At 44.5% G+C, this 116320-nt stretch overlaps 1 protein-coding gene across 1 annotated transcript; it reads left to right on the top strand.

The window, feature by feature from the left end:
* Positions 1-3879: 3879 nt before the first annotated feature.
* LOC138661752 (cytochrome P450 2B4-like) lies at positions 3880-81617 on the top strand. Its single transcript, XM_069746646.1, has 10 exons — positions 3880-3900; positions 4537-4764; positions 26364-26526; positions 59055-59207; positions 67459-67619; positions 68265-68441; positions 75726-75867; positions 80380-80567; positions 80686-80827; positions 81399-81617. Exons 2-10 carry the CDS (start codon positions 4588-4590, stop codon positions 81578-81580), a joined length of 1485 nt encoding a protein of 494 aa, XP_069602747.1. The 5' UTR covers positions 3880-3900; positions 4537-4587; the 3' UTR covers positions 81581-81617.
* The last annotated feature ends 34703 nt before the right edge of the window (positions 81618-116320 follow it).

Below are 116320 nucleotides of genomic sequence, written 5' to 3' on the forward strand. Positions count from 1 at the left end.
GCACCTGTAGCCCATTTCCTGCACACGCCTGTGCACGGTGGCTCTGGATGTTTCCACACCAGACTCAGTCCACTGCTTCCTCAGGTTCCCCAAGGTCTGGAATCGGTCCTTCTCCACAATCTTCCTCAGGGTCCGGTCTCCTCTTCTCGTTGTACAGCGTTTTCTGCCACATTGTTTCCTTCCAACAGACTTACCATTGAGGTGCCTTGATACAGCACTCTGGGAACAGCCTATTTGTTGAGAAATTTCTTTCTGGGTCTTACCCTCTTGCTTGAGGGTGTCAATGATGGCCTTCTTGACATCTGTCAGGTCGCTAGTCTTACCCATGATGGGGGTTTTGAGTAATGAACCAGGCAGGGAGTTTATAAAAGCCTCAGGTATCTTTTGCATGTGTTTAAAGTTAATTAGTTGATTCAGAAGATTAGGGTAATAGGTCGTTTAGAGAACCTTTTCTTGATATGCTAATTTATTGAGACAGGTTTTTTGGGTTATCAGGAGTTGTATGCCAAAATCATCAGTATTAAAACAATAAAAGACCTGACAAATTTCAGTTGGTGGATAATGAATCTATAATATATGAAAGTTTAATTGTAATCATTACATTATGGTAAATAATGAAATTTAACACTATATGCTAATTTTTTGAGAAGGACCTGTATAGCTGGTGGCCATAGGATATTTAGGTTTGGGACATTATTCCTTTATGTAGGGGTCCCCCTGATCCTGTGACAGTTAAGTGGGCTTATGCTCAGGTCCTTTAGTCCATGGCACATGAAAATCCCTTGGATTAGGAATGATAGTAACGCTTGCGTTTGGTCTGAGTGGTGGTGCTCAAAAATACTAGATAACCGAGTTATTTCTGTGCACACGATGTCTTGTTTTATAATAGCTATGAGTCCGTTACTGCTAGATACTATTAAAGATTAACTGTATATAGTAATTTTGTTTTTGTTCCTTCATTCTTATGGGCAATAGTCTCCCTTAGTAAACATGGCGCCTGTGATCTTCGGTGTGACTCTGCGCAGCTGCGGGCTGTGGCATTATGGGTCTATTGACTCTGACGTCACGGTCATGCGCAGTTGCGCGGTATGAACGCCGAGATCCGAGGCGTGCAGATCAAGGAATATATTTGTAAGTTACATATGTTCATGGCTCATCAGGATGGGTACACCTGATTTTAATGTTTCACAATTGATTATTAAGAATATTTTAGGAATAATCACGCGACACTTTATGTCTATTGTTCATTGTTAATACACTGAATGGAGATGTTCTTTTTACATGGAATCACTAATTTCATGGAGTGGTATTTATTATAACTTATTTATATTTCTATTATTATATTTAATGAGCTCTGTAACGAGATTGATATGAGTAGCATATATAAGATTGTCTCACCTATGTGTTCACTGCTTGAGAAAGGATTTGATATCCGAAACGTTGCCACGCCGTTCAGGCAATAAAGTCCACATCATTTTTTTATTATTTGGTGCTGCTTTTCTTTTTTTCTTGTATTGTTTGAGGCCATTTGGATAGCTGGCTGGATGAGCTTTGCACCGTGACTGAAGGTATTCTCTGGATGCTGTTCCAATTTTTTTCACTATATAATATATATATATATATATATATATATATATATATATATATATATATATAGGTGTCTCAGTGACATATATATATATATATATATATATATATATACTTTTATACCTATTTACCTATTCTATGTGTATATATCTATTCTATCTTTTCTATTCTAATCTATCAGTGTGATTTTACTGTACACAGCACTGATTTGCCGGCTTTTCAAAGGACACCGGTGCGTAAAAATCGCATGATTTTCCTCCGGTTTTCGGTCCGTAAATCGGACCGTTTTTTTTCTCTCAAGTGGAAAAGAGCCCTTAGGCTTTGGATTTTTCATGTTTTTTTTGCGTTTTTTGGAGGTTTTCTGCTGCATAATCGCTTAAAAACGCTTACATTAAGCATCCCATCAATTTAATGTATACCGCAATTTTTGTGACCATGCTGCATTTTCTTCTGCTAAAAAAACGCATTGCAGAAAAAAACGCAACATGTTCATAAATTTTGCGGAAAATCTGCAGATTTACCGCTAAATTATTGCATTGGGAACCTCCAGAAAAAAAGCGAAAAATTCGCAAAAAAAATTGCGGAAAAAAACGCAATAAAAACACAAAAAATACGAGTGTGGATTTCCTATGAAAGTAGTCCGGATTTGCTCAAAAAACTCTGCAAACTTTCCTGAATGTGGGCACATAGCCTAAGTGTCAGAATATAATTAGTCACAAAAATGCTTTCTCCTTCAGTTCAACTATGTATGTTGCGTTCATTGATTCCTGACTAAAGAAGTCAGGACTAAAGTAACAGCAAAGTGTCCTAGTGCAATTAAAGTGAATGAAAACAAGGAAGAAAATGTGGATCGCACCCAATTTCTATGCAGGTTATCTTCTGGGTCACGTCCATAGGGGTAGAAGCATCCCTCACTCTGCCCTGTCATGCCCCCTGCATTTGCCCCTGCGTTGACAAGGACTGAACCCAAGGGCTAATTTCACAGAAACAATTCCTTCCCGACTCGTTTCTTTCTCCGTTAGGCCGGTTTCACACGTCAGTGGCTCCGGTGCGTGAGGTGACAGTTTCCTCACGTACCGGAGCCACTGACACACGTAGACGCATTAAAATCAATGCATCTGTGCAGATGTCATTGATTTTTTGCGGATCGTGTCTCTGTGTGCCAAACACGGAGACATGTCAGTGTTCGTCGGAGCGCACGTATTACACGGACCCATTAAAGTCAATGGGTCCGTGTAAAACACGCACCGCACACAGACGTTGTCCGTGTGCAGTCCGTGTGCCGTGCAGGAGACAGCGCTCCAGTAAGCGCTGTCCCCCCCACATGGTGCTGAAACCGCGATTCATATCTTCTGTGCAGCAGCGTTTGCTGTAGAGAAGATATGAATAATCCTTTTTTTTTAAGTTTATCGTGTATAAAATAAAGGTCCATGTCCCCACCCCCTGTGCACCCCCCCCCCCCCCGCTGTTCTGAAAATACTCACCCAGCTCCCTCGTTGGCTGTCGCTGCTTCCTCTCCTGGCCGCACGTTCTACTGTATGCGGTCACGTGGGGCCACCGATTACAGTCATGAATATGCGGCTCCACCTCCCATAGGGGTGGAGCCGCATATTCATGACTGTAAATGAGCGGCCCCACATCCAACATCCTACCTTTTGTTTTAAAGGGCCTCTGTCAGCCCAGAATGACTGTTCAAACCATGTACAGAGGCTAGGTGCACCCTTGGTTTAGCCAAACAGTTCAGTGCACAGTTCCATCTATTTGTTTTCTCTCAATCTCTGCTTTTCTCTGGCTCTAATATGTCAGAGTTGTGAATAAAACAGAGAGGGTGCGGAGATAGAGGGAATACAAGTTGGTGGGAAAGTGCACTGAACTGTTTAGCCACACCAAGGATGCACAGAGAGCCTGCACTTGGTAAAAGCAGTCATTCTGTGCTCACACTTCCTTTAAAAAGAAATGAATACATATTTAATTATTATAAGAATATCAACACATTTGGGGGCAGGACTTGGAAAGAAAATAATTTTCCAGTGACAGTTCTATTTATTTCTTCTGGACTGATATATTTAAAATCCCATATTAGATGAATAAAGTCCTGGTACAACATCACTGTGACGTGTCACTCTTCTCCTAATATGCAGGTGCTTTGGAGAAAGCTAAGTGTGAATGAAGCTGTATTTAGCTGCAGGGAAAGTATAATTTAGGCTGGGAGTAGCTTGCTGTGAGTGGGGGATGGGTTTTTCTTTTCTCTAGTGAAATGTGAGACTATGCCTATTCTGATGTTTAGGAAGCTGTGGATGTGAGTCCCACTATGTAAGTCCTTAACATTTTAAATAATACTCTATTATAGTCTATACTCTCCCAAAAGTTTTTTTTTTCCCAAAATTGTGATGCTCTTGTATTTGCACTAGTGGAGCCATAGTTTAATTCCTACGTAAAACCCTGGACATGATCCAAGCTCCTGTAGGCCTCTTATGGGGGTTGTGTTATAACATGGAGTATTTTGCAAACTAGCACAAAGCATAGACAATACGTCTCTGCCTAAACCTAATCCCAAAAGTTTCTAAAAATTTTCTTAGGGTATATGCACACGTTAAGTATTTGGTGCAGAAATGTCTGTCTCTCTTGGCAGGAAAAATGCACGGTATAATACGTGCGATTTTGACATGTTATTGGTGGAAATTTTTCCCCACTTTTTAGTATGGGTGACATCTGCAGCAAAAACGCTGAAAGAATTGACATGCCGCAGATTTAAATCTGCAAGTCACAAATAAGCAGCGTGTGCATGCAGATTCACTTTGCTAACACTAGGAAACTCTTCAGGTTTTGTGACAAATCTGAACAGAAAAAAAAATGCAATAAACCTGCAACGTGTGCACAGGCCCTTAATCAAAACCCATAACAATTGAGGCAAAGCTAACCTCACCCACGTGTCCTTACTTCACATAGCAAGAGCAGAGCTGTCTTGAAACCAAGGGATCAGCTGGAAGAACTATCAGGATGTGTTTCCTAGATGTCACCTTCCTCCTTACTGCGGTGGGGTTTTGTCTCATCGTATTCATAAGTTTTATGCATTTTTGGAAAAAAGAGAACTTGCCACCTGGACCTACCCCGCTGCCAATATTGGGAAACCTACTACAACTAAGCAAAGGAGAAATAGTGAAATCACTGCTGAATGTAAGTGTTTACCAAGAACTGATCAACCAATGAGTAAGTAAACTAAAGCTATATTTGCTTTATGTTCTATATGGAATCATTATTGTGCCAGCAGAAGGGACTAATGCAAGTCTCTGCTGCCATCGCTAAGCCTCCAATGGCATCATGACCGCCTGAGGGCAGAGAGGTCGGGGCACTGTAGCTGGCACTGTTATTATTGAAGACATTTTATGATGAGGTAAATCCTGTATTTTAATTGCTTAATTTGTTCTTGTTACCTAGGGGCAAATATTACCTTTTAACCTCTGCAATGTCAAAAAAATGTACTCCTAGATCAGCAAAAGAGTATTTATTTAGTGCCAAAAGAGAAAAATATTATGACTGCACTATAGCACACGGGCAGGTTCAGTATTATTCTTTCTTTATGGGACTGTCCCAGTTACCGAACTGGATTGGCTTTAGGGTATGTGCACACGTTGCGGATTCTCTGCGGATCCGCAGCGTTTTTTAAGGTGCAGAAACGCTGCAGATCCGCGATTGATTTACAGTACAATGTAAATCAATGAGAAAAAAAACGCTGTGCACACGTTGCAGAAAATCCGCCGCGTAAACGCTGCGGTTTAAAAGAAATAGCATGTCACTTCTTCTTTTGTGAATCTGCAGCGTTTTTGTACCCATTCCATTATAGAAAACCGCAGGGGTAAAAAACGCAGCAAAAACGCACAAAAAACGCTGCGGAACCGCACAAAAAACGCGACAAATTCGCAGCTGTGTTTTCTGCCAGGAGAGGCAGAATCCGCACCAGAAATTCCTAAGCCTAATCCGCAACGTGTGCACATGGCCTTAGGCTAACTTCATCAACAGGGGGTGTTTCATGTAGATTCAGGCAATTCATAACCTGCTTTTTGGGGATCCACCATTGACTTTGAGATTCAATCGCACTTACTTGCAGTGTCAAGGCTCCAAGGTAAAGAAAAATTATGCTTTCATTATGGCTAATAAGCCACAAAGCAATTGTGGAAGTTACTAATGGTGATCGAGCGCTAAAATGCTTGAATACTCGAACCATGCAGCTCGGACAGGCTAGACTCGAGTAACGAGTATAATGGAAGTCAAGGGGAAACTTGAGTATTTTTCCGGAAGACCACAAAAGGATGGCTATGGGGAGGCAAAAAAAAAAAAAAAAAAAAAATCGCTGAAATGTATGGCAACAACATGGGGAAGACACCTGGACACATCGGTGACCCCCAGGTCGCTCCTGGAAACAATATTGTCAGAATATTAATCATAAAATATCAAACATAAAATGGACAGCATTATTTCTTTCGCCACCAAAGAGAAATGTATGATCTCCCATTTCCTGAATTGCAATTCAGAATCTGTAATTTATGTGATTGAGTGCCCCTGTGGCAAACAGTATGTCAGTAGAACTATTCAACCACTCCATCTATGGTTAAATTCACACAGGCACAACATAAAAAAGGGCCTCCTCACCCATGGACTATCTAGACATTACACTCTAACACACAATAAGGATTTTAATAATCTGAAAATCAGCCCCATTGATCACATCCCAGTAAAAGTTCCTAATAGAATTATGAAATTAAATAGAAAGGAGGTGTATTGGATTTACAAACTAGGGACTATGAAACCGCAGGGTCTGAATGAGATCACCCAAGTTTTTATTTAACCTGGTAATATATGTACATATTAGACTATTCATAATCTCTATTTTTATAATGTTAATCTCTATATATCCTAATGTATGAGAATTATATATATATATATATATAGTAAATAATTTGTCTGAAGTTTTTATAGTCCCCTGATGTGAATAATAATTTTATTTATTTATTGAAGTGGTCTACATTGATGCCGATTTCCGAGATTAGGATGTATACATGCATTTTTTTTCTTGGAGCTTAATACTATGTCACTCTTATTTAAGCTAAATTACTTCTAGTGTTTCTTATGGAAATAAGATACGCTTGGAGCTATGTTTAGAACGCCTATCCGACTTTCCAGCCAACTTCAACTCAAAAATATTTGACGGATCTGTACATTCCTAAACCAAGAATCTGCAAAAACCTCAGTCCATGCCCTCATCATCTCCCGCCTTGACTACTGCAACCTCCTGCTCTGTGGCCTCCCCTCTAAGGCTGCCGTCACACTAGCAGTATTTGGTCAGTATTTTACATTAGTATTTGTAAGCCAAAACCAGGAGTGGGTGATAAATGCAGAAGTGGTGCATATGTTTCTATTATTCTTTTCCTCTGATTGTTCCACTCCTGGTTTTGGCTTACAAATACTGAGGTAAAATACTGACCAAATACTGATAGTGTGACGGCAGCCTAACACTCTCGCACCCCTCCAATCTATTCTAAACTCAGCTGCCCGACTAATCCACCTGTCCCCCCGCTATTCCCCGGCCTCTCCCCTCTGTCAATCCCTTCACTGGCTCCCCATTACCCAGAGACTCCAGTACAAAACCCTAACCATGACATACAAAGCCATCCACAACCTGTCTCCTCCATACATCTGTGACCTTGTCTCCCGGTACTTACCTACACGCAACCTCCGGTCCTTACAAGATCTTCTTCACTACACCCCTCTTAGCTCCTCTTCCCACAATCACATACAAGATTTCTCTTGCGCATCACCCCTACTCTGGAACTCTTTACCACAACATATCAGTCCCTTGCCTACCATCGAAACCTTCAAAAAGAACCTCAAGACCCACCTCTTCCGACAAGCCTATAACCTGCAGTAACCACCGATCGACCAAACCACTGCACGACCAGCTCTATCCTCACCTACTGTATTCTCACCCATCCCTTGTAGATTGTGAGCCCTCGCGGGCAGGGTCCTCTCTCCTCCTGTACCAGTTATTACTTGTATTGTTTAAGATTATTGTACTTGTTTTTATTATGTATACCCCTCCTCACATGTAAAGCGCCATGGAATAAATGGCGCTATAATAATAAAAAATAATAATAATAATAATAATACTCCATTTTACAGACTGACAATAAGGCCTGTGTTACACTTGCGAGTGAAATATGAGAAATTTGTGCATCAATACCTGGCACTCAGGACCGGAATGTGTGGCTGCATGTATTTCTATGCAGCTGAACATTCTGGTCCCGAGTGCTGGTGGCAGTGCCGGGTATTGATCAGAGTTTCTCACATTGCACTCACAAGTGTGACACCGGCCTAAGACATACAAAAGCAAAGAGAAAATAGATTTTTCAGGAAAACAATGCTAGGAAACATTCTTGCCTTTTATATTGATATGTATACAAGGCAATGTATGTATATGCAGCCGTACACCCCAGTCCCGAGTGCCAGCGGCAGTGCTGGATATTGATGCGCAAGTTTGTCGCATCACACTCGCAAGTGTGACCCCGACCTTAAGGGGTTTCTATAGATATATTGCTGCAGCACCATTAAAGGGAACCTGTCACCTGAATTTGGCGGGACAGGTTTGTGGTCATATGGTCTCACTTTCTCTAAAATCTGCCCTTGTCAGTTTGTAACATAGTAACATAGTAACATAGTTAGTAAGGCCGAAAAAAGACATTTGTCCATCCAGTTCAGCCTATATTCCATCATAATAAATCCCCAGATCTACGTCCTTCTACAGAACCTAATAATTGTATGATACAATATTGTTCTGCTCCAGGAAGACATCCAGGCCTCTCTTGAACCCCTCGACTGAGTTCGCCATCACCACCTCCTCAGGCAAGCAATTCCAGATTCTCACTGCCCTAACAGTAAAGAATCCTCTTCTATGTTGGTGGAAAAACCTTCTCTCCTCCAGACGCAAAGAATGCCCCCTTGTGCCTGTCACCTTCCTTGGTATAAACAGATCCTCAGCGAGATATTTGTATTGTCCCCTTATATACTTATACATGGTTATTAGATCGCCCCTCAGTCGTCTTTTTTCTAGACTAAATAATCCTAATTTCGCTAATCTATCTGGGTATTGTAGTTCTCCCATCCCCTTTATTAATTTTGTTGCCCTCCTTTGTACTCTCTCTAGTTCCATTATATCCTTCCTGAGCACCGGTGCCCAAAACTGGACACAGTACTCCATGTGCGGTCTAACTAGGGATTTGTACAGAGGCAGTATAATGCTCTCATCATGTGTATCCAGACTTCTTTTAATGCACCCCATGATCCTGTTTGCCTTGGCAGCTGCTGCCTGACACTGGCTGCTCCAGGTAAGTTTATCATTAACTAGGATCCCCAAGTCCTTCTCCCTGTCAGATTTACCCAGTGGTTTCCCGTTCAGTGTGTAATGGTGATATTGATTCCCTCTTCCCATGTGTATAACCTTACATTTATCATTGTTAAACCTCATCTGCCACCTTTCAGCCCAAGTTTCCAACTTATCCAGATCCATCTGTAGCAGAATACTATCTTCTCTTGTATTAACTGCTTTACATAGTTTTGTATCATCTGCAAATATCGATATTTTACTGTGTAAACCTTCTACCAGATCATTAATGAATATGTTGAAGAGAACAGGTCCCAATACTGACCCCTGCGGTACCCCACTGGTCACAGCGACCCAGTTAGAGACTATACCATTTATAACCACCCTCTGCTTTCTATCACTAAGCCAGTTACTAACCCATTTACACACATTTTCCCCCAGACCAAGCATTCTCATTTTGTGTACCAACCTCTTGTGCGGCACGGTATCAAACGCTTTGGAAAAATCGAGATATACCACGTCCAATGACTCACCGTGGTCCAGTCTATAGCTTACCTCTTCATAAAAACTGATTAGATTGGTTTGACAGGAGCGATTTCTCATAAACCCATGCTGATATGGAGTTAAACAGTTATTCTCATTGAGATAATCCAGAATAACATCCCTCAGAAACCCTTCAAATATTTTACCAACAATAGAGGTTAGACTTACTGGCCTATAATTTCCAGGTTCACTTTTAGAGCCCTTTTTGAATATTGGCACCACATTTGCTATGCGCCAGTCCTGCGGAACAGACCCTGTCGCTATAGAGTCACTAAAAATAAGAAATAATGGTTTATCTATTACATTACTTAGTTCTCTTAGTACTCGTGGGTGTATGCCATCCGGACCCGGAGATTTATCTATTTTAATCTTATTTAGCCGGTTTCGCACCTCTTCTTGGGTTAGATTGGTGACCCTTAATATAGGGTTTTCATTGTTTCTTGGGATTTCACCTAGCATTTCATTTTCCACCGTGAATACCGTGGAGAAGAAGGTGTTTAATATGTTAGCTTTTTCCTCGTCATCTACAACCATTCTTTCCTCACTATTTTTTAAGGGGCCTACATTTTCAGTTTTTATTCTTTTACTATTGATATAGTTGAAGAACAGTTTGGGATTAGTTTTACTCTCCTTAGCAATGTGCTTCTCTGTTTCCTTTTTGGCAGCTTTAATTAGTTTTTTAGATAAAGTATTTTTCTCCCTATAGTTTTTTAGAGCTTCAATGGTGCCATCCTGCTTTAGTAGTGCAAATGCTTTCTTTTTACTGTTAATTGCCTGTCTTACTTCTTTGTTTAGCCACATTGGGTTTTTCCTATTTCTAGTCCTTTTATTCCCACAAGGTATAAACCGCTTACACTGCCTATTTAGGATGTTCTTAAACATTTCCCATTTATTATCTGTATTCTCATTTCTGAGGATATTGTCCCAGTCTACCAGATTAAGGGCATCTCTAAGCTGTTCAAACTTTGCCTTCCTAAAGTTCAATGTTTTTGTGACTCCCTGACAAGTCCCCCTAGTGAAAGACAGGTGAAACTGCACAATATTGTGGTCGCTATTTCCTAAATGCCCAACCACCTGCAGATTTGTTATTCTGTCAGGTCTATTAGATAGTATTAGGTCTAAAAGTGCTGCTCCTCTGGTTGGATTCTGCACCAATTGTGAAAGATAATTTTTCTTGGTTATTAGCAGAAACCTGTTGCCTTTATGGGTTTCACAGGTTTCTGTTTCCCAGTTAATATCCGGGTAGTTAAAGTCCCCCATAACCAGGACCTCATTATGGGTTGCAGCTTCATCTATCTGCTTTAGAAGTAGACTTTCCATGCTTTCTGTTATATTTGGGGGTTTGTAACAGACCCCAATGAGAATTTTGTTACCATTTTTCCCTCCATGAATTTCAACCCATATGGACTCGACATCCTCATTCCCTTCGCTAATATCCTCCCTTAAAGTGGACTTTAGACAAGACTTTACATAGAGACAAACCCCTCCTCCTCTCCGATTTTTACGATCCTTTCTAAACAGACTGTAACCCTGTAAGTTAACTGTAAGTTTGGTTGGTGTATCATAGTACACTACTACACTGCAGTATGGCGGTGTGTTTGACGGTGGGTGGCGCCTCCCACTGGCAGAGACACTTTTGCGTACTATGAGGGGCCCTGTGCCAGTGACTTCGCCAACGAGTATGCCCCCCCCACTTGATGAAGGAACCTGCACTTTCATCTGCACCTTCCTCTTTGTCCCCGTGTAAGGTGGTATAGTATGCGGGAAGGGGAACCTGACTTTCAGCAGGGTCAGATTCTGGCTCTGAAGAGTACAATGGGATTGTAGTGGTCTGGGTCAATGTACCAGCAAACTCATCTAGCAGTGGCTGGGCAATAGGCAGAATGAGGAGGAAACACAGACATAGGCCCAAATACTAAAGTAGGCTAAATGCTGTTCAAAATTGGTAACAGGACTAAACAGGCGGCATTGCTTTGTTCAGTGGAGGACAACTGTAATGAGTGGCAGACACAGTTAGTAGGCCCAAAAAATACAGTGGGCTAAATGTCTGCCAAAAAATTGTTCATAAATAAACAGGTGGCATAGTTAGGTACAGGGGTGGGCTCCTCTGCTGAGTAGCAGACAGTGGTAGTAGGCACAAAGTATTAACTGGTCTAAATGGAGGCCAGGGCGCCTGTATATTTTAACTATCATCTATCATTTCAACAAATTTGTATTAGCAGTGCCATTGAAGGATTTAACAGCACAGACTACACAGTGATGGAGCAGGGAGAGGTAAGTATTGCAAGTGGTAGAGCACTGTTCGAGCTGGGGGGGAATACTCTCTCGTGGGCGGCGGCACTGGCAGAGGGCCCCTCATATTACGACGGTGTGTCTGACATTGGTTGTGCACCACCACAGTCAGAGACACTTCATTATACTATGAGGGACCCTGTGCCAGTGCCATCGCCCAAGAGTGGGCACAACCACCTGTCCAGGCAAACGGCGCTCGCATGGGTGCTTGCGCCAGGTGGTGACCACGGCCCTGTGGGGGGAGTCAGCCTATTTAGGGAGGTATAAAAATGGCCTATGGTGGACATTCAGCAGCTTCAAATGGAGGAATTGGAGAAGTCAGTAAGAGGAGACCAAAAGCAAGACATTTTTCAGGCAAGCTACGTGTCAGCAGGGGAAGGTGAGGCAAAATAATTTGACATCTATGATTGGTTCATTCTATTGAAGGTTAGATCATCAACATTATGGGTAGCCAGACGTGTCTTTTTTTCGGTCAGTATTGAACCAGCAGCACTGAAGACTCTTTCTGATAGCACACTAGCAGCAGGGCAAGCGAGCTCCTGTAATGCATATTCTGCCAATTCAGGCCAGGTGTCTAATTTAGATGCCCAGTAATCAAAGGTGAATGACCTGTGAGGGAGAACATCGATAAGGGAGGAAAAGTAGTTCGTAACCATACTGGACAAATGCTGTCTCCTGTCACTTTGAATCGATGCAGCACTACCTGTCGTGTCAGCAATCATTCCGAAATCACTCCACAACCTGGTCATGAAACCCCTCTGTCCAACGCCACTTCAGATTTGTGCACCTCTAACACCTCTGCCATGTTGCCCCCTATGGCTCGTGTGAGAACCATCACCGCCGCTGTGTGCTGGGAATGCCTGAACCAAATGGTCTACAATAGTTGCTTGTTTGGTAGCCAATATTTGCTCAAGGTTCTCATGTGGCATGATATTTTGTCATTTTCCTTTATATCGTGGATCCAGGAGGCAGGCCAACCATTAATAGTCATCGATCATCATTTTGATAATGCGGGGGTCCCTTTTTAGGATACGCAAGGCATACTCAGCCATATGGGCCAATGTTCCAGGCGTCAATTCACTGCTTGCGCTTGGTTGAGGAGCACTTTCTTGCAAATCAACATCACTTGTGTCCCGCAAAAACCCTGTACCTGACCTTGCAACACCACCAGTTTCTATTGCCCCCTGAGAAGCATCCTCCTCCCATAAATATTCATACCCATCGTCCTCCTCCTCCTCCTCTTTGTCCGCCTCCTCGTCCAGGAGAGTTCCCTGAGCAGACAATGGCTGACTGTCATCAAGCCTTCCCTCCTCCTCAGCTGCAGATGCCAGCTCCTTAATGTGCGTCAAACTTTGCATCAGCAGACGGATTAGTGGGATGCTCATGCTTATGATGGCGTCTGTTATGAAAGGCAATTCAGTACCACAATGGACATAGCGGTCAGAGCACATACAGTGATCTGACAATAACCCAAAATCATAGAACGAGCTCTGAGACGTGGGAACTCTGCAGACCGCAATCCCTAATCCTCTCCAAACAACACTAGAGGCAGCCGTGGATTGCGCCTAACTCTGCCTATGCAACTCGGCACAGCCTGAGAAACTAACCAGCCTGAAGATAGAAAATAAGCCTACCTTGCCTCAGAGAAATACCCCAAAGGAAAAGGCAGCCCCCCACATATAATGACTGTGAGTAAGATGAAAAGACAAACGTAGGGATGAAATAGATTCAGCAAAGTGAGGCCCGACTTTCTTAACAGAGCGAGGATAGGAAAGATAACTTTGCGGTCTACACAAAACCCTAAAGGAAACCACGCAAAGGGGGCAAAAAGACCCTCCGTACCGAACTAACGGCACGGAGGTACACCCTTTGCGTCCCAGAGCTTCCAGCAAAACAAATAGACAAGCTGGACAGAAAAAATAGCAAACAAATAGCAAAGAAGCACTTAGCTATGCAGAGCAGCAGGCCACAGGAATGATCCAGGGAAAAACAAGTCCAACACTGGAACATTGACAGGAAGCCAGGATCAAAGCATTAGGTGGAGTTAAGTAGAGCAGTACCTAACGACCTCACAAGATCACCTGAGGGAGGAAACTCAGAAGCCGCAGTACCACTTTCCTCCACAAACGGAAGCTCCCAGAGAGAATCAGCCGAAGTACCACTTGTGACCACAGGAGGGAGCTCTGCCACAGAATTCACAACAGGCGTCGTCTGCATTTACCAGCCGTGTGCATTCCTCAAAACACTGAAGGACTTGACAGAGGTCTTGTATCTTCGACCACTGCAAACCAGACAACTCCATGTCTGCCATCCAACTGCCTGCCCATGTATGTGTATCCTCCCACAAATTAATTACAGCATGCCTCTGTTCGCACAGTCTCTGAACCATGTGCAGTGTGGAGTTCCACCTTGTTGCAACGTCGATTATTAGGCGGTGCTGGGGAAGATTTAGCGATCGCTGAGAAACTATGGTTCAGCATACGGCTGGAGTGTACGGGCGACTGGCGGATGTGCGAGCAAAGTCTTCGCACCTTCAGGAGCAGGGCTAGTAACTTTGGATAAGTTTTGAGGAAGCACTGCACCACCAGGTTCATGGTGTGAGCCAGGCAATATATGTGTTTCAGTTCTGAAAGGGCTATGGCAGCCATAAAATTCCTTCCGTTATCATTGACTACCTTGCCTGCCTCAAGATGTACACTGCCCAGCCATGACTGAGTTTGTTGCTGCAAGTACTCCGCCAGTACTTCCGCGGTGTGTCTGTTGTCGCCCAATCACTTCATTTCTAACACAGCCTGCTGACGCTTACCACTAGCTGTTCCATAATTTGACACCTCGTGTGCAACACTGGCAGCTGCGGATGGAGTGGTTGTGCGACTGCGCTCTGTGGACGAGCTTTCGCTTCTGGAGGAGGAGGAGAGGTGGCGAATGCCTACAGCCAACTGTTTCCTAGACCATGGGCTAGGCAGAACTGTCCCACTATGGCTGTCCCCTGTGGACCCTGCATCCACCACATTAACCCAGTGCACCATGATGGATACGTAACGTCCCTGGCCATGCCTACTGGTCCATGCATCTGGTGTGAGGTGCACCTTTCCACTGACTGATTGCCTCAGTGCATGGACAATGTGTTCTTTGACATGCTGGTGGAGGGCTGGGATGGCTTTTCTCGCAAAGAAGTGTCGACTGGGTAGGTCATAGCCTGGTACTGCGTAGGCCATCATGTCTTTGAAAGCTTTGCTTTCAACCAACCGGTAGGGCATCATCTCTAATGAAATTAGTCTAGCAATGTGGGCGTTCAAACCCTGTGTACGTGGATGAGAGGATGAGTACTTTCTTGTTGTGAATTCTGTGGCAGAGCTCCCTCCTGTGGTCACAAGTGGTACTTCGGCTGATTCTCTCTGTGAGCTTCCGTTGGTGGAGGAAAGTGGTACTGCGGCTTCTGAGTTTCCTTCCTCAGGTGATGTGGTGAAGTCGTTAGGTGCTGCTCTTTTTAACTCCACCTTGTGCTTTGATCCTGGCCTCCAGTCAATGTTCTAGTATTGGACCTGTTTCCTCCTGGATCGTTCCTGTGGCCTGCTGCTCTGCATAGCTAAGTTCCGCTTTGCTATTTTGTTTGCTGTTTTTTTCTGTCCAGCTTGTCTATTTGTTTTTTCCTGCTTGCTGGGAGCTCTGGGACGCAGAGGGTGTACCTCCGTGCCGTTAGTTCGGTACGGAGGGTCTTTTTGCCCCCTTTGCGTGGTTTTTGTAGGGTTTTGTGTTGACCGCAAAGTTACCTTTCCTATCCTCGCTCTGTTCAGAAAGTCGGGCCTCACTTTGCTAAATCTATTTCATCTCTACGTTTGTCTTTTCATCTTTACTCACAGTCATTATATGTGGGGGCTTCCTTTTCCTTTGGGGTATTTCTCTGAGGCAAGGTAGGCTTATTTTCTATCTTCAGGCTAGCTAGTTTCTCAGGCTGTGCCGAGTTGCATAGGGAGCGTTAGGCGCAATCCACGGCTGCCTTTAGTGTGTTGGAGAGGATTAGGGATTGCGGTCAGCAGAGTTTCCACGTCTCAGAGCTCGTTCTATGTTTTTGGGTTATTGTCAGGTCACTGTATGTGCTCTGACCTCAATGTCCATTGTGGTACTGAATTACCTTATCATGACACTTTCTTTTCCTAACGAGAGTCTCTTGTAGGGTGAGCTGGACTGGAGAGCTGCATGTGGTGGAACTAGCGGGGGTGGTGGTGGACATGGTGGATTGAGAGAGGGTTGGTGATGGTATTCTTGATGTTGGCATACATACAGTGTTTCCTACCAAGAACCTTGTGATTCCCTGACAGCTTTGGCCTTGCGACGATACCTCCACATTTGCAGCTGGTGGTGTCCTACCCGGTGGGCTTACAGTGAGGGAAGCAATGTAGTGTTGCTGACTGCTTTCGTTCTGAGCAGGTGCACCAACGGTACGGGACGTTTGGTAGTTAGTCCAGGCTTGCAAGTGCATGCTGGTTAAATGTCTAAGCATGCACATTGTACTTAAATTTTGAAGATTCTTCCCTCTGCTAAATGTCTTTGAGCATTTCTTACAGATAACTTTGCACTGATCATTCGGATCTTGGTTAAAAAATTGCCACACTACACTCTTCCTACTATGGAATACCTTTTCAGGCATTGCACGCTGTGCTACTTTCACTGGATGGCCACGCTGTCCTAAAACTGTTTTTGTTTTTGACAAACGTTTTTGGCCTGATACGGGCCTGCCAGATGACAGCTGTTGCGATGTAGATGGGTGCTGCAGATCATCCTCTTCCGCTTCTGAGCTACTGGCAGCGGCACCCTCTTCCCCCAATGGCTGCCAATCTGGGTCAACAACTGGGTCATCTATCACCTCCTCATCAATGTCATGTGCACCTTCCTCTGTGTCACCGTGTAAGGTGCTATTGCGTTCAGGACTGGGCACCATATTCTCATCAGGGTCAGATTCTGGCTCAGTACACTGCAAGGGCAATGTAGTTATCTGAGTCAATGGAACAGCATAATAATCTAGCTGTTGCTGTGCATCAGTGCACTCCATGTCCGATTCATCTTGTAATGGGCAGTTAACAATTTCCCTTTATAACCCAGGCACGGTATGTGTAAAGAGATCCATGGAGTAACCTGTAGTGTTGCCTGACGCATCCTTCACTTTTGGTTTGGGTGAAGGACACAAGGAAACGTCTTGTTCCTGACCGGGAGCATCCACTGATGACTCGCTGCTTTTATATTTGGGACTTTCTGAAGAGGAGGCGAAAGAGCAAGAGGCTGAGTCAGCAAGGAAAGCCAAAACTTTTTCCTGCTGCTCCGGCTTTAAAAGCTGTTTTCCTACTCCCAGATAAGGGAGCCTTCGAGGCTTTGTGTAGCCAGACGATGACGCTGGCTCAACATCTCCAGCCGTTGGTGCTATTGTACTTTTGGCACTACCACCAGATGCATCACCACCACCACCATCAGCACCAGCTGGCAACCTCCGCCCACGGGCTCTTCCACCAGACTTCCTCATATTTTGGAAAATCTAACCAAAATAACAACCGTTATATGGCACTGTAAAACAATGTAGAAGGTGTATATAAACTTGTTGAGAATTTAAATCTCCCTTCTTTTTTTTGGGAGACTGAACCAAAACTCAGGCCCAGTGTATAAAACAATGCAATGTAAGTGGCAGAAAGTGGCTGGCTGATATTCGACAAAGTAACAGGACTGAAGTATATCCACTTTGTGAGAATTTGAATCTCCCTTTTTTTTGGGAGACTGCACCAAAACTCAGGCCCAGTGTATAACACTACACAATGTAAGTGGCAGAAAGTGGCTGGAAGATATATGAAAAAATACAAGGACTGTAGTACAATTTCAATCTCCCTACAATGATCTCAGGACAAGTATGGCAGCAATAAAAAGGACTGCTGCACACAAGTGTGGACAAATAAACAAGATAACTGTGCAGAAAAGAGGACACAGGATTTTTGCTTTTAAAAAAGCAGTTGGTTTGCACAGCAGCATGCAAACAGCAATGCAGCTATCAGGGAGCCTTATAAGGCAGCCTAATAAGCTACAGAGCTGATGCACAAAAATATAGCCTCCACTGTCCCTGCAAAAAAATGGTGGTGTTGGACAGTGGAAATCGCTACAGCACAAGTGGTGTATGGGTTAATCTTCCCTCCCTAACTACTGTATATCCCTTCTTCTGATGAAGCTGCAGCAACCTCTCCCTATGCTAAGATCGGCAGAAGTAAGATGGTGGTGCACGCCCCTTTATAGCCCCTGTGACACCGCAGAAAGCAGGCCAATCACTGTCATGCCCTTCTCTAAGATGGTGGGGACCGAGCCCTATGTCATCACCCTGCCCACACTCTGCGTCCTCCTTCATTGGCTGAAAAATGGTGCTGAAAGCATCATACGAAACGCGACTTTGGCGCGTAGATCGCCGACCTCATGGCCGATCCCACACTAGGGTCGGGTTTCATGAAACCTGACTTTGCCAAAAGTCGGCGATTTTTGAATTTGTCCGATCCGTTTCGCTCAACCCTAGTCAGGAGGACCAAGATGCGTGGTGGATGATGAAATCACCAACTCATTCTGGGAAGCTGGCATGCATTGCAAGGCCACCAGCGCTGAAGAGGTGAGATCGGCAGCAACAAAACAGACAGGAAGAGACAGTGGGCTGACAAGAGGGACAAGGCGGGAAACTGTTCTGCGGAGCACCGACACTCGTACACTTCTCCGTCAAAGAGTTAGGTGTTCCCGGATTGGGACTTTTTAAAAAAGCATTTTATGAGTAACAAAATGACAATGTCCAACCTTACCCATGCCAAGATCAACAGCGGAATGGTCACTAAGAACCTAACCACCCCCAGCATGATCAGGCACATGTCATCTAAGCATCCGACTCGGTGGCCAGAATGCCTGGATCCACGACTGGTGCCATCGGGTGACAATACTTCATCTTCCCCTGTCCAAAATACTGGCACAGATGCCTCTCACCCTGTACCTGTGCTTGCACATTCTTACTATCATCAAGCACTTCCAAATCCTTGTCCCAACTCAGCGTTCAGCTGTCCCTACCGCAGGCCTTGGAGCAAAAAAGAAAGTTCCCATCCACCCACCCACATGCCCAAATGCTAAACGGGCACATTTCTGGGCTACTTGCCGTGGAAATGTTGCCATTTAGGCTGGTAGACATGGAGGATTACCGTCAACTTATGGTGGCAGCCGTCCCTCGGTACTCTGTCCCGAGCCGCCACTTTTTCTCCTGGTGTGGAGTCCCAGCCTTGTACCAACACATTTCCAGGAACATCACCCATGTCCTTATTAATGCATCTACTGGCATTGTCCACTTAATGACAGACATGTGGACAGGTGCTTGTGGCCAGGGATGCTACATTTCCCTGATGGCACACTGGGGCAACATTGTAGACGCTGGGGCCAAGTAACAGCTTGGCACGGCGCATGTGCTCCCAACACCGAGGATCTATCTATCATGGTTTCCTCCACCAACTAGAGCAGTTCCTGCACCCCCCTCCTGCTCCTTTTCCTCATGCTCCATCTCTGATATGGTATCTCAGAGTAAGTCATCCACATCAGCTGGAAGCTCTGCAGCAATGCTTTTCAAAGCGGCAACAGGCCTTGCTAAAGCTAATTTGACTAGGAGATAAACCTCACTCCATGGCAGAGTTACTTAAAGGAATAAAAAATCAGACATATCTGGCTTTTGCAGCTGAACCTCCAACCAGGCAAGGCCGTGTGTTATAATGGGCATAACCTAGTGGTGGCTGTGATGCTTGGCAAGCTCACACACGAACCATGCGTAGCACATGTGCTCAACCTGGTAGTTCAGCAGTTGTTGAGAACATACCTAGATTTGCCGGAGCTATTGATCAAGGTACGACGCATCAGCTCTCATTTCCGCAAATTGGTTACAGCTGCCGTCGCTCTGGCATTAATGCTGTGGTGCATGCAAGTGTCAGATCAGCGACTGGAGTCGACGTCATCACGTGCTGGAACTCAACACTGCACATGTTCGCAAGGCTTTGTAAGCAGAACAGGCCAGTGGTTGAGTACCAGCTCCAACACGCTCATTGGTACTCTGGTCAGCCTCTGCACATAACAACTGAAGATGTCTGACATTTGTTTGGTTCTCCAAGACTTTGTGGACGCCACAAAAATGGTGAGCGATGAAAACACCATAGTCAGCGCAACTATCCTGCTTCTATGCCTACTTAAACAGTCGCTGCTCACAATTAAACATGAAGCTTTGCATGTGGACCAGGTTGGAATGGAGGAAGGCATAACAGAGAGACTGTAGCCAGCCCTTCCTCAACTCATCTGCTCAGCGTGGATTGGGTAACAATGAGGAGGTGTGAAGCGATGGCCGGGGGACCATCACAGTGCAGGAAGACTACCGTACACAAGATGAGGTGCAAACAACAAAGGGTAGATTTATTGGAAGGCAAGGAATGAAGTGGATGAGGAAGATGCAAACAGGGGTATACAATGGCAAAAGATAATTTACAAGAGTTATATTCTTTAGCTTGTCCATCAAATAGCATGGTGCTCCAACTATTACAGAATCAACATACGTCACACAAGTAAATGCAAACAATAAACAAAGAATAATGCTACTCTACGTATAACCTCCTTGCCTCTACTAAGCAGGCCTCACGGCTGCCGTGTTCTGACTATTGAAGCCTACACTAGGCACTGATATGTGCACAAAACAGGAACAAACTCATGGTGATGTTGGGGATTAAGATCCAGTCCCGGGGGGCCCCCAGCAGTCTAGCATGGTGGTGCACATGGCTTTCTGCTAGCTCCGTGAAACGTGGTCTTCTCCTTGCTTCGGGGTCCTGGAGGTAACATAGTAACATAGTAACATAGTTAGTAAGGCCGAAAAAAGACATTTGTCCATCCAGTTCAGCCTATATTCCATCATAATAAATCCCCAGATCTACGTCCTTCTACAGAACCTAATAATTGTATGATACAATATTGTTCTGCTCCAGGAAGACATCCAGGCCTCTCTTGAACCCCTCGACTGAGTTCGCCATCACCACCTCCTCAGGCAAGCAATTCCAGATTCTCACTGCCCTAACAGTAAAGAATCCTCTTCTATGTTGGTGGAAAAACCTTCTCTCCTCCAGACGCAAAGAATGCCCCCTTGTGCCCGTCACCTTCCTTGGTATAAACAGATCCTCAGCGAGATATTTGTATTGTCCCCTTATATACTTATACATGGTTATTAGATCGCCCCTCAGTCGTCTTTTTTCTAGACTAAATAATCCTAATTTCGCTAATCTATCTGGGTATTGTAGTTCTCCCATCCCCTTTATTAATTTTGTTGCCCTCCTTTGTACTCTCTCTAGTTCCATTATATCCTTCCTGAGCACCGGTGCCCAAAACTGGACACAGTACTCCATGTGCGGTCTAACTAGGGATTTGTACAGAGGCAGTATAATGCTCTCATCATGTGTATCCAGACCTCTTTTAATGCACCCCATGATCCTGTTTGCCTTGGCAGCTGCTGCCTGGCACTGGCTGCTCCAGGTAAGTTTATCATTAACTAGGATCCCCAAGTCCTTCTCCCTGTCAGATTTACCCAGTGGTTTCCCGTTCAGTGTGTAATGGTGATATTGATTCCCTCTTCCCATGTGTATAACCTTACATTTATCATTGTTAAACCTCATCTGCCACCTTTCAGCCCAAGTTTCCAACTTATCCAGATCCATCTGTAGCAGAATACTATCTTCTCTTGTATTAACTGCTTTACATAGTTTTGTATCATCTGCAAATATCGATATTTTACTGTGTAAACCTTCTACCAGATCATTAATGAATATGTTGAAGAGAACAGGTCCCAATACTGACCCCTGCGGTACCCCACTGGTCACAGCGACCCAGTTAGAGACTATACCATTTATAACCACCCTCTGCTTTCTATCACTAAGCCAGTTACTAACCCATTTACACACATTTTCCCCCAGACCAAGCATTCTCATTTTGTGTACCAACCTCTTGTGCGGCACGGTATCAAACGCTTTGGAAAAATCGAGATATACCACGTCCAATGACTCACCGTGGTCCAGCCTATAGCTTACCTCTTCATAAAAACTGATTAGATTGGTTTGACAGGAGCGATTTCTCATAAACCCATGCTGATATGGAGTTAAACAGTTATTCTCATTGAGATAATCCAGAATAACATCCCTCAGAAACCCTTCAAATATTTTACCAACAATAGAGGTTAGACTTACTGGCCTATAATTTCCAGGTTCACTTTTAGAGCCCTTTTTGAATATTGGCACCACATTTGCTATGCGCCAGTCCTGCGGAACAGACCCTGTCGCTATAGAGTCACTAAAAATAAGAAATAATGGTTTATCTATTACATTACTTAGTTCTCTTAGTACTCGTGGGTGTATGCCATCCGGACCCGGAGATTTATCTATTTTAATCTTATTTAGCCGGTTTCGCACCTCTTCTTGGGTTAGATTGGTGACCCTTAATATAGGATTTTCATTGTTTCTTGGGATTTCACCTAGCATTTCATTTTCCACCGTGAATACCGTGGAGAAGAAGGTGTTTAATATGTTAGCTTTTTCCTCGTCATCTACAACCATTCTTTCCTCACTATTTTTTAAGGGGCCTACATTTTCAGTTTTTATTCTTTTACTATTGATATAGTTGAAGAACAGTTTGGGATTAGTTTTACTCTCCTTAGCAATGTGCTTCTCTGTTTCCTTTTTGGCAGCTTTAATTAGTTTTTTAGATAAAGTATTTTTCTCCCTATAGTTTTTTAGAGCTTCAATGGTGCCATCCTGCTTTAGTAGTGCAAATGCTTTCTTTTTACTGTTAATTGCCTGTCTTACTTCTTTGTTTAGCCACATTGGGTTTTTCCTATTTCTAGTCCTTTTATTCCCACAAGGTATAAACCGCTTACACTGCCTATTTAGGATGTTCTTAAACATTTCCCATTTATTATCTGTATTCTTATTTCTGAGGATATTGTCCCAGTCTACCAGATTAAGGGCATCTCTAAGCTGTTCAAACTTTGCCTTCCTAAAGTTCAATGTTTTTGTGACTCCCTGACAAGTCCCCCTAGTGAAAGACAGGTGAAACTGCACAATATTGTGGTCGCTATTTCCTAAATGCCCGACCACCTGCAGATTTGTTATTCTGTCAGGTCTATTAGATAGTATTAGGTCTAAAAGTGCTGCTCCTCTGGTTGGATTCTGCACCAATTGTGAAAGATAATTTTTCTTGGTTATTAGCAGAAACCTGTTGCCTTTATGGGTTTCACAGGTTTCTGTTTCCCAGTTAATATCCGGGTAGTTAAAGTCCCCCATAACCAGGACCTCATTATGGGTTGCAGCTTCATCTATCTGCTTTAGAAGTAGACTTTCCATGCTTTCTGTTATATTTGGGGGTTTGTAACAGACCCCAATGAGAATTTTGTTACCATTTTTCCCTCCATGAATTTCAACCCATATGGACTCGACATCCTCATTCCCTTCGCTAATATCCTCCCTTAAAGTGGACTTTAGACAAGACTTTACATAGAGACAAACCCCTCCTCCTCTCCGATTTTTACGATCCTTTCTAAACAGACTGTAACCCTGTAAGTTAACTGCCCAGTCATAGTTTTCATCTAACCATGTCTCGGTTATTCCCACTATGTCAAAGTTACCTGTAGATATTTCTGCTTCTAGTTCTTCCATCTTGTTTGTCAGGCTTCTGGCGTTTGCGAGCATGCAGTTTAGAGGATTTTGTTTTGTTCCAATCTCCTCACTGTGGATTGTTTTAGAAATGTTCTTACCTCCCTTCAGAGTATGTTTTCCTGGGTCGTCTTTGTTCGAGTCTAAGTCCAGGTGCTCCTGGAAACTGTAAATCCCTTTCTCGATATCTTCATGGCTTCTCAAGCTCACACAGGACAGCCACTCTTGCTGCACCCGGAAAAGTCTGTCAAATTTCACAAGTCTACACCGTTACAGGCTGTGGGTCCTCTCCTGCAGCAAACAGCACAAAGTTCTCTCTGCAGCAGCTTCAGTTCTCCCACGCTGTCCAGGCTTCACCTCCACCCTCTGCTCAGTCCAATTCATTAACACAGTCTATTGCAGGGGAGAAGCAGAACCTCCATCACGCCAGACAAGGGCGTGCAGTCTCTTAAAGTGACCTTACCGTCCATAACAGAACCACCCTCTTACAGGTGAATGCTGAGGAAGAGGAGGAACAGGAGCTGGTGGCTAGCTCAATAGAGGCTAGTAGTCACACAACCTTCATCCCGTCTCTCCTACGTGGGTTGGCTGAAGAAGGGAATAATGAGGAAGAGTCATCATTATGTTTGAGACAGGCTGTGGAGCTTGGCACATATGGCCCACTTTATGTACCGCTGCCTTTCTTGTGACCCTCGCGTTACTTTAATCTTGGCCAAAAAGAGTACTGTTTTTTCTCTCTGTTAGACCCAAGCTACAAGGAAAACGTTGCGTCTCTTTGCAATACCTGTCTGACAAAACCAGTGTACTCCCTAATTCCACTGAAACTTTCAACTATTGGGTCTCAAAGGTGGACACCTGGCATGAGCTGTCACTCTATGCCTTGGAGGTGTTGTAATGAACTGCCTGAACTGAGTCTTGTCTGAACAGGTTTCTCATGCCCCTGGGGAGTCAAAACAGACAGGCACTTTTGCTTTTCAACTGAGAATGTAGACAGGCTCACTACCATCATAAAAATGAACAAAGCCTTGATTAGCCCACACCTTTTCCACACCACCAGATAACAGCAGCACATAAACGGTTTGTAATATTCAAACTTTTAATAGTGCCTGCCAGTTGTCACATTTTGAAGGGCCTATGGATGACCCTAATCATATTTTCTGTCTGGCTTTGCAGTTTCTGTAAAGCCTTTGACTGTATAAGTACATCAACTGCACTTTTAAAAATGTTATAGATTCAATGACTCATCCATACAGCTTAAAGGGCCACTATCACCCCCCTCCAGCCGTTATAAACTAAAAGAGCCACCTTGTCCAGCAGTAATGCTGCATTCTAACAAGGTGGCTCTTCTAGTTTTTTGTTCATGTATTCCCAAAATAAAGCGCTTTGAAACTTATCTAAAATACTTGTCTTTGTCCATGGAGGCGGGTCTCACTCCCCAGCTTGAACCGGTACTCTGCCGTCACTCACATTTTCAGGGGCTTTCGGCGCCGTCCCCTCTGCGCTGTTTTAGCTTCAAAACCAGCACCTGCGCTGTGTACAACTGTGTGGGGCAGGCGCTGTAAGCTCTGGCCATCTCACGTCCCAGCAAGGCTTGCAGACTGCACCTGTGCGGGCAGTTCGGCCACCCACCTTGGGAATCCCAGCCCCACAGTGTGTTATGCATTATGCACAGTGCGGGGCTAGGATTCCTGGGCATGCGCACTGCGTGTGTCAGCCTGTCGCCCAGGTCTCCCGCCTTTCCGCGTCTGTATATTCAGCTGATCGTGCCTCCTCCTCCTAGCAGTAGCCGGGTCCCCCCCCTCCCCGTGCTGTTCTCCTTCCATTCAGCTCTTTTCCCTTCAATTTGAACATTTTCATTGCCCTCCAGACCCCTTTGTAGGGTCTACTGTAAAAAATATTGGCCCTCCCATTGAGCATGCGAGTATTAAGGCCCCGTCACACATGGCGACGCTGCAGCGATACCGACAACGATCCGGATCGCTGCAGCGTCGCTGTTTGGTCGCTGGAGAGCTGTCACACAGACAGCTCTCCAGCGACCAACGATCCCGAGGTCCCCGGTAACCAGGGTAAACATCGGGTAACTAAGCGCAGGGCCGCGCTTAGTAACCCGATGTTTACCCTGGTTACCATCCTAAAAGTAAAAAAACAAACGCTACATACTTACCTATCGCTGTCTGTCCTCGGCGCTCTGCTTCTCTGGTCTGGCTGTGAGCACAGCGGCCGGAAAGCAGAGCAGTGACGTCACCGCTCTGCTTTCCGGCTGACCGGCGCTCACAGCCAGACCAGAGAAGCAGAGCGCCGAGGACAGACAGCGATAGGTAAGTATGTAGCGTTTGTTTTTTTAATTTTAGGATGGTAACCAGGGTAAACATCGGGTTACTAAGCCCGGCCCTGCGCTTAGTTACCCGATGTTTACCCTGGTTACCAGCGAAGACATCGCTGAATCGGCGTCACACACGCCGATTCAGCGATGTCAGCGGGACCTCAACGATCAAAAAATGGCCCAGGCCATTCCGACACGACCAGCGATCTCACAGTAGGGGCCTGATCGCTGGTACGTGTCACACATAGCGAGATCGCTACTGAGATCGCTGTTGCGTCACAAAACTTGTGACTCAGCAGCGATCTCGCTAGCGATCTCGCTATGTGTGACGGGGCCTTTAGGAATTGCTTGGATCGAGCAACCAAGCATTACTAGTAGTCACTATCGGTTTACCTGCATTACAGCAGTGTTTTTGTTTTTCATCTGCAGTGGAAACTTCAAATTTGTGGGGTCTTGTTGAAAAATTGGGGGGAAGTTTATTACTTTAACATGACAGTATCCATTTTTTAATTCCTTCCAGCTTAGTGAGAAATATGGAGATGTGTTCACCGTCTACCTCGGTTCTCGACCAGTCGTAGTGGTCACAGGATACAAAGCTGTGAAAGAAGTTCTCGTGGATCGGGGAGATGATTTCTTGGCTCGAGGAGATATTGCTTGCTTTGATTTTGTCTACAGGAACTATGGTAAGTAGTATGTATATTTTACATCGAAGGTCCCATACAATTTTTTTCCAACCATTGGAAAAATGTAAAGTATTAACCCCTTCACGACATGCTCCATACTAGTACTGCTCTGTGGGAGGTGCATTCATTCTCAGAGCAGTACTAGTAAAGTGCAGCCCTCCGGCTGAGCGCTGTGGCAATCGCATGCGGGTGTCAGCTGTATGTGACAGCTGACACCACGCAGAAATGCCCATGATTGGTGCTAGCACCAATTGTGGGCATTTAACCCCTCAGATGCCCCTGTCAGTAGTGACAGCGGCATAGAGAAGCCTCTAACTGGGAGGGGGCTCCCTGCGCGCTTCCATCAGAACATCGCGATCGCATTGCGATGTCCTGATGGCCTCGTGGAGAACCCAGGCACCAAGATGGCCGCGGGGTCCTTCCAGGTCCTGCAGGGAGGTGGCTTGTGAGCCCCCGTTGAGAGCAGGCACTGGCATGCCTCCTTCCCTGCCTATCAGATCGCTGATCTGATGCTCTGCAGTGCAGAGTATCAGATCAATGATCTGATGTTATATAGTAATGTCCTATACTAGGACAATGTAATAAAGTTATAAACAATTATAAAGTGTAAAAGTATTTTTTTTTCTTTTAAAAATCCCTAATAAAGGAAAAAAAAATGTTTTCCCAATAAATACATTTATTTATGTAAATTAAAAAAACAAACAATAAAAGTACACATATTTGATATCACCGCATCCGTAACGACCTGCTCTATAAAACTGTCCTGCTAGTTAACCCCTTCAGTGAACACCGTAAAAAATAAATACAAAAAACTAGGAAAAACAATGCTTTATCATCATACTGCCGAACTAAAAGTGCAATAAAATGCGATTAAAAAGACAGAAGCAAATGTAAATGGTACCCCTGAAAACGTCATATTGTCCCACAAAAAAAAAGCCAGATACAACTCCATCAGCAGAAAAATAAGCTATAAGGCCTCTTTCACACGTCAGTGTCTCCGGTACGTGCACTGACAGTTTTCTCACGTACCGGAGACACTGACACACGTAGACCCATTCAAATGAATGAGTCTATGCACATGTCTCCGTGTTTTCACGGACCGTGTGTCCATGTTGAAACACGGAGACATGTCCGCTTTTCTACGGCAGCACAGTCTGCAAAGCGTCCTGCACACGGAGAGTGCAGCGCCCCAGAGATCTGGTCATTGCAGTAACGTCGCTCTGCCACTAAGGGGAGTGATGGTACGTCTGATGGCACTAAAGGAGTTCTACTGACCAGGTATCACCAAGCACACACTACACTTCACACTCCGGTCACTAGGGGGAGCAAAAGGCTTATTTATTGGGCCACTTCTCACATTTGTAAAACTAGGGGTTGGACAGGAAGTTAGGCAGAACGAGACCTGGGAGAGCTCCAGGGAGGACCTGTCAGAACTGGGAAATCTGGCAGGTACCTAGTGAAAGGACAGATTGTTACGGAACCGCGCCTGCACTACCTTGCGGCGGTATTCTCAGAAAGAGACAAGAAAGGAAGGATATTGTGGAACAGTGAGAAACGAGATAAGCACAAAGGAGATCCAGTAGGAGTCGTGCCCCGAGGACGGCAACATCTTACTGAGGCGTATAGTCGGTGGCCGGAGCACCGAAGAAGTAACAGTCTCCACGCATTACTTCAAACAGCGGCAGGACAGTTAATTACAGGTTGGCTGTCTACCATACAACACCTAAGAAGGACATAGGAGGCAATCGTGGGAGAGGGGTGACACTAGGGTTCCAGAATAACTCCAGGCCTACCTGTCATAAAGGTGCATCCTAGCCATAACATACCTGGGGAGATCTAGAGCGAACGAGAACAGAAGTTGTGAGGACTATCCTGAATGCTCAGCAGGGAAGCACTACAGCACACAGGCGCTAGTGGGTAGACACTGATTTCCACCTGCAAAGGGAACTCTGGATGTGCCTTCGGACCGGCCGGTCTCAGCAAGCCCTGTTGAAAGTGCCCTGGATTGAGGATCCTGAAACCTTCAGTAAAAGGTAAAGAAACTGAACTCTGTGTCCTCGTTATTCCTCGCACTACGCACCATCACCCTTTATTGGACGCCCCTTAACAGGGTCGCGGACCGGGTCTAGCCACCGTGACAGCCTCAGAACCGAACCAGAGAGGCCCGGTACCGAGAACCCCTGGCCCTGTGTCTGGGGGCGCTTCAACTTGGGATCACAAACAGGATTGTACTTAAGCCTGAAGAATCAGGTCATGTGTGCCTTGGAACTGTGACTTATTGTAAAGACTGTGTACCGCTATTTGCCGCCAAAAATCCGCCATTGCCGCGCCGTGTGGAGCGCGAAGGGAGGAGCCATAGCTTCGTGGGTGGAGTCGGCTGGAAAAGCGCGCGGAGCGGAAGACGCGATGAGGCGCCAACCCCGCAAGGAAAACCCCGACCCCGACCGATTAGCAAGGGGGAGGAACGGCCATGTCGGATCCCGGAGAAGCGGAGGCGGCGGCCACAGCTGCAGACTTGGGAGCACTTCCGGATTCCGCGGTAAGTGCAGCCACAAACCCGGTATCACCGCTAGAGGCCGCAGGGCTTACCGCTCCCACCAACTAGCCAGATAGTGCCGCTGCTACAGCAGCCATAATGCCCTTCTCTATGCCGTACCTACCAGGGGCCGCCTGGCTCCCGCGATACTTTGGAGAAGCTCATACGTTAACTGACTTTAAAGAAGGGATTTGTAGCCTGCTCGAGTTTTATCCCTTGGCGGAGCCTCAGAAGGTTCATATGCTAATCGGCCAACTCTTTGGAGTGGCATTGAGGGAAGTAAAGTCCTGGCCAGCTGCGGACAAGAAAACTGCGCAACAATTATTTGCCAAGCTTAAAGCCACCTTTGACACCCTCACCGCTACGGAAATTAAATTGACGTTCTATGGGTGCAAGCAGCGGCCGCAGGATAGCTTATGGGACTATGCCCTTAATCTGCAGGAAGCGCTGCGGGCCATCAAGCAAAGTGACCCAAACAGTATGCAAGATGAAGATAAACTCCTGAAAGAGCGGTTCATCGAAGGGCTCCTGTGCAGTAACCAAAGGGCCCAGCTACACTTCCTGGCCATGCAGAATCCAGATCTGACTTTCGCGCAATTCAAAGATAAAGCTATCCAGGCGCTACCGGAGCGGCAGCCCAGCCGTGCCACACTTCCCAGGCGGCAAGCCCTCACATACCACCAGGAGGTGGCGCCGGACGCACCTGTCTCCGCCGAGGCCGATGCCCAGATCCTGGACGACGACTCCCCTGCAGGACTGCGCCTCCAGGTACAGGAACTGACCAGGAGCGTTGCTGCCCTATACCGGACCGTCCAGTCCCTACAGGAAGCCCCCAATGAGAAGATCCAGCTGGCTTCCAGACCGGAGGATGTCCCCTGGCAACGACCAAGGAGGGTTCCATCGACCAGAGGCAGAGACGACGATCGTTTTCATCAGGATGGACGACCTATCTGCTGCCGCTGCCATCAGGTGGGACATCTTGCAAGGTACTGTCAGTTAAACGGGCAACCCCTGGGGCCAAGGGCCAACCCCCAGGAGTAGAACGCCCAGGCCCGAAAAATTGGAGAGACAAATACGTCGGGGGGCGTCCTGTTCTCCCCATCGTGATCGACGGTATCCCCATGAACGCTTTGCTGGACACCGGTGCCCAGGTGACAACTATGCCCTACATTCTTTATAGGCATTATTGAGAGGACACTGTCATCACCCGTGCCCCTGATGATGATTTCACCATAATAGCTAGCAATGGTCAGCCACTGCCGCAAGTGGGATATAAAGAGGTCACTATTAAGGTGGGGTGGGTAGAATTGGAGGCCCAAGGAATTGTCATTGTTGATATTGACCGGCGTGAACGTAACCCCATGATGACCATCGGTACTAATGTCATAGAAAATTGTCTTGCAGAAGTTATGGTTTTGTTGCAGCAAGTAGCAGAGACAGCTGGTCACAGTGAACAACGTGCCTTACAGAAAGAAATCAGAGCCCTAATGCGGAGACAGCAAGTGGAGCTGACTGGTGGTGAAATTGGCCAGGTCACAGTGAGTGATTCGAACCCCATTGCAATACCCCCCAGGAGTGAAATGTTAATATGGTGTCGGGCATCCATAGGTCTCGGGGGTAAAGACTATCAGGCCCTGGTAGAACCTGTGTATTCGGAGAATAGGCCTACCCTCCTGACAGCCAGAGGGGTGGTTGATGTCCGCAAGGGGAGGGTGCCGGTACGTGTTCTTAACTGCGGGGAGGAGGAAGTCCACCTAACTAAATATGTCACACTTGCCAAGCTGTTTACTGTTAATAATAGTGTGATACAGGCACCCGGGCCCTTGGCTCCATCCAAGTCGGCGGAGGACAACGGCTCTGCAGAGCAATCAAAAGATTGGTGCCAAGAATTACATGTGGGCACTGATGCTACTCCATCTCACCAGATACAGGGGGCCTACAGGGTGGTTCACGAGTATGAGCGGGTATTCAGCAAACACCCCCTTGATTTCGGGCGGGTAAAAGGGATTCAACATCACATCCCCACAGGAGATCACCCGCCCGTAAAAGAAAGATACCGTCCTGTACCCCCAGCTCATTATCAGTGTGCCAAGGACATGTTGCGAGAGATGAAGGAGGCTGGGGTAGTGAGAGACAGCTGTAGCCCCTGGGCAGCTCCATTAGTCCTCGTTAGAAAGAAAGATGGCACCATGAGGATGTGTGTGGATTATAGGCAATTAAACCGCATTACACATAAGGACGCATACCCCCTGCCTAGGATAGAGGAGTCCTTGGCTGCGTTAAAGTCTGCTAATTACTTCTCTACTTTAGATCTCACCAGTGGGTATTGGCAGGTTCCCGTGGCAGAGGCGGACAAAGAATAGACAGCCTTCACGACGCCGATGGGTCTCTGCGAGTTCAACTACATGCCCTTTGGATTGTGCAACGCCCCGGGACGTTCCAGAGGATGATGGAGTGCTGTTTGGGACACAAGAACTTTGAGACCGTGCTGCTGTATCTGGACGATGTCATTGTCTTCTCTAAGACCTATGAAGACCATCTGAAGCACCTGGCCAAGGTCTTTGAAGCGCTGTCCAACTTTGGCCTAAAGGTGAAACCGTCCAAATGCCATCTGCTCAAACCCAAAGTACAGTACTTGGGCCATGTGGTGAGTGCCGAAGGAATGGCCCCAGACCCCGACAAGGTCACGTGATCAGGGACTGGCCGCAGCCCAGTAACATTCATGAGGTCCGGCAGTTCCTGGGGTTGGTGGGTTACTACCGGAGGTTTATCAAGGACTTCACCAAGAAGGCCGCACCATTGCAAGACCTGTTAGTGGGCCAGCCCAAGAATCCCAAGGGTAAGAATACCCCGTTGGATTGGAACGACGGACTGGAAGGATCGTTCACTTGCTTAAAATCGGCATTAACGGGAGAGGAAGTACTAGCCTACCCGGAATACGACCAACCATTTGTATTGTACACGGATGCCAGCAACGTGGGGCTGGGAGCGGTGCTGTCCCAGGTCCAGAAGGGCAAGGAACGAGTAATCGCTTATGCTAGCAGGAAGCTTCGCCCCACTGAAAGGAACCCAGACAACTACAGTTCCTTTAAGCTGGAGTTCCTCGCAGTCGTTTGGGCCGTGACGGAGAGGTTCAAGCACTAACTGGCCTCAGCGAAACTCACCGTCTTCACAGATAATAATCCACTTACGCACTTGGACACCGCGAAACTCGGCGCCTTGGAGCAGCGGTGGATGGCCCGGTTGTCCAATTATGACTTCACCATCAAGTACCGGGCGGGGCACAAGAATGCGAATGCCGATGCACTGCCCCAAATGCCTCACTTACCCGAAACGGAAGAAGACCCAGAAGCATTTGAAGAGGTGGAGCTGCCTGCTTTCCATCGTCCCAAGGCAACTCAGTGTTCCCATCAGGTGGAGAACAGGCGCAGAAACAAACAGGGTGCCCCGTTGAATCCCCTGCCCCACCACGGGTGGACAGAGTACCAGGATGGTGACCCTGCGGTCCGTCGGGTGAAGGAGCTCCTGACGCAGGCAGGTTTGCATCCTGGCCCGGATGATCCACCGGAGACATTACAGTTGTGGAAGGAGAGGGGCAAACTGTTTCTTCACGATGGCAAGCTGTGCCGAAGGAACATCGACCCTCGCACCCATGAATTAGTGTGGCAGATTGTGGTCCCCAGACAAGATGTGCCCATGGTCCTGGGAGCGTACCCCGATGGGGCAGGACACTTCGGATGGAGGAAGCTGGAGAGGCTACTCCGTGGGAGGTTCTACTGGGTCGGCATGAAGAAAGCCATTGAGAAGTGGTGTCGAGAGTGTGGCCCCTGTAGCCTACGCCGGAAGGATCGTGACAGCCAACGGGCTCCCCTGCAGCCCATCATCACCAAACGGCCGCTCGAGTTGGTCGCGCTGGATCACGTAAAGCTAACACCTAGCCGGTCAGGATATATCCACGCTCTCACCATCGTGGACCACTATTCCCGATTCCTGGTAGTCGTACCAGTCAAAGATCTGACCGCTAGGACGGCTGCCAAAACCTTCCAGCAGTACTTCCGTCGACCCCATGGGTACCCAGAGAAGGTGTTGACCGATCAAGGGCCGGCGTTTGAGGCGGAGGTGTTCCAGGAGTTCTGCAATTTGTACAGGTGTAAGAAGATCAGAACCACGCCGTACCATCCACAGACCAACGGGATGTGTGAGAAGATGAACCAAGTGGTGATCGACTTAATAAAACCTTACCTGTAGAGGAGCGGAACTTGTGGCCTACAAAGTTACCAGACTTGGTGGACATGTACAACCACATCCCGGTGAATTCCATCAACTGCACCCCAGCGTACCTGATGCGAGGAAGGTCTAGCAAATTACCCGTCGATCTGGACATGGGGGTTCTGACCCCCAAAGATATATCACCAGATGCAGATTGGGATACCGAGAGGCAGCAGAGGTACCGTAAAGTACAGGAATGTGTGGAAAAGAGTCTCGCTCAGGCCAGACAGAAGCAAGAGAGGGACTACAACCAGCATGCTCCCGCGGCTCCATTGGCACCTGGTGAGCAAGTACTCAAAAGAAAGAGGAGACTACACAAGCTTGATGATCAATGGGAAGCGGAACCGTATACCATTCTCCCCTCCGACTTCGACAATACAAAGGTCTGTCTCATCAGTAAGGACGGAGGAGAGACCTCAGCGGCCATATCCAGAGACCACCTGAAAATATGCCCAGATAAGCTGAAAGATGGGGAAACAGGTCCCAGGATCTCTCCGCCCGTGGAAGAAGAGAAGATGATACACACTGTTCTTTGCGATTTTCCCCAGTCCTGGACTCAAATCAGGCCATTGTGGCACCTGTCCTAACGTTCCGTCAACCGAGACCGCCAGAACTAAATGTGGTGCCAGGGCAGCTGGACCCGCCAGCGCAGCCGACCCCACCAGAAGATGCGATGCCAACGGTCGAACCAGCGGGTCCTCCCTCTGTCATCAGTGAATCTGCCATGCCCACCACTAATAGCGGTAGCTCTGAGGACGCAAGTATGCCAGTGCTGCCCAGAATCACTAGAAGTGTAGCTAGGGGTCCCTGCTATTCTATGGTTACACCTACAGAACTGGGAGTCATGGACTGTGCATGACCAATCTTTTGCAACGTTCAAGCGTCCTTACCTTCCATAACGGAAAGCACTGTTATGTTTATTTGTTCATAGTATATATATAAGAATTTGTGTGTGTTTTCTATTAACATGTATTGTTGTTCTTCTTTTCCCAGTTCGGGAGTACTGGATTTAACCGGGGGGGAGTGCAGCGCCCCAGAGATCTGGTCGTTGCAGTAACGTCGCTCTGCCACTAAGGGGAGTGATGGTACGTCTGATGGCACTAAAGGAGTTCTACTGACCAGGTATCACCAAGCACACACTACACTTCACACTCCGGCCACTAGGGGGAGCAAAAGGCTTATTTATTGGGCCACTTCTCACATTGGTAAAACTAGGGGTCGGACAGGAAGTTAGGCAGAACGAGACCTGGGAGAGCTCCAGGGAGGACCTGTCAGAACTGGGAAATCTGGCAGGTACCTAGTGAAAGGACAGATTGTTACAGAACCGCACCTGCACTACCTTGCGGCGGTATTCTAAGAAAGAGACAAGAAAGGAAGGATATTGTGGAACAGTGAGAAACGAGATCAGCACAAAGGAGATCCAGTAGGAGTCGTGCCCCGAGGACGGCAACATCTTACTGAGGCGCATAGTCGGTGGCCGGAGCACTGAAGAAATAAGTCTCCACGCATTACTTCAAACAGCGGCAGGACAGTTAATTACAGGTTGGCTGTCTACCATACAACACCTAAGAAGGACATAGGAGGCAATCGTGGGAGAGGGGTGACACTAAGGTTCCAGAATAACTCCAGGCCTACCTGTCATAAAGGTGCGTCCTAGCCATAACACCTGGGGGACGGAGAAGAGAAAGATCTAGAACGAACGAGAACAGAAGTTGTGAGGACTATCCTGAATGCTCAGCAGGGAAGCACTACAGCACACAGGCGCTAGTGGGTAGACACTGATTTCCACCTGCAAAGGGAACTCTGGATGTGCCTTCCGACTGGCCGGTCTCAGCAAGCCCTGTTGAAAGTGCCCTGGATTGAGGATCCTGAAACCTTCAGTAATAGGTAAAGAAACTGAACCCTATGTCCTCATTATTCCTCGCACTACGAACCATCACCCTTTATTGGATGCCCCTTAGCAGGGTCGCGGACCGGGTCTAGCCACCGTGACAGCCTCAGAACCGAACCAGAGAGGCCCAGTGCCGAGAACCCCTGGCCCTGTGTCTGGGGGCGCTCCAACTACAGTGTGCACTCTCCTCCGTGTGCACGTACCACGGTAGGAGAGACAGCGCTACAGTAAGCGCTGTCCCCCCTGTGTGTGGTGCTGAAGGCGGCATTCATCTCTTCTCCCCTGCAGGAGAGAAGAGATGAAAAATCAAGTTTTTTTTGTTTAAAATAAAGTTTGGGGGTCACCTCCCGCCTCCCATCCCCCGTGCGCCCGCCCGCTTGCCAAGAAAATATGTGCATATTCATCACTGTAATGAGCGGTACCATGTAACTGCTCACACAGGACAAGCTGCCGGTGCTGAGAGCTGACATCGCAAGAGCTGGGTGAGTATTTCTCGGCAAGCGGGTGGTCGCACGGGAGATGGGAGGCAGGAGGTGACCCCCAAACTTTATTTTAAACAAAAAAAAACTTGATCTTTCATCCCTTCTCTCCTGCAAGCGCTGCTTTCAGCCGAGCAGGACAGAAGGGATGAATTGCCGGCTTCAGCACCACAAGCAGGGGACAACGCTTACTGTAGTGCTGTCTCTCCTGCACGGTCCGTGTGGTCCTCAGGCGGCACACGGCAGCCGCACGTGTGCCACACTGATGTGCCACGTGAACACACGGACACGGATAACTCCGGTACCGTTTTTTCCGGTACCGGAATTATCTGGACGTGTGAAACCGGCCTAAAATAGTTTTTGTGTAAAAGCTCAAAAACATAAAATAACTATGTAAGAGAGGTATCATTGTGATCGTACTGACCTGAAGATTAAAGGAACTTCAATTTTACCACACAAGGAACAGTAAAAATAAGCAATTCTGAATTGCTGGTTTTTGCTCATTCTGTCTCCCAAAAAGCTGAATAGAAAGCTATAAAAAAAAAAGTCATGTGCTGAAAATGGTACCAATATAAACGTCAGCTCGCCCCGCTAAAAAACAGGCTCTCACATTACTCTGTCAGCTGAAATATGAAAAAATTATAGCTCTCAAAATATGGTGATGCAAAAAGTAGTTTTCGCAATAAAAAGCGTCTGTGTGTCACAGCAGCCAAACATAAAAACCCAATATAAATCTGTTATCACTGTAATCGCACCGACCTGAAAAATACAAGTCACCTAATCGCTTATACTGCATGAGAATTGGCATACAAAATAAATAAAATCAATTCTTCACATGCTGTTGATTTTTTATTTATTTATTTTTCATTCTGCCTCCCAAAGATCGCAGTAAAGCTTGGTGCACATTTATCCTTGAGCGCTTACATCGGGGTTTCTTTGTAAATCTCTGAAATACGTGAATCAGACAGAACCTCTGGCTGAAGATTCCCTATAATGAGGCAGATGGAGGCACTGTGGATGCCGTCTGTCCTGTGATCCGGAGGTGTCTGTCTTTTTAGGATTGCATTTTTTAGGTTTTTAGGTGCACTTCTGAAAAGTACACCGCGGAACAGAGGCCAGACAGAGTCCAGAGTAACTCTGCTGCCTCACCATAGTGAATGGATCCCTTGTGGGTTTCATCTGAATCACGTCACTCAGAGATTTAGATAGAAACCCCAAAGGGATAAGCGTAGAGCGCCTATAAATGTGATCCCAAACGTTATGTAAAATGTTCCCAATAAAAGCTTCCTCTCAATCCACAAAAAAAGCAAGTCCTCAATCAGGTCTGTCATCTGTTAACGGAAATAGGGGGCTTCCACGTTACTGGTAGCACAAAGGCTTTGGAAAAGCGAAATGGCTAATAACTAGCCAATAGAAATTCAGTAAATTTTCCGCTCCCAAATCCAAATGTCATCCAAATCCCAAATCCCAATCCCAAATCCAACATTTAGGGCCCACATGTTTGGCATTTCTGTAGTGATGAGAGCCCACCTAATTTACAGGTGCGTGTCTCCAGAAGCGTGAGCTGGGCATAACGTACTGGTGACTGCAACGGTAGTTTGCAATTTTCACTCGGCAACATCCACTGCCTGTTTTTGGAAAACACCCATAGAGTCAAAATTGTCACTACATCTGTAGATAGATTCCCAAAGGGTTATTTTTTTCCAAAATGGGGTCACTTGAGGGGAGATTCTGCTTTTCTAGCACTTAGGGGCTCTTTTATATGGAATCCACAAATTAATCTAGGAAAATCTGAGCTCCAGGAGACAAATAGCGTTCCATCCCTCCTGAGTCACTGCGTATGGCTGTACAGCGACATATGACGTATTTCTACATTCAGCAGAATTTGTGGGATAAATTTTGGTGCCATTGTTACCCATTTCCCAGTGTGAAAATGTAAAACTTGGGGCTAAAACACCATCTTGGTGGTAAAAATGTAAATTATCTTTTCTTCAGTGCAAAATGGTATAAAAATTTGTGACACACCTGGGGTGTCAATATAATCACTGCACCCCTAGATGAATTCATTAAGAGGTTTAATTGGTAAAATGGGGTCACTTATGGGGGGTTCTACTGTTCTGGAACCTCAGGGGCTCTGTCAATGTAACATGGCACCCTCAAACTAGCGCAGCAAAATCTGCATTGTAGTATGGCGTTACTTCATTTCTGAGCTTTGCACTGTGCCGCAAAAGTAGTTTTTGACCACATATGGGCTATCGGTTAACTCTGGAAAAATTGCACAACAAACTTTGGGGTCCATTTTCTCCTTTTGCCCTTGCGAAAATACAAAATTTGTAGCTTAAAAAGATTTTTGTGGGAAAAATGTGTTTTTGTTTTTTTTTTTTAAATTCTCACGGTTGTGCATTATAAACATCTGTGAAGCACCTGTGGGTTCAAGGTGCTCAAAACACATCTAGATAACTTCCCTAAGGGGTCTAGTTTACAAAAACCTAGTTTGCAAAAAGATCATTTTTGTGGAAAAATATGATTTTTTTTTTTTTTTTTACAGTTCTACATTATAAACTTATGTGAAACACTTGGTGGGTCAAAGTGCTCACCACATAGCTAATTAATCTAGCATATTTTACATTCAAAAAGTCAAATGGCGCTCCTTCCCTTCTGAGCCCTGCTGTGCGCCAAAACAGTAGATTTCCCCCACATATGGGGAGCATCGTCATGCTCAGGAGAAATTGCACTACAAAATATATGGTCCATTTTCTCCTTTTACCCTTGCGAAAGTAAAAAAAAATTAGGTCTAAAGGAACATTTTTGTGAAAGAAAAGTAAACGTTTATTTTTTCCTTCCACATTCCAAAAATTGACTGTGAAGCACCTGAAGGGTTAATAAACTTCTTGAATGTGATTTTGAGTACTTTTTGGTGGTGTAGTTTTTAGAATGGTGTCACTTTTGGGTAGTTTCTTTCATATAGACCCCTCAGTGACTTCAAATGTGTTGTGGTTAATTAAAAAAAAAAAAAAGTTTTGTAAAACTTGTTGAAAAAATGAAATATTGCTGGTCAATTTTTAACCCTTCCTAAAAAAAAAAATTGGTTCCAAAATTGTGCTGATGTAAAGAAGATATGTGGTAAATGTTGTTTATTAGCTATTTTGTGCGATATGATTCGCTGATTAAAGGGCGTAAAAATTAAACGTTTAAAAATTTTCAAAATTTTCGTCATATTTCTGTTTTTTTCACAAATAAACGCAAGTCATATCGAATAAATTTTACCGCTATCAGAAAGTGCAATATGTTACAAGAAAACATTCTCAGAATCACTGGGATCCGTTGAAGTGTTTCAGAGTTATTACCTTATAAAGTGACAGTGGTCAGAATTGTAAAAATTGGTAATTAAGGTGAAAACAGGCTTCGTTTCAAAGTGGTTAATGTTGTAGGTGTTTTTTTTTTTTTTAATTTATATTCAATGGTGTAAAATATGAAAAATAATTTTAAAGGGTTTGATACAGTATTTTCCACTTTTAACCCCTATGTGTCATCTGACGTACTATCCCATCGAGGTGACCTGGGACTTAATTCCCAGGGACGGGATAGTACATCATAGGCAATCAGCTGCACTCACGGGGGAGCGCGGTCGATCGCCGCCTGGTGTCAGCTGATTATTACAGCTGACATCCATCACTATGTGCCAGGAGCGGTCACGGACCGCTCCTGGCACATTAACCCCTTGAACACTGCGATCAAACATGATCGCAGCGTTCCAGCGGCATAGGGAAGCATCCCGCAGGGAGGGGGCTCCCTGCGTGCTTCCCTGAAACCCTCGAAACAACGCGTTGTGATCGCATTATTCCGAGCGTCTCCTCCAGCCTCCTCCCTGCAGACCCTGGATCAAAGATGGCCGCGGGGCTCCTTACAGGTCCTGCAGGGAGGTGGCTTGCAAGCGTCTGCTGAGAGCAGGCGCCGGCAAGGCTGCAGAACTGCATGTCAGAACGCTGATCTGACACAGTGCTTTGCAAAGTGTCAGATCAGCGATCTGACAATATACAGTGATGTCCCACCCTGGGATAATGTAAAAAACTAAAAAAAAAAATATTTACATGTGTAAAAATAAATAAATAAATAAATACAAAAAATAAATTCCTAAATAAAGAAACAAAAATGTTGTTGCAATAAATACATTTCTTTATCTACAGTAAATAAAAAACAAAACAATAAAAGTACACATTTAGTATCGCTGCATCCGTAACGACCCGACCTATAAAACTGTCCCACTAGTTAACCCCTTCAGAGAACACCGTAAAATAAGAGGCAAAAAACACTTTATTATTATACGTCGAACAAAAAGTGGAATAACACGCGATCACGCGATCAAAAAGACGGATATAAATAAACATGGTACCGCTGAAAATGTCATACAGCGTGATCAGCGAAAAAATAAGTTATAGTCCTCAGAATAAAGCGATGCAAAAATAATTTTTTTTATATAAAATAGTTTTTATCGTATAAAAGCGGCAACACATAAAAAAAAGATATAATGATATAAATGAGGTATCGCTGTAATCGTACTGACTCGAAGAATAAAACTGCTTTTTCAATTTTACCAAATGTGGAACGGTATAAACGCCCCATCCCCCGAAAAGAAATTCATGAATTGCTGGTTTTTGGTCATTCTGCCTCACAAAAATCATAATAAAAAGCGATCAAAAAATGTCACGTGCTCTAAAATGGTACAAATATAAATGTCAACTCGTCTCGCAAAAAACAAGACCCCACATGACTCTGTGGACTAAAATATGGAAAAATTATAGCTCTCAAAATGTGGAGACGCAAAAACTATTTTTTGCAATAAAAAGCATCTTTTAGTGTGTGACAGCTGCCAATCATAAAAATCCGCTAAAAAACCCACTATAAATAGTAAATCAAACCCCCCTTCATCACCCCTTTAGTTAGGGAAAAATAATAAAATTAAAAAAAATTATTTATTTCCATTTTTCCGTTAGGGTTGGGGCTAACGTTAGGGTTAGGGTTTGGATTATATTTATGGGTGGGATTAGGGTTAGGGGTGTGCCTAGGGTTATTGTTGGGATTAGGGTTAGGGGTGTGGTTAGGGTTATTGTTAGGTTTAGGGTTAGGGGTGTGGCTAGGGTTATTGTTAGGATTAGGGTTAGGGGTGTGTTGGGGTTAGGGGTGTTGTGATTAGGGTTAGGGGTGTGTTTGGATTAGGGTTTCAGTTAGAATTGGAGGGTTTCCACTGTTTCGGCACATCAGGGGCTCTCCAAACGTGACATGGCGTCCGATCTCAATTCCAGCCAATTCTGCGTTGAAAAAGTAAAACAGTGCTCCTTCCCTTCCGAGCTCTCCCGTGCGCCCAAACAGGGGTTTACCCCAAAATATGGGGTATCCGCGTACTCAGGACAAATTGGCCAACAACTTTTGGGGTCCAATTTCTCTTGTTACCCTTGGGGAAAATAAAAATTTGATGGCTAAAAAAATCATTTTTGTGGGAAAATTTTTATTTTTTTATTTTTACGGCTCTGCGTTATAAACTGTAGTGAAACTCTTGGGGGTTCAAAGTTCTCACAACACATCTAGATAAGTTCCTTGGGGGGTCTAGTTTCCAATATGGGATCACTTGTTCCTACTGTTTAGGTACATCAGGGGCTCTGCAAATGGAACGTGACTAGTGATGAGCGAATATACTTTTTACTCGAGATTTCTTGAGCATGCTCAGGGGTCCTCCGAGTTTTTTTTAGTGCTCAGAGATTGTTTTTCTTGTCGCAGCTGAATGATAGCAACCAGGCAACCCCCACATGTACTTATGCTGGCTAACAGATGAAAATCATTCAGCTGTGGCAACTAAATCTCCGAGCACTAAAAAATACTCGGAGGACCCCCGAGCATGCTCGAGAAATCTCAAGTAACGAGTATATTCGCTCATCACTAAACGCTATGCCTGCAGACCAATTCATCTAAGTCTGCTTTCCAAACGGTGCTCCTTCCCTTCCAAGCTCTGCAATATGCCCAAACGATGGTTCCCCCCACATATGGGGTATCAGCGTACTCAGGAAAAAATGCAAAACTTTTGGGGTCCAATTTCTTCTCTTACCCTTGGGAAAATAAAAAATTGGGGGCAAAAAGATCATTTTTGTGGAAAAATGATTTTTTATTTTTACAGCTCTACATTATAAACTTCTGTGAAGCACTTGGTGGGTCAAAGTGCTCACCACACATCTCGATAGGTTCGTTAGGGGGCCTACTTTCCAAAATGGTGTCACTTGTGGGGGGTTTCAGTGTTTAGGCACATCAGGGGCTCTCCAAACGCGACATTGCATCCGATATCCATTCCAGCCAATTCTGCGTTGAAAAAGTAAAACAGTGCTCCTTCCCTTCCGAGCTCTCCCGTGCGCCCAAACAGTGGTTTACCCCCACATATGGGGTATCGGCGTACTCAGGACAAATTGTTCAACAACGTTTGGGGTCCAATTTCTCCTGCTACACTTGGTAACCTAAAATAAATTGGAGCTGAAATACATTTTTTGTGAAGAAAAGTTAAATGTTCATTTTTTTTTTAAATATTCCAAAAATTCCTGTGAAACACCTGAAGGGTTAATAAACTTCTTGAATGTGGTTTTGAGCACCTTGAGGAGTGCAGTTTTTAGAATGGTGTCACACTTGGGTATTTTCTATCATATAGACCCCTCAAAGTGACTTCAAATGTGATGTGGTCCCTAAAAAAAAAAAAATGGTGTTGTAAAAATGAGAAATTGCTGGTCAATTTTAACCCTTATAACTCCATAGCAAAACTAAATTTTGGTTCCAAAATTGTGCTGATGTAAAGTAGACATGTGGAAAATGTTACTTATTAAGTATTTTGTGTGATTTATCTCTGTGATTTAAGGGCATAAAAATTCAAAGTTGGAAAATTGCGAAATTTTCAAAATATTTGCCAAATTTCCATTTTTTTCACAAATAAACAGAGGGAATATCAAAGAAATTTTACCACTATCATGAAGTACAATATGTCATGAGAAAAAAAATTCAGAATCAGGATCCATTGAAGCGTTCCAGAATTATAACCCATAAAGGGACAGTGGTCAGAATTGTAAAAATTGGTTTGGTCATTAACGTGCAAACCACCCTTGGGTGTTAAGGGGTTAAACAAAAGGGGATCATCTGCTGAAATTTGCCATGAAAACCTAGTGTACTGCTCTTTTGGGTGTTTGCAAAAGAATAAGAGAGGATGAAGTTTAGGATCACAATGTGGAGCCATTTTGTTGAAGACTGCAAAATGATACTGAGATCAGGAAAGCATCACCAAGGACAGCTGACAGTGCCGATTCTGATAGTTCTTGGTGCTCGCTGTATCATAAACTGGGGTTAGATAAACAGGATTTATCACATGTTGCTATTAATCCCAGTGTGTTTTACACTCCACATACCTAAATGCAGCATGTGATACACTTGCGACCGCTGCTGGCCAAAAACCAGAATAGTGGCTGAGGATGAAGTGCTTGTCATGGTTGCATCCAGGCTCGGACTGGCCCATAGGGTAACAGGGTAATCCCCCGGTGGGCCCCTGTGCAGATCTGGGCCCCCAACCCCACTATATGTACATTATTTGGCATAATTCAATTGATTCACTCTGTACATAAAAAGCAGCATCTCATCATTCATTAACCAAACTGCCCAGTTTATTATTATATGGTGATATAGGTACATTTTGTGAACGAGGGTAGCGTAATATTTGTATGCAGGTGAAAAGTGGGCTCCCACAGTCAATGTCACTGGTGGGCCCTTAGCACCCCAATCCGACACTGGTTGCATCACTCCGTGTCTGTGCGGGAAGCCACAACGTAACCTCCTCATCTTCCTCCTCCTCCTTCTCCATCTTCTTTGCTGATCTATTCAGCTGCATGTCTCTGGGTTCAAACCAAGTGTGATCTACAACCTCATCGTCATCCTCTGTTCTCACAATCTTCACCCTGAGAGTCACCAACCCCCTCTCACTGCCCTGACAGCGTAGTACAGTCTGCATGCACCTCAGATATCTGACTCTCATCAGGATCACTTTCACCAACGGGGGTTAACGTCTGGTGACGAGGATCTGGATTCTGCTCAGACTCTACTTCATCTGGCCCCAGATCTAACTGAAAAACAGTTTTTGGTATCTGTGCAGATGTTTCCTTCCTCCTGATTCTGGGAATTTTTGGAGCAGACCTCTAATGGCCATGCAAAAGAATGTAGTCCTGTCAAAATACGAAAAAAAAATACTTTACCCTGAATAAATTCCAAGAAAGCGTTTTATAGTTTTTTTTGGTAGTATTACATGTAGGGAAAAACATACTAAAAGTTTACCAAGATAGGGCTACCACAAAGGGTCCAAATGTGACGTCAAAGAATATGGCCGCCAAAGCTGTAAAATGTTAAATGCGACTCGCCTTGCAGTGTCTATCAAATTGTCCACCTCTTGTCCACCAAAAGAAACGGATTATCCGCTCACTCTTGTACCAGTAAACTATGGCTCAATTACCAACAGATGGTTGGAATAGCAAGGGAGCTTATCGAGGCCGATCGTACAGGATCCTGGCTGATGCACCTTCATGCTGTAGCCGAATGTTTGCCCATTCTTGCAGCTGCTGGGCATGGGAACTATGTGAAGGCCGCCTACCTTTACCTCCAGTCTATGATCACTCTGGAAGATGATATGCCACCAGTCTTCCATAGATTTATGAATGGCTTGCATGTTGTAAGGCAGACTGATCAGTACTGGGCAGGCCTGGGTGGCGACCTAGTCATCGAGCAAGCTCTAATGTACTCCCTAAAAACTGCAGGAGGACTCACCAGGGAAGTGGAATGTCCGAACATCAGAGGGCCTTGTGGACTCGGTCTGTGCCAGTGTCCTCTTCCTACAGTGATGCAATGCAGGGTTTCACTCGCCAGAGTTTTATCACCAGTGAACAACACAAGGAGGCAAGAACGTCAAGGACGAGAAGAGATTGTGAAGACCTGGAGAAAATTGTAGATAAACTCAAGACCTTTTCACCTTTCTCTGATGAAGTGTCTTTTCGCAACATTATCACCGGTGTCAATGCAAATAAGGATGTGAATGTTCATAACCTGTTCACCATTGGCAGAGAAATAGTGGCAACAATGGAGGGTCAATCACTGTTTTCAGTTAAGTACAAGCGGTCAATGAAAGCCAAGACCCTGGCATCCAGTGAGGCTATTGACGTTGATAAGGACAAAACAATAGACCCCGCTCTTTTGTTCCAAAGGTTTCTTGTGGTGTCTCAAACTGCTGATCTTTCCCTTGATGAGGTGATGGCCTATGAACTTTCCCCATACCCACCATCCCTCTTTGAGGCAAAACATCTCTTACGCAAACCAAACAAAGCACAACTGATGGCTGCTATAAAAGAACAGAGTTCACCTGACGCAGTACTCAAGGATGTAGCCGAAGTGGAACATTATGTTCTTGACGGAGGTTCTCTTCTCCATCGACTGAAGTGGTCAGAAGGAAAGATATATTGTTCAATCGCTGAAGACTAGGGTTGAGCGACCTTTACTTTTATAGGATCGGGTCGGGTTTCACGAAACCCGACTTTCTCAAAAGTCGGGTCGAGTGAAATCGGCCGATCCTATAAAAAAGTCGGGGTCGGCCGAAACCCGAAACCCAATGCATTGCAATGGGTTACTATGGTTCCCAGGGTTTGAAGAAGAGGAAACTTCCTGGGATCCATATTTAAGTGTAAAAGACAGAATTAAAATAAAAAATATTGCTATACTTACCCTCTGACGCGCCCTGGTACTAACCGGCACACTTCCTTCCTTAGAATCAGCGCTTGAAGGACCTTCGGTGACGTCGCGGCTTGTGATTGGTCGCGTGAGCGGTTACATGGGCCGTCGTGCGACCAATCACAAGCCGCGACGTCACCGAAGGTCTTTCAAGCGCTGATTCTAAGGAAGGAAGACTGCCGGAAAGAAGCAGGGCGCGTCCGAGGGTGAGTATATACCTAATAAGAATATACTCACCCTCGGACGCGCCCTGCTTCTTTCCGGCAGCCTTCCGTCCTAAGAATCAGCACTTGAAGGACCTTCGGTGACATCGCGGCTTGTGATTGGTCGCGTGAGCGGACACATGGGCCGTCGTGCGACAAATCACAAGCCGCGACGTCACCGAAGGTCTTTCAAGCGCTGATTCTAAGGAAGGAAGACTGCCGGTTAGTACCAGGGCGCGTCAGAGGGTGAGTATAGCAATATTTTTTATTTTAATTCTTTCTTTTACACTTAAATATGGATTCCAATACCGATTTCCGATATTGCAAACATATCGGAACTCGGTATCGGAATTCCGATACCAGATTCAGAAGATCGCCGACCTCATGGCCGACCCCACAGAGGGGTCGGGTCGGGTTTCATGAAAAGTCGGCGACTTCTGAAAATGGCCGACCTGTTTCGCTCAACCCTACTGAAGACTATGCATCTTTCACACTAAAGCACTATGGTAAGGCTACGATAGTATTTGATGGTTACATTGGAGGACCAAAGACTAAGGACATTACCCATCAGCGACAGCGCAAAAAACAAACAAGTAACAAAGTGAACATTGCTAAAGGAACAAAATTTGTCGGGAAAAAGGAAGACTTCCTTTCGATAGTGGAGAACAAACAGTCTCATATCAATCTCGTTTCACAGCGCATAAATGACAGAGGTTGCCACATAATACAATCAGAGGGGGATGCAGATGTGGAGATTGCTAAGGCAGCAGTGTCAATGTCATCCAACAAAAGTACTAGTCTCATTGGCGAAGATACAGATCTTTTGGTGTTGTTACTTCACACGCGTCAACCAGCGATGGCAGCAAGCTTTATTTCTACTCAGAGAAAGGGAGTCCTGCAACAGTATATGACATTAAGGTTATGATGAAGTTCCTGGGAAACCATGCCTGCAGCAGTCTTCTGTTCCTTCATGCATTCACGGGTTGCGATACCACTTCCGCGGTTTTGAAGGGAGACTGTCTTAAATAGCTGTGCTAAAATCTTTATTATTATTATTATTATTATTTATTTATATAGCACCATTGATTCCATGGTGCTGTACATGAGAAGGGGTTACATACAAGTTACAAATATCACATACAGTAAACAAACTAACAATGACGGACTGATACAGAGGGGCGAGGACCCTGCCCTTGCGGGCTTACATTCTACAGGATTATGGGGAAGGAGACAGTAGGTTGAGGGTTGCAGGAGCTCTGGTGTTGGTGAGGCGGTAGCTCCGGTGTTGGTGAGGCGGTAGCTCCGGCGTTGATGAGGCGGTAGCTTCGATAGTGATGAGGCAGCAGCGGTGTCAGTGCAGGCTGTAGGCTTTCCTGAAGAGATGAGTTTTCAGGGTCCGTCTGAAGGATCCGACTGTGGTTGATAGTCGGATGTGTTGGGGCAGAGAGTTCCAGAGGATGGGGGATATTCGGGAGAAGTCTTGGAGGCGATTGGATGAGGAGCGAATAAGTGTGGAGGAGAGAAGGAGGTCTTGGGAGGACCGGAGATCACGTGAGGGAAGATATCGAGAGATTAGTTCAGAGATATATGGAAGAGACAGGTTGTGGATGGCTTTGTAGGTCTTTTCCACACCTAACAAAAACCGAGCTGAGATTGAAGACGCTGGGTGTAAAGCGATGGTGGCATTGTTTGGGGGCAAACCTGGAGACCATCTGTCTGCAATCAGGTATTCTACTCTCTGCAAAAAAGTTGGTTCAGCCAAAATCTTTGTTACACCTGAACGACTGCCACCGACCTCTTCTGTAACGAAGTATCATGCCCTTTGGAGTTACCGCCAAGTCATGCTTTGGATGGACAATGGTGAGGCCATGGACACTACTGAATGGGGATGGGAATTGCAGAACAACAGTCTAGTTCCAGTGATGATGGATACTTCACCCGTGCCAGAAACACTTCTGAAAATAATTCACTGCAATTGTTCTCGTGGTTGTAGTACACTTCGGTGCACTTGCAAAAGACACAGACTTACCTGTTCACGGGTATGCGGACCATGTCAAGAAGAGCATTGTGACAATATAAGTGAGGAAGCAGTGTCTGATGATGAAAATAGTGACTATTGACCTGACACGCTTATTCAGTGATGAAGTAGGTCTTAAAATGCACTGTGTATTAATTCTATAATTTGTAGAAATGTACATGTATGTCATGACGTCATGGATGACGTCATGACCTCGCCTGTCCATGTACTGTAGCTAGTATAAAACTTTGTATAAAAATTGTTATATGAAAATATATAGTATACAAAATGCAAACTCTTCTGTAACCTAAAGCTACAGCTTTGAAATATGGAAATATTCGTTATTTTTAGTGCGATGGCTGTCATCGTCTTATGACATCATAGTTAGGACCATTGTGGTGATCAATTTTTGGAAAACTTTTAATATGTTGTTCCCCACATACAATAGTAATAAAAAAAATCATAAAACGCTTTCTTGGAATTTGTTCCGGGTCAAACCTTATTTTGACTGGACTAATGTGTGAGCAGCTCTTTGGAATGGTCCATCAGTGGTTCCCCACAGTCACTTTGATGGTTGGAATGCTGTGACGTGGGGGGAAACAAGTGTAATTGGGGTGCCACCTCTCAGGACTGTACTGTGTGTGATGTTAAGGTGGAGGAAGAGGAGGAGAGGCCACTTTATGCTGCGCTTGCTATCCACTGGAGCACATGCTCTTTCTGAGCATCATCTACAAGGCGTACTGCTGTGCGGCTGCCAAAGAGAGTCGAGTAGTCCATCCAATTTGTCTTTGGAGAGGATGAGCCAGTGTTTATTCATGGGCGTGGAGAGAGGTGAATATTCATTTCACTTTAATAGTGGGCAGTGTTAGCCGCAATCTATATATTAGTGAGTCCTGGTTGCATTATGCTATGAGGGGGACAGCATTATACCTATGAAGGAGGGCAGTGTTATACCCTATGAGGGGGGCTGCATTATATTCTATGAGGGGGGTTGCATTATACTTTGAGGGGGCTACATAATATTCTGTGTGGGGGCCGCATTATACTATAAGAGGCTGGTTGTATTATATCTTATGGGGGGACTACATTATATTCGATGTGGGGGCTGCATTATACTATATGAGGGCTACTTTATATTCTATTAGGGGGCTACATTATATTCTATGAGGGGGCTACCCCAACCCCTGCTATATCATTAAGATGTGTACTACTTTATATTATACACAGTCACTATAATGCCGTAGCCATCTTGGTAGTGGCATTACTGTGATTAGCTGGCTGCATTACATGATCAAGGGTATAAAAGGAAAGGTGCCACCATGCTCAGTTCACTGTCACCATTGCACAGTTCAGGGACAGTTCATCTTGGAGGGAGAGAATGCTAGTCCAGGCCTGTGTGTACACCGTTCAACTAATAAGAGTGTTGATACCGATGCTGATGCTGAACCACCTTACTAACAGTCCTTCTAAGGCCTAATATTGTGCTTTGCTCTTTGTTTCAGATACATTGTGCATTTAACCCATGAACAGTTGCAGAAGCAGGAAAAGTGGTAGAATAAAGGCTCAACGTAGTGCTGAGTGCTTTCCAGTCCATTGCTAAATATATATGTGCTGCACGTGACCAGATTTTTTTTTTTATATATATATATATAAGATTTTTTTTTTTTGTACAAAAATTGACTATTCTCATCAACAGAGTATTACGTGCTACATTTCTGTGATATAGAACAGTCCCTAAAAGTATTGAAAGTTTTTTTTCTGGATTCAATTACTCACCCATATAGCATAACACATCCAAGGCATAGGGGGAAAAGCTCATGCCAGATGTCTAGCTTTGAAAAACAATAATTGAAAGTCACAGCAGAATTGGGGAGTACGCTAGTTTGGACAGCTAGGTATTGTATGACCATTTTTAAAAACTCTTTTTCCCTCTTTGTCAAAAATACCCGGTCGTCAAGCCCTTGCCTCTCGGCTGATATCAGGAAAATGGCCCACGCCCAATGGCCTTCTGGCATAGCAACATTTTAGAAGACCTTTCTACCGCAGGAAGAAGACATGCAAGTTCTCCTTGTAGCGTGTGTCTAACAGGGTGAACAACACATACTCCTTTTTTTGGCCAAGATAAATTGAACTCGAGGGACACAGTAAAGGCAGCGGTGATAAAGTCAGCCATATGTGCCAAGCTCCCTACAGCCATTATTTCCCTATCTCCACTATGATGACGACTCTCCATCTCCTCCTCCTTCCTCTCTTCCTCCTCATGCCCATCCACATAGGAAAGATGGGATGAAGGTTGTGTGAGTTCTAGCCTCTGCTGCACTAGCCAACAGCTCCTGTTCCTCTTCTTCCACTTCCTCATTGTTAAGCAATCCACGCTGAGCAGATGAGCTGGGGCTGGTTACAATCTCTGTGTTATGTCTTCCTCCATCCCAACCTGATTAGCATTCAAAGCTTCATGTTTAATTGTGAGCAGCAACTGTTTATGTAGCCACAGAAGTGGGACAGCTGCACTGACTATGGCATTATCACCGCTCACTATCTTTGTGGCGTCCACAAAGTCTTGGAGAACTGAGCAAATGTCAGACATCCATGCCCACTCTTCAGTTGCTATGTGCAGTGGCTGGCCAGAATACAGACAGGCGTGTTGGAGCTGGTACTCAACCACTGTCTTCTTCTGCTCACAAAGAATTGCCATCATGTGCAGTGTGGAGTTCCAGTGCGTGATGACGTTGCACAGCAGTTGGTGAGCTGGCACTCATGCGCTGCTGCAACACTGCCAGAGCAGCGGCAGCTGTAGCAGACTTGTAGAAATGGGCACTGCTATGGCTTAACTTGACCAATAGCTCTGGCAAATCTGGGTACGTTTTCAGAAACTGCTGAACTACTAAGTTGAGCACATGTGCCAAGCATGGTATATGTGTAAGCTTGCCAAGCTTCACAGCCACCACCAGGTTACTGCCATGATCCCACACGACCATGCCTCATTGGAAGTTCAGGGGCAAAAACCTCAGATATGTCTGTCAATTCTTTGTACTGGCTCTCGGACTGCCCATTACAGTCCTCAGATTACCCACTACATACAGTCCTGACGGATGCTGAGACATCCATATGAACACACTCTGATATCTATTTGAATCCCCCTACTTGCATAGTACATAACTGACGAAGGTCACATTTGACCGAAACGTTTTGCAGTACTACTCCCTATGGACTGAATAAAATTCTCTATTTGCATTTAAGTTGAGTGCTAGGTTTTTCTATCTATCACTTAGCACCATGTCCTCATGTCCATCTTGGAGCATGCAGGTTGAAAGGCCACGATCAAGAAATTATGTTGTAAAGAGCTCCTCGTAGTGTGTTATCACTAGTATACAGAAACTCAACATGGTGGGAGGAAGGAGGATCAGGGTGATTATTAAGTGATCCAAACTTTAAGCTGGAGAGACTGGGCAGTTTACAGACTGTGTGGTGCTGCCAAGCCTGCTGGGAGCATTATCTGCTATCTGGCTTCACAAGTGGTAACATAGTAACGTAGTTAGTAAGGCCGAAAAAATACATTTTTCCATCCAGTTCAGCCTATATTCCATCATAATAAATCCCCAGATCTACGTCATTCTACAGAACCTAATTGTATGATACAATATTGTTCTGCTCCAGGAAGACATCCAGGCCTCTCTTGAACCGCTCGACTGAGTTCGCCATCACCACCTCCTCAGGCAAGCAATTCCAGATTCTCACTGCCCTAACAGTAAAGAATCCTCTTCTATGTTGGTGGAAAAACCTTCTCTCCTCCAGACGCAAAGAATGCCCCCTTGTGCCGGTCACCTTCCTTGGTATAAACAGATCCTCAGCGAGATATTTGTATTGTCCCCTGTATTGGTGAACTGTGCCTACCTGTAAAGTGGAACAGGAACATACAGTATGTGTCATCGATGGGCGTATTTCTTGTGCTCCAGCAACAGGCGTAGTCGCACCTACCCCACATCCTTGGCATCTACATGCACCGTCATCAGCACTTCCACTTTCCAGCCACTTAATGCACACCTTATGCATTTTGTAATTGTTAGGTCTCTTAAAGCCAACTTTATTTTTAATAAAAGAAAAAAAATTGGTCACCTACAGCAACCAAAGCTGTTTTTATAAGTTTACTGTAATGAAACAGAACGCAAAAGTGTATGGATGGCAATCAAATTCAATCAAAAAAAGTTTCAATGCTTTTCTGCACTTTTAGAGATAACAGAAATGTTCACCAACAAAGTAACACTGTGTCTGAGAAATAGAAGCCTTCAAAATACGTCAAAGCTTTTTAACAGCTTTACGGATCGGATATTTATTGCATACTACGGATTAGTGTATGGTTGAGACACGTAGGTCAGGAAATTTTCAACAATCTTTTGTCTGTGCTATACAACACAAAAATGGACCTCAAAGCACATAATACTTGCTGGATCAAAATATATTTAATTTGTTTTCAGGCCCCACAAAAAACCCTGCTACTATATATTTGCCAACAGACTGCACAGGTCTAATCCCTGTCTATAGACTGGATTCTGTCACTCTTCCTGCTCCTACGACTCTCTCTCCCTCCCTAAGCTAACTGCAGATTGCATTGGATATAAACTCTTAGCCCTTAGAAGGACTGTTAGTATGACGGCTCAGCTTCAGAACCAGTATCAACACTACAAGCCTCTGATTCGTTTGTAATACTGTGCACACAGGCCTGGACAAGCACCTCTCTCCTTCCAATATGAAGTGCCACAGAGCTGTGCAATAGTATCAGTGTGCCGAGCTGGGCAGCATTTGTTTTTTAATAACCCCTGATGATGTCACACGGCCAGCCAATCACAGTAATGCCACAATCAAGATGGCTACATCATTACAGTGATTCACAGCCATGCGAGCAGGCTTATTGGCTGCGTAACAAGCCCAAGGGATTTGAGTTTTACATTGAGTACTGTCCACACTACTCGATGAGTGCGTACCAAGCAGATCTGAGCAGTGTGATACTCAAGTGATACCCGAATATCACCAAGCATGTTCGCTCATCCATATGCATCATGTATGAATGCATTATGCACAGCTCTGTGTTAATGCATGCTTCCTTCAGAGGTGTGATAGTGACATAGCAGAGTCATGGGCAGATTCACACACTTGTTTGCTGCCATGTAATGGTAAACTAGCAGCTACTCTCTTAATCCAATGAATTTATTTGGCAGAAACCTTCCTCATAATGACTTTATCTGCCCAAATCAGTATGTGCTCTTTATCAGCCAAAAATCTCTTCTCAGAACACTGATCGTGCTTAACTTTTTGTGAATTATCTACTGGTTTTGTACCTTGCCCAAGGCATTACACTACTGGATGCTCTTTGGAAACAGAGAGATTCTTTTTGTTCCCATATTGCTTGAAACCCGTGGATTGTCCTCCTTGGGTAGTCATCCTTTTAATTGGGTTCATATGACAAACTACCCTATTTTTTGGACTGTAAGACTCAATTTTTCTGGTTTAAAAAAAAAAAAAAAAAAAAAAAATTTAGTGTGTGCGTCTTATAGTCCTGCATCTTCTAATGGAGGAGAACTCTGATAACGCATCCTTCCTAATCAGAGAACGCTCTCCTCTACTCCAGTCTGACACTAATCTCTCTGTGTGTGTCTATGTGTGCATGTAGCAGAGCTGTGTGTGTCTATATGGGCATGTATAAATCCTCCCAAATAAAAAGTGCTAAAAAGACAGCATATAAAATTATTTTTATTGAAAGTAATATAAAGTATAAAAAACTAATATAATCACAAAATATAGCTGATAAATATAAGCACAATATAATGTTATGATAGGACACCAACCAAAATATTACAAAATAATATATTTAACCTCCACACTAATATGATATATCCTAGCACTATTCACAAAATTGCACAAAATAAAAAAGGGGGAAAAAACACTCAAAATTGCAAAGTGCGAATTTGTGTAAAAAAAGGTGCAAAAATTGCAAAAAAAAAATTGTGCAACAATTAATACAGCAAAAAAAAAATCAAGAAGCACCTTAAAAAATGTGTGCAAAATGATTGAATAATATGTGCAAAAAAAGAATTATTATGACTGTAATCAATCCAGAGCAAAGTGCAATGGTGCTAAAAAGTGCTAAAAAAGTGAAATTAGTGCAAAATTTGCAATAACACTAATAGACTAACATTGCACAATATAAATAATTAAATTGGACTTGAGCCCATAAATATAAAAAACAATAGTGCAACTAATGCTATAGTATGAAAGTGCTACAGTGGAACTATAAGGTGCAGGAAGTGCCAGTAACTAGTATACCGCTAACACATTATCATAATAGAGTGAATGAAGTAAGTAAAATCCAGTAACATTAGAGGCTCCACATACCTACATGTGCACGCATTCACTCTATTATGATAATGTGTTAGCGGTATACTAGTTACTGGCACTTCCTGCACTTTATAGTTCCACTGTAGCACTTTCATACTATAGCAGTAGCTGCACTATTGTTTTTATATTTATTGCACCATTGCACTTTGCTCTGGATTGATTACAGTCATAATTCTTTTTTTTGATCATATTATTCAATTATTTTTGCACACATTTTTTAACCCCTTAAGCCCCGAGGGTGGTTTGCACGTTAATGACCGGGCCAATTTTTACAATTCTGACCACTGTCCCTTTATGAGATTATAACTCTGGAACGCTTCAACGGATCTTGGCGATTCTGACATTGTTTTCTCGTGACGTATTGTACTTCATGTTAGTGGTAAAATTTATTCGATATAACTTGCGTTTATTTGGGAAAAAAACGGAAATTTGGCGAAAATTTTGAAAATTTCGCAATTTTCCAAATTTGAATTTTTATACCCTTAAATCACAGAGATATGTCATGTAAAATACTTAATAAGTAACATTTCCCACATGTCTACTTTACATCAGAACAATTTTGGAACCAAAATTTTTTTTTGTTAGGGAGTTATAAGGGTTAAAAGTTGACCAGCAATTTCTCATTTTTACAACACCATTTTTTTTTAGGGACCACATCTCATTTGAAGTCATTTTGAGGGGTCTATATGATAGAAAATACCCAAGTGTGACACCATTCTAAAAACTACACCCCTCAAGGTGCTCAAAACCACATTCAAGAAGTTTATTAACCCTTCAGGTGTTTTACAGGAATTTTTGGAATGTTTAAATAAAAATGAACATTTAACTTTTTTTCACACAAAATGTATTTCAGCTCCAATTTGTTTTATTTTACCAAGGGTAACAGGAGAAAATGGACCCCAAAAGTTGTTGTACAATTTGTCCTGAGTACGTTTATACCCTATATGTGGGGATAAACCACTGTTTGGGGCGCATGGCAGAGCTCGGAAGGAAAGGAGCGCCATTTGACTTTTCAATGCAAAATTGACTGGAATTGAGATGGGACGCCATGTTGGGTTTGGATAGCCCCTGATGTGCCTAAACATTGAAACCCCCCACAAGTGACACCATTTTGGAAAGTAGACCCCTTAAGGAACTTATCTAGATGTGTGGTGAGCACTTTGACCCACCAAGTGCTTCATAGAAGTTTATAATGCAGAGCCGTAAAAATAAAACAATCATATTTTTTCACAAAAATGATCTTTTTGCCCCCATTTTTTTATTTTCCCAAGGGTAAGAGAAGAAATTAGACCACAAAAGTTGTTGTGCAATTTGTCCTGAGTACGCTGATTCCCCATATGTGGGTGTAAACCATTGTTTGGGCGCATGGCAGAGCTCGGAAGGGAAGGAGCGCCATTTGACTTTTCAATGCAAAATTGACTGGAATTGAGATGGGACGCCATGTTGGGTTTGGAGAGCCCCTGATGTGCCTAAACATTGAAACCCCCCACAAGTGACACCATTTTGGAAAGTAGACCCCCTAAGGAACTTATCTAGATGTGTTTTGAGAGCTTTTTGCCCCCAAGTGTTTCACTACAGTTTATAACGCAGAGCCGTGAAAATAAAAATTCTTTTTTTTTTCACAAAAATGATTTTTAGTCCCCAGTTTTGTATTTTCACAAGGGTAACAAGATAAATTGGACCCCAAAGGTTGTTGTCCAATTTGTCCTGTGTACGCTGATACCCCATATGTGGGGGGGAAGCACTGTTTGGGCGCATGGCAGAGCTCGGAAGGGAAGGAGCGCCATTTGGAATACAGACTTAGATGGATTGGTCTGCAGGCGTCACGTTGCATTTGCAGAGCCCCTGATGTACCCAAACAGTACAAACCCCCCACAAGTGACCCCATATTGGAAACTAGACCTCCCAAGGAACCTATCTAGATGTGTTGTGAGAACTTTGAACCCCCAAGTGTTTCACTGCAGTTTACAACGCAGAGCTGCGAAAATAAAAAAAAATCTTATTTTTCCCACAAAAATGATTTTTAGCCCCCCACATTTTTATTTTCCCAAGGATAACAAGAGAACTTGGACCCCAAAAGTTGTTGTCCAATTTTTCCTGAGTACGCTGATACCCCATATGTTGGGGTAAACCCCTGTTTGGGCACACCGGAGAGCTCGGAAGGGAAGGAGCACTGTTTTACTTTTTCAACGCAGAATTGGCTGGAATTGAGATCGGACGCCATGTCGCATTTGGAGAGCCCCTGATGTGCCTGAACAGTGGAAACTCCCCAATTCTACCTGAACCCTAACCCTAACACACCCCTAACCCTAATCCCAACAGTAACCCTAACCACACCCCTAACCCTGACACACCCCTAATTCTAATCCCAACCCTAATCCCAACCGTAAATATAATCCCAACCCTAACCCTAACTTTAGCCCCAACCCTAACCCTAACTTTAGCTCCAACCGTAACCCCAACCCTAACCCTAGCCCCAACCCAAGCCCTAGCCCCAACCCTAGCCCCAACCCTAGCCCCAACCCTAGCCCTAAGTTTAGCCCCAACCCTAACCCTAACTTTAGCTCCAACCCTAACCCCAACCCTAACCCTAGCCCTAACCCTAACCCTAGCCCCAACCCTAACCCTAGCCCTAACCCTAGCCCCAACCCTAACCCTAGCCCTGATGGGAAAATGGAAATAAATACATTTTTATAATTTTATTATTTTTCCCTAACTAAGGGGGTGATGAAGGGGGGTTTGATTTACTTTTATAGCGTTTTTTATATCGGATTTTTATGATTGGCAGCCGTCACACACTAAAATACGCTTTTTTTATAGCAAAAAAGTTTTTGCGTCTCCACATTTTGAGACCTATAATTTTTCCATATTTTGGTCCACAGAGTCATGTGAGGTCTTGTTTTTTGCGGGACGAGTTGACGTTTTTGTTGGTAACATTTTTGGACACGTGACAGTTTTTGATCACTTTTTATTCCGATTTTTGTGAGGCAGAATGACCAAAAACCAGCTATTCATGAATTTCTTTTGGGGGAGGCGTTTATACCGTTCCGCGTTTGGTAAAGTGGATGGAGCAGTTTTACTCGTCGGGTCAGTACGATTACAGCGATACCTCATTTATATTATTTTTTTTATGTTTTGGCGCTTTTATACGATAAAAGCTATTTTATAGAAAAAATAATTATTTTGGCATCGCTTTATTCTCAGGACTATAACTTTTTTACTTTTTTTGCTTATGCTTTGTGGCGGCTCGTTTTTTGCGGGACAAGATGACGTTTTCAGCGGTATCATGGTTTTTCATATCCGTCTTTTTGATCGCGTGTTATTCCACTTTTTGTTCGGCAGTATGATAATGAAGCGTTGTTTTTTGGCTCGTTTTTTTTTCTTACGGTGTTCACTGAAGCGGTTAACTAGTGGGACAGTTTTATAGGTCGGCTCGTTACGGATGCGGCGATACTAAATATGTGCACTTTTATTGTTTTTGTGTTTTTTTTTTTTTAGAGAAAAATTTATTTATGGGAATAATATTTTTTTTTTATTTATTTATTTAGTAATTTTTTTTTTTTTTTTTACACATGTGGAAATTTTTTTTTTTAGTGTTTTACTTTGTCCCAGGGGGAGACATCACAGATCGCCGATCTTACAGTTTGCACAGAACTCTGTAAGATCGGCGATCTCCCTGACATCGCTGCCGGCTTACAGAGCTGTAGGCGACCCGGAAGTGCTCCCTGCAGGACCCGGATGCAGCCCCGCGGCCATTTTGGATCCGGGGACTGCAGGGAGAAGACGCTCGGTACACGGTGAGTACATCACCGTGTACCGATCGTCTCAGGGAAGCACGCAGGGAGCCCCCTCCCTGCGCGATGCTTCCCTGTACCGCCGGCACATCGCGATCATGTTTGATCGTGGTGTGCCGGGGGTTAATGTGCCGGGAGCGGTCTGTGACCGCTCCTGGCACATAGTGCCGGATGTCAGCTGCGATAGTCAGCTGACACCCGGCCGCGATCGGCCGCGCTCCCCCCGTGAGCACGGCCGATCGCATATGACGTACTATCCCGTCACTGGGAATTAAGTCCCAGGTCACCTGGACGGGATAGTACGTCATATGGGATTAAGGGGTTAAGGACGGTACTTCTTGATGATTTTTTTTTTGCTGTATTAATTGTTGGACAAATTTTTTTTTTTGCACAAATTCGCACTTTGCAATTTTGAGTGGTTTTTTCCCCCTTTTTTATTTTGTGCAATTTTGCGAATAGTGCTAGGATATATCATATTAGTGTGGAGGTTAAATATATTATTTTGTAATATTTTGGTTGGTGTCCTATCATATCATTATATTGTGCTCATATTTATCAGCTATATTTTGTGATTATATTAGTTTTTTATACTTTTATATTACTTTCAATAAAAATAATTTTATACGCTGTCTTATTAGCACTTTTTATTTGGGAGGATTTATGTATTTATTGGTGCATGACATAGGTAACCACTTGTATGAAAAAAATGCTATCTGATTAACTATATGAGCATGTAGCTGAGCTGTGTGTGTATAAGAATTAGTGATCCACCTGACCTTTCTACTTTACATCACCAGGGAAAGTTTAACGAATATGAATAATGCTTTCCTATGCTCTGCTGTCTAAACCTGGGATGCGTCTTTTATAGTCGGTAAAATACAGTAATTACCACAAGTGTTTGAGCCTGATTTCAGTGATCCAAAGACCCTGAGACACAAACAATCCATGAGTTTTTGTAAAGCAATATTTTACCTCTTTATAAATAATAATAATAATTATTATTATTTATATAGCGCCAACATATTCCACAGCGCTTTACAGTTTAAATAATACTTAAATCCAATTTGCATAATAGTTCGATGTAGTTTGCTATGTTATTTGCTTGCATGAATGTTAGCCTGTAAAATAAAATCATACTGGTTATTGTCGTCTCTCAGGAATTGCTTTCACAAGTGACATGGAGAGGTGGAGGGAGCTTCGGAGATTTTCTCTTTCTACAATGCGGGATTTCGGCATGGGAAAAAGGACCATTGAAAATCGAATTCAAGAAGAAGCTTTGTGTCTAGTGACAGAACTCAAGAAAATTAAAGGTTGTTACAGGCGATAACTCAATATCTTGTGGTGATTTTTTTAAATCAAAGTATTTTTGTTTGAAGGAAAACCTTATTAGAAAGCAAAAATCGAAAACAAATTCTGTACGTAAAGACAAGCAAGTACGATGAGTAAAATGGTTGTTAAGCTAAAAATAATTTAATCAGAACATTGAATATTATACATTTGGCAAAACAAATATATTCATCTTCACAATTGATAATGAAAAAAGCATTTGATCGTTTTGACTAGCAGTTTTTAGAACAAACATTGTTGAAATTTGCTTTCCCAACTTTTTTTTATCGAAATGTTATCTCTAGGGTTGAACAACTTTTCATTTTTTCAGATCGATTCGGGTTTCACGAAACCCGACTTCCTCAAAAGTCGGGTCGAGTGAAATCGGCCGATCTTATTGAAAAGTCGGGGTTGGGGATCGGCCGAAACACGAAACCCAATGCAAAGTCAATGGGAAATTTTCTTTTTTTATATTTGCTCCAGCGCGATATATCAGAAAAGCCGGTAATTCAATTGCCGGCTTTTCATTTCTCCTGCCAAACCCGACATGATATGAGACATGATATTTTGATTTCATTACAAATCAAAATGTTCAGCGTAATATCAAACTTCAAAATAAACTATTCAAAATCTGATCATTTAAATAGACGCAGACAATTCATGGTTTTAAAGTTGAAGATGGACTACAGGTGTAATTCAATGTACTTACGTCTAACATGTTGATCCATAGAAAGGCAAAAACCCCATAAAGCAAATGCTATTAGCTACATATTGGATTGAAAAAAAATTTCTTAACTCCGTGTAAGGCATCAAATCCCCCTTCAAAAACAATTGCTCCTCAATAATGCACCTCTGGCTTTCACACATTGCTGCAGCACATGCTGCTGATCCTGAGAGTTTATTAATCTATATGACCAAAACATCTTTTTAATTTTATTATGTGCAGGCAATCCAAAATATCATCTTACAACATTTCTACAAGTTTTCTACAAAGTGTGTTAATTCTACACTTACACTATATACTATATACAGAGTTTCTATATATAATGGCACTAGTGATCACTGTATTACCTGTACACTGATACTTTATACAGAGCTCCTGTGTATAATGTCACCGATGATCCCGGTATTACCTGTACACTATAAACCATATACAGAGCTCCTATGTATAATATCACTGGTGATCACTGTACTACCTGAACACTGACACTGTATACAGAGCTCCTGTGTATGTCTGGTGATTACTGTATTACATGTACACAATATACTATATGCAGAGTTCCTGTTTAAAATGTTAAAGGTGATTTCTGGGTTACACATACACAATACACTATATACAGAGCTCCTGTGTATAATATTGAAAGGGGTATACCAGGACCATGTGATACTCTACTCCCTCCCTCTATGTAAATGTTACTTCTTCTTCTGTTAGAAATATACAGTACAGAGCAAAAGTTTGGACACACCTTCTCATTTAAATATTTTTCTGTATTTTCATGAATATGAAAATTGTACATTCACACTGAAGGCATCAAAACTATGAACTAGCACATGTGGAATTATATACTGAACAAAAAAATGTGAAACAACTGGAATTATGTCTTATATTCTAGGTTCTTCAAAGTAGCCACCTTTTGCTTTGATGACTGCTTTGCAAACTCTTGGCATTCTCTTGATGAGCTTCAAGAGGTAGTCACCGGGAATGGTTTTCACTTCACAGGTGTGCCCTGTCAGGTTTAATAAGTGGGATTTCTTGCCTTATAAATGGGGTTGGGACATCAGTTGTGTTGTGCAGAAGTCTGGTGGATACATAGCTGATTGTCCTACTGAATAATAATTGATAACGTATTGATTGGTGGGGTCTGACTTCTGGGACCCACACTGATAAGCGGAATGTGGAGCTTTTATACCCATTTGTTATGATCTGGTGGCCTAGGAGCAGCATGTGACGTACCCTGGAGAAGGTGGTACCTGTACTGACCGCAGACCCTGAACCTAGCACCGCAACTAGAAGTAGCCGTGGGATGTACCCAACACTCCCTAGACACCTCGACACAGCCTAAGGACTAACTTCCCCTAGAGATAGAAACGGGAAAACTATCCTGCCTCAGAGAAAATCCCCAAAGGATAGACAGCCCCCCACAAATATTGACTGTGAGAGGAGAGGGAAATGACATACGCAGACTGAAATCAGGATATAGCAAAGGAGGCCTTTCTAGCTAAAAAGAAAGAATAGGACAGAGTACTATGCGGTCAGTATTAAAACACTAGAAAATATCCACCACAGAAAATACAAATCTCCACATCTGACTAAAGACATGGAGGGTATATCTGCATCTCCAGAGATACAGCTTGGCTGCAAAAAATCCTTACACAGACAAAGCTGGACAAGACAAAACATGAAAATGCACAGAACTATAAGGCCCACAGCATGTGGACAGCAAAAACAAAGCCAGAACTTATCTTTGTTGAAAAGAACAGCAAACAGGAGAGACCAGTCAGGGATGTGAATCCTCCAAAAACAATGGACAACTGGCACTGACTAAAGGATCAAGCAAGACTAAATATCCCAGTCCAAATTGCAATAAGTGGACACACCTGATAAATGCTGCGATCCAAAGACAGCAGCACTACCACTCATAACCACCGGAGGGAGCCCAAGAGCAGAATTCACAACACCATTGGACTGGAGCAACATGTGCAACGTGACCTCTGATCCTTTCATTCCCTCAGTGGCTGTGAGTATTGAGCTTGTTTTTTCTGGAAACCCTAAAGAGAATGAATATACAGTACACACAGTTAATGTGCAGGAGCCGTCTGTTTTAGAGTGGATGCTCCACTATAACAGGGATAATGGATAACAGGTATCTGCATATAGCTGTAGGGTGGGCCCCTAGGGTCAATTCCTCCTGTGGGCCCTAGACACCCCAGTCCGACACTGATCCTATAGGTTCATAGCTTATATTTTCTATTACTTATGGTCGGCTACGAATAATAGTTTTAAATAATGTGAAATAACAAATCCCTTTATAAAAACACAAAGACTATGTTCACGTGCAGCATTTTTTTGCTGTTTGTTTTTTTTCAATGCAAGTTGACAGTTGCTTTTTACAGTACCAGCAAAAGCTATGATATTTCAGAAATCTCATGCTCTCACTTGTTTTTTAATTTTTTTTTTCTGTGCAAATTTGAGAATTGGAGCATTTTTTTTTTTTTTTTTTAAATCTGCTTCATGTCAATTCTTTCAGCATTTTTTCTTCACCCATAGAAAGCAATGAAATGGTGCAAAAATGCAACCAGGTGTGTTTTTTGACATTTTTGTTTTTTATATGTTTTTGGCAAATAAAATCTAACTTTATTAAATATGGACTTGACCTAAAGCACAAATTTAATCTGCGCTCAAAGATTTCTGCAAAAACGCAACGAAAATGCGGCAAAATGGTTATTTTGAACGCAGCGTTTTAGCTGCAGAAAAAAAAACACAGCAGGAACGCTGCATATAAGTATAGCCTAAGACTGTTCCATAAAACCATATCCTAATATATGTAATTTCATTTCCATGTTTTGCTCGATTCCAAATAAATATAAAACTTAAAAAATAAACGGTAGATTAAAACGTCAGAAAAACTATGTAAACTGCCCAACTGAATATCAGATAAATAATCATGAAGCCATAACCACAAATAAAATAAAATCTCTCTTTGCCAACCTACATTGAGCCCCTTATTAGATGCAGGACCTGCATCTAAGAATTGCGGGTGGTGCAAAAGGTTAACCTGTTAAATGCTGCTGTCATAATCAGTGCGCCCATAAAGTAATCGCCGGTCACAGATGGGTTTCTATGATGGCAGGAGATCTTTTGAAGACCTTGTGGACGGGCTTCAAAGGAGACCGAGATTTTTCACTATGTTCACACACATAAGCAATAAGACGATTGCAGTTTCAAGTCCCCTAAGGGGACTAATAAGAGTTTAAAAATATATATATTTTTTTTGTTACTTTTTAAATATGGAAAAAAAAAAAACACAAGTTCAAATCACCCCCCTTTTCCCTCATTAACAAAGGGAATAATAAATACATATGTGGTGTCGCCATGTTCAGAAGAGTCCGAGCAAAACATAAAAATGATTACGGTAACTCCATTAGTAAACTACATAAATATTCGAGAACACCAATTTTTTTTTTTCATATCATATCTATATCAACATGGCATCAGTAAAAACATTCTCGCTCCACAAAAAATAAGCTGTCACAAAGCTCCATCGACCCAAAAATGAAAACATTACGGGTCTTGGAAAATGGCGACACAGAGGTAAACCTTTTTTCCCTTCAAATGTCAATTTTTTTTTTCACCACTAAAATAATAAAAAATACTTGGTATCATCATAATCGTACTGATTTTTACCATACATACTATGTACACTGTTAAAACAATTCCCCAAAACAGTCCGATGTTTTATCATTATTTCACCGGACTTGGAATTTTTCTTTTTTCCATTCTCCAATACACTGTGGTAAAATAAATGATGTCTTTCAAAAGTACAACTCGTCCTGCGAAATATCAAGCCCTCACAACAGAAAAATAAAGAATTTGTGCCTCTGAAAAGAAGGGGAGGAGAAAATAAGAAAATAAACTCAAAAAAACTAAATTTGGCCATGTCAGGAAAGGGTTAAACGAGCAAGAATATCTAGATCTTAAGGACATAATTGTGTTGTACATATCAGATATATGAAATTCGACTAATAATAATGTTCTGCGAGAACTCATCTCACTGAAAAGTGTGAAAAAATAAAATATCAAAACTTTATAATATTTGATGTAATGAACACAAAATACCTTCCTGCATAATTTTTTTTTTTACAATTTTCTACTTCTCAAAATTTTGGAGATGTAACCAAGACCCTATGCAAACCCTCACACATTTGGTTCCTTAGCTTCAAAATCAAGGCACAATTGGATAAAATAGAACACTACATAGAAATGATCTTTAAAGGGAACCTGTCACCTGAATTTGGCGGGACTGGTTTTGGGTCATATGGGCGGAGTTTTCGGGTGTTCGTTTCACCCTTTCCTTACCCGCTGGCTGCATGCTGGCTGCAATATTGGATTGAAGTTCATTCTCTGTCCTCCATAGTACACGCTTGCACAAGGCAAGATTGCTTTGCGCAGGCGTGTACTATGGAGGACAGAGAATGAACTTCAATCCAATATTGCAGCCAGCATGCAGCCAGCGGGTAAGGAAAGGGTGAATCAAACACCCAAAAACTCCGCCCATATGACCCAAAACCAGTCCCGCCAAATTCAGGTGACAGAGTCCCTTTAAAATCCAAATAGACCTTGCTCTTAGTTTAAAGGGAGTCTGTCACCTCAAATTGGCGGGATATTTAAAGGGAACCTGTCACCCCGTTTTTTCAAGAAGAGCTAAAAATAGCGTTAAATAGGGGCAGAGCTGGGCTTTACATTAGTGTATTTTGGAGCCTTTATTCCCCACCTATGCTGCCGAAATACCTTTGTAAAGTCGCCATTTTGGGCTGTCACTCGCGCTGGTCAGGTCACGTGGGCGTGGTGACAGCGCTGTTTCTCCCCCAGATCTCCGTTGGTGGCGTAGTGGTGTGCGCATGTCCAAGTGGTGAATCCACTGGGCAGCTTCAAGGAAAATAGCGCGATCTGCGCTATTCAGCCGTTTATCGGTGGGCGCGGCCATCTTTGTGAGGCCGCTTGTGCGTAGATGGTTCTTCTCGGCTTCCCGGGGCTTCAAGAAAATGGCCGCGGGATGCCGCACGTGCGCAGATGGCGATCTAGACGGCCATTTTCCTGAAGCCGAGTTCGCAGTTCATTGGGTTTCCAATGGTTCCCAGGGTCTGAAGGAGAGGAAACTCTCCTTCAGGCCCTGCGATCCATATTTAAGTGTAAAATGAAGAATTAAAATAAAAATTATCGCTATACTCACCCTCGGACGCGCCCTGGTACTAACCGGGAACCTTCCTTCCTAAGAATCAGCGCTTCCAGGACCTTGCGGTGACGTCGCGGCTTGTGATTGGTCGCGCGAGCGGTCACATGCGTGGTCGCGCGACCAATCACAAGCCGCGACATCACCGCAAGGTCCTGCAAGCGCTGATTCGAAGGAAGAAAGGCTGCCGGTTAGTACCAGGGCGCGTCAGAGGGTGAGTATAGCGATATTTTTTATTTTAATTCTTTATTTTACACTTAAATATGGATTCCGATACCGATTTCCGATATTGCAAACATATCGGAACTCGGGATCGGAATTCCGATACCAGATTCAGAAGATCGCCGACTTCATGGCCGACCCCACACAGGGGTCGGGTTGGGTTTCATGAAACCCGACTTTGCCAAAAGTCGGCGACTTCTGAAAATGGCCGACCCGTTTTGCTCAACCCTAGTCGTAATGGCTCCGAACTCTTTTTTGAGGCCTTTTCGAAATAATTTTTGTGATATCCCATACCATCACCCCGCCATTTAAAAAAAACATTTCTACGACAGACATGTTTTCACATACAACCCCTGGCAAAAATTATGGAATCACCGGCCTTGGAGGATGTTCATTCAGCTGTTTAATTTTGTAGAAAAGAAGCAGATCACAGACATGGCACAAAACTAAAGTCATTTCAAATGGCAACTTTGTGGCTTTAAGAAACATTAAAAGAAAGCAAGTACAAAACATGTTGTAGTCAGTAATAGTTACTTTTTTAAAACAAGCATAGGGGAAAAATTATGGAATCACTCAATTCTGATGAAAAAATAATGGAATCATGAAAAACAAACAAAAAACACTAGTATTTTGTTGCACCACCTCTGGCTTTTATAACAGATCAGCTTTGCAGGTTTGATCTTTGTCATGGACCATTTTATTCAACTTCCAAAGATTTTCAATTGGATTGAGATCCTGACTATTTGAAGGCCATGACATTGACCTTATGTGTCTTTTTTCAAGGAATGGTTTCACAGTTTTTGCTCTATGGCAGGATGCATTCTCATCTTGAAAAATGATTTCATCATCCCCAAACATCCTTTCAATTGATGGGATAAGAAAAGTGTCCAAAATATCAACATAAACTTGTGTATTTATTGAAGATGTGATGACAGCCATCTCCCCAGCGCCTTTACCTGACATGCAGCCCAATTTCATCAATGACTGTAGAAATTTGCATGTTCTCTTCAGGCAGTCATCTGTATAAATCTCATTGGAACGGCACCAAACAAGAGTTCCAGCATCATCCCCTTGCCCAATGCAGATTCGCGATTCATCACTGAATGTGACTTTCATCCAGTCATCCACAGTCCACGATTGCTTTTCCTTAGCCCATTGTAACCTTGTTTTTTTCTGTTTAGGTGTTAATGATGGCTTTCGTTTAGCTTTTCTGTATGTAAATCCTATTTCATTTAGGCGGTTTCTTACAGTTTGGTCACAGGCGTTGACTCCAGTTTCCACCCATTCGTTCCCCATTTGTTTTGTTGTGCATTTCCTGTTTTGGAGACATATTGCTTAAAGTTTCCAGTCTTGACGCTTTGATGTCTTCCTTGGTCTACCAGTATGCTTGCCTTTAACAACCTTCCCATGTTGTTTGTATTTGGTCCAGATATTAGACACAGCTGACTGTGAACAACCAACATCTCTTGCAACATTGCGTGATGATTTACCAGGATGCAGACTAACGAGCAGATCTAATTTGATGCAGGTGTTATTTTTGGGTATGAAAAGTTACACAGTGATTCCATAATTTTTTCCTCTGAATTGAGTGATTCCATATTTTTTTTCCCTATGCTTGGTTAAAAAAAATAACCATTACTGACTACCACATTTTTTGTTCTTGATTTCCTTTAGTGATTGTTAAAGCCAGAAAGTTGTCATTTGAAAAGACTGTAGTTTTGTGCCATGTCAGTGATCTGCTTTTTTTCTACAAAATTAAACAACTGAATGAACATCCTCCGAGGACGGTGATTCCGGATTTTTTGCCAGGGGTTGTACTAAAAAGACTCTCAAATTCTGGTTTGTACTTGGACCAAATGACCTCTGCATACATTACAATGATCTATGATGGTCTTAGCTCGATGATTTTTGACTTTTTGACCACTGCATGAAAGTGATAGGTTAGAGGCTTGAAATGGGCTGCTTTTACTCTTTGTGTACTTTTCTGGTTGACGTGGATGGGGAGGATGTATATAATGCATAAATATCTCAGCTGTTCTGGCATCACATTGTCTTTCTCTAGAATCATGGGTGGAGCCTCGCCACTACCTCAGTAAAGCCGCCTGTAACGTTATTTTTGCCATCATGTTTGGAAATCGTCATGATTACGAGGATGTAGAGCTGCTGAATATTATCTCCTTGATTTATACCACATTCACAATCGCCAGCTCGGAATGGGGCCAGGTAAGAAGTAAGGACTGATTGATTCCAACTAAGCAAAGTTTTGATTTTTGGAAAACAATAAATATCAAAAATTTATGTTTAGCATTTTGGCAAATCAGATAAATAATTATGCATTACTTATATAGCGCTATCTTATTCTGCATCGCTTTACCTACATTATCATTAGCCCATTGGGGCTCACAATCTAAATTCCCTATCAGTATGACTTTGGAATGTGGGAGGAAACCGGAGAACTCGGAGGAAACCCATGCACAAACGAGGAGAACATACAGACTCCTTGCAGATGTTGTTCTTGGTGCGATTTGAACCCATGACCCCAGTGCTGCAAACCATCAGTGCTGCTAACCACTGAGCCACCGTGCTGCTCGAAATTAAGTCTGATTGGTAGCGGTCATAGTCGGTGTCATGATGGGGCAGGGCTGATATGTATTAGTGGTAATAGTGATTATTGGTTTTCAAGGGGTGTTCATGAAGGTGGAAGTGAGACACAATGAGGACACTCTATGATGGACTGGTTTGATGGTGCTTGTGGCAAATTTGTCTGTTTTATTATAAATTACATGATTATAACGGTTTATTAATATCATTACTACTATTTTTTTTTTGTAAACGCCCAATTTTTCTTAATTTTTTTTTTCATTTTAGTTATATGAGATGTTTCCCTGGGCAATGAAATATATTCCTGGCAGACACCAGAAGATCTTTATCAGTCTGAAAAACCTCCTTCAGTTTGTGGAAAAAACTGTTGAAATTAACAAAAAAAATCTGGATGAGAGTAACCCCCGGAGTTACGTTGATGCTTTTCTTATTAAAATGGCAAAGGTAAATATCAAAGAAACCGAGTACAGGACTCTCCCAGCCGATCACTGCAAAAATGCAAGAGGCTTATTACAAAAGATTAATATTTATACCCCTAAATTTATATCAAACACCTGACAAATGTTATATTTTCCTTTAAGACCGCAGCACTTTTCTCACCAACCTCAACTACGAATATCACTGACCCTTTCACTCATTTAGTGTATTGGATTACTGTGTTTTCCATTTTTAAAGAGAATGTGTCATCAGAAAATGATCTACTGTTTTACACCAAGTTTTTGTGCTACATTGGTGTGATTTTATTTTATTTTTTTATACCACGATTTTGACTAATTTTAGTTTTTTAATAATCTTGCAATTTTCCTAATGGCTATTATGGGATTTTTTGGACTCATACTTCCTGTATTTTTGTGAAAAGTTTTCAGCAGGTTCCTTATCAGAGGCAAAATTACAATTACAGGTAATGCCTCTCTAGACACCCAGTAACACAGGATCCACCAATCACAATAGGTAAAGTCGCAGCTGACCCTGTATCCCCCCCTTCCTTCACAGTGACCTTTGCACATGCTCATTAGATGCTTCAGTATAAGATGCGGTCAGAGTTTTTTCATTGAGACTAATGTACGTGTGGATTTCCTCAAACAAGAAGTTAGAATGTTAAAAAACTCCCAGCATCGGTTTGAAATTTTCAAGTAGTTTTTTTTTTTTTTACTATTTTTAATGGTTATTTTGAAAAATTATAATTGTCAATAATGTTTAAAAAATACCTTTGATATCGAAAACCTTATTTACAGCATTTTTTCCACTGGCAAAGTTAATTGTAAAGGTGATCTTAATCAATAGATCTTGTAATAATATAATCATTTCCACAGTTAGATGTGTTTAAAAAAAAAAAATGTTCCTGTGCTGAGATAATCTTATAAATGTGTAATGGCTGTGTCTGACTGTGCAGGAACATGGTCTGATCATACCACAGCTCCTGGGCAGGGGAGGAAGATGGACATTACAGCAGGGGATCACAGCTGATGCTAAAACATTTCCCTGCCTGTTTGTTAAAAACTGTTTGGTATGATCAGACCATGTTCCTGCGCGGTCAGACACAGCCATTACACAGTACACAGCGGGGCACATTTTATAAGATTATTTCAGCACAGGAAAAAAAAAAATGTTAAATTTATCTAATTTTGGAAATTATTATTCCAACATCTATGGATTAAAATAAACTTTGTTTGTGGGAAAACCCCTTTAACTCAATAGGCCATTAATAAATGACAGTCCGTTAATGATGCAATTTATAAAACCACTGTCCTTGTTCGCTTCGTGTAGTGCTTCGCTGTTCTACCTCAGCCTATAACACACACATAATCCGACCATATCTACAGAAGGTACAAACCAATTTTGAACTGAACAACCTACCTAAATCTGGCATAGCAATTGGTGAGATTGATTGTCGTCTGCCCTATTGACCGCCATTACAGCTGATATCAGCTTTCACCAGCAAAATTTAACTTCAATGATTTTATAACTTTTGGCACTTTACTAACTACTAGTAGTACATGGGAAGAGTAGATGACAGACGTCTGCTTTCCTTACTAAAAATTTGCTAGTGTTTTTGTGAAGTTTTGTCAACACGATACAATTGTGGCTGCAGCATGGAATATAAAGTTTCTGCTTTTTTTTACCTGAGCATTACATAGAAATTGGCAACTAAAATTGTCAGCACTTAACACTAGTGATGAGCGAATATACTCGTTACTTGAGATTTCTCGAGCATGCTCGGGGGTCCTCCGAGTATTTTTTAGTGCTCGGAGATTTAGTTTTCATCGCCGCAGCTGAATGATTTACATCTGTTAGCCAGCGTAAGTACATGTGGGGGTTGCCTGGTTGCTAGGGAATCCCCACATGTACTTATGCTGGCTAACAGATGTAACACATTCAGCAGCGGCAAGAAAACTAAATATCCGAGCACTAAAAAATACTCGGAGGACACCCGAGCGTGCTTGAGATATCTCGAGTAACAAGTATATTCACTCATCACTACTTAACACCCACTTAGACTTAATGAAAATGAACTAGTTATCAGATTGCTTCCATTGGAGGCTTCTTACACCTGTATGGTGTTGCCCAATCATAAGCAGGCAGCAGCACTCAAGAGAATAAAGAACCCTCCCCAACAAAAGCTCATAGCAGGATTCTCAGACCAGGAGATCTGAACTGTATTGTTATATCTCACACAATAAGCTCCTGCATGATTAAAAAGTGCTGTAAGTAGAACGCAGATGACCAACACATTTCTGATAAGGTCCCAGCAGTTAGTGTAAGGGGGAAAGGCAGCACAGCTGAGTTTTGCTGTGTCACGTTAGTGACTCTTCTGTCAGCTCTCCTTCTCTCACAGCACTGCCATCAGGTTGTCTGACATTTTGTTTGACACAGAAGTAGCCTGCCTTGTAATTCCCCTGCTCTCATTGCAGAGAAATATCAAGTTGAGCTCTCATCTCTGGACAGGCCGTGTGGAGGGAGTGGCAGCACCTCACCAGGTCACCGTGCAATGAGTGGAGGAGAGGGATAGAGTTTGTAATCTGACATGGCTAAAGTCAGCTGTGTTGCCCTGCCTCCACACTGACTACCAGCAACTTATCTGAAAGGTGTTGGTCATCTATACTCTGCTCCCATCACTATCTAATCATGCACCAGGTTAGACCAGGAGATCAGGGCTGTTCGTCATACACCTCACACATTATGTAACCTGCTCTAATCTTTGATGGGGGGCATGTTCTTTCCCCTGAGTGTAAAGGTACCGTCACACTAAGCGACGCTGCAGCGATACCGACAACGATGTCGATCGCTGCAGCGTCGCTGTTTGGTCGCTGGAGAGCTGTCACACAGACAGCTCTCCAGCGACCAACGATCCCGAGGTCCCCGGTAACCAGGGTAAACATCGGGCTACTAAGCGCAGGGCCGCGCTTAGTAACCCGATGTTTACCATGGTTACCAGCGTAAACGTTAAAAAAACAAACACTACATACTTACCTTCAGCTGTCTGTCCTCCGGTGCTCTGCTTTCCTCTGCACTGTCAGCGCCGGTCAGCCGGAAAGCAGAGCGGTGACGTCACCACTGTGCTTTCCGGCTGGCCGGTGCTGACACAGGATGCAGGAGGAGTGCAGAGAAGTACAGCGCCGGGGACAGACAGCTGAAGGTAAGTATGTAGTGTTTGTTTTTTTAACGTTTACGCTGGTAACCATGGTAAACATTGGGTTACTAAGCGCGGCCCTGCGCTTAGTAACCCGATGTTTACCCTGGTTACCAGTGAAGACATCGCTGGATGGGTGTCACACACGCCGATTCAGCGATGTCAGAGGGAGATCCAGCGACGAAATAAAGTTCTGGACTTTCCTCAGCGACTAATGATCTCCCAGCAGGGGCCTGATCGTTGGTCGCTGTCACACATAACGATTTCCTTAACGATATCGTTGCTACGTCACAAAAAGCAACGATATCGTTAACGATATCGTTATGTGTGACGGTACCTTAATTGTTTGCTTATGATTGGTCAATGCCATACAGGGGAAAAAGTTAACGTCCTCAGTGAAAACTTTCTGAAAGTAATTTAGACATAATTTTTTTTTAACTCATTAGGTATCAAGTAATTTATTGCTAACCCCCCAAAAAACACATTCTATTTTCAGCTGCCACTATTACATTGTGTTCCAGTTCAACTTGAAACATTTGGTGAAAGGGAATCTGTCAGCACAGAATGACTGATCAAACCACATATACTGTAAACGCTTGATGAACCCTTGGCGTGTCCACAGCTCAGTGCACTGTCCCACCTACTTTGTTTTCCATCTATCTTTACCTTCCACTGGCTTTGTATAGCCAGAGCTGTCAATCAAAACAGATAGAGAGAAAACAAGTAGGTGGGGGGATGATCAGGACTGTTTGGATAAGGCCAAAGTCACGGTACCGTATAATACGGACGAGTGCTATGCTATAAAAAAATCGCATAGCACTCGGCCCAATGTTAATCTATGGGGCAGCTCCCATCATCCGTTATTTTCTCTGCCGCATTATACATGTGAGAGAAATTGCAGAATGCTGCGATGTGTACCGTTTATCGGCTGAGACTCGCCAATGAAAGTCTATGGGTGCAAGAAACTCGCACGCACCACACGGACCATCAGTGTAACTTGTGAGAAATACGCACTGGTGTCCTTTAGGAAAGCCGGCAATTCAGTGCGGTGTACAGTTAAATCACACTGACATGTTAAAATAGAATAGATACAATAAATGTATACACACTGTATAGGTATATCTTTATATTTCATAGAGCGTTACGTAGCAGAATAGCCGATAATTCAATTGTCAGCTTCTGTAATATCATTGGAACAGCCGACGGGATATGACACATGGTTTACATACAGTAAACCATTGCATATCAGTTAGCTTTATATATGTCCCTGACTAATTATTAGGTTCTGTAGAAGGACGTAGATCTGGGGATTTATTATGATGGAATATAGGCTGAACTGGATGGACAAATGTCTTTTTTCGGCCTTACATGTTTCATGTTACTATGTTACTAATAATGTTAGTACTATGTGTGTGTTAAATTTTGGAGATGTAGGTGTTAAATTAACAAATTTTATTCTGGGAAAAAAATTGTGGAGGCTCCCGTGCAATGTTCTTCGCCAGAGAGGGAAAGCCAGTGACCGAGGGCAGATATTAATTGCCTAGAAAGGGATCATTGTTATTGCCTCCCCCTGGCTAAAAACATCTGCCCCCAGCCACCCTAGAAAAGGCACATCTGGAAGATGCAGCAATTCTGGCACTTAGCCTCTCTCTTCCCATTGGCCTGTGGCGGTGGCATATGGGGTAATAAGTGGTTAATGTCACCTTGCTATTGTAAGGTGACATTAAGCCTGGTTAATAATGGAGAGATGTCAATAGGACACCTCTCCATTATTAATCCAATAGTATGTAACCCAGGTTTTCCATCTTTATTACACTCTCAATCCAAGCAAAGCCCTCGTTCTTCTGTAAAAAATCCAAAACAAATAAACAACAATATCCCATACCTGTCCGCCATACAGTCAAGTCTCACGCTGCAATCCATCTCAAGAGGTTAAATAGTTTAAAACAGAGAGCGGTGCTAATGCTACCAGCAAGGCTGTAAATAGCTGTGTAAATGAATGAAAAGATGCTTGTGCAGCCTCCCCGCCTGACTGGACATCAACTCTGTAGCGTGGGAAAGTTTCTGAACTTTTTCCACTCCTCTGTTAGACTAAAATCAAAAGTAATGCAATTCAATTTTCATATTTCATATTTACATGCTATGGCGCTACAGTGTGCTGCCTTTTTCTTTGAGAGTATATGAGTTGGTGACTCTAGCTTCAGCACCTGTTCACACTTAGTCTATGTTTGGATGTGACGGTCAGTTTTTTGAAGTTTGTATTCATTAGCCTTCTGTCTGAGCACTCCGCCTTTTAGCCACAGGTGTTTTTAATCCCCGCAGGACTACTACCCCTCTGCAGAGATATAGATTTTAGTATAACAGAGGAATTATGTTCCCATACAGATGAAGACTTTTATTCTAAGTGAGGAAAGGCATTGCTAGGTCCTGGAAACGAGAAATGCCTTATCGTGGCTTCCAGGTACACATGAATTGGCCAATTTATGCGCTAAACTTTCTCAGTTTTTCATATTTCTAATGCAGTAATGCAATTCAATTTTCATATTTCACAATTACATGCTATGGCGCTACATTGTGCTGCCTTTTTGTTTGAGTTGACATTATATTTGCATGCCCCCCAGCACTAATTCATTATATCATGTACTTTCTCTCCCACCCCACCTCATCATCATTTACTCACCCAAATCCCCCAGTCTAATTCATTATAATTTGATATCCCGGACCCTCAATTCATTATCATTTGCTTTCCACACCCCCAACTTCAATTGTCTGTCCTTAATTTATCATTGTGTGCTCCTTCTCCTCAATTCACTATCCCCCATCACCCTCATCTCCCTCCCTCAATTCATCATCACATGCTTCCCTCACTAAGCCAATTTACTTTTTTTTTTTATTTCATACTTGACTCTCACGATCCACTGAATGAGCAGCTACACTTCTAGTGACCTACTGGAGAGTGGTGCACTGCTCACATATACCGGTGCGTACGCAATAACGCCATTGCATATGCACCATCACCAGCGCATCATAGAAGAGGCGGAGGGACTCACTTAGAAATGCACAGGTATTCTGTGGAACTTCAAGGAATGCTCCCTGCCCCGACATGTGCGCCGCCTCTGGCTGCATGCCAACAGAGGCACACACTGCTTTATTATTCCGTGTGGCCTGGTGAGCAGAAGCACAAGAGGGGGGACCCAGACTGGATCTGGGCCCCACCTCTTTAGTTATGCTCACCGGGCCCCATGCAGCAATAAGGGTCCTAATGTCCTGATGGCGGCCCTGTCTACAAAAATAGCAGTTTCCAACTAATATGTCCAAGTTGCTATAGTAAGTAGCATAAAGGTGTATTCGGAATCCATATTGATACCTGAGCTTTGCAGTGACTGTTTTTAGGAAACTTTTTCATTTTGAAAGAATAAATTATATTTTCTTTTATGAAAAATAGAGCAGATAATAAGGTGTTTTTGCTCAGGTGCCCCTGTGGCACACAAAATTAAAAATGTAGCACCTATCACCTATTGGAGACAATTTATTAGTTATAGTTTTGATTTTGTAGCCCTGCATGGCTTAAATAGTACACCTGCAGGAAAACACTTCTACATGTTGGCAAGTAGGAGGATGATAAATGGAAGGCTAATAATAATAATAGACTTAATATGACAAATAATAGGCTACAGTATAATACACATAAGTAGCAATAGATTCATTAGGTACATAATACACAACATCCACAACTATCTTCTCAAATCAAACACATGAATGTGGATGTAGGTTGTCACTCCTAGAAGCATATGAAGCAATCAGAGACCAGGGAGTTTTTGTAGCCAAATTTTATGAATAAAACTTAAAAATGAAATACAACATTAAAGAAGTAAAAATAGAAAAAGGACAGAGAACCAACTTTTCCTGGTGACATATAAGTGTATAACAAAAAGTGCAAGTGTTCTATTTTAACTTATATAATGTTGTATGTCATTTTTAGTCTTAATTAATAAAGCACAATTACAATTATGCTACAAAAGCTCCCTTGTCTCTGATTGTTTAATATACAGTATAATACATATGTTAATGTGTTTCCTCTTTTTTTTTTTTTGCAGGAAAATGCTAATCCAAAAACTGAATTCCATATGACCAATTTAGTGACCAGTACTTTACAGATTTTCTTTGCTGGGGTGGAGACCACCAGTACAACCCTGACCTATTCTCTACTTCTTCTTATGAAATATCCCAAAATCCTCGGTAGGTAAAGACCTTTTTAACCTTTTCATTGTACATATACTGTGCAGTCTAGATATTAGCACATCCAAGTTAAGTGAAATCCGTTCCGTCTCAGACGGCACGATGGGCAAACTGTATACTTGCTGACTGTGTGAGGGTCGGCAAGAGCGGTAGTCATGGCTGAGGACTCTAGCTCCATCGTACCCTGGCCTCCCGCCACATAAACACGGTGCTCCTTAGTCAGCATACCTGTGTCTTCAGGTCCAGCATCATTGGGTTCTCCTCTGCGCCACTTGAGGCTGTCTGCAGACGGTTTTGCAAGAATTGAGACACCGTCCATTCCAACGTGAAACTGAGCATCTTTACTGTTTTCATTTCTCAGCACATCCAAACATTTCACCGCATTAACCACATGTATCTTCATCTTTCCCCGCACTACTTGCCACGTCCTCAAGTAAAGTACGGGGTAATAGCGCCTTTGGCGGTACCGCAGCATCCTCCGTATGCAGACTTACTGTATTTGGGGCTCCCCTCGTCCATTTCACAGCAGAACAAAGGGCATCAGCCAATGCAATGACCTGCCATATATTGGACAATCTGCACCCTGTACTCTTCCTGGACTGCTTTCTTTCTTCTCCAAACTGCTGCAACACAGATACTTCCAGTCCTAAAGACCCCCGGAATGGCTGAGCTTCACTGCTTTCTTAACGTTACGAGCCTACTGTGGCATCCTGGGCCTATAACCCATGTGGACAATGCGGGTGCCTGGCCCCTACTTCAACATCTCTCCTCCCTAACCCCATGGCAACCCCTCCTATCCTTAACTATTTCCTATACTAAGCTACATCCTAACTGTAATTATGGTTACTCTGATGCTCCCGTCTAGTGGCCAATATTATAACTGCACTTACCCTATACATAACAGCACAAAGAAACATCTTATCAAACATACATTTAGCATGGAACAGTATTACACATAATAGTGTAGCAGTACCGTTATATAGCAAATATACATACACCTACAACATACGGCACTGGGACGAACGAGAAAGGATAGGTGTAGAGTAATATAGTATACTCCTTACAACTGTGCGGATGCAGAAGTTGGTGGACCTTAAGATATGGATATCTCTGGCCACTAGAAACTCGGCTAGTTGCCTCCGCACTCTGGTATTTAAGGACCTGACTTAGGGAGCTGAGAAAAGTTTTTGTCACACCAAGGCAGGTGGAATGAGGTTAAAGATCCCACTAGACCACCGAGGACTCTGTGGAAGCTGATCCCTAGGAACCAGCCAGATAAGGATGTCCGATAAACTGCAAGGCTTTATTTAGGATGACAAACAAGAGAACCCCCTGGACCAATACACTAAATTCCTCTGAGGATGACCCTCCATTGAAATTCAAGCTTGATGGACAAATGCAGACTATAAAGAATTGCAATGGGATCCACTTTTCTCTAAAGGATATCATGAGAAACTATGATCTAGTATATGTTGTCTATAGACGTAAAGGTTAAGTTAGTGCACTTTGCACTTTTCTGTTCAGTAGTCCCGTGTTAGTTATGTATGGGATTTTATTTGTCACTTTATTGTGGCTGGACCTGATCTAATATTGTCCAGCTGATGTTTGTTGAGTACATATATATGCATCAGGATCACTAAGTTAGCACTAGCACTTTATAAATGGTCTTTTATCATCATTTATTATTTTGTGTTATTTTGTGTTATGTTGTCACATGGCACATTAATGAATCACAGTTTTACTGTATTTATGTGATCACTTTAGGGAAGTGGTGTGCGCATGGCAGCGGGATGCCGCATGCTGGATCTTCTCGCCACTGGCCATGGTACCACTCCTGCGCCCCACCCCTTAAGGCTGGTGTGCTGGTGTGGTCGTTTCCGGAGGTGCGTGGATCCTGTAGATGTGGGTTTCGTATTTACATGCGCCATTAATCTGGCTTCCCGTTATATATAAATATTTACCCTATATATTATACTTTTGCACACTCCTATTAGCTGTAGGTATGTGTATCATAGTTTGTTGGTCTTCACTTAGCCTTAACACTTATTATCTTATGTTTTATAAATAAGTAAATCCTTGCATTTTGTCATCTATGGACAACGTTTTTTATGTGTAGTGTTTATCCTTTTTCCCCTTAAGTTTTTAATCAGCTTACGATATTATCTAAATTTATAGCTACTATTTTTGTCTAACATCGCAGCATGTTGCAATTACAGCTTCTTTTACTGTGGTCTATTATTTATTATTCTGGTAGTGGAATTGTTTTGGCGGTTTATTATGGTGCCATTGCAGCTCTTGTTTTTGCGATCGAGAATTATAACAAATTTGGTATATGGTAATTTGGCTAATGTATAGCGGTTGGTATTGTACCATTTGACCTGTACTCACCTCTCACGGAATTACCTTATGTGCCGATAGCATTTTGGTTGCCAGGTGATGCGATATCATACGGGCCACGTCCACTTCCGGGTTTGCGCATTCACTCATGGCATGCACGGTACTACCTCACTTGTTGCAAGCGTCATGGTTACTGTTATGAACAGGTGATTCAGAACCACAATGGACCTAGTGGTTAAGAGCACACAAAGTGACCTGATAGTTACTAACATAGGACGAGCTCTGAGACGTGGGAACTCTGCTGACCGCAATCCCTAATCCTAACACACCACACTAGAGGCAGCCGTGGATTGCGCCTAACGCTCCCTATGCAACTCGGTACAGCCTGAGAAACTAACTAGCCCTGAAGATAGAAAAATAAGCCTACCAAAGGAAAAGGCAGCCCCCACATATAATGACTGTGAGTTAAGATGAAAATACAAACACAGAGATGAAATAGATTTTAGCAAAGTGAGGCCCGACTTACTGAATAGACCGAGGATAGGAAAGATAGCTTTGCGGTCAGCACAAAAACCTACAAACAACCACGCAGAGGGGCAAAAAGACCCTCCGCACCGACTAACGGTACGGAGGTGCTCCCTCTGCGTCTCAGAGCTTCCAGCAAGCAAGAAAAACCAATATAGCAAGCTGGACAGAAAATATAGCAAACAAAAGTAACACAAGCAGAACTTAGCTTATGCAGGGCAGACAGGCCACAAGAACGATCCAGGAGAGAGCCAGACCAATACTGGAACATTGACTGGAGGCCAGGAACAAAGAACTAGGTGGAGTTAAATAGAGCAGCACCTAACGACTTAACCTTGGCACCTGAGGAAGGAAACTCAGAAGCCGCAGCCCCACTCACATCCACCAGCGGAAGCTCATAGACAGAACCAGCCGAAGTACCACTCATGACCACAGGAGGGAGCTTGACCACAGAATTCACAACAGGTTACTAGGTGACGCTGGGGTTTCTAGGTCGCGTCTATCCTGCGCATGCGCTTTCAATCCCGATCAAGGTTACTTGGCAACACAGTAAACCAAGATTATGCCGGAACATTGCATTTCCGCAGCTGCGCATTAGGATATAAGGAGGGTGCACGGCGGCTTTGGTTACTAAACAATGTGGCACCAGATTTTTATGCCATTGGCGGTCTCATCCATACTTGTGATGATTGCCGCACTATGGTAATTGGCTGGAGATCCATTTAAATAGACCCTCATTTCCTGTCCTCAAACACATGCCCCCAGAAGAAGAGCTATATCGAAACGCGCGTTGGGGTATATTACCGGCCTTGTGAAGTGCGTGCAGAGGTAATTATGATTCTGAATTAGGTCACCGCTGGAGTTAACATCTTGCCCAGTAACTGCTTGTTAATTAGGTATCCTTACCATTCAGGTGCCATTCAATGTATGGGCATGTGGCCATTTTTATTGGTTGATTCTTTATAAACTGGATATAAGCCTTATAGGCTATTGGATATACTTTATGATTTAGGTCCCGTACTATACATTGAAATGTGGCCATATTTCTGGCCAATTTGTACCTGGATATAAGCCTCATAGGTTATTTTTGTACTTTGATATAAGCCTTATAGGCTATTTTATAGTCATGTATATGGACATATAACGCACCTTGGTTCAATAGGATTTTTTTTTTCCTCTCCAGCAACCATTCTATGACAAAAATATACAATTTCAGCCATAGATACAAGTTATAGTAATAAAAATGTGTTGTTTAATATATATATTTAAACCTGTTACTGCTGTATATCTGCACCGCACATAAAGTCAGTTCATTGGATTGGAGGCATCTTTTGTACTTTATAAAAGAAAAAAACATTTTATTCTATTTTTTCATCAATAAATTTCTACCTTTTGAACTGAAACATTCTGTGGCCTGGTTAATATACATGATAGGCTTATCTTAGTGTTGTAATTATAGTGGAATGTGTTCTTGATTTTCTCGGACTAATATGTATAAAAATTTTAGCAGATATTTGTGTCTTTGCACAAAAATACCACATCTTTGCTGCCATAGGCTCAAATTCAATTTCTATATGTAGACCTTAGTTTTTATTGTATCTCATTACAAAAAATAAATATAACTTGTCCTTTACTTCCCATTACTATTAGAAAAAGTTCAAAAGGAGATCGATCAGGTGATTGGTCGAGATCGATGCCCAAAGATTCAAGATCGAAGCCAGATGCCGTTCACTGATGCTGTTATTCATGAAATACTCCGATTCATAGATTTGCTGCCAATGGGTATTCCACGTAAAACAACGGCAGACATTACATACAGAGGGTACTCCATTCCTAAAGTGCGTATCGCCAATATTCAAATGTTTACTTTTTCACTTCAGTTTGGTGCAAATGTAAAAACTTTTGGGTACAAGGTTATGGGTTGTCCTACGTAAGCTTTACTATTTGTATTTCCAGAACACCAATGTATATCCAATGTTGTCTTCGGTGCTGAAAGACCCTTCCCACTTTCCGTACCCAAATGAATTCAACCCCCAAAATTTCTTGGATGAAAATGATGGATTTAAAAAGAATGACGCCTTTATGCCTCTGGCTGCTGGTATGTTTTATATATAATTTAGGCATCTTGTAGTGAAAAGTTAAATTTAAAGAACATTTTTCTGGTGTCTGTTATCATTATAGCTTACATTTTGGTTATGAAAGGGTAGTTGGGATTTTTCAGTGTAAAAAAATAATTTTGGGCCGAGATTAAAATTTTGTTCCAAGAACAGATTTCTTTGAATTAGGACTTTTCCAAAAATCGAAAGGATTCTGTATTCACTCTCATTACCTGTTTCAAACAGAATGAACATTGCATCTCCAGGAGAGATCATGTCATATGCAGCTTCTAAGCTCTTCTTTGTGGTCCAAAATGATCATTTATTGCAATGTAGTGATGAGTTATATAACAGTTTTGTAACCTGAGAGAATGTATTACAAAATTACCCACACAGAATGTTTGACCAAGTTCATGGTGCTAAAGGTGGACATTGACTTTCAGCTTAGAACATGACTGCTGTCTACTTTTTTCCACCTTGTGGCAGAAATAACCCATACCCTGGTTTTATTATAAATTTTGAGTTGTTATAATGTTGTGAGTGACTGGTGTTTTTCATTTTCTTTCTGCTCAGGTAAGAGGATTTGCTTGGGAGAAGGCCTGGTTCGAGTTGAGATGTTTATCATGTTAATCACCATATTACAAAACTTCAACTTGACATCGCCAGTTCCCCTAAAGGACTTGGATATCTCACCTGAAATATCTGGATTGGGAAATTTCCCCAAGCTGTTCAATCTTGCCTTTATTCCTCGTTAAGTATTAAAGGGAAAGTATCATCAGAAAATCACTTCATAATTACATAGGTTGAAAAAAAGACCCCGGTCCATCAAGTTCAATTTTTTTCCACCAATTGTACATTTTGTCACTAATTTAACTATAACTCACAATGTTATGTGTAGTGAAAAAACCATCCAGCCCTTTCTTAAAAAGCTGTTATAGTGTCTGCCATTACTACCTCCTGTGGTCGGCGTTCCAGAGTCTGACAGCTCAAACTGTAGAGAACCCTTTCCTATTTAGCTGTCGGAATCGCCTTTCTTCCACCCATAATGAGTGCCCACTGGTCATAAGTATGGTCTTTGGATGGAGTAAAGGTACTGTCACACATAACGATATCGTTAATGATATCGTTGCTTTTTGTGACGTAGCAACGATATCGTTAACAAAATCGTTATGCGTGACAGCGACCAACGATCAGGCCCCTGCTGGGAGATCGTTGGTCGCTGGGGAAAGTCCAGCACTTTATTTCGTCGCTGGATCACCCGCTGACATCACTGAATCGGCGTGTGCGGCGTGCGCGTGCAGGGCCGCGCTTAGTAACCCGATGTTTACCCTGGTTACCATTGTAAATGTAAAAAAAACCACTACATACTTACATTCCGGTGTCTGGTAACGTCCCTCGCCTTCAGCTTCCCGCACTGACTGTGAGCGTCAGCCGGCCGTAAAGCAGAGCACAGCGGTGACGTCACCGCTCTGCTTTACAGCCGGCGCTCAGTCAGTGCGGGAAGCTGAAGGCGAGGGACGTGACCAGACACCGGAATGTAAGTATGTACAGTTTTTTTTTTTTTTTACATTTACAATGGTAACCAGGGTAAACATCGGGTTACTAAGCGCGGCCCTGCGCTTAGTAACCCGATGTTTGCCCTGGTTACCTGGGGACCTCGGCATCGTTGGTCGCTGGAGAGCTGTCTGTGTGACAGCTCTCCAGCGACCAATCAGCGACGCTGCAGCGATCGGGATAGTTGTCTATTTCGCTGCAGCGTCGCTTAATGTGACGGTACCTTTAGTCATGTACCTGTGTTTTGTAGTGGCCACATATATATATTTATACATGTAAATGAGATCTCCTCTGAGACGTCTTTGTTCTACTTCTAAGCTAAACAAGACGAACTTTTCTCTTCGCCACGACAGCACCCCTTCACTCAGTGGGTGCTGTCGTGGCTCTATAAAAGAGCATTACCGGTACGTAATCCGGTGTTTTTCAACCTCTCCTCATATGAGAGGTCTTCCATCCCTTGTAATAATCTAGTTGCCCATCTTCGAACTGATTCTGGCTTCTGAATATCCTTTTCAAAATGTGGAGCCCAAAACTGGATCCCGCATTCTAGTTGTGGCCTCACCAGGGATTTATAAAGGGGTATTAATACGTTGGGATCACAGGATTTTATCTCTTTTTATACAACATAAAATCTTGTTTGTTTTTGCGGCTGCTGCTTGACATTGAGTGCTGCTGCTCAGCTTACTTGTACCCAGAAAACCCAAGTCCTTCTCCTGTTCTGTAGTCCTGAGGATACTCCCATTTACTGTATACGCAGCAATAGGATTACTCCGTCCTAGGTGCATTACTTTACATTTATCTACATAAAATTTCATTTGCCAAATGTTCGCCCATTCAGTCATCTTATGCAGATCGTTTTGCAATATTGTAATATCAAGGTCAGATTTTAGTAACACTTTGGTGTCGTCAGCAAAGACTGACACTTTACTCTCAATCCCATCCACAAGGCTATTAATAAAGAGGTTAAAAATAATTGGTCCTAGCACAGATCATATAACTGCATGGAGCTAGCTGTCAAACAGCATGATGTCAGCAGTCCCACCCCGTCAACAAAGCAGTCAGGAAAAGGAAGGCGTGCTCTGCTGACGTGAAGCAGAAGAATCGCCAATAGGAATGGTCAGTGATGGCTCTAAGCCAATGCTTTGCAGAACAGGCGTTCTTAGATGAATAAAAATAAAAAGTCATGGATAACTCCTTTTAAAGGCACGAGAAAAGGTAAAAGTAGGCATCATGTGGGGTGTTGCCTCCAGATCATTTTAAAGCAGCATGGGTTAGGGGGGTTAGTATTGACTTTATTATGTAAACAGACAGGATTCTTAACCCCTTAGCGACCGCCGATACGCCTTTTAACGGCGGCCGCTAAGGGTACTTAAACCACAGCGCCGTTAATTAACGGCGCTGTGGAAAAAGTGTATAGCGCCCCCCACAGGCCGATTTTCTCCGGGGTCTCGGCTGCCGAGGGTAGCCGAGACCCCAGAGAACATGATTCGGGGGGTTTTTAACCCTCCCCGCATTTGCGATCGCCGGTAATTAACCGTTTACCGGCGATCGCAAAAAAAAAAAAAAAAAAAGCGATCTCTTTTTAATTTCTCTGTCCTCCGATGTGATCGCACATCGGAGGACAGAGAAAAGGGGTCCCAGGTGGCCCCCCAATACTCACCTAGCTCCCCCGATGCTCCTCGTGTCTCCCGGTGGGCGCCGCCATCTTCAAAATGGCGGGCGCATGCGCAGTGCGCCCGCCGGCCGGCACCGGGAGAATCTTTGGGGTCTCGGCTGCCTGGGGTAGCCGAGACCCCAAAGAGCATGATCGGGGGTCGGTTTTAGCGACCCCTGTTTTGCGATCGCCGGTAATTAACTGTTTACCGGCGACCGCAAAAAAAAAAAAAAAAAGTAAAGTGTAATTCTCTGTCCTCTGATGTGATCGCACATCAGAGGACAGAGAAATAGGGGGATTCGGGGACCCTAGCATACTCACCTAGGTCCCTGGATCCTCTTGCTGCTGCTCCTGGCTGCCGGCAGAAGAACATGGCGGACGCATGCCCAGTGCGCCTGCCATCTGTCTCCATCTGCCGGCCGGCAGGAGAACAGCGGTTAGGGCTAAAATTAGGGTTAGGGTTAGGGGTAGGGTTAGGGGTAGGGTTAGGGTTAGGGGTAGGGGTAGGGGTAGGGTTAGGGGTAGGGTTAGGGTTAGGGTTAGGGTTAGGGCTAGGGTTAGGTTAGGGGTAGGGTTAGGGGTAGGGTTAGGGGTAGGGTTAGGGGTAGGGTTAGGGGTAGGGTTAGGGTAGGGGTAGGGTTAGGGCTAGGGTTAGGTTAGGGGTAGGGTTACGGCTAGGGTTAGGTTAGGGGTAGGGTTAGGTTAGGGTTAGGGGTAGGGTTACGGCTAGGGTTAGGTTAGGGGTAGGGTTAGGTTAGGGTTAGGGGTAGGGTTAGGTTAGGGGTAGGGTTGGGGCTAAATTTAGGGTTAGGGTTGGGGCTAAATTTAGGGTTAGGGTTGGGGCTAAATTTAGGGTTAGGCTTCTTTCACACTTACGTCGGTATGGGGCCGTCGCAATGCGTCGGCCCGACATACCGACGCACGTTGTGAAAATTGTGCACAACGTGGGCAGCAGCTGTAGTTTTTCAACGCATCCGCTGCCCAATCTATGTCCTGGGGAGGAGGGGGCGGAGTTACGGCCACGCATGCGCGGTCAGAAATGGCGGATGCGACGTACAAAAAAACGTTTCATTGAACGTTTTTTTGTGCCGACGCTCCGCCAAAACACAACTGATCCAGTGCACGACGGACGCGACGTGTGGCCATCCGTCACGATCCGTCGGCAATACTATGGGCAAAAAACGCATCCTGCGGGCACATTTGCAGGATCCGTTTCTTGTTCAAAACGACGGATTGCGACGGAATGCCAAACAACGCAAGTGTGAAAGTAGCCTTAGGGCTAGGGTTAGGGTTGGGGCTAAAGTTAGGGCTAGGGTTGGGGCTAAAGTTAGGGTTAGAGCTGGGATTAGGTTTAGGGTTTGGATTAGGGTTGGTATTAGGGTTAGGGTTGGCATTAGGGTTACGCTTGGGATTAGGGTTAGGTTTGGGATTAGGGTTAAGGTTAGGGTTGTGATTAGGGGTGTATTGGGATTAGGGTTAGGTTTGAGGTTAGGGTTGAGATTAGGATTAGGGGTGTGTTGGATTTAGGGTTTTGATTAGGGTTATGGTTAGGGTTGACATTAGGGTTGTTTTGGGGTAAGGGTTGTGATTATGGTTAGGGTTAGTGATTAGGATTATGGATCAGGTTGGGATTAGGGTTAGGGGTTGGAGCTAGAATTGGGGGGTTTCCACTGTTTAGGTACATCAGGGGGTCTCCAAACACGACAGCCAATTTTGCGCTCAAAAAGTCAAATGGTGCTCCCTCCCTTCTGAGCTCTGCCGTGCGCCCAAACAGTGGGTTACCCCCACATATGGGGCATCAGCGTACTCGGGATAAATTGGACAACAACTTCTGGGGTCCAATTTCTCTTGTTACCCTTGTGAAAATAAAAACTTGGGGGCTACAAAATCTTTTTTGTGAAAAAAAAAAAAATTTTTTATTTTCACGACTCTGCATTCTAAACTTCTGTGAAGCACTTGGGCATTCAAAGTTCTCACCACACATCTAGATAAGTTCCTTGGGGGGTCTAGTTTCCAAAATGGGGTCACTTGTGGGGGGTTACTACAGTTTAGGTATATCAGGGGCTCTGCAATCGCAACATAATGCCCACAGACCATTCTATCAAAGTCTGCATTCCAAAAAGGCGCTCCTTCCCTTCCGAGCTCTGCCGTGCGCCCAAACAGTGGTTTACCCCCACATATGGCACATCAGCGTACTCGGGATAAATTGGACAACAACTATTGCAGTCCAATTTCTCCTGTTACCCTTGTGAAAATAAAAACTTGGGGGCTACAAAATCTTTTTTGTGAAAAAAAAAATATTTTTTATTTTCACGACTCTGCATTCTAAACTTCTGTGAAGCACTTGGGCATTCAAAGTTCTCACCACACATCTAGATAAGTTCCTTGGGGGGTCTAGTTTCCAAAATGGGGTCACTTGTGGAGGGTTTCTACTGGTTAGGTACATCAGGGGCTCTGCAAATGCAACATAATACCCGCAGACCATTCTATCAAAGTCTGCATTCCAAAACGGCGCTCCTTCCTTCCGAGCTCTGCCGTGCGCCCAAACAGTGGTTTACCCCCACATATGGGGTACCAGCATACTCAAGACAAATTGGACAACAACTTTTGGGGTCCAATTTCTCTTGTTACCCTTGCAAAAATAAAAACTTGGGGGCTACAATATCTTTTTTGTGGAAAAAAAAATTTTTTTTTATTTTCACGGCTCTGCATTATAAACTTCTGTGAAGCACTTGGGCATTCAAGGTTCTCACCACACATCTAGATAAGTTCCATGGGGGGTCTAGTTTCCAAAATGGGGTCACTTGTGGGGGATTTCTACTGTTTAGGCACATCAGGGGCTCTCCAAACGCGACATGGCGTCCGATCTCAATTCCAGCCAATTCTACATTGAAAAAGTAAAACGGCACTCCTTCTCTTCCAAGCTCTGCGGTGCGCCCTAACAGTGGTTTACCCCCACATATTGGGTATCAGCGTACTCAGGAGAAATTGCACAACGACTTTTGTGGTCTAATTTCTCCTGTTACCCTTGTGAAAATAAAAATTTGTGGGCAAAAAGATCATTTTTGTAGAAAAAATGCGATTTTTTTTTTTTTTTTTTCACGGCTCTACGTTATAAACTTCTGTGAAGCACATGGGGGTTCAAAGTGCTCGCCACACATCTAGATAAGTTCCTTAAGGGGTCTAGTTTCCAAAATAGTGTCACTTGTGGGGGGTTTCCACTGTTTAGGCACATCAGGGGCTCTCCAAACGCGACATGGCGTCCAATCTCAATTCCAGCCAATTCTACATTGAAAAAGTAAAACGGCGCTCCTTCACTTCCAAGCTCTGCGGTGCGCCCAAACAGTGGTTTACCCTCACATATGGGGTATCGACGTATTCAGGAGAAATCGCACAACAACTTTTGTGGTCTAATTTCTCCTGTTACCCTTGTGAAAATAAGAATTTGTGGGCAAAAAGATCATTTTTGTGTAAACAAAAGCGATTTTTTTATTTTCACGGCTCTACGTTATAAACTTCTGTGAAGCACTTGGGGGTTCAAAGTGCTCGCCACACATCTAGATAAGTTCCTTAAGGGGTCTAGTTTCCAAAATGGTGTCACTTGTGGGGGGTTTCCACTGTTTAGGCACATCAGGGGCTCTCTAAACGTGACATGGCGTCCGATCTCAATTCCAGCCAATTCTGCATTGAAAAAGTCAAACGGCGCTCCTTCACTTCTAAGTTCTGCGGTGCGCCCTAACAGTGGTTTACCCCAACATATGGGGTATTGGCGTATTCAGGAGAAATTGCATAACAAAATTTATGGTTACATTTCTGTTTTTACACTTGTGAAAATAAAAAAAATGGTTCTGAATTAAGATGTTTGCAAAAAAAAGTTAAATGTTCATTTTTTCCTTCCACATTGTTTCAGTTCCTGTGAAGCACGTAAAGGGTTAATAAACTTCTTGAATGTGGTTTTGAGAACCTTGAGGGGTGTAGTTTTTAGAATGGTGTCACACTTCATTATTTTCTATCATATAGACCCCTCAAAATGACTTCAAATGTGATGTGGTCCCTAAAAAAAAATGGTGTTGTAAAAATGAGAAATTGCTGGTCAACTTTTAACCCTTATAACTCCCTAACAAAAAAAAATTTTGTTTCCAAAATTGTGCTGATGTAAAGTAGACATGTGGGAAATGTTATTTATTAACTATTTTTCGTGACATATCTCTCTGATTTAAGGGCATAAAAATACAAAGTTTGAAAATTGCAAAATTTTAAAAATTTTCGCCATATTTCCGTTTTTTTCATAAATAATCGCAAGTAATATCGAAGAAATGTTACCACTAACATGAAGTACAATATGTCACGAAAAAACAATCTCAGAATCAGCGGGATCCGTTGAAGCGTTCCAGAGTTATAACCTCATAAAGTGACAGTGGTCAGAATTGCAAAAATTGGCTCGGTCATTAAGTACCAAATTGGCTCTGTCACTAAGGGGTTAAAGAATTGGAGTCTGAGGGTGACTGGGATGATCGATTCCTTGATATTTATCCAGAATTTGTGGGATGGCTGTCTGACACAATTCAAGATTCTGTTTGTGAACAGATTTGTAAAACTTCACCATTGAAGGGAAAGAAATTACTCCTCTGTCTTGTGGAAGTTAAAGGGTTTTACAAGATGTACAAAGTTTCTAACTGGCTCAGGTGTAATCACTGCATTTCTTCCTGAAATGTTGGAAGAATTTTTTGGGAAGGTGGATGGTTGGGACCTGTAGGTGATATATTAATTTAGTGACTATTAGTGAGTTAAACATGTCTTTCGTTCCCAACCATGACAAGAAAGAAGGGGACCATGCGTTCATTAGATCTGGTGTGGAAGATACAAGAGTTTTATAATTGTGGTTGGAGGATACAAGAGTTTTATAACTGTGGTTGGAGGATATGAGGGTTTTTATAATTGTGGTTGATTATTTGTCAAACTTGAGGAGAGAAGTTCACTCCCAGAGATTTGGTGGAGTCTTTAGGCTTTTGAAAAGGGTAGGAACTGTCATCACTGTAGGGGGCAATTTTGTGAGCATTGGTTTTGCAAGTGACACGTTGAATCGAGGGATTTTGCCTAACTTATTGTAACAAAGTTTCTAATATAATTATGAATAAGAGGAGGAATTATGGACACCCTTGGCGAATACCGTTTTTGATGCAAACTGGTTTGGACATGATGTTCGTCCTTCGTTTTTGAAGATGACCATGACTTCAGGGTTAGAAGAGAATTAATAGTTATGGGTCCGGAGGTGGCTGATGAGTCCAATTCGGGCCCTGAAGGTTCGCCCACATACTTGACATACGAAAGCAGATGTCGTCAGTACACCAGATTCTGCTTGTGCCTTGCATACAGCACGCTTTCTTTTTGCGTCACAGATTTTCCTATCTTCAGCTGCATGTGTTCCTGAGGTGATCCTGCCCCGCCAACCTGGATGATCCAGGGCAAGCTCTTCCCATTCATTGGTGTTGACTTCCAGGTTTTTGAGAGACACCTTAAGGCAGTCTTTATAGCGCTTCTTCTGCCCCCCCAACTGCTCGCTTTCCGTGGCACAGTTCTCCGTACAGCAGTTGTTTCGGTAGTCGGCTGTCCGGCATTCGGACCACATGTCCAGCCCACCTGGCTTGGAATTTCAGCAGGAGAGTGTAAACGCTGCAGAGCCCAGTTTGTTCCAGAATTGCCGTATCTGGGACATTGTCTTGCCACCTGATGTGGAGGAGTCTGCGGAGGCAACTCATGTGGAAATGATTAAGCTGTTTAGCATGCCTGCTGTACACTGTCCAGGTCTCGCTAGCATAGAGAAGTGTGGTGAGGACCACCGCGCAGTAGACCTTCAGCTTGGTGGTAAGGCTGAGTCCCCTTCGTTCCCAGACGTTCTTACGCAGTCTCCCGAAGGCGGCACTGGCTTTGGCTATTCTGTTGTTAACCTCAGCGTCTATGGTTACTTCACGGGAAAGTGTGCTGCCTAAGTAGGTGAAGTTATCGACTGCTTTGAGGTTTTGCTCCTTCACCGTGGACATAGTCATTAACTAATGTATGTGCTTTTGGTACAGCATGTATAGCAAAAATTGGTTTAACAAAGGGAAAGGGGAACCCAAGTCTAAACAGGGCTTTTTCCATAAAACGCCAACTAACACTGTCTGTGCCAAGGAGAAGTAGTGGTAATTTGTAGGGATAAGCGAACGTACTCAGTGATAATCTGATATCACTCGAGTATCTGGGTGCTCAGATATGCTCGGCACTCAATGAGCATTGACTGTTGCTTGGATTTGAAGCTCGAACCCCATTCAGCATATTTGGCACCTGTTACACAGCCAATAAGCAGGTGGGAATTGCCTGCCAGTCCTTGTAATGCCTTAGCTATCTTGGTAGTGGCATTACTGTGATCGACTGGCCACATTACCTCATCGCAGGTTGTAAAAGGACAGACGCCACGCTTGGCACACTGACACCATTGCAAAGTTCAGGGACAGTTGTGATAACAAAAAGTGGATTGCCGGCAGTTACCTTTATGAGTTTGCAGCTGTGTTCATACATCTACCTGCATTTCTGAGCACCGGACAATTACATGAGTACGGGTGCACACCAAAACTGATAATTCAAATAGTGTCAAAGAATGAGAAAAAAAGGTGGCACTCACCCTCCAAATTAAGAGACTGACAAAAGAACAAACAGAAAATGAACCACAAAACCAAATAAAATAACTTTGGCACGAACATGCATGTAAATATAAAAACAAAAAACGTATGCAAAAGGCCTATTGTATGCATTTTTGTTTTTATACTTGCATGCATCTTCGTGCAAAAGTAATTTTGTTCATTTTCTGTTTGTTGTTTTGTTTTGTCGGGGGAGTTACTTTTTTGTACTAAACAAATTTCTGTTAGAAGCACCTGTGAGGCATTCCTTTCATTATAACAGGATGCTTCATCACTTCCTGCAAACATAGGACCCGTTGGAGCGCAGTTAGCTCGAAATGGCCATTGTCCGTTGAAGTTATCCGCTTTTCTCCTGCTGTAATTGTTTTAATGAACTGAATAACAGTTTAACTGATCAGAGTCCTCTACTGTTATGCTGTACCATCATACTACCAGTCTTTCTAAGGGCTAATACTGTGCTTTGCTGTTTGTATCAGATACATTCTGCATTTAGACTAGGGACAGCTGCAGGAGAAGGGAGAGTGGCAGAATATAGTGTCAAGGCAGAGCTTAGGGCTTTGCAGTCTGTTGCTAAGTATAGGAGCTACTGCATGTGACCACATCCACTTTTTGAGAGGGTGAAAAAAATCGACTATACTGTCATCCATAGAGATTAGCGTGATCACTGCTACATTACGGTGGTATATAAAGCTCCTCCAATAAACCAATATACCTGCTGCAGGTAATTTTATTTATTAAAATAAACTTTGTTTCAAGAGACTTACCTATTAGAAAATACAATAGTTGTGCGGCAAGGGATGGAGAAGTGAAAGTGATGATGATGGTGCATGCAGAAGCCGAGGAAGTGTGGCAGGTGCGACTATGGGAGAGCGCGAGACATCACTTTTGAAGCCACAGCAGTGCAAACAGGTGGTTGGTTGGATAGCAGATAATGCTTCAAGCATGCTTGCCACCACCATCATGATTTTGGGCAATACCCTTGCCCCTTCCCCTGTTATAGATGTTTCCCAATCCCTGTCCATAACACTGGCACAGATGCCTCCAGCCTTGCACCTGTCCTTGCATATTCTGAGGAACCATCATCAGGCACCTATAAAAACTTGTTCCAGCACAGTGGGGTTGAGCGAAACGGAGCCTTCATTTTCAAAAGTCGCCGACTTTTGGCACAGTCGGGTTTCATGAAACCCGAACCGACCCCTGTGTGGGGTCGGCCATGCGGTTCGCGACTTTCACGCCAAAGTCGCGTTTCAATGATGCGAAAAAGCGCCATTTCTCAGCCAATGAAGGTGGACGCAGAGTGTGGGCAGCGTGATGACATAGGTCCTGGTCCCCACCATCTTACAGAAGGGCATTGCAGTGATTGGCTTGCTGTCTGCGGCGTCACAGGGGCTATAAAGGGGTGTTCCCGCCGACCACCATGTTACTGCTGCTGATCTGAGCATAGGGAGAGGTTGCTGCCGCTTCGTCAAAAGCAGGGATAGCGTTAGGCAGGGTCCATTAACCACCAAACCGCTTGTGCTGTAGCGATTTCCACTGTCCAACACCACCTTTTGTTTGCAGGGACAGTGGAAGCTACATTTTTTTTTTTTTTCCTCAGCGCTGTAGCTCATTGGGCTGCCCTAGAAGGCTCCCTGATAGCTGCATTGCTGTGTGTACGCCGCTGTGCAAACCAACTGCTTTTTTCAAAGCACAAATCCTGCTGTTCCTTCCTTTCTGCACAGCTATCTTGTTTGTTTGTCCACACTTTTGATTTAATTTGTGCAGCAGTCCACTCCTTGTTATTGCTGCCTGCCATACATTGCTGAGATAACTGCAGGGAGATAGTAATTGTAGGACAGTCCCTGTTTTTTTTTTTTTTAATTCTCCCTGAAAAAAAAAAATAGTGGGAGATTAATGTTGGCATTCGTGCTTGAGTGCCAGTCGTTTGTGCCATCTCTCTCCAATTGTGGAGCACAGAAAGCCTAGTGTCTATAATCCTTTTTTTTTTTTTTTTTTTTTTTTAATTCTCCCTAAAATAAAAAATAATGGGAGATTAAGATTGGCATTTCTGCTAGAGTGCCAGTCCTGTGTGTGCCATCTCTCTCCAATTTTGGGGCACAGAAAGCCTAGTGTGTAATACTGGGCCTGATTTCTTGACAATTCTCCCAGAAACAAAAAAAAGTGGGAGATTAAGATTGGCATTTGTGCTTGAGTGACAGTCCTGCGTGTGTGGCATCTCTCTCAAATTGTGGGCCAGAGAAAGCCTAATGTCTGCAATTCTGTGTTTTTCTTTGGTTTTTAATTCTCCCTTAAAAAATAAAATATGGGAGATTAAGATTGGCATTTTCGCTCGAGTGACAGTCCTGCGTGTGTGCCATCTCTCTCAAATTGTGGGCCACAGAAAGCCTAGTGTCTTTTTTTTTTATTTTGGTTTTTAAATTCTCCCTGAAAAAAAAAAATAGTGGGAGATTAATATTGGCATTTGAGCTTCAGTGCCAGTCGTGTGTGCCATCTCTCTAATTGTTGGCCACAGAAAGCCTAGTGTCTGTCTTTTTTATTTTGGTTTCTAAATTCTCCCTGAAAAAAAAAAAATAGTGGGAGATTAATATTGGCATTTGTGCTTCTGTACCAGTCGTGTGTGCCATCTCTCTCAAATTGTTGGCCACAGAAAGCCTAGTTTCTTTTTTTTTTATTTTGGCATTTGTGCTTCAGTGCCAGTCCTGCGTGTGTGGCATCTGTCTCATTTTGTGCCACAGAAAATCGAGTGTGTAACATTGTGCCTGATTTTCCTTGCAGTCTCACCCACCTATAAAGGGATATCTAAATCCTACAGAAGTTTGAGTTCACCTTGTAAGTTGTTTTACAGTAACAAATACCGTTACTTTGGTTACATTTTTAAAACAATGAGGAAGTCTGGTGGAAGAGGTCGTGGCCATGGGCGTTCATTGCCAGCTGGTAATGATGGTAGTGGTGGTGGAGCATCAGGTGGTCGTGGGAAAAACAATATTGCACCTAAGTCTCGAGCTGTGGAGCCAGGTTCGTCGTCTGGCTACACAAGGCCTCAAACGCTCCCTTTTCTGGCAGTAGGAAAACCGCTTTTAAAGCCGGAGCAGCAAGAGCAAGTTTTGGCTTTCCTTGCTGACTCAGCCTCTAGCTCTTTTACCTCCTCTTCTGAAACTGGTAAATGTAAAAGCAGCGCGTCGTTAGTGGATGTTCACGCTCAGGGTCAAGTCTGTTGTGAATTCTGCTCTTGGGCTCCCTCCGGTGGTTGTAAGTGGCACTTTTGTGAATTCTGCTCTTGGGCTCCCTCTTGTGGTTTCTAGTGGTATGGCTGCTCCTTGGAGTTAGCTGTCATCAGCTGCCTCCACTTATCGTCTCTTCTGCTCGGCTATTTAAGTCTGGCTCTATCTTCAGCCAGTGCCACTTGTAAATGGTTCCTGGTTGGATTCACATCTCTTTGGAGTTCCCTGTTATCCTGACCAGTTCAGCTAAGCTAAGTTTTTGCTTGCCCTTTTCTGTCCATAGATTGTGGACTTATCCATTCTGTGCTTTCTATGTTTGTCCAGCTTATCAGTGTGAATTAATTCTGTCTTGCTGGAAGCTCTGGGAGGCAGATTTGTCCTCCACACCTTTAGTCAGGTGTGGAGATTTTTTGTAAACTCTGCGTGGATTTTTGTAGTGTTTTATACTGACCACACAGTATTCCATCCTGTCCTATCTATTTAGTTAGACTGGCCTCCTGTGCTCATCCTGGTTTCATTCTGTGTATGTCTTTTCCCTCTCCACTCACAGTCATTATTTGTGGGGGGGCTAATCTATCCTTTGGGGATTTTCTCTGAGGCAAGATAGCTTTCCTGTTTCTATCTTTAGGGGTAGTTAGCTCTTAGGCTGTGACGAGATGCCTAGGGAGAGTTAGGAGCATTCCACGGCTACTTCTAGTGTTGTGTTGAGCTTAGGGACTGCGGTCAGTACAGTTACCACTTCCTTCGGAGCTTGTTCCATGTTGCTCCTAGACCACCGTATCATAACACAAGACGCTCCATTGTCCTGTTCAGCAAAAACAACAACAGAGAAGGATGCGTCAGGCGACACAACGGGTTACTCCATGGAGCTCTTTACACAAACCGTTCCTGGGTTAGAAAGTGAAACAGTTAACAGGCCATGCCCATTACAAGTTGAATCGGACATGGATTGCACAGATGCACAGCCACAGCCAGATTACTATGCTGTTCCTTTGACTCAGACCACCACATTGCCCTCGCAGTGTACTAATCCAGAATCAGACCCTGATGAGACTATGGTGCCCCGTCACAAACGCTATACCACCGGCTTACACGGTAACACAGACGAAGTTGCACATGAGATAGGAGAGGAGGTCATAGATGACCCAGTTGTTGACCCAGATTGGCAGCCATTGGGGGAACAGGGTGCAGGCGGCAATAGTTCTGAAGCGGGGGAGGAGGGGCCGCAGCAGGCATCAACATCGCAACAGGTTCCATCTGCCGGGCCCGTATCTGGCCCAAAACGTGTGGCAAAGCCAAAACCAGTTGGAGGACAGCGTGACCATCCGGTTAAAGAAGCTCAGTCTGCAATGCCTGAAAAGGTATCCGATAGTAGAAAGAGTGCAGTCTGGCATTTTTTTAAACAACATCCAAATGATCAGCGCAAAGTCATCTGTCAAAAATGTTCAACTACCTTAAGCAGAGGTCAGAATCTGAAAAGTCTAAATACAAGTTGCATGCATAGACATTTAACCACCATGCATTTGCAAGCCTGGACTAACTACCAAACGTCCCTTAAGGTTGTAGCACCCTCGGCCAATGAAGCTAGTCAGCAACGCTACATCCCTTCCGTCACTGTAAGGCCACCATTTTCCGCACCACCTGCAGTATCTGTGCAGGTTTCGTTGCCAGGCCAAAGCAGTCAGTAGGAAACACTGCATCTAGGGCACCGGCAAGAATACCGTCTCCAACCGTCTCTCAGTGTGCCATGTCCACCGGCACCCCCACTAGTTACACGATCTCCAGCTCTCCAGTCCAGCTCACCCTACATGAGACTCTCATTAGAAAAAGGAAGTACTCATCCTCGCATCCGCGTACACAGGGTTTGAACGCCCACATAGCTAGACTAATATCGTTAGAGATGATGCCCTACCGGTTAGTTGAAAGCGAAGCTTTCAAAGCCCTGATGGACTACGCTGAACCACGCTACAAACTACCCAGTCGACACTTCTTTTTGAGAAAAGCCATCCCAGCCTTCCACCAGCATGTTAAAGAGCGCATCGTCCATGCACTCAGGCAATCTGTGAGTACAAAGGTGCACCTGACAATAGATGCATGGACCAGTAGGCATGGCCAGGGACGTTACGTGTCCATCACGGCACACTGGGTGAATGTGGTGGATGCAGGGTCCACAGGGGACAGCAATATTGGGACAGTTCTGCCTAGCCCACGGTCTAGGAAACAGTTGTCTGTAGCCGTTCGCACCCCCTCCTCCTCCTCTTCGTCCTCCTGCAGAAGCGAGAGCTCGTCCACAGACCGCAGTCGCACAACCACTCCATCCGCAGCTGCCACTGTTGCACACCAGGTCTCCCATTATGGGGCAGCTACTGGCAAACGTCAGCGGGCTGTATTGGCTATGAAGTGTTTGGGCGACAACAGACACACCGCGGAAGTTCTGTCCGAGTTCTTGCAGAAAGAAACGCAGTCGTGGCTGGGCACTGTAGACCTTGAGGCAGGCAAGGTAGTGAGTGATAACGGAAGGAATTTCATGGCTGCCATCGCCCTTTCCCAACTGAAACACATTCCTTGCCTGGCTCACACCTTAAACCTGGTGGTGCAGTGCTTCCTGAAAAGTTATCCGGGGTTATCCGACCTGCTCCTCAAAGTGCGCGGACTTTGCTTGCATATCCGCCGTTCGCCCGTACACTCCAGCCGTATGCAGACCTATCAGCGGTCTTTGAACCTTCCCCAGCATCGCCTAATCATAGACGTTGCAACAAGGTGGAACTCAACACTGCACATGCTTCAGAGACTGTGCGAACAGAGGCGGGCTGTTATGTATTTGTGGGAGGATACACATACATGGGCAGGCAGTAGGATGGCAGACATGGAGTTGTCAGGTGTGCAGTGGTCGAAGGTACAAGACATGTGTCAAGTCCTTCAGTGTTTTGAGGAATGCACACGGCTGGTAAGTGCAGACAACGCCATAATAAGCATGAGCATCCCCCTAATGCGTCTGCTGATGCAAAGTTTGATGCACATGAAGGAGCAGGCGTCTGCAGCAGAGGAAGAGGAAAGCCTTGATGACAGTCAGCCATTGTCTGGTCAGGGCAGTGTACAGGACGAGGTAGCGGGCGAACAGGAGGAGGAGGACGAGGAGGATGATGGGGATGAGTATTTTTTTAATGAGGAAGCTTCTCCGGGGCCACTGGAAATTGGTGGCGTGGCAAGGCCGGGTTCTGTTTTTTTGAGGGACACAAGTGACGTAGATTTGTCTGAAACTGCCCCTCAACCCAGTACAACCGCAGATTTGACAACTGGAACTTTGGCCCACATGGTGGATTATGCCTTACGTATCCTCAAAAGGGACACACGCATTATTAAAATGATGACCGATGATGATTACTGGTTGGCCTGCCTTCTTGATTCTCGCTATAAAGGCAAATTGCAAAATATTATGCCACATGAGAACTTGGAACAAATATTAGCAACCAAACAATCAACTCTTGTTGACCGTTTGATTCAGGGATTCCCAGCACACAGCGCTGGTGATCGTTCTCACACGAGCTGCAGGGGGCAGCAGACCAGAGGTGTTAGAGGTGCACAAATCAGAAGTGGCGTTGGACAGAGGGGTTTTCTGACCAGGTTGTGGAGTGATTTTGCTATGACCGCAGACAGGACAGGTACTGCAGCATCAATTCAAAGTGACAGGAGACAACATTCGTCCAGTATGTTTACTAACTATTTATCATCACTTATCGATGTTCTCCCTCAACCGTCATTCCCATTTGATTACTGGGCATCCAAATTAGACACCTGGCCAGAATTGGCAGAATATGCATTGCAGGAGCTTGCTTGCCCGGCAGCTAGTGTGCTATCAGAAAGAGTATTCAGTGCTGCTGGTTCAATATTAACCGAAAAAAGGACTCGCCTGGCTACCCTAAATGTTGATGATTTAACCTTCATTAAAATGAACCACTACTGGATTTTGAATTATTTTGCCCCACCTTTCCCGGCTGACACCTAGCTTTCCAATGAAAAGGTCTTGCTTGTTGACTGCTCTGACTGAGTTTTCAAATCTCGTAATTTGCAGCAGCTGTTTGTCCAGCATACGACATGTTTACACCTCCCTAAATGGCCAAACTCCCCCCCACGGGGCCGTGGTCTCGCCACTTGGCGCAAGCACCCGTGAGAGTGCCGTTTGTCTGAATAGGTGGGTGTGCATGCTTTTGGTCGATGGCACTGCCACTGGGTCCCTCATAGTACAATAAAGTGTCTCTGGCGGTGGTGGCGCGCAACCAACGTCAGACACACCGTTGTAACATGAGGGGGCCTGGGCCTGTACCGCCGGCCACAAGACCGTTTCCCCCCCTGCTCAAACAGTGCTCTACGATTTGCAAAATTATCTCTCACAGCTCCACCAATGTTTAGTCTATGCGCTGACATCCTTCAATGCCTGGCACTGACAATACCAATGTGTTGACATGTATGATGCTACTTAAAATAGTCTGGGGCAGTGTCCTATATTTACACCAGTAAATACTTTGCGCCAAATTACTAGGTCAGAAACACAGCAGAGGAGCCCACCCCTGTACCTAAGTATGCCACCCTTTTGTTTTTTGGTTTTGTTGTATTGCGAGACATTAACATCTATTTATTTTTTGGGAGTACTAACTGTCAGACACTAATTACAATCGGCCTCCGCTGACAACACCAATGCTGCCTGTGTACCCCTGCAAGATAATTCCAAGTGCATAGAGCCTACTTTTGTTATGCTAGGCCTACTAAGCCTGTCTGCGGTCCCTCCTTCCAATAGTCCTCCACTGACCACACCACTGCTGCCCGTGTACCCCTGGAAGCTATTTTAAAGTGCCTACAGCCTACTTTTGTTATGTTAGGCCTACTAAGCCTGTCTGCAGTCCCTCCTTCCAATAGTCCTCCACTGACCAGACCAATGCTGTCCGTGTACCCCTGGAACCTATTTTAAATTGCATAGAGCATCTTTTTTTAATTGTAGGCATACTAAGTCTGTCTGCGGTCCATAATTGAAATTGTCCTCCACTGACCAGAGCAATGCTGCCTGTGTACCCCTGTAACCTTTTTTAAACTGCATTGAGCCAATTTTTTTGTTTTAAGGCCTACTATCTGTGTCTGTCTGCGCCACTCAATACAGCTGTCCTCCTCTGAAAAAAGCTGAGCGTCAATAGTCTAGTTTTCAGCCTATAGGAATTTGAAAACTGCATTGGGGCTACTACTTCGGTAGGGCCTACTAACGGTGTCTGCCGCTCCAAGGTGTTCTCCGGGTTGCCTCTCCATAGCTTCGATCTTCTAGCTCTCGTTCAGTAGTTGTTGAAACAACACTGCATTAGGCCCACAAGCTGGGTCTGGGTTGTAGAGACGGTGTCTGCCGCTCCAAGGTATTCTCCAGGTTGCCTCTCCATAGCTTCGATCTTCTAGCTCTCGTTCAGTAGTTGTTGAAACAACACTGCATTAGGCCTACAAGTTGGGTCTGGGTTGTAGAGACGGTGTCTGCCGCTCCAAGGTGTTCTCCAGGTTGCCTCTCCATAGCTTCGATCTTCTAGCTCTCATTCAGTAGTTGTTGAAACAACACTGCATTAGGCCTACAAGTTGGGTCTGAGTTGTAGAGACGATGTCTGCCGCTCCTTGCTGTTCTCCAGGTTGCCTCTCCATAGCTATGATCTTCTAGCTCTCTTTCAGTAGTTGTTGAAAAAACACTGCATTAGGCCTACAAGTTGGGTCTGGGTTGTAGAGACGGTGTCTTCCGCTCCAAGGTGTTCTCCAGGTTGCCTTTCCTGAGCTTCTATCTTCAGGCTCTTGTTAAATAGTTGTTAAATGGAACAACTGCATTTGGCCTACTAGTTGGGTTGGGGCCTACTAACAGTGTCTGCCGCTCCTTGCTGTTCTCCTGGTTTCCTGTCCTGAAATTCCATTTTCAGGCTCTCGTTAAGTAGTTGTTAATGTTAGACTGCATTTGGCCTACTAGTTGGGTTGGGGCCTACTATCGGTGTCTGCCGCTCCTTGCTGTTCTCCTCCACTGAACAAAGCTGTGCCGCCTGTTTACTACTGTTGCCAATTTTGAACTGCATTTAGACTACTTACTGATTTGGGCCTACTCTATGTGTCAGCCTCTCATTACAGTTGTCCTCCACTGCAATGCCCCCTGGTTAGTCCTGTTACCAATATTGAACTGCATTTAGCCCACTTTATTCTTTGGGCCTATATCTGTGTTTCCTCCTCATCCTGCCCATTGCCCAGCCAGTGATAGATGAGTCTGCTGGTACATTGACCCATAACGCAACATTCCCCATGCACGCTACACAGCAAAATTGTGACCCTGCTGAAAGTCAGGTTCCCCTTCCCGCATACCATACCACCTTACACGGGGACAAAGAGGAAGGTGCAGATGAAAGTGCAGGTTCCTTCATCAGGTGGGGGGAGGAATACTCGTTGGCGACGTCACTGGCACAGGGCCCCTCATAGTACGCAAAAGTGTCGCTGCCGGTGGGAGGCGCCCCCGCCGTGCAAACACACTGCCGTACTTTGAGGGGCCCTGTGCCAGTGCCAATGCCAACGAGTGGGCCCCCCCTGTTTGCTCAGGATCACAGCACTTGCAAAGTTGAAATACTTACCTCTCCCTGCTCTACTGCCGTGACGTGGTCCAGATTTCCTGAGCCCACTAAATACTTGAACCAGCCCTACCCCCACAACTTTAGCCAAATGACCCCCAATTTCCAATGCCTTACTATTATTATAAGGTAAATTAAAATTGACAAGCTTCAGTAACAAGAATGGATGTTTTTGCCATTAAAATGGGCACTGTACATGTTTTCCTGGCCTCCACTCACTGCCGACTATGCTCCCCCATTGACTTGCATTGGGTTTCGTGTTTCGGTCGATCCCCGACTTTTCACGATAATCGGCCGATTCCACTCGACTCGACTGTTGAGATAGTTTCGCGAAACCTGACTCGACCCTAAAAAACTAAAAGTCGCTCAACTCTATTCCTGACCCCATTCCTTGGAACAAAAGAGAAAGGTTCCAGCCAGCTACCCACAGGTCAGAATGCTAAACTTGCCCATTTTCAGGCTCCTTGTTATGGAAATGTTGCAGTTTAGGCTCATAGACATGGAGGATTTCATCTGACTCCTGGAGGCAGCCGCCCATCAATACTTGTTCCCCATCCGCATTTACTTTTCCCGCTGTAGTATCCTCGCCTTGTACCAGCACATGTCCAGGAACATCACCTATGCCCTTACCAACGCAGTTACTGAAATGGTACACTTACTGTCTGACTCATGGGCAAGCGCCTGTGGCCAGGGACACTACATTTCCTGATAGCATACTGGGTGACCATTCTAGAGGCATGGGCCGAGTCCCACCCCAGCCAGGCATACGTGCTACCGATGCTGAGGATTGCAGGCCCTTCTATATCAGGGTTTCCTCCACCTCCTACACCAGTCTTTTCCAAGTACCACACCAGGACGGATGCAACAATATTTTATTAAATTTTTTTATACAAACGTGGCCGGAGACAGCCACAGAGTTTTTGCACAATCTAGTTAGATGCTGGAAAATCTATTTCTCACAGAACAGGATCCTATCTATATAACTTACAAGTTCACTTTCAGCAGCACCAGCGCTAGTGCAGGAGTGGCTTCTCTGCACTGTAACAGTGAGAGAATTGCACAAAAAAACAAGATGTCCGCTTTTTATATGGTCAGTAGTGTTGAGCATTCCGATACCGCAAGTATCGGGTATCGGCCGATACTTGCGGTATCGGAATTCCGATACCGAGATCCGATACTTTTGTGGTATCGGGTATCGGTATCGGATCCATAGGGATGTGTAAAATAAAGAATTAAAATAAAAAATATTGATATATTCACCTCTCCGGCGGCCCCTGGACATCACGCTGGTAACCGGCAGGCTTCTTTGTTTAAAATGAGCGCGTTTAGGGCCTGCGAATGACGTCGCGGCTTCTGATTGGTCGCGTGCCGCTCATGTGACCGCCACACGACCAATCAGAAGCCGCGACGTCATTCGCAGGTCCTAAATTCCTAGAATTAGGAGTTTAGTGAATGAGAATGACGTCGCGGCTTCTGATTGGTCGCGTGCCGCTCATGTGACCGCCACGGCGATATCCGATATTTTTCGGGTATCGGCCGATACTATCCGATACCGATACTTTCAAGTATCGGACGGTATCGCTCAACACTAATGGTCAGTGATTTGTGACTTCAGCGGCCAATCTCAGAAGACCTTGTGTCATGACGTTGTGGATGGTTTCTGCGACCTGATTGCTGCTGGAATCAACACACACAAAATTAAGGGAAAAAAGTAGCATGTAGCCCCTCTAAGGTCTAAGGTCTAAGTTACAGACCGAAACGTTATATATAAATTTGGGATTGCACTGGAATAAAACTTTTTTGCAGACGATTTTGAGTGCCGGATTTTTTTGATTTATACATACAAGGGAGTGGTATCCCTCTCCGAGCACCTCCTGGTTACAGAGTGACGTGCATTATATTTTATATGCTTGCTCATCATAAGGCACCACTATTCTAGCCAAAGTAATAACAAAAGCATAAGTGGAAACGTGATGATTTACTGAACTGTGACCGAATTTTGCCGACTTTGAGTACAAATGCTCCTGAAACAGGACACAAATCCAAATGTGCTACATTTGTGCCGAAGTTGAAATTGGGAGATGTTTTCTGAGCAAGCTTTTTGTGGTGTGAGAGTCATGATCAGACACATTCTGTTTAATTTATGAAGGAGGGCATCTGAACATCACAATTTTTTTTTTCAGGGCCATTAGGTGGCCATAACTATTTCTAGAGGGCCATCTGGTGTCTATCTATTCTATTGTCAGAGGGCCTTCAGGCAGCCCTCACTCTAATTGTAGAGTGCAAGCATCTAGCTTTCGCTAAGCATTTTTGGAGGGCCATTACTGTTGCAATATAATTTATCCATCTGAGGTGGGCAAATTTTCTTTTTCATATTAATACAGTAAACTTTGAAACTTGGAGGGCCAGCAGGTGGCCCCCATTATTTTTTGAGGGCTAGCAGACATGGACAGATGAGACCAAGAACCAAGATAGAGTTTTTTGGTAACACACATAATTCTACTATCTACTATATAATTGTCTAAGGGTCATGTCTGTCTCTGTCCCAGAAATCCCGCGTCGCTGATTGGTCGCTGACGGCCGCGGCCAATCAGCGACGGGCACAGTCCGGCCGAGAATTAGTCCTTCCCTACTTCTGTCCAGTCAGTGCCCGGCACCCGCTCCACACTCCCCTCCAGTCAGCGCTCACACAGGGTTAATGACAGCGACAACGGACCGCGTTATGCCGTGGCTTACGCACTCCGTTACCGCTGCTATTAACCCTGTGTGACCCACTTTTTTACTATTGATGCTGCCTATGCAGCATCAATAGTAAAAAAGATCTAATGTTAAAGATAATTAAAAAAATAAAAAATCATTATATACTCACCTTCTGTCGGCCCCCTGGATACAGCCCAGGCCTTTCCTGCTCCTCGCGACGGTCAGGTCCATGCATTGCGGTTTCGTGAGATGATGACGTGCGGTCTCACGAGACCGCTACGTCATCATCTCGCAAGACCGCAATGCACTCTTGGGAGCGTCAGGCACAGTCCGGCCGCGAAATGGCCGCTCCCTACAATCGGCAAAATTGGCGTAGGATTTACATCCCACTTCGCTGATTGCTCGCGCCCAGCTGGCACGACCAATTGGCGACATTAGCGAGGGATTTAAATCCTGCTTCACTGATTGGTTGCGTTCAGCCGGCGTGACCAATCAGCGACATTGGCACGGGATTTAAATCACGCTTCGCTGATTGGTCGCGCCGGCTGGGCGAGAGCAATCAGCGACATTGCCGCAGGATTTAAATCCCGCTTCGCTGATGGCTCGCGCCCAGCTGGTGTGACCAATTGGCGACATTGGCGTGGGATTTAAATCCTGCTTCCCTGATTGGTCGTGGTCAGCCGGTGTGATTCAAAAATATTTTGGGGTTGTTTTACTGCCTCTGGTCCTGGGTGCCTTGACTGTGCACAAGGTATCATGAAATGTGAAGATTCCTAAAGGATGTTGGGTCGCAATGTAGTGCCCCGAGTCAGAAAGCTGGGTTTTTCATCCTTGGTCATGGTTCTTCCAGCAGGACAATGATCCCAAACATACTTGAAGAACCACCCAGAAATAGATGGGGAAAAAGCACTGGACAGTTCAGAAGATGTCATTCCAGCTTCAGCATTGTAAAGTCTCCCACCACTACCTCTTACATACAAATGCTAAAGAGAAACTGTGAATGGACGCCTGAAATCAGTTAAGGTAATTTTGCCTGTTTTGATAAATTTCTGAGTACAGGACACCGTAAAATAAGGAGGAGAACAAAACAAAGATGAAATCCTGAAGTGTATACACATGTTTGGGTGGGAAAGGGTACATTGGAATAGACCCAAAAAAAATCCACTGGATTTGAGTTTGTTCTGCTGCTGTCATCCAGTGGTTAGAGAAGTCTGTCCCAATACAGCTCCTGTTCCTTTTGGTAAAAGTCAGCCTGTCAGCATTTTCACAAGCAAATGTGTCAATCAATTATAATACCCCCAAAGGCACTAAAAAACTGCTCTGGCAAAACACGAGTGGCATGGCAGGCCATGACCTCCAAGGCATAGAGAGCCAGTTCATGCCACATGTCTAGCTTGGATACGCAATAGTTGTTAGTCACTGACAAAACACGGAGGATGCTGGTACAGTCGGCAAAGTACTCCTTCAGCATCTTACAAAACTTATCCTTCCTTGTCAGAGTACCCCGTGCATCTGGCACTGGGTGCTTGGAGGTCTCAGAAAATGATCCTAGACCTTTGAGAGTCTTACCCTGCATCTCCTGCACCTGATGTGTCTCTCTCTTATCTCCACTCATTGGTTGTCCAAGGAACGGGGGCCTCTGCCGCCAGTGTTGTCAGATGGTAATTTTTTTAATAATTTTTCAACCAGGGTCTTCCTGGAACTGCAACATTTTATTAGACCTCTCCACCATGAGATGGAAAATTCTCCTTGTAGAAGGGTGACCAACCAGAAAGGCAGCTTAACATAAACTCTTACATGCGTGCCAGACTAAACAAACATCAACATCAATTAAACTACCCAAATAATCAATAAAAATATTTTAATCTTTATTAAATCTATCATAATAAAACATTCAGTTAAAAAACCGGAATAAAGTGGGTACATTTATACAGTGACTGAAGTGGTAAACAAATATATACATCTCAGTAAATACAATATGTAACAAAATTGGTATCCATATGTTGTGTGTTCAATGAAGAGACACAATGCAAAAAGGAGCAAATACAAACTTCTGTCTAATAGTGTTGAGTGATACCTCCCGATTTTGGAAAGTATCGGTATCGGACTGGATCGGCCGATATTCAAAAAATATCGGATATCGCCGATACCGATACCCGATACCAATGCAAGTCAATGGGACGAAAATATCGGAATTAAAATAAACCCTTTTTTTCCTTGTAGGTTCATTCTACATGAAGGAAAACAACTAAGAATAACGTAGGATGTATTGGGGGAGGTGGCGGAGACATTAAAGGCATAGAGGTTTAGCCCAATCAAATAGAATAGCAGGAATTTTATTTTTTTTAAGACGTTCGGAGTTACAAAGATATTGACTATGTTAAGAATTTTTTTTATTTTGTCAGATATTGATGTTTCACTATTCCACGCACTTCACCTTTTTTTTTACTTCTCCCACACTTTCTTCTTCATCATCATCAGCATCTTTGACATCAACTTCTTCTTCACCTTATTCATCTTCTTCTTCATCTTCTACCTATTATTTTTTGTTACATTCTTTATAGTCTTTTTATTCAACTATAATTCTTCTTCATATTCTACTTCTTCATCATATTCTTATTTGTGACAGGCATTCCTGTAGTTGTTATCTATAAAAGTTTGAAGATTACACCTTCCGTTCTGCCTGTCACAAAAGTTACATTTGTCCGCGTTCAGTTTGGCCTGCAGCATCAGGCTTTATCCAGGGGAACCACGAGGAGGAAAGGACTCACCCCCATACACTGCTTAGTCTTCTTCTGCTTATAATTTAGATAATATCTTTTGCTCTGATATTTAGTGTTATGCTTAATGTTCTTCTGCTCTTTGTTCTGCAGCCTCTTGTTCTTCTGCTTCTCGGTCTTCCATGTAGTCTCCAGGGTCGTCGTCGTCATCGGGGTGGTCTTCAGGGTTATCGTCTCCAGGGTCGTCGTCATCTCAGTGGTTGTTGTCTCTGGTGTCGTCGTCATCTTAGGGGTGGTCTTCCGGGTCATCTTCTTTAGGGTCTTGAAATTGGAAATGTAGCAGAAGGTACAAGAAGGCTGAGAAAATGCCGAGAACCAGCTGATGGAACTGGAACTCAGATGGCTACCCGAAAGTTCAAGAGCCAATGGAACTACCGAGGACTAGCTGACGTTACTAGAACCCGGTTACTAAGCAGAAGGTACCCGTGCCAGAAAGCACTACCAAGGACCACCTGACGTTGGTGGAACTCGGATACCCAGAAGGAGGCACCTAAGCCAAAGGCTCTGCCCGGAACCAGCTGACGGTACTGGGACCAGGATGGGGAGCAGAAGGTACAAGAGCAAAAGACACTGCCGAGAACCAGCTGACGGTACTGGAACCCGGATGGGTAGCTGAAGGTCCAAGAGCCAATGGAACTACCGAGGACCAGCTGATGATACTGGAACCCGGTTACTAAGCAGGAGGTACCCATGCCTGAAAGCACTACCAAGGAACACCTGACGTTAGTGGAACTCGGATACCCAGAAGGAGGCACCTAAGCCAAAGGCCCTGCCCGGAACCAGCTGATGGTACTGGAACCAGGATGGGAACCTATTCAAGATTGTCTTCCTAGAGCCCCAACTAGCGGTGTTGGAGCAAAGGGTCAGCAGGGGGAGCAGAGTGTAGGCCGAAGCCTGCACAGGAGGCAGCTTTGTGTCTGCATGGTATTTGCAGGACATGTTACCGGCTACACAGCAGGGGAACAGCTGGCATTGCTGAACCCCACTGACACATTGGCTGGTGTTTTTCTCTGTGCAGCTAGCACTTCCGGGCACCAACTGGCGGTGTTAGAGCCCAGGGTCAGCAGGAGGAGCAGAGGGAGCAGAGTGTAGGCCGAAGCCTGCACTGGCGGCAGCTTAGTGTCTGCGTGGCAGTTGCAAGACATGTTGCCAGCTACACCGCAGGCGAACAGCTGGCGTTGCTGAACCCCACTGACACATTGGCGGGTGTTTTTCTCTGTGCAGCCAGCACTTCCAGGCATCAACTGGCGGTGTTAGAGCCCAGGGTCAGCAGGAGGAGCCGAGTGTAGGCCGAAGCCTAACTGAACCAATTTTAAAGGGAACCTTTAAACCCCTTCTCAGGTGTTACAAACTAGAAGAGCCACCTTGTGCAGCAGTAATGCTGCACAAGTCAAAGGTTGCTCTTTTAATTTTGTTCCTTGCACACGCTGAATGAAACACGTATAAAAGTTAGCCACTTATACAGTCAAACTGTCTTGGAGGCGGGAGTTTCCTTCTTAATGAGACGCAGCACAGCTGTCAAAAATACCACCTTGGTGCTGGGCGCGGCCTCCTGAGCATCGCTTTTTGCTGTACAGGAGTCTGCGCTGTTGTGTTATCGCTTGGCCATGCGCAGTTAGCGCTGTCCGTCTTCTGACATCATTTGATGTCGGCCGGTGCGGTTCGCGATACCCATGAATCCCAGCCCCGCAGTGTCTTTTCATTTATTCACACTGCGGGGCTGGGATTCATGGCATTGCGCAGTAAATATGTTCACCTCTCACTCATGTCCTTACACCTGCTTCAGACTGTGCGGCGTCAGCTGATCCCTTATCGCATGCCACGGCCATGAAGCTGCACAGTCTGAAGAAGGTGGAAGGAGATGAGTGACAGTCGAAGATATGCACTGCTCATGCCCATCAATCACACCCTCGCAGTCCAAATAAATAAGACACCGAGGGGCGTTGTGTCGGGCAGGGCGGCCGCAGAAGAGCAGGCAGCCAACCAATGATGTCAGAAGACTGGCAGCGCTACCAAGGGGGTTGCTGCATGTCATTACAAAGGAAAGTCATACCTCAGGGACGGTTTAATGGTCTCAGGGGACACATTTTATATGTGTTGAGTTCGACGTGTGCAAACAGAATAACGTAATGAGCCACCTTGTACAAATGCAGCATTACTGCTGTACAAGGTAGCTGTTATACATAAAAACACCTGGGGGGGACAGGTTCCTTTTAATTTCAGTTGTTGTGTGTGCGTGGCGTTTACAGGACACGATGCCGGCTACACAGCAGGGGAACAGCTGGCGTTGCTGAACCCCACTGACACATTGGCTGGTGTTTTTCTCTGTGCAGCTAGCACTTCCGGTCACCAACTGGCAGTGTTAGAGCCCAGGGTCAGCAGGAGGAACAGAGGAGCAGAGTGTAGGCCGAAGCCTAAACTGGCGGCAGCTTTGTATCTGCGTGGCGGTTGCAGGACACGTTGCCGCCTACACAGCAGGGGAACAGCTGGCGTTGATGTACCCCACTGACACAATAGCAGGTGTTTTTCTCTGTGCAGCCAGCACTTCCGGGCACCAACTGGCGGTGTTAGAGCCCAGGGTCTGCAGGAGGAGCAGAGTGTAGGCCGACGCCTACTTTGAGCAAGATGAAAGGGAACCTTTAACCCCACCCAGGCGTTTGTTGCTGAAAGAACCAAATTGTGCATCACAAATGCTGCAAAATGAAAAGGTGGCTCTTTTAATTATGCTCCTTGCAAACGCGGAACTAAACACTTATAAAATGTGTCCCCTGATACCGTGAAATCGGTCCGGAGGTGGGACTTTCCTTCGTGGTGGGGCGCAGCACTAATGTTATTCCTACCCCCCTTGGCAGCGTGCGCCGCATCCTCAGCATTGTTGGAATCTTTCACCGAGCCGGCGCTGCTATGCTCAACCTCGGTCATGCGCAGTTAGCGCTGCCCATCTTCTGACATCACTTGGTGTCAGGCAGGCTGTGCCTGTGCGGTCGTGCTGCCCGTGATCCCACCTCACTGTGTCGTCTAATGTAATCCCACTGCGGGCCTGGGATCCATGGGCATGCGCAGTGCATATCCTCGCCTCACACTCCCCTTCTTCCGGCTTCTTCAGACTGTGCGGTGTCACGGCCGTGGCATGCTATTAGGGATCAGCTGACGCCGCACATTCTGAAGAAGCCGGAAGGAGGGGAGTGTGAGGCGAGGATATGCACTGCACATGCCCATGGATCCCAGGCCCGCAGTGGGATTACATTCGACGACACTGCAAGGTGGGATCTCGGGCAGCGTGACCGCACAGGCCCAGTCCACCTGACACCAAATAATGTCACAAGACGGGCAGCGCAAACAGCGCATGGCCAAAGTTGAACATAACAGCGTCGGCTCGGTGACAGATTCCAACAACGCTGGGGAAGCGGCGCACACCGCCAACGGGGTAGGAATAATGTCTGTGCTGCGCCCTACCACGATGGAAAGTCCCACCTCCGGGACGGTTTTACGGTATCAGTGGACACATTTTATAAGTGTTAAGTTCTGCGTGTGCAAGGAGCTAAACTAAAAGAGCTACCTTTTCCTTGTGCAGCATTACTGAGGAGGAGCGACTGTACTGTGCAGACAGCACTTCCGGGCAGCAACTAGCGGTGTTGAAGCCCAGGGACAGCAGGAGGAGCAGAGGATTACAGTGTTGGCCAAAGCCTGATTGGAGCAAGTTGAAAGGGAACCTTTAACCCCCCCCACGGCGTTTGTAGCTGAAAGAGCCATCTTCTGCAGCACTGGATGCAAAAGGAAAAGGTGGCTCTTTTAATTATGCTCCTTGCAAACCCAGAACTAAACACTTATAAAATGTGTCCCCTGATACCGTGAGACCGTCCTGGATGTGGGACTTTCCTTCATAATGGGACGCAGCACAGCCGTCATTCCTACCCCCATGGTGCCATGCGCTGCCTCCTCACCATTGCTTGAATCTGTCCTGGAGCCTGCGCTGTTACATTATCCTTTGGCCATGCACACTTAGCGCTGCACATCTTCTGACATCATTTAGGTGTCAGGCTGGCAGCGCCTATACGGCCACGCTGCCCGAGATCCCACCTCGCAGTGTCGTCTAATGTAATCCCACTGCGGGCCTGGGTTCCATGGGCATGCGCAGTGCATATCCTCACCTCTCACTCCCCTCCTTCCCTCTTCTTCAGACTGTGCGGCGTCACGGCCGTGGCATGCTATTAGGAATCAGCTGACGGCGCACAGTCGGAAGAAGGCGGAGGGAGATGAGTGAGAACCTGAGGTGAAGATATGCACTGTGCATGCCCATGGATCCCAGGCACGCAGTGTGATTAAATCAGAAGACACTGCAAGGCGGGATCTCGGCCAGCGCAGCCGCACAGGCGCAGCCAGCCTGACACCAAATGATGTCAGAAGACGGGCAGTGCTAAGCGTGCATGGCCAAGGGATAACATAACATAGCGCAGGCTCTGGGACAGATTCAAACAACGGTGAGGAGGCGGCGCACGGCACCAATGGGGTAGGAATGACGGCTGTGATGCGTCCCATTACGAGGGAAAGTCCCACCTCCGGGACGGTTTTACGGTATCAGTGGACACATTTTATAAGTGTTAAGTTCTGCGTGTGCAAGGATCTAAACTAAAAGAGCTACCTTTTCCTTGTGCAGCATTACTGCTGCACAACGTGGCTCTTTCAGTAACAAACACCTGGGGGGGGACAGGTTCCCTTACATTTAGGTTGTTGTGTCAGCGTGGCGGTCGCAGGACACATTGCCGGCTACACAGCTGGGGATCAGCTGACATTACTGAAACCCAATAACACTGGGTCGTAAGTTTTGACTGTGCAGACGGCACTTCTGAGCCTCAACTGGTGGTGTTGGAGCCCAGGAATTACAGTTCAGGTGGTAGAAAGATTAACACATCAGGAGACCTGGATGACACCCAATTATTTAATCAGGCAGAGGAGTGGCAAATTCCTGCGAGATCCAGGCCTGGTTATCGTTATCGGAGGATAGTCGCATGTGACGGTCTGTTAGTACACCACCTGTGGCACTAAAGACATGTTCTGATAAGACACTAGCCGCAGGGAAAGCCAGCACCTCCAATGCATACTGGGTTAGCTCTGGCCATGCATCCAGCTTAGAGACCCAAAACTTGAAAGGGGAAAAGCCGTCTTGGAGTACAATAAGAGGGCAAGACATGTAGTCTGTCACCATCTGACGGAACCGTTGCCTCCTGCTGACTGGAGCTGCCGGTGATGGTGTAGACATTTGGGGCGGGCACACAAAACTGTGCCACAGTTGGGCCATACTGGTCTTGCCTTGGGCAGAGGCACTGCTTCTGCTCCCTCTTTGTGCAGAGCCTCCTCCACTGCCTTGATGCACTGAGATGCTTTGTAAAGCACTAGCAGCACTGCTCTCAGTTGGACTGGAGAAGATGATGGAATTCACCAGTGTGTCCTGGTACTCCCGCATTTTACGCTCCCGGGTCAATGGTGTGATGAGGTTTTGTACGTTGTCCCGGTAGCGAGGATCGAGGAGCGTGTACACCCAATAATCAGCCATGTTGAGAATGTGGGCGATGCGGCGGTCGTTTCTCAGGCACTGCAGCATTTAATCAACCATGTGCTGCAGACTGCCAACTGGCCAAGAAACGCTGTCCCCTGCTTGAGACATGATCTCTGCCCGCTCTTCATCACCCCACCCTCGCTGTACACACTGACTACTGGACAATTGTGTAACTCCCTCCTCTGGACAGATGTCTTCCTCCTCCATTGACTCCTCCTCATCCTCCTCACAAAGTGTCCCCTGCCTATGCCTTTGTGAGGAACCACGTGGTGCTGACTGTCCAGAAGCTGATGGAAATGGTGACTCCTCATCCTCCACCTCTTCCACAACATCATCCCTTAGCGCTTGCAGTGTTTGTTGCAGCAGGCAGGTAAGGGGGACAGTCATGCTGACTAGTGCATCATCTGCACTCGCCATCCGTGTGGAATAATCGAAGGGATGGAAAACCTGGAAGACGTCCTTCATAGTGGCCCACTCTGTGGTTGTGAAGTCTGAACGGCGCAAATTGCGACTTCTTTGCGCCTGATGCAGCTGCTACTCCATTACTGCTTGCTGCTGCTCACACAACCGCTCCAACATGTGTAATGTGGAATTCCACCTGGTAGGTAGGTCACATATGATGCGATGTTCCGGAAGGCGGAATCGACGCTGCAATGCGCGATCTTGCCATGCTGGAATGTCCCAACTGAGCACACTCTAGGCGGACCTTGTGCAGCAGTGCATCAAGATCTGGATAGTCCCTCAGAAAACTCTGCACAACCAAATTGAGCACATGTGCCAGACATGGGATGTGAGTGAGGTTGCCAAGGGCCAAAGCTGCCACCAGATTTCGGCCATTGTCACACACTAACATGCCTGGCTGGAGATTTGCTGGTACAAACCACACATCGCTCTCCTGCTTGATGACATTCCAGAGCTCTTGCGCTGTGTGGCTTCGATTCCCCAAAGAAATTAATTTCAAGACGGCCTGTTGATGTTTGGCCATGGCTGTGATCATGTCGGTCATATCAGGTAAACGTTCATGGGTCCAAGTGGAGGTGGACTGTGATGGCTCCTGCAGCGATGATTCTGAGGACCTTGTGTATGAGGAGGAGTCAATGCGTACAGTCTGGATTCCTGCAATCCTTGGAGTGGGCAGGACACGTCCTGCGCCACTTGCACGATCTGTACCTGGCTCAGCAACATTAACCCAATGGGTAGTGAGGGAAAGGTATCGCCCCTGTCCATGTTGACTGGTCCACACATCGGTGGTGAGGTGGACCTTGCTACTGACGGCGTTCAGTTGCGCGTGTTTTATGTGTCCCTCCACATGCTTGTGCAGGGCAGGGACGGCTTGCCTGCTGAAATAAAAGCGGCTGGGCACATTGTACTGTGGGACTGCCAATGCCATCAAGTCACAGAAGCTGTCAGTCTCCACCAGCCTGAATGAGAGCATTTCAAGGGACAGTAATTTTGCAATGCCAGCATTCAGAGCCTGTGCTCGGGGGTGGTTTGCCGAGAATGGCTGCCTTTTCTCCCATGCCTGTACTACCGATGGCTGTAGACTGGGCTGGGAGTGTGAGGATGACTGGGAACGTGGTGCTGTGGGTGGAATTACAGTGGGTCTCTGGACAACAGTGCCAGAGGTTCTTCCATGGCGATCCTGGAAGGAAGCCGAACCAGCTGTATGTGAGCTGGAGGAAGAGGCAACACTAGCTGAAGAGGTGGTAGCTGCCGCTGTTGGTTGGCCTAGGTCTTCAGTGTGTTTTTGTAACTCCACCGCGTGCCTGGTCTGCACATGTTTCCACATATTTGTGGTATTGAGGTTGCTGACACTTTTCCCTCTTTTGACTTTCTGATTACACAGCTTGCATTTGACAAAGCAAATGTCATCTGCAACTGTGTCAAAAAAGGACAAGGCACTGCAAGTCTTGGGAGCGCCCTTTTTGGCTTTTCGAAGAGACAAGCTCCTAACGGGTGCCAAAGTGGAGGCTACAGGCTCCGCAGTCTTCCCCCTCCCTCTCCCTCTTTGGCCCGTTTGGGGAATCTCTTCCTCAGAGCTGCTCCCACCACCTTCCTGTACCTCACGCCACGATGGGTCAAGGACCTCATCATTTACACTACCCTCTGCCACCAACTGCTCCTCCTGGGTAGTCTTGGCAGCACAGTACGCACCAGAAAGTGGCACCTGAGTCTCATCATCAGATGCGTACTGCGGTGTGGTGACCGGAGGCACTGGCCCACCCGCCTCTTCAGAGTCAGAGAGATAAAGGTGTTGGGCATCACTGCACACTGCCTCTTCTTCCATTTCTCCAATGCTGCTTGGCTGGCCCCCTGTTTCCAAGCCAAGAGATTCAGAGAACAGAAGTAGAGACGGCTCCTGTCCTTGGCTCTCTGACTGCCTGGCCAATTTGGCAGGTGGTGAAGAGACAGATGGGTGCTCTCCAGTGCTCTGTGCCTGAGAGGATGTGGCACTAATTGAAGTTGATGCGTTAGCTGCCATCCATCCGACAACGGCTTCAATTTGATCTTCACGCAGCAGCGGTGTACGGCGCTCTCCTACAAAGCTGCGCATGAAGGACTGTTCCCTGCTGAAACTGGGTGATGATGAGTCACCGGTGCCCGTAGCAGGCACAGAATTGCCACGTCCTCTCCCTGCTCCGCGCCCACGCCCACGTGCCCTCTTCATCTTGATTGACAGATAAAGATAAGCAGAAAAGTACTAAGGGCTTAGTGTGCTTATTCCTGAACAGCTCCTAACAGGTATAAGAAACATTAATTTTCTAAAGTGTGGACTAGACTTTATTATGAGCTAATGTGGCCTACACAACTGTAAAGTGGTGTGTTTGGTGAACTTTATTATTTTTTTTTGGTCAGATCTGACTACAGAGCGAGTTGCACTCACACTGAGACCGTGCAGGCAGCCGTAAACGGCGCTGCAAGGCCCAAAAGACCTCCTCTATGTTATCCTATGTAGTGTTTGTCCACAATGTAGCTGGATACGGGTGGAAAGCTACTAATTGGAAATATTTGAAAAAATGTGCAGCAGGCTGCACTATGAGCAAAAAAGGACAATGTGTTTTACGGTATGAGGCAGTGACACACCCTGAGCTGAATACAACTGGCAGTGGCTGCACACAGACTACAGGGCGAGCTGCACTCACATGGAGACCGTGCAGACAGCCGTAAACGGCGCTGCAAGGCCCAAAAAACCTCCTCTATGTTATCCTATACAGTGTTTTTCCACAATTTAGCTGGATACGGTGTTGTGAATTCTGTTATCGAACTCCCTCCTGTGGTCATGAATGGTACTTCGGCGAGTTCTGTCCATGGACTCCCACTGGTGGCTGTGAGTGGAGCTACTGCTTCTGAGGTTCCTTCCACAGGTGACGTAGTTTATTCTTTGGCTAGCTGCTCTATTTAACTCCACTCAGATCGTTACTCCATGCCAGCTGTCAATGTTCTTGTACTGGTTCAGTTCGCTCTTGGATCTTTCGGGTGACCTGTCTACTCCAGCAGAAGCTAAGTCCCTGCTAGTTTATTATTTGTTCTTTGTTTTCTTGTCCAGCTTGCTATCATGATTTTGCCTTGCTAGCTGGAAGCTCTGGGATGCAGAGTGGCACCTCCGCACCGTTAGGTACAAAATTAAGTCCATGGGACAAAAGTTCTTTTTGGTCCTCTGTAAGGAAAATAGAAGAAAGATTAACAACATTAAAATGTCCTAACGTGGAAAAACCAAAAACCTAAATTTGTTTAAAATATATTTTTTCAAAAACATTCTCTAGTCCATACGGCTTTTTGCCCGCACATAATACACACAGGGCACTTCCTCCCCCTCCCTTTTTGTTTTTCCTTTCAAATGGATACAAAGGTTAGCATGCTACACCAAGCCTGCTACTAATTATATTAACCCTTTAGCACCCGCAGTGCAAAACAACTACATGTAACACAACCATTGACAGAATTTCTTTATAGAATTTTATTCATAAATTGATTGATTGGCATTGGGTTTGCCTTTTATATTATATGCGTTAAAAATCATGGTGTATTACACTGCATGCGCTAACAATCTTGGTGTATTTTTCCATCTTCACAAAATTATGACATCAAATGCAATTCCATATATATGGGATATTTTTTGCTGCTATGTTGTAATATTGTCCATATTGTCTTTTCATCCAGCCAAAGCATTTGTTTTAATGTGTTTGTATATTTTCCTTCTTGTATTTTCACTCTGTTTAGCAATTACGTTAATTAATCAGTGTACTGGTGCGCTCACCGGATCTTAAGGTACCTTCACACTGAGTGACTTTAGAACGATAACGATAGCGATCCATGACGTTGCAGCGTCCTGGATAGCGATCTTGTTGTGTTTGACACGCAGCAGCGATCAGGATCCTGCTGTGACATCGCTGGTCGGAGCTAGAAGGCCAGAACTTTATTTCGTCGCTGGATCACCCGCTGACATCGCTGAATCGGCGTGTGTGACGCCGATTCAGCGATGTCTTCACTTGTAACCAGGGTAAACATCGGCCGTAAAGCACAGCGGTGACGTCATCGCTGTGCTCTGCTTTACGGCCGGCGCTCACAGTCAGTGCGGGAAGCTGACGGCGAGGGATGCGACAGACACGGGAATGTAAGTATTTAGTGTTTTTTTTTTTAGGTAACCAGGGTAAATATCGGGTTACTAAGTGCAGGGCCGCGCTTAGTAACCCGATGTTTACCCTGGTTACCTGTTGACCTCGGC

This window comes from Ranitomeya imitator, chromosome 2 (genome assembly GCF_032444005.1).
Source record: "Ranitomeya imitator isolate aRanImi1 chromosome 2, aRanImi1.pri, whole genome shotgun sequence".
Taxonomy (NCBI): domain Eukaryota; kingdom Metazoa; phylum Chordata; class Amphibia; order Anura; family Dendrobatidae; genus Ranitomeya; species Ranitomeya imitator.

Coding starts and splice junctions, on each gene's coding strand:
- LOC138661752 (XM_069746646.1), top strand. CDS start 4,588: ATGTGTTTCCTAGATGTCACCTTCCTCCTTACTGCGGTGGGGTTTTGT. Junction 4,765..26,363: donor TAGTGAAATCACTGCTGAAT/GTAAGTGTTTAC, acceptor AATTCCTTCCAG/CTTAGTGAGAAATATGGAGA. Junction 68,442..75,725: donor TTCTTATTAAAATGGCAAAG/GTAAATATCAAA, acceptor TTTTTTTTGCAG/GAAAATGCTAATCCAAAAAC.